The 144,179-nt window shown below is 35.3% G+C and overlaps 1 protein-coding gene across 1 annotated transcript; it reads right to left on the bottom strand.

The window, feature by feature from the left end:
* Positions 1–55,815: 55,815 nt before the first annotated feature.
* LOC131962865 (rho GTPase-activating protein 6-like) lies at positions 55,816–138,844 on the bottom strand. Its single transcript, XM_059327957.1, has 14 exons — positions 138,315–138,844; positions 90,996–91,155; positions 83,548–83,619; positions 74,183–74,331; positions 73,291–73,419; positions 72,997–73,192; positions 72,552–72,607; positions 69,341–69,491; positions 67,972–68,120; positions 61,412–61,591; positions 59,018–59,109; positions 58,678–58,925; positions 57,682–57,765; positions 55,816–56,475 (listed from the first exon to the last, which is right to left on the bottom strand). Exons 1-14 carry the CDS (start codon positions 138,354–138,356, stop codon positions 55,946–55,948), a joined length of 2,238 nt encoding a protein of 745 aa, XP_059183940.1. The 5' UTR covers positions 138,357–138,844; the 3' UTR covers positions 55,816–55,945.
* Positions 138,845–144,179: the final 5,335 nt, after the last annotated feature.

The raw sequence follows: 144,179 nt of genomic DNA, 5'->3' as shown, positions 1-144,179 counted from the left end.
TACAAAAACACAAATAAACATACAAAACGTACAATTTTGTTTTTACAAAAACATTTTTATTTTTTTATTTTATTTTTTTTTACAAAAAACACAAACACTTTTTACAAGAAACACACCAAAAAATTACAAAAATCACACAGAAGACGCACAAAAAAATTACAAAAAACACAGGAAAAACACAAAAATAACAAAAAAAACACACAAAGAAACAGTAAACACACAAAACCACACAAAAAAAACCCAGTAAACACAAAACATTGCATTAAAAATGTTGAAACGCACACTGCAAAATTGGAAAAATCTAAGTAAAAGTAAAATCATGTTACACTTGGTCTTGGTGATTTTTACTTTTGCTCAAAAAGAGTTGACACACTAAATTAGACATGGAAACTTCTGCAAAAGCCAAAACTTTAGAGTTCAGCTGACAGCAGGGAAACATGCTGCTTAGTTTTTACGTCATGACGTCATGAAGTTGTGCTCCGGTGCTTTCGTAGACTCCAGTGACATTAAATGAACCACAAATGTAAGGATGAGGGTTCTTTGCATCTTTTTACAGTATGCATCCTGCAGAATTGTGGCTAAATAACACAGATTAACCCATTTACCCATATTCTGTGTGAAGCAAGCTACTTGCACCCCCCTGCTGACGGTGTTTAGGATTTGAAGGACCTAAGCTGTTCCAGCAGCCCCTAACAACACGATCAGCAGCTAAGTCGAGCCCCACCAGGGAGCATAAGACCTGCTGATGAGGGCAGACATGCCTAATCATCTACTTCACTGCTGGTGGAGAAGAAAAAAAAAACTGATTAAAGTGAATATTGAACGTGCAATGCTTTAAAAATACTTTTTTTTCGTCATTTTGTGTCTTTTTTGGTCATTTTGTGTCTTTTTTTGGTTATTTTGTGTCATTCTGTTTATTTTTTGGGCCATTTTATGTCTTTTTTTTTATCTTTTTGTGGTAATTTTTTGTCTTATTGTGTCTTTTTTGGTCATTTTGTGTCTTATTTTGGTTATTTTATGTCATTTCTGTTTTTTTTGTGCCTTTTTGGTCATTTTGTGTCTCTTTTTTTAGTCATTTTGTGCCTTTTTGGTCATTTTGTGTCTCTTTTTTAGTCATTTTGTGTCTTTTTGGTCATTGTTTCTTTTTTGGGCCATTTTATGTATTTCTTTGGTTATTTTGTGTCTTTTTTTGGTCAATTTGAGTCTTTTTTTAGTCATGTTGTGTCTTTTTTTAGTCATTTTGTGTCTTTTTGGTAGTTCTGTTCCTTTTTTGGGCCATTTTATGTCTTTTTTTGGTCTTTTTATGGTCATTTTTTGTCATTTTGTGGTCATGAGCTGATGAGGGCAGACATGCCTAATCATTTCCTTCACTGCTGTTGGAGGAAAAAAAAACAGATTAAAGTGAATATTGAACGTGCAATGCTTTGAAAAAAGACTATTTCATACATAAAGATTACAGAGGCTGCAGAGCTGGTTTCCATGTCTCCAGTTTTCTGATGCCGATGGACATGTATGGAGATAATCTGAGATGTGCAGGCTTCCCGGGGAAGTGGTCGGATAATCTTACAAGCCACCCAGGAGGAGGCCTTTGCTTCTCCAACTCTATTATCTTGCTTGGATCACACATGTGCATCCATTTTTCTATTTTTGCTGAAAGGGTAACTTACCGAAATGGCACTCTTGTTGCACATTGCTTTGATAAGCGCTGTTCCTGTGTGCTGTAAACAATGCTAAAAGAGCATGAGTGATCATTGAGAGAGGAGCAGACGATGTGCAGCGGAGCTCCCACGAGACAATCAAAGACGTTTCAGAGCTGTATTGCTTTTGTGTTTGTGTGAGTTGCAGCTGTTGTAATAAATCCCCAGAGCTCAGAGATCAGCTCTAATATGTTCCGTGGCAAACCTCTGGCACTTTCTGATGCTTTCATCCTTTCTTTGCTGCAGTGGAACATATTACAAAAGACCTGTTGTGTCTTACATTACCTCTACCAAGAGGTGAGGAGGAGCATTTGTTTTCATTCTATTACCCGTGTACCAGCTGTGACAGTTTGTCCAGTTCTTGGAAAATATTGCGGGGAAAATACTGCAAATGTGCATTTAAAAATGATGTGAATTGATCTTTTCTATCATGCCATATATCCTAATACTGCTGTCAAGCATAATTATTAGTCTCTGAGGAAGCAAAAATGCATCTGATATAGACAGGAGTTGTAGTAATCCCAATGTAGTTTTGGTTTTAATGTACTTTTTCTGTTGGTGGCAGCTGATTAGGTGAAGAGAAACAATCCGATTGTTGCTCATTAACCCGAAGAGACCCTGAGGGACCACCTGCTCTCAGCACGCATTACTGTATTTAAGAGGCTGAAGCACTCGGTTATAAAGCTAGAGTGAAGATACTGGTATCATATAAAACAAGTCCATTGATAACATTTAATGCTATTATGTTGGAATTTAAGGTAAATATTGCCCCAAAGTTAGGCTAAATTTCGAAAAACTGCCATGTAGGGCTGCACAATTATGGCCAAAATGATAATCACGATCAATATTGTAATCACGATTATTAATCACGATTATTCATCATGTTAGGGAAAACATCTGTATTTTTATTGCTACTTTTAAACAACCAATAGGAACAGTTTTTAGTGTCCGGTGCTTGTTGTAAACAGAGATCGCTAAGTGAACACCTCCTGCAGCAGCAGCAGCACATACACACTGTACTGCTACAGAGCTAACTGTTAGCCAGTTAGCACATACACACTGTACTGCTACAGAGCTAACTGTTAGCCTGTTAGCACATACACACTGTACTGCTACAGAGCTAATTGTTAGCCTGTTAGCACATACACACTGTACTGCTACAGAGCTAACTGTTAGCCTGTTAGCACATACACACTGTACTGCTACGGAGCTAACTGTTAGCCTGTTAGCACATACACATTGTACTGCTACAGAGCTAACTGTTAGCCTGTTAGCACATACACACTGTACTGCTACAGAGCTAACTGTTAGCCTGTTAGCACGTACACACTGTGCTGCTACAGAGCTAACTGTTAGCCTGTTAGCAATTTGCAGACTGGTATTTCTGTTAGTGTATGTGCATGTATTTGTATGCTCACGTCTCGGCATATGATCTGATGCATTTTAACCCAGTAATGTGCTGTTATAGATGTAAAAATGTGGGGAAAAAAATACACAAATTGACCAAAAAAGACACAAAATTATCAAAAAGACACAGAATTACCCAAAATATATGTAAAAATGACCACTAAAAAGACACAAATTGACAAAAAAGGCACGAACTGACGCTAAAGGGTTAACATCCCCTCCAGCTCTGCAGCTGGGAGAGACTGCTGCAGGAGGACTGTGCCACTTCAAGTCTCCAGTCGCTTTTTTTGAAAAATTGTCGCTAAGGGGGTCTGAAAAGTCGCTAAATATAGCAACAAAATTGCTAAGTTGGCAACACTGCTTCACCGGCTTTTACAAATGGTGTGTGTGTTGTTGTGGCGTCGAGTACTACTCACATCCTGCTTAGCGTTCTATCCAATCAGCAACCAGCCTTTTTTTCAGGGGAGAAAAACGGCCCCGCCCCCTGGTGGTTGGTGGACTACTGGGGTAGAAAGTGCTTGATTAAATATGCAGGAGAGCCGCATTTCAAAATGGAAATATCGCCGGCGATCAGGTTAATTTAATCGTGGCTCCAGATATCTGAATTTAAATGGGACAAACCCACTTTATGGCCATTCTATGCAAGTTTTGCATGCAGTATAAATGCATTGTTGTAAAAATTGTGTCCATTTGCATGCTTGAATTAACAGTCTTGGAATAGCATCAATTGTGCATGACTAAAAAGCCGAGACAAATGTTATTCATGTGTGTTGATGAAAAGGCAAACAGGAAGTCCTGTGCTGCTGCATAAAACCTGGATTAAAGTCCTATTTATAATCATAAACCCATCTAATATGTTTTGTTCATACTTGGCAGTCTGAAAGTAAACACACAGTTAACCACATCTACTCAGGCGTTCATATTGTAACAGATGCTATATTGGACTTTATCCACTCTTTTAAGAAACCTTGTGTTTTGCCAGTTTAGTGCGGACATGGTCTGAAGGGTAAAACGTTTTTTTTAAATAACAAAAGGTAGAACAGAAGCCCCATAAACTGCCACCAGCTACGAAGAAGAAAGTTAAAAGGGGAAGCTGCAGTTTAATTACATCCTGTTAAGTGACTTCTGGGCACTCGGCGGTTACCTTTCTGCCTGGAGGTCCAAACCTGCTCTCATACAGCAGGAGTTGGGTTTATAACCTCCAAAGTACTGTACATGAAAGAGAATAATTAATGGGATCAATATGTTCAGAGTTTATTTCAGTGCTGCCACACTGCACACAGCTGTATACAGTCTGAAAGTGAAACAAACAGGTCAAGGCTGCTTTTATGTGAGCATCAGCAGTTTTTTTTTTTCCCCTCTGTGTTGAATCTCCACAGGCAGGAGGTCAGCTTTGTACCAGAAGGGAATCACTGACACACATGCACCGTCTGTTGACCCATTTAGCCCATCTGTACAGTGGAAACCAAAAAACAAAACAAGTTAGTACTGGTTTTTTGGAGGAGGCAGAGGCTAGTATTACAGGTCACAGTTATGTCAACGTTATGTCCTAGTTGCTGCTGGCTCTCCACACTTATCACACTTAATACATCACAGGTGCAGCAGAATATGGCAGGGGCAGGTGGCAACATTTTATTTTTAGTTTGGAGTCATTTCTCAAGTTTTATGACGCTTTTATTTTGAAAAGATGTGATGATAATGCCTATTGTCAGCAAAATAAAAGCATGAACATAAAAGCAAATGCTGCTACACTACAGATGCACCTTTATTTTTAGTTTGCAGTCATTTGTAAAGTTTTATGACCTTTTATTTTGAAAAGATTTGATGGTGATGCTTATTGTCAGCAAGTATGTCCTAGTTGCTACTGGCTCTCCACAATAAAAGTGTCATTTCAAATGCACCAAAGAATAAAGACAGGTGGTAACCCAATCATTTTTAGTTTGGAGTCATTTCTCAAATTGTATGACCCTTTTATTTTGAAAAGATTTTGATGATAATGCCTATTGTCAGCAAAATAAAAGCATGAACATACTACGGATGCACCTTTATTTTTAGTGTGGAGTAATTTCTCAAGTTTTATGACCCTTTTATTTTGAAAAGATTTGAAGATAATGCCTATTGTCAGCAAAATAAAAGCATGAACATAAGAGCAAATGCTGCTACACTCTAGATGCACATTTATTTTTAGTTTGTAGTTATTTCTCAAGTTTTATGACCCTTTTATTTTGAAACAACTGATAATGCTCATTCTCAGCAAAATAAAAGTATGATGCTACACTACAGGGGTACCTTTATTATTAGTTTGGAGTCATTTCAAAAGTTGTATGACCCTTTTATTTTGAAAAGATTTGATGATAATGCTCATTGTCAGCAAAATAAAAGCATGAACATAAGAGCAAATGCTTCTACACTACAGATGTATTTTTATTTTTAGTTTGGACTCATTTTCTCAAGTTTGATGACCCTTTTATTTTGAAGAGATTTGACGATAATGCCTATTGTCAGCAAAATAAAAGCATGAACATAAGAGCAAACCATGCTACACTACAGATGCATCTTTATTTTTAGTTTGGAGTCATTTCTCAAGTTGTATGACCCTCTTATTTTGAAAAGATCTGATGATAAAAGCATTAATATAAGAACAAATGCTGCTACACTACATATGTACCTTTATTTTTAGTTTGCAGTCATTTGTTAAGTTTTATGACCCTTTTATTTTGAAGAGATTTAATGATAATGCTCATTGTCAGCAAAATAAAAGCATGAACATAAGAGCAAACGCTGCTACACTACAGATGTTCCTTTTTCTGTCTTCAGGGCACGAGGACAATACATACTTATCCGCTATAGTCCTATACATTTACAGTGAAATATGGCAAGGTTATGCCCTGTCGCTGATTCATTTCATAAATATTTCACATACAATATGAACTGTAGCATTAACAAATGTTCTTTCTTTATCTGAACATGGCTGACTGCGTTCGGAGCGTCGTGGCTCCGGGGCTGCTGAGTGCAGCAAAGGAAATTAAATGTTTGCTAATACATTTTTCTGAAGAATTGTGGGAACAAAGGCAGAGATGTTTTACATAATATGTTCAAATAAGGAAGATGGAGCTAAAATCAACAACTCTGACAAGTAAACCTCCCTTTACAAGCCTTAAATAACTGAAAGAAATGAAAGCCCTCAGGGACTAATCATCACAGTCGCTGTAGAAGCAGAATAAAGGACAAATGAGATGAATTCCCACATATTTAACTGGCTGTGTTGCCTGTAGCCTGTGCAACAATACATGGCTGACCTATTTGCTCTTATTGCTGCAATATATCCAAGGTTATTGTATCACGTTGAATCCCTAGGAATCCAGTGACACAATATTTTGTAATAATATAAAAAGCCTGGAGGTTTTTTTTACAGAAGACAGCTTAATTCAAAGGCAAATATTTTGACGGGTAAACTCCCATTGATCTCACTATTAAAACAAAAGGGTGGAATTGTTTAAAAAGAAGCCAAATAGGGACACATGCATGAGCAGGCGGATAATTATACAGGTTTTAAAAAAATAAAAGTGGTTTGTTGAACTTAGAAGAGGTTGAATGTAAGCCATGGTCATTTTTAGCTGTTGCAATACTGAATATAATAAAAAAAAATGTTTTATTAAAGTCCTTTTATTCACGAAAATAAATCAAATCAAATAAATCTTGCTCTAACGTTCCCATTCTGTTTAAAAATACTTGACAAAAATATATATATATAATAAAATAAATTATAAAACAAATAATAAATAATAAAATAATAAAAAATGTAATTTAAATGTATTTTTAAAACAATAAAAATGAATTTAAAAAATGTTTTTTTATTACAGTCCTTTTATTCACGAAAAAAATAAATAAAATGAATGCTGCTTTAACATTCCCATTCTGTTTAAAAATACTTGACAAAAATGTAATTTAAATGTACTCCAAAATAATAAAATTATATCAAAATACTCTAAATTAATGAAATATTATAAATAAATTAAATTATAAATATACTTAAAAAATATAAATTATTTAAATAATTTATTACAAATATATTAAAATAATATAAAGTATTTAAATGATTATAAATAAATTAAAATAAAATATATCAAAATAATATATATTACTTAAATTATTTATTTTAAAAAATGTTATGTATTGTCATGTAATTGACATGCAAATCATGACTTTATCTTTGCATCGTATTTCATTTTTCCTGCTATATTATTGTTCTGAATGTCGTGTTCGGCCCCTTTAAACATTCAAAGCCTGAGATTCAGTCTGACATTTTTAGTACTTTGACAAACTTCAGAATTTTCACTCGCATTTCAAAAACATTTCTGTGGGTTTAAAGTATGTGTGGCTGCACAGCATGACTTTATAATGACTGGGTTTGAATGTGATACAGTACTTGACAAAAAAATAATATAATAAAATAAATTATAAAATAAATAATAAAATAATTCAAACAATGTAATTCAAATGTATTCCAAAGTTTTAAAAGAATAAAAATAAATAAAATTAATGCAGCTTTAACGTTCCCATTCTGTTTAAAAATACTTGACAAAAAATATAATAAAATAAATTATAAAAAAATAATAAAAGAATTAAAAGAATTACATTTTTTAATTATTTAGATATTATTATTATTATTATTTAAACAAATTCCAAATTTTTAACACAATGAAAAAAAGTCAAATAAATAAAAAAATGTATTGATGTGCAAATCATGACTCCACTAAATCTTTGCATAGTAAATAGTTTTTTCCTGCTATATTAGTGTTCTGAATTTTGCGTTCTGCTCCTTTAAACATTCAAAGACTGAGATTCAGTCTGACATTTTTAGTACTTTGAGAAACTTCAGAATTTTCGCTCGCATTTCAAAAACATTTCTGTGGGTTTAAAGTATGTGTGGCTGCACAGCATGAGTTTATAATGACTGGGTTTAGAGCAGGTTGTGTTTGCTTTTTTAAAAAATACAGCTTGTGTTATATGTCCTGAACTCTGCGTGTCCTGGATGTTTTGGCATCCTCATGTTGCCGTGCATTTTTTCTTCCCTCTCACTGTAACACAACACCACAACACAAACTGGCATTTCCACTCTGCCGCTGCGTGCCCATGCAGCCTTCTGCAGCTCTCCCACTAGCCGTGTTTCTGCCCTTTCCCCTCTGCAGCCTGCAGACCCGGGCTAGGCGCTGCCTCGGGGGGTTTTGAGCATGTGCAGGGGGAAGGGCAGCATGTCACCACCGCTCTACTGCTCTCTGCCAGCTTCTCATGCCCGACTCTAACTTTAATCATGCTATATGTGCTGCGCTAACAGTCGGCAGCGATACTCAGCTGTGAGGAGCAAACAAGTGAGCTGACCTGGAAAAAGAAAGCCTTTACTCTGAAGGGCCCGGAGGGTTTAAAGGGCGCTCTATAGGAGCGGCTGGCAGCATCGCTCCCATCATCTGTGTGTCTAAAACAGATTACAGCCTTCACATTTAAAGAGTCTGTACAACGTACAGACACTGTAAAAAATGTCTAGATTTTATTGTGAAAAACTGCTAAACCATGACAGTAAAAGACGTGAAATGAAATGGGTTAATTCAGTTTCAGTAACAATGAAACACCGTACATGTATATATCAGCCAAAACGTTTTTTTTTTTTTTTTACATTTTAATTTTTTTAGTAATTTAAAAAAAAAATGTATTTTTATTATTTCCCACATAAAGCACTCACATGACAAACCACAGAAAAGGAGAAAAAATAAACAAATAGCACAGCACGTAGACAAGGAATACACCAAAAGAAATAAAACATTAAATTAAAATAAATTAAATTAAATTAAATTAAAAAAATATATCAAAAAATAAATATAAATAATAAAATTATATATATATATATAATTTTTTTAAAGATTTAAAATACATTACTCACTGTAAAATACACTGGCACTGTGTTTATAGCATAATTAATTAGCATAATTATTCTGTAGTCATTTAATTTTACTTAATATATTTGATCAAATGTATTAAATACAAATCCGTCCTTGATTTTGAGGCAGTTTATTAAGTAACTTTAATATAAAAATGTTTGAGATAGAATCTACTTATTTTGACCACATTAAATATAATCGTTATGTGTATGTAATTCTAAATCAAGAGAATTTTGAATGAATCCAACACAATAGAATTAGTCCGTTTTTAATTGACAGGCACTTCCTGTTAAGTTGCGTGCAATCTGTTGCCTCAATTTTATTAAGTAGCTAATGTGTATCTTTTTTTACAGTGTATTGTAATATATATACAAGCCATCAGTTTTGCATGTATTTATTGTAAAAATATTTTTCTCACTGTTAAATGTACTAAACACCATATCTCCAACAAAAATATACTGTAATATTTAATGGTAAAATCTTTAATTCATGCAGCATTTATAAAGTATTTTCTTGTCAATTTTATGGCAGAACAGCATTTCTTTTGATGGAAAAACTTCTGTATTTTTTACGGGGAAAAAAAACGCACTGTAAAAATAAAAATAAAATGTTTTTACAACACTTTTTTTTTTTTTTTTTTTACTTTTTTAAAATACATTACTGAAAAATACACTGGCACCGTGTTTATAGCATAATTGTAATATATACAAGCACATACATCAGTTTTACATTTATTTTTTGTAAAAATACTTTTTCTCACTGTTGTCAATGTACTAAACACCATATCTCTAACAGAAATATACTGTAATATTTAATAGTAAAATCTTTAATTCATGCAGCATTTATAAAGTATTTTCTTGTCAGTTATATGGCAGAACAGTGTTTCTTTTGATGGAAAAACTTTCGATTTTTTTTACGGTAAAAAATGGAATGAAATGGCAATCTTAAACATGAAATCAACAGCGCAAATATAATTTTACCGTAATATTAGAATAAAAGTTGCACCGTATTTATTACGGTAAAGTTCTGGCAGCCACAGCTGCAGGTTTTTTTACCGTAAAAACAACATTTTTTTGTTTTTTTACAGTGTGGCTGTGCAGCACTTTTCTCTTCTGTGCAGAAAATCCAGATATGAGAATAAGTGAAGGACTCTGAGGACACTTAAAGACCTTTGAGGATCCTTATGGCTCTCAGTCACATTAGATAAGGGCTTGATTCTGTTTTACACAGCTATACCCTCCTGCTTCCTGCTCCAAGCGTGTGTAGTAATTTAATTAAGCCCACTGACTTTTCTAAAGGGCAACTCCTAGAACCAACACAATTAATAAAATGGGTGACTCCTCTGCTCTTTGTTGCTCTTTGTTCCTCTTTTCCTCATTTGAGTGGCTCAGCACAATCCCCTCACGGCTCCAGACTCCATTTGCATTTAGAAAAGTCAAATCTGGCCCTCTCTCCTGTAATTATTCATAAACTTAAAAAGTACAAAGTAAATAGCACATGAAGAATTCTGCAACTTCTGACAAAACTTCCCTTTTAGGGATTTAGACGAGCATCATTTGCATGCAAGAAGCTGCACAGAGAAGCTGAAAAAACTGAACATTAATACATTTATCACCATAAAACTCTTTATTATGTGTTGCTTTACAGCAGGGGTGGGCAATTAATGTCCCCAAGGGGCCACATGACCAATACCACGAAGGTTGCAGGGGCCAAAACTCGGAACTAAATTCTGCTCAGTATTAATGTAATCGCTTTATAAAATACAGTAAATTATCTGGTTTTTAGCTGCTACTGATAGGAATACATGTTATGATAAGACTGTTAATGTGGAGTAAATCAAATATAGCAGTAAAAAGTAATAAATACTTTTTTTCTTTTACAATCACTATATCACTTTAACACTATATCACTATATCACTATATCACTTTCATGTTTGTACATTTTCTAGGTGTTTTACAATGTTGTGATGCTTTTATTTTGAAAAGGTGCTGTCCAGTGTGAAACGGGTGCTTTTATTTTGAAAGGTAATGACAGGAAATAACAGGTGGAACGGTTAAATGAAAAAACGAACGGTAAATAATAACCAGTGCTTTAATTTTGAAAGGTAGTGACAGGAAATAACAGGTGGAACGGTTAAATGAAAAAAGAACGGTAAATAATAACGAGTGCTTTAATTTTGAAAGGTAGTGACAAGAAATAACAGGTGGAACGGTTAAATGAAAAACGAACGGTAAATAATAATCAGTGCTTTAATTTTGAAAGGTAGTGACAGGAAGTAACAGGTGGAACGGTTAAATGAAAAAGCGAACGGTAAATAATAACGAGTGCTTTAATTTTGAAAGGTAGTGACAGGATATAACAGGTGGAACGGTTCAATGAAAAACGACAGTAAATAACGAGTGTGTAGTATAATTCATATAAAGTTGATATAAAGTATCTAAAAGGCTTCTATAGTGTCTGGCTGACAGGAAACAAGGTTTGTTAAAGTTTATTTTCTTCTGTCATATATATTAGTGGCTATATTTGTTGCTTTAACTATAGTAAAAGTGCTTGTTAGCTCCAGTGCTAATGCTAATGTTTGTTATTGTTTTCCCACGGTGGATTCACAAGGTGACCAAGGAATTTATTAACTTGTTAATTGTTAATTTATTAACTTTATGCAAAAAGCAATAGGTGTTTTTGACAAGGTTACCTAGGTAACTCGGGTAACTTATACGTAAATCGCCTTCAAAATAAAAGCACTGCGGCTGTATTGATTTCTAATTTTTTTTTTCAGCTCTGCTTTAGAGCATGATCTACATTTTTGTCTGAATGATAAGTGGTGGTGTGGATGCTGGAGTCCTCTGGGAGTCTACTCCTCCTTCTCAAATGTCAGTTAAACTGATGATGTCGCTTCCAAAATGGTGGCTCCTTTTTGGGATTTCTCTGCGACTCCGAGGGTTATTATCAGGCTGGGTGGAGGCTCAGAGATGGCTCAGGGCTCCCATAGGACAGTTCAAAGTGTAACGAGGTTAATTAGCAAGAATCACGACCTAGACAAAAGAAAAACGACAAAGAACTGTATGAGTCAAACAATATAGTTTTATTCATCTGAAATAGGGTTTGACTGAAATGGGTTTTCAAGGCCGTTGGCAGATTGTGTGACAGTGAGAACAGATATGCAACACAAAAGTGACGGCAAAGAGATGTGAACAACCACAGAGAGGCACAAATAACAATAAAGAGACAAAAATCAACATAAAATAGACACAAATAGATACAAAACTATCACATTAAGACAGGAAATTAGCAAAAAAAATGCACACAATTACAACAAAAGGACACAAAACCATGAAAAACAAGCATGACAACAACAAAAGAGGCAATACATCTCAGGTCCCTGACACTTTGGACACTTGCTTTTACACCTGAATATCTATATTTTTCAAAAATCATAATTAGGATTATCTTGGGCAATGTTCATATCTCAAATATTTAACACAAAAACTCATAAAAACAGCATGCATATGCATTTAACTTAAAAAAAACAACAGAAAAACAAAAAAAATATATTAAAATATTCTTAATATTGCACTTTCTTGAAGTTAAAATATAGTTACAGTCAAAACAAATAAAAAATATGTAATACGTTCGGAAGAATGAATGATAAATACATTCAGATTTTTTAAATAATAAATAAAAATACATTTAATCAATATCTGTTGTGTGTGTGTGTGTGTGTGTGTGTGTGTGTGTGTGTGTGTGTGTGTGTTGTCTGTCTGTGTTAAGTGAAATAAAATCAACATCAAATATATACAAATAGACACAAAACGAGAAGTGCAAAACAACCATGAAAAGACATAAAATTAGCAACAACAAAAAAGAAATCTCAGGCCTAATCATAATTAGGATTATCTTGGGCAATGTTCGGATCACAAATATTTAAAACAATAATAATATTTAACAAAACATCATGCATTGAACTTAAAAATATGTATATGCAAATATTTTGAACATTGCATTATCTTTAAGTTAATTAAATGAGAATGAAAATAATATTTAACAAAACATCATGCATTTAACTTAAAAAATATATATTTAAAAACATTTTTTAACATTGCATTATCTAGAAGTTAAAATATAGTAAAGTGAAAGCAAATAAAACATAATAAAAAAAATTAATAAGTACATAAAATGAATAATAAATACATTCGGATGTGTAAAATAATAGATAAAATAAATAAAAATACATTTGATCAAAATATAATTTGAAATTTCTAAACCTGCTGTTTATATATTTAACCTTTTTGCAAAATTATATCACAGTAACATGTGCATCACTGTAAAGGAAGCTGGTTTTATAACACAAGATGAAACATAAGCCTGATTTAAAAACTAAATGTGAGAAAAGTTCTTTCTAAAGTTCCTTCCTAGTTTCCATCATGGTTTGAGGCCGTCGTAGCTGGAAATATCATTTCATTAAAGTTAAGCCGAAGTTAAATTGAGAGCTTGATGTGAAATAAGGACATAAAATAAAAAAATATATGAAACTGTGGAAAATCCAGATCTAAATCTGCATGAAAAAGCTTTTAAGAAATCCTGCAGACAGCCAGACGTTTAAATCAACAAGAGTCAAAAGAAATCTGGGCTGCTCATTTATTCAGCATAATCCCTGCACACACACACAGACACACACACACACACACACACCCCCACTGTGGGGTGTTGTGAGGATACGCTGGTCACCAGTAGAAGGTCAGAGTGGAGCAGCTGCTCCCTCCGGAGCTAAAGAGAACCGTTCTAAGGTCAAACACAGAACCAGCACACACACTGACAGACAATCACAGAACACTTGGTGTGTGTGTGTGTGTGTGTGTGTGTGAGGCTCTGTGCTTCCTTTATGTGGTCAGTTATTAACCCTCTGCAAGTTTTTGCTGATATTTTATTGATTATTTCAGTGTGGATTCAGCATTTTTAATGCAATCGTGTGCGCTTGATGTTTTTTGTGTGATTTTCGTTTTTTTCTGTTTTTATCTGTGTTTTCTGTTTTTTTTTGCCGCTCTGTGTGTTTTTTTTAGTGTGTATTTTTTGTGCTTTTCTGTTTTTTTTGTCATTTTTTGTGTTTTTATGTTTTTTTTTATGTATGTTTTTTTGTGTGTGGTTTTGTATTTTTTGTATTTCTCCTGTTTTTTTGCCATTATTTGTGTTTTTTGTGTGTTTTTGTGTATTTTTTTGTTTTTCTGTTTTTTGCCATTATTTGTGTTTTTAGTGTGTTTTTGTGTATTTATTGTGTTCTTCAGGGTTTTTTTGTATGTGTTTTTTTAAGTGTGTTTTTGTCATTTTTGTGTGCGTTTTTTTCATTTTTTTTAAATCATTTTTTTGTGTTTTTATGTATGTTTTTTTTTGTCTGGTTTTGTATTTTTGTAGGGTTTTTTTTGTGTTTTTATGTTTTTTTGTCATTTTTTGTGCTTTTATGTTTTTTTTATGTATGTTTTGTTTGTGTGTGGTTTTTGTATTTTTTGTGTGTTTTTGTCTGTTTTTTCCAGTAAGTCAAAATGACAAAATAATAAATAAAAACAAATGACACCAATATTTTTAAAGTCGTTTATAACAGGCAGAATGAAAAATAGTAAAAACCTTCAAAATAACTCCAAAGTGGGTTAAAATGAAAGAAATAATTGTCAGATCATGATGAAGTTGTGCTAAGAAAATACCAATATCCTAAATCCTAAATATTATGTCAGACCCCATAGGGTTAACACAAGAACACATCATTTTATTTGTGGTTAGTTTTTGTACATTTCATCATTTATTTCCTCCCTGCAGGACCTCCTGCGCTGCACACGTGTGTCTCTGTGAGGTTTTCTTCTTGCGGTGTGCCAACATCTGTTTCCCATCGCATGTCTCTGTCTTGAGTTTAGTTTCTCCTCTCACCTGTTCCCAGCATGCAAACACACACTACATATGGTGCATGTGTGTGTTTTTCTGTACATGAATGTGAATTTTTAATGTTGCAGTGCATGGGGAGGTCACTCATGTACTTCATTTGAATTCCAGTGTATTATTCATAAAGCCAAAGCTGCAGGATTAGGTCAGCAAGCTCTGCTAAAGGTCACATTCACAACATTAATATAACAGCAAACTAGTATTTGCTATATCAAGATATAGTGGAATAATGGCGTCCGACTGCGTTGAAAAGGGAAGTCAAGGTGGCGTCTGTCAGCTACTATATGTGACGAGCTGTGAATGGGATAAGAACTGTAACTACACCGGCCCAATGAAATGAATGGCCACGATTTATAAAGATGTCTTGAAGGTTTATTTTCTCTCTCTCTGTACTACAGCAGACAGTATGAAAATCTACAATAAATAAAGACATACAAGTTTGAAAACATGCAACTCCCACTCATTGTTATGTATCATTGTAATGTCCGAATCACATAGACACAACAGAAATGGCTGGAATAAATGAACTTCAAATACATCATAAAATATCCATAATAGGGCACATTAAGATCAATTTACATAAACGTGAAACATATAAAAGGAAAGTAACCGTGTGCGCCACTTGAACCACATGTACAATAGTTACTCTGGAGTTGCATGCTCTTCTCTACTGCTCTGACCCATAATGCAACTGAACCATAATAAACTGACCCGGCCTCACATTTCAACCTCACATTTCCCACAATGCCCTCAAATCAGACCCTTATATTTCACAATAAAAGTCCCTCAAAAGGAAATAAATTTTAACCAAACATTTCATCTCAAAGGCATATTTATAAACCTTTTAAACATGTTATTTATTGTATTTTAATAATTTTTTAATCTTAATCTTTTTTATGAACTTGAATGATAATGAATTTGTATGAAACAAAAACAAGCACAAATAAACTGTCTCAGAGACGGTTACAAGAACCATGTGGAGTAAATCCAGACTTAAACTCTGAACCGAGATGTGCTCTAAAGGTCGTGCACAGTACCTTCTGATACTTCCGTCCGTTTACTTTACTTATTTTTTAACATCTTATCATGCATTTTTCCCAAAAACTTAAGGAAGTAGTTTTGTTGCCTAAAATGACCAAACTGCCACCATTTTACAACAGCAAACATTATGTTTTGATACAGATGTGCTAATCTCCTGCCACCAATAGGGGCACTAATTGTGGAAAGAAATAAAACTGTATAATCAAGACATTTTGACCAGAGAATAATTCCATTACATGCAAAACAAAAACTGCCTAGTTGCCACTTTATGTTGCCAACAGTCAACATACCAGCTCAATTTACCCTGATGGGTCTCTCTTCTTTTTCTTTTTTCTTTTAATTTTTCACTAGTCATTAGCCATCTGGAAAAACAACTTTTAGCATTTCACGCTGTGGGAAAATGCTGAGGCACTGCACTAAAGTCTCATAATGTCAGAGAAAAACAGACATTATGTTGGCTGAAATGCCAACAATGACATTTTAATGTCAACAAACGAAAACGAAGTCATGCATATGGAAAAAGGGCAATATATTTGCTTGGTCTGCAGATATTATCAGATATTTTTCCCTCCTTTGATTGTAGATAAAATCAGCATGTATCATGTTATATGTACCAAACAGTCAAAGCTTTGTTTCTGCCCTAAAACCATAAAGGTGTTCTGTTATCCTCTGGCATAAAATAGCTTTTCTATATTTGTTCTTTTTAGTCATTTTGTTTATTTTTTAGTCATTTTGTGTGTCTTTTTTGGTCATTTTTTGTCTTTTTTTATCATTTTGTGTCTTTTTTTGGTCATTTTGTGTCTTTTGTTAGTCATTTTGTTTCTTTTTTTGATCATTTTGTGTCTTTTTTTAGTCGTTTTGTGTCTTTTTTTGATCATTTTGTGTCTTTTTTTAGTCGTTTTATGTCTTTTTTTTGTCATTTTGTGTCTTTCTTTAGTCATTTTTTCTTTTTTTGGTCATTTTGTGTCTTTTTTTAGTCTCTTGGGTCTTTTTTTGGTCATTTTGTGTCTTTTTTTTAGTCTCTTGGGTCTTTTTTTGGTAATTTTGTGTCCTTTTTGGTAATTTTGTGTCTTTTTTGGTCATTTGGTGTATTTTTTAGTCATTTTGTGGCTTCTTTTTGGTCATTTTGTGTCTTTTTTTAGTCATTTTGTTTCTTTTTTTGTCTTTTTTGGTCATTTTGTGTCTTTTTTGATCATTTTGTTGTCATTTTGTGTCTTTTTTTGGTCATTTTGTGTCTTATTTGGTCATTTTGTGGGGGTTTTTTGCAATATTTTTCCTTGGTCTGTAGATATTTTTACCTCCTATGATTGTAGATAAAATCAGCATGTATCATGTTATATGTACCAAACAGTCAAAGCTTTGTTTCTGCCCTAAAACCATAAAGGTGTTCTGTTATCCTCTGGCATAAAATAGCTTTTCTATATTTGCTTTATCGCCCCTCTCTCTAAATTCCCCATTGAGATCATGTTGAGAGCTTTTCCATTGCAAACCACAGCCTCCACTTCCCTCCATGTATATTTCATGCTCTCTGATTCTCGTACTGTATTTCTACATCTGTATAAGTCTATATTTTTACTTTTACCTTCTGAACAATGCAGCCTTTGGCTCTTAGGAAGCATTAAGGTCTGTCAGATGAATCGGAAAAATCACGCTTGGAGAAGGGAATGAAAAGCTCTCAACAGCCACATGAAATCTTAAACACTTCTTCTCTGTTTTTTTCTTTTCTCTCTCCCAGAACAAACTCAAAGGTCTCACTCAGAGGGTGTACAACATTTGAGCTCCGTTTGTAGCCTGTTTGACTTGTTTTTCATGTCGCCTGAGGAATGTTGACTGTCAACAGGGCAGAACTCCAGAAGTGTGAACACAGTTTAGAAAAGTGAGTGTTGAATGAAAAGGAGTTTGGCTTTGTCACTTAGAAAGTGTGAAACCAGTGAATATGCATGGTTTTATGAATAAATTGGAGCCTGTAGAGCGCTCTGTCACTGTGATGCCTCGGAGAAATGTCATCTGAATGTTTTTTTTTCCTTTAAAAGCCACTTTAGAAAAAGCTGAAGTCCAAGTTGACTCATGAGCAAACCTTGCTCTGTGTTACTCACGTTATTCTCCACCTAAATTAAAACTTTTCACTCCTAAAAATATGCATTTTGGTTGGTTTCTTACCTAATTTATTTCAACTCAGTCGACTTTTTCTTTTGTTTAAGCTTTGTGCATCTGCATAGATGCTACACAATTACTCTAAACGCACCAGAAATCATACACATATTACCTCACAAGTCCTCCAGTAACATTAGTAATGGAAACATTTACTTTCATATGAAGCAGCAACATGGTGATAGCATTACATTGCATGTCTGTAATGGAACTATTTTGCATGCACACATAATGATATCAATGCTGGAACTATATTCTTCAGCCCTAAGCATTATTTTAATGATGCATTATTCATTCTGTAGTTGGACAGGCCTAATTTTGACATTTTATTGTTTGGGAAACGTCCAGTTTTGACCAAAAGAGCAATAAATTCTGCATAACTGTGATCGTTTCCTAAACCGAACTACAATTCTACAATGTCATTTATCAAACGCTTTTATCAAAGGGGTGTACAAATGAGAGTTAATACAACACAAGCAAGGATGAAGTCAAGAAACATAGCAGAGTAAGAGCCGTGGGTTCAGTTTGAGTCCATTAGGACACAAGTGCTTTATAGGTCGCAAGATGGTCAGTGAGATACTTGTCGTTTCATCAGTGTAGATCAAGAGTGAAGGTGTTCAGTAAAGAGTTGGATCTTCAGTCTCTTCTTAAAGGTTGATAAGGATTCAGCAGAACGGATGGAGTTTGTAAGGTGGTTCCACCACCTATAGAGGCTCTACAGAGGAGAAGAGTCTGGTTTGAGACATGGAGGTCTTTCACTGGAGGAGCCAGACATCTTTCACTGGAAGAGCGTAGTGGACGGGAGGGTTTGTGGACCTGAACAAAGGAGTTCAGATAAGAAGGAGCTGTGCCTGTTGCTATTTTGTAGGCAAGAGACAAGGCTTTGAATTTGATGCGAGCTGTGGTTGAAGACCAGACGTGCAGCTGCGTTCTGGATCATCTGCAGAGGCTTGTTGGTGCAGCAGGAAGACCTGCCAGTAGAGAATTGCAGTAGTCTAAACGGGAAACCACAAGGGCCTGACACAGGAGTTGTGTCGATTTTCTCGGTCTGGTAGGGTCTGATCTTTGTGATGTTGTACAGGGAGAATCGACAAGATCGGGCAATTGAGGAAACATGAACCTTGAAGATCAGTTCGTCATCAATCATGACACCCAAGTTTCGTGTAGAGCTTGTGGGCACAAGTTGCATTGATCCAAGCTGAAGATTGATAGGCTGATATAAGGTTGGACGGGGTGGATTGACGAGGAGCTACGTCTTTGGGAGGTTAAGCTGAAGGTGGTGTTCTGTCATCAATGTGGAGATGTCCACAAGAAAAGCAGAGATACGAGCCGAGACTGTGGGGTCGTTTGGTGGGAAGGAAAGGAACAGCTGGGTATCATCGGCATAACAACGGTATGAGAAGCCCAACATCAGTGGCTTTGCAGATCTAGTCCTGATAGAATGTGGTTTTAGCTGATTTGATGCAAGAGGTGAAAGAAGTTAGGAGATGTTGATAGTTGCTGAGGTCAGGGGTGTTCCTGGATTTGCGCCATTTTCTCTCTGCCGCTCTGAGCCCTGCCCTATGTTCTCTGATGACTTCAGTGAGCCAAGGGGTTTTGTTGTGTAAACCTTATCAAATAATCATCTCTTCACAAATTGTGTTTAGGAAACGCTCCTGTGTGTCATATCAGAGAGACTGGAACAAATAACCTTTGTGGTCCTGTAGGGTTTTTAGTTTAACTAAACTGCTCCATCTTGCCCTTTCCTGAACTCTTGACACTTGACTATCAGCTTCAAGCAGTTGAATTATAAATCCTTTGAAATAGCTGAATAAATATCTTCAAAACATGACTTGCGGGTCATTCAAAGGCCAATTTATGCAAACCTGTCCTAAAATTAGTTCCACCACTAAGTTTGCTGAAAATCCTCTTGCAAGTGTTGATTTAATGAGCTTATATTTTGTGCTGTTGCCCTCGATATGGAAATGTCTTTGGCAGATGGTGAATCCCAAACACGGAGCACTTTCTCCGGGCGAGCAGCTCCTGTTCTGCAGCGCAGCACGCTGCTTCAAACCGCTAATGAAGCTAATGAACATGACACACACATGCACTAGTGCATGTGTGCATGCCACAGGACAGAGGGGCGGGTTTGAAGTAAATAAACAACGAGAGTAAATGTGGAATTGATGTTCAGATGTTTGTCAAGAGGCAAAACATCTGTTTGTTTCACTAAGCAGCAACGGTACTCTGCTCCTCTGCTGCAAAGCTTTTCTCCTCCAATCTGCAGTGTCTTTTCTTGATCATTTTGTGGTCAATTTGTGTCTTTTTTAGTCATTTTGTTTCTTTTTTGGGCCATTTTGAGTCTTTTTTTGGTCATTTTTTGTCTTTTTGGTCATTTTGTGTCTTTTTTTTGTCATTTTGTGTCTTTTTTTGTCATTTTGTGTCTTTTTTGGGTAATTTTTTGTCTTTTTTGGTCATTTTGTGTCTTTTTTTGGTCATTTTGTGTCTTTTTTTGGTCATTTTGTGTCTTTTTGGTCATTTTGTTGATCATGTTGTGGTCAATTTGTGTCTTTTTTGGTCATTTTGTTTCCTTTTTTTGGTCAATTTGTGTCTTTTCTGGTCAATTTGTGTCTTTTTGTAGTCATTTTGTTTCTTTTTTGGGCCATTTTGAGTCTTTTTTTGGTCATTTTTTGTCTTTTTGGTCATTTTGTGTCTTTTTGTCATTTTGTGTCTTTTTTGGGCCATTTTGTGTCTTTTTTGTCATTTTGTGTCTTTTTTTTGGTCATTTTTTGTCTTTTTTGGTCATTTTGTGTCTTTTTTGAGCCATTTTGTGTCTTTTTGGGGTAATTTTTTATCTTTTTTGGTCATTTTGTGTCTTTTTTTGGTCATTTTGTGTCTTTTTTTTGGTCATTTTGTGTCTTTTTGGTCATTTTGTTGATCATTTTGTGGCCAATTTGTGTCTTTTTGTCATTTTGTTTCCTTTTTTGCCCATTTTGTGTCTTTTTTTTTATCATTTTGTGGTCAATTTGTGTCTTTTTTGGTCATTTTGTTTCCTTTTTTTGGTCAATTTGTGTCTTTTCTGGTCAATTTGTGTCTTTTTGTAGTCATTTTATGTAATTAATTAAAGTATCAAGTTGTTACTTTCCAAGGAGTCTCTGACTTGAAGCTGACTGTTACACACTCAGGAGGTCAGAATGGACCTTTAGACTTAAAGCAAAGGACGTAGATTAAAAGGAACAATAAAATATACAAAAAAATGAAGAAAAAAGTTATGACAGAACAACTGAAAGGTAAAATCTATTAATGAAACAGTCTATTATCAGACAAGCTTCTTATGCTCATGAGGTTGTAATCCTTTTCTGGGACTCGTCCTAATGTGGGATTGAGATCTTTGGTTCTTTTGGGTAAAACACACACAGTTAGTCAGTTTTTCCGCTGTGTTTCCAGGAGCCTGTGGCTATCTTAAGCAGTTTTCTGGCAAGTGTAAAACCAAACAATCTTCATGTGCTCCAACTTTCCAGTAGTGATCTTCTGTCTACACATGTCGAGTCTTAAGCATGACCAGAATATCACCAGATTTCAGATGTCAGTTCCTGGCAGCAGCCAGCGTCTCTTACTCATAAAGATTATGAATCAGGAGAAGATATTCGCAGCATATTTCTGTCGAGGTGGAGCAAACATGAACAGTTTTACAGGCGTAAGTGTAAAATGAGGAGTACGTTTTTAAAACATGACTGTAATATCCACCCAATAGTTGGTGTACTACAGTTTTGAAGCCTTGAATTTGGCATTTTGGAGGAGACGGGAGAGGGATCTGGCTGCAGATCTGCACTGTGTGAAGCCTTTCAAAATAAAAGTGAGCATACTGGAAGCACATGTTTATTTCTTGGCTCTTTATTTTATGTATACATTGTGAAAATGTTTGTGTATTGATGCGTTCAATTAAAAAGATAAAAACATTTTTTATATCTTTCCAGTTCAACTAGATAAGGTGAAAAAACACAAGAAAATATCAAAATAAATGCCAAACAAAAAAGAGAGTCTGGCTGCAGACCTGCACTGTGTGGGCTGGAAGATGATTTGAAGCCTTTCAAAATAAAAGCGAGTCTACCGTAAGCATGTATTTTTCGTTCCCCGTGTGAAGTGTGGAGACCACGAGGTGAGTAAAAGTCAAGTGACAACAACTTTTCGTCATATGAAGAAACGGAAACAGTCTTAATCACTAGAACGTTAAGTTGCACACTATACATTATTATACATTGCCCTGTAAAGTTATTTTAATTTGAAAGAATCGGGTTTTGGACTTTTTTTTTTAAGTACACATAAACATATTTACACATAAAATGTATACATAAAATAAAGAGCCAAGAAACAAATACAGTGAATGGAAAATACGTGCTTCTGGTAGACTCGCTTTTATTTTGAAAGGCTTTAAATCAACTTCCGGTCCTCACAGTGCAGGTCTGCAGCCAGACTCTCTTTTTTGTTTGGTTTTTATCTTGATATTTTCTTGCGTTTTTTCATCTTATCCAGTTGAACTGGAAATATATAAAAATGTTTTTATCTTTTTAATTGAACACATCAATACACATAAAACTTTTTGCAATGTATACATAAAATAAAGACCCAAGAAATAAACACGGGCTTCCAGTATGCTCGCTTTTATTTTGAAAGGCTTCGAATCAACTTACGTTTCCGGTTTTGTAACCACAAAATACAGTTTCAGTTAGTTATCATTTATAGTTTCTCTCGTTTTTATTTTTATTTCAGTGAACGAAAAAAAAATTTAAATTCTAGTTGTATTTCGTTAGTTTTTGTTAACTATAATAACCTTGTTTTGTAGTTCATCAAACTCTTAATTTGTGCAAAACTTTGTTTATGACCAAACATCTGAAAATGCAGTTATGATATAACTTATTATACATAATAAGTTAATGTTTGCATGCTTACACCCGAAGCAATAATACTGGTAAACACAACCATGTCCCCTCTGTCAGCATGTCTGCAGACTCTCTTCTCTAAAGCTGACAACATGATTCCATAACAGTCATAAAGCGTTCAGCGCTGCCATATAATTATGGTCTGGTGTTTCTTATTGTATCAGAAAGATCTGTTTTCTGTGTCAATAGTCGTCTTTATGACGGGGAATAAAAGGATAATTTCCTCTGTAATTTGATCAAGAAAGTTTTTCTCAGCATGCACAATTTAGTTAAGTAAAGGCTTGAACTATCACAGAGAAATACAAATTTGCATGTAATTGCACCCTCTGTGGGCGTCCACAGAGACAGTATCCCATTCACTGTTAGTGCTTCAAACACACACTGGATGACACAGCAAACTGAGGTCCAAATGACAAAAAAAAACTAAATTACTTAAAATGGAAACAAAATGACCAAAAAAAGACACAAAATAACCAAAAAAGACACAAAATTAGTTAAAAAAAGACAGAAAATCACCCAAAAAAGACAAAATAGACAAAAAATTATTTAAAAAAGACACAAAATGACTGAAGAAACACTAAATTACTTTAAATAGACACAAAATTACAAAAAGACACAAAATTACCAAAAAAGATACAAAATTATTTAAAGACACAAAATTATTTAAAAAGACACAAAATTATTTAAAAAGACACAAAATTATTTAAAAAGACACAAAATTATTTAAAAAAGACACAAAATGACAAAAAAAAAAGACACAAAATGACTGGAAAAACACTAAATTACTTTAAATAGACACACAATTACAAAAAAATACACAAAATTAACAAAAAAGACACAAAATTATTTAAAAAGACACAAAATTACCAAAAAAGACACAAAATTATTAAAAAAGACATCAATTTGTTCCAGATGTGCTTTTTTGTCATTTTGTCTCTTTTGTAATTTTGTGTCTATTTAAAGTAATTTTGTGTTTTTTCAGTCATTTTGTGTCTTTTTTTGGTAATTTTGTGTCTTTTTTTGGTAATTTTGTGTCTTTTTTTGGTAATTTTGTGTCTTGTTTGGGTGATTTTCTGTTTTTAAAAAAAATAATTTTGTGTCTTTTTTGGTAATTCTGTGTCTTTTTTTGGTCATTTTGTTTCTATTTTAAGTAATTTAGTCTTTTTTCTGTCATTTTGTGTCATTTTTTCTTCTCAGCATGCACAATTTAGTTAAGTAAAGGCTTGAACTATCGCAGAGAAATACAAATTTGCATGTAATTGCACACTCTGTGGGCGTCCACAGAGACAGTATCCCATTCACTGTTAGTGCTTCAAACACACACTGGATGACACAGCAAACTGAGGTTCTGGGAAAAAAAGCACGTCGGGAACAAATTGATGGCAGATGTGACTGGAAATATAAGTTTAAACTCTTAAACTGCGACCGAATGATCACTTGTGATTTGCATCAGGAGTTGACAGAGTGAATGTTTGACATATTGGAGGCTACAGCGTGGTGTGATGGCGGTGGCGGTAAACAATAAGACAGTTGCTCTCTGACGGGGGAATAAAGAGGACGGATGCTGATGCAGCCGTTCTGACCACAGATGAGGGCCAACACGCCCTGCTGGATGGTTCCTTCACTGAGGACATGAATAAAGAGTTTTAACTCAGGGAAAACTGAAGTAGAGAAGCAGGATTTTATTTAACATTGATTTTACAACTTTTGCTTTGATGTATAAAGGGAATAAATAATGCAGCAGTGTTCTTGTAGTGCTCTTTAAGGTATAACAAGCTTGGTTTTTCTAAAAGAAACTTAGTGCAAAGAGACTTTCTCCCCTTAAAACGCCAATATAAGTTTGTACATGCAGCAAAATACGTGATACCATGATCATTTTTGGAGAAATTCAGAGATTATAATGGGTGTGTATTGCACGGAATGTTCGTGTCACAGTGTGTGATGTCATCAAGCAGAGTGTAGAGGGAGAGAAGAAATTGTCAAAAAATAAATTTAAAAACTGCGCTCCAGGCCGCAAATTCCACTCTACAGAAATAATTTATACATAGAAATGTAGGAAAATTAGTCTTCTCCCTCACAATCCTCTGGTAAAGCTGTCAGAGTTATAGTTTGGGCGTAGGACGCACAGATGATCCACCAACACCACCAACAGCCTCATTGGCTCCCATATTAAAAACGCAGGAAGATTTCTGAAAAGGGGAGGTGTAACAGTTTTTTTAGATCGCTCTCACAAAGCTATTTTTTAATTTTTCTTAAAAAACAAACACATGTAGACGTTCAGGAAGAACTCAGGATGCTCAAAGTGAAGTCGGATCAATGATAGGTATTATGGTTTTGCCAAAAATGCTTTCTGTTCGAGGCCAGAAATTCCAGTCTGTCCACCTCTGTTCTGGAACATTGGCAGTTGGTGGCAGTTAATTCTGTTGATTGCTCTGCTCTGATTGGTCCTTTGATCTTGTGTCTTTTTGTGTCTTTTTTAAAAATAATTTTGTGTCTCTTTTGGTAATTCCGTGTCTTTTTTTGGTCATTTTGTTTGTTTTTTAAGTAATATAGTTTTTTTTCTGTCATTTTGTGTCTCTATTTAAAGTAATTAAATGTTTTTTTCAGACATTTTGTGTCGTTTTTTTGGTAATTTTGTGTCTTTTTTTGGTAATTTTGTGTCTTTTTTTAAGTAACAAACGGCGGACTTTCACCAGGAGAAGTAAGAAGGAGCAAAAGTAAATTACGCATTGTGACCAACACTCATATATTTGTTGTGGTCTGTATTTAAGGTCTATTCTGTCGTTTAGGTTGGAGATCTGGTTGAAGTATGTGAAAGTGCCTTTTTCATAGTAGGAAACATCCCCAGCTCTGCTTTCTGTCATTCATCGTCCAAGGGCGACGTCTGTCCTCTCAAATATAGCAAGAAACTGTTCTAACAGCCTGTGTGACTACAAACATTACACCGCCCCCATCAGCCTTGAACACCTCTTTAATTCCATATAAGCTGCATAATTCAGATATGATTGCAGTCAACACTTTATCCTGCGGCTTCTTTTAAGAGCTACTATCCAAGGCCAGACACAGTTTTATAAAGCTGTAAAAGAGAATAGAAGAAGAGGTGGGAGGTTTAGATGCTTCTTGGAGAAAAAAAAAAAGGTTAGATCAAGCCACAGGCTGTATTTGATGATGGGTTTAAAGTGATTTTATCTGAATTTATGGCAGATATATTCTGTTTCTGTGCTCCCGCTCTTCTCGTCTCATTGACACAGAGAGGGCTGTCTGTGAGAGCTGTATATTGTGATTTTTATGGTGCTGTGCATAGCATTTTAACGTCCAGACATTAATTCTGATACATTTGTAAAATTGCCATAAACACATGCACTGCAAAAAAAGAAAAGTTGGGTGAACTCAAGATTTCAAGGCAACAAACTTCGATAAAGTTTTAACTTGGACAATTAAACTAACTATTTTAAGTTTTGTTTTTGAGTTTGTTCAACTCTGAATTCAGATTTTTGTCAACTCAACTATAAGTTGTACTAACTTATAATTTTACATTGTAATAACTTTTAATCCTTACTTCTGCTAACTTCTGCAATGTGCTGAATTGGCACGATTGTAACGCCGCTATGAAATGTCAGCTAATGTTGCGACCACAATTTTGAGTTAGCATTGATACGCTAATGGATACTCTTGTAGCTGTAACAAGCAGCGCGGCTAGCATTAGTTAGCCGCTAGCGTCAGTTAGCCACTAGAATCAATTAGCCGCTAGTCTCAGTTAGCCGCTAGCTTTCGCTAATGACCGAATTTCACCGATTTCCCGCATTTCACAACAAAGAAATAAGAGTTATCAGAACTATTGTCCCTTTTATGAGTTAGCATTAATACGCTAATGACTACCTAGCTGTAACAAGCAGCGCCGCTAGCATCAGTTAGCCGCTAGCATCAGGTAGCCGCTAGCACCAGTTAGTCGATAGCTTTCGCTAATGACCGAATTTCACCACTTTCCCGCATTTCACAACAAAGAAATAAGAGTTATCAGAACTATTGTCCCTTGTTGTGAACCCCAACTTAAAGATATAAGTAACAACAACTCACCAACTTGTTTTTGAGCAGACAACTGGCTTCCTTTGTTGTGCTAACTTACATTATTGCCCTAAATGTCAATAATTTATATTTCCAAGTTTTACCAACTTTAAATCACTGTTTAAGGCCAAAAAACACAAGTTGTCTTTTTTGCAGTGTGCCAGAGGGAAACTCATCCTGTAGCTCATTTTAACGTCTAGACATTAATGCTGATACATTTGTAAAATTGCCATAAACACATAAACACGCCCTGGCTGAGAGGATCAGCAGCCATTAGTCATTGAGCCGGCTTCATTGATTGCTTAAAACAAGATTGCTTGCTCCCGCTGCAGACTTTCAGCCTCACATTAACTGACCTTGTCCTTGCAGATCTACTGCCAAAAGGCTCCTGTCATTTATAATCCTTGCTGCTGCTCTTTAAACAAAAAGCAGCATAGAGGGCATCTCACTCTCTGTGCATAAAGAAAAGCAATAATGTGGAATGCAGCCTTATTTTCATGGGGAAGCTATTGTCTTTATAGGCTGTTTGTGTGCAGGATATCTGGATTCCAGCAGGGTAGAAGTGCTTACCAGAGACTCCTAAAAGAGGCTGCTAATGTGCAGAGTGCAAGGTAGCGATTAAAAAAAGAAAGGCAGTGGTATTTTCTAACACATTGCATTTTAAAACAACACCAAAAGACTTCTCCGGCTCCAGGGTCCTCATGGGACTGTAAAGTTAAACACAACACAAACTAAGATTGTTGGATGGATAAAAAAAACTTTTTTTAACCACTAGTGGCTTTGATTACTCTTCTGGAGTGATTTTAGAGGGAAATTAGGGAGTTTAGTACACTGTTTGACTCACATGACACCAATTTATTCATATAATACTCTATTTCTTTTAGTATTATATGAGTATTTGAGTATTGATACTTCTATCAATCCAGCTATTGATCTAATATGTTATTATTAATTCATGCTAAAATAAGGAGGCTTTCCTATGTTGAAATGTGAATAAGATCGTGTCCAGCCTTCGTGGCTGTTGTTGACTTATGGCCTTCGCTTTGCATGGTAAAGTCCTAATTTGCATTTGTATATAAAATGACAAACTGCTTCACTGTAATGCAGCCTGAGGGGTCAAAGGTCACGGGCATCTGATGTTGGTTTTCAGCTCTTTGCCTCTTACATGCAGAGATTTCTCCGGATTCTTTGAATCTTTTAATGTTTTATTGACTCTAGATAGATAGAAATCCTTGAGTTACTTCGGATTGTACTTAGAGAAATGTTCTTAAACTATTGGATTAGCAGCGCGCACAGTTTTTTCACAAAGTCCTGAACCTCGTCCCATCTTTTGCCCCATTCATTCCAAACCGTTGATGATCACTGTGAAACCAGTAAACCAGTGAACCTGTTTACCTTTAGGTTCCAAACAGGATTCTTGTTGCAAGCAGCAAAATTCAGAATAAGACAAAGTTTATTAGTTTGACCAATAAATAGATTAACTTTGCACATCCATGCATCCATCCTTTTTCTTCCACTTATCCGGGCCGGGTCGTGGGGGCAGCAGACTAAGCGACGTCCCTCTCCCCTGCAGCGTTTTCCATCTCTTCCATGGGGGATCCTGAGGCGTTCCCCGGCCAGGCCAGATATATAATCTCTCTCTAGTGTGTTCTGAGTTAGTTTGCTGAAGCAATTTTATGTATATTTAACTGAAAACTGCAGTGTTTTGTTTAGGTTTATGACAGTGTCCTAACTTTTTAAATTCATGTTTGTATTAAGATCGTGACAGGATTCTGGTTTTCCACTCACCATCCAGTCTCCCACTACTGTACTTACTGAATTAGCACTAAATGTTGACATTAGACATGATAAAAAATAAGTTTGACCCGTTGATGATGCTGGTTGCAAAGTCAAAGGATCACCAAAATGTTTCAGGTTCATCCTGGAACGTCTGCAGAAACTTCCATGATAATGCATTCATTTTTTTTATGTTTCATTGAGGTTAAATCAGGGGTCTCAAACTCAAATTACTTGGGGGCCGCTGGAGGCAGTATCAAAATGACCAAAAAAAGACACAAAATTGCAACAACAAAAAAAGGACACAAAATGACCGAAAAAACCCCACAAAATTAAAAAAAAAAGACACAAAATTACAAAAAAGACACAAAATGACAGAAAAAAATGACTTGAATAAGACACAAAATGACCAAAAAAAGACACAAAATGACAGAAAAAAACACAATAACTTAAAAAAGACACAAAATGACCAAAAAAAACCCACAAGATGACCAAAAAAAAGACACAAAATGACCAAAAAGACACAAAATTACATAAAAAGACACAAAATTATTAGAAAAAGACACAAGTACTAAAAAAAGACACAAAATTACCAAAAAGAGACAAGTTTTTTTTTAAATGACACAAAAGTACTAAAGAAAAGACACAAAATTATTAGAAAAAGACACAAAATTACCACACAAAAAAAGACACAAAATGACATTCCATAACATTTTCACTTCTTGCGGTAACAACAACACGGCAGTTAATAATAATAATAATAATAATAATAATAAACGCTCTGGTAGCAGCTTAGCAGCTGCCTTTCTTTTTGTTAACGTCGTCATAGAAACGAGCGAAACAAAGCTCCAGCGTGAGGAACGTCTGCAGAAACTTCCATGATGATGCATTCAATAACTGTTGGACTAACAGACATACTGACCGGCTTTTCATATCTATAGCCGCTCCACTATCACGGCTAAAAATACGGAGCAAAGGATCATATAAGAGATCAGATCCCAGAGGGGAAAACCCATGTAAAGAGAGACGCCATAATGCCATAACCAAAAAAAGCTCTCCAGTAGATTACAAGCTTCTGTGGCTTCTCTGCCTCAGAGTTTAGTAATTCATGAGGAATCCTTTTCTTCTCCTCACTGGGAACCTGGAGGAGGACACTTGGAAAATTAGAGGGAAAAATGGAGCTTTGGAAAAATATGGAGAAAAGAAGAAGATGGAAAAAGTGGAGAACAGACGACACACAGCTCAGCAATGAAATATTAATATGCCCACTGTGTATGGCATGGGCATCTCTGCCTTTTCTGTCAGACTCATTTCCTGTTGTAAAAAGTGGAGCCGTGCTTATATTACACTGTATGCATGAATCGGTTAAATACTTCCACACAAACCCAAAAGTTTTTACTGCCGGCATCTGCATTTATGTGCATTTTTGTGCAATTTCCTCAGGCTTTATAAACACAGAGCCGGCTGGCTGCGGGACAATAAGAAATGTCAGGAACCACTGGAGGCAGTATCAAGATGACCAAAAAAGACACAAAATTACTAAAAAAAAAAGACACAAAATTACTGAAAAAAAACTAAATTACTTAAAAAAGACACAAAATAACCAAAAAAAGACACAAAATTACTAAAAAAAAAAGACAAAAAATGACAGAATAAAAGTTACTGAAATAAGACACAAAATGACCAAAAAAGACACGTTATTACAAAAAATGACAGAAAAAAAGTTACTTAAATAAGACACAAAATGACCAAAAAAGACACAAAATTATTTAAAAAGACACAAAATGACAGAAAAAAACACAAAATGACCAAAAAGACACAAAATGACAAAAAAAGACACAAAATGACCAAAAAAAGACACAAAATGACCAAAAAAAGACACAAATTTTCCAAAGAAAGACACAATTATTAGAAAAAGACCCAAATTTTCCAAAAAAAAGACACAAAATGACCCCAAAAATACACAAAATTGCAAAAAAAGACACAAAATTATTAGAAAAAGACAAAATTACCAAAAAAAGACACAAAATTACCCAAAAAAAGACCAAAATTACCAAAAAAAGACACAAAATTATTAGAAAAAGACAAAATTACTAAAAAAAAAAGGCACAAAATGACATTCCATAACATTTCTACTTCTTCTGGTGACAACAACTCGGCAGATAATAAACTGTGCGGTCGCAGCTTCTCCTCTTCTCTCTCAGTAAGTTTCCCCTCCAGAGAAAAGCAGAAGCAGACACTTCTTCCCCCTGGAAAGCTGCAGTGATTCAGCAGTCAGCAGTGTGCAGAGCGTTTTGTGATGTTTGATTGTGCTGATAGAGTGGGAGGACTATTGAGGAGTAGACATGGAGGCGTTCAGAGCAGATAAGCACATGTCATAAACTTATTTGACTGGTCGGCTGCAGATAGCTTGGCTTTCTTATCGCTGTCTCTTTATGCTTGTTAGCCTTCAGACATTTCTGAACATTTCTACACTTCGATAACAGCCGAATATGTTAAAGTTGTCATCATTTCAGACCAAGAAAGTGAAAGATTAGGGGAGGAAAAGCAATCTGCAAAACCTGACTGAAAGGATGCTGTAGAACAGCGTTGCACAAACTTTTTTAGCTGTGCACCCTCTTCTACGTCCCACATCTTCAAAAAAAACAAAATGCAATAAGCTTTTTTATCGCCAAATTAAAGGCAGCATGTTTAATCATGCTCAAATGACCAGAACACACATATAATTAAATAATCACCATCACAACAATGAGCTCTCGCATTTGAATTAATCTGAAACAGTTTCAATGTGATGCAACAAAGTTATGCACAAGCTTCCACTTTTAAGAGCAAAGAGGATGATGAAAGCAGATACGTTTAAATGAGCGTGGGGCTAAACAACCCCGTCATCGTAACACGGATTGGAAAAATGGAAGAAGGTAACTTCTTCTACGCTTCATTTTAAGATGAAGTTACCAAAAATACATGTAAAAATGACCGAAAAAGACACAAAACAAGCAAAAATAAATGCAAAAATGATCAAAATAGACAAAAATTTACCAAAAATTTATGCAAAACTTACCAAACAACCAAAAATAGATGCAAAAATTATCAAAATGGACAAAAATTGACCAAAAATACATGTAGAAATTACCAAACAACCAAAAATAGATGCAGTAATGCCCAAAATAGATGAAAAATTATCAAAATAGACCAAAATTGACCAAAAATACATGTAAAAATTACCAAACAACCAAAAATAGATGAAAAATTATCAAAATAGACCAAAATTGACCAAAAATATATGTAAAAATTATCAAAATAGACAAAAATTGACAAAAAATACATGTAAAAATTACCAAACAACCAAAAAGAGATGCAAAAATGATCAAAATAGACACAAAATGACCAAAAATACATGTCAAAATTACCAAAAATAGATGCAAAAAATATCAAAATAAACAAAAATTGACCAAAAATACATGTCAATATTACCATACAACCAAAACAAGATGCAAAAATGATCAAAATAGACAAAAATTTACCAAAAATACATGTAAAAATTACCAAAAATAGATGCAAAAATGATCAAAATAGACAAAAATTTACCAAAAATACATATAAAAATTACCAAACAACCAAAATTAGATGCAAAAATAGTCAAAACAGACAAAAATTACCAAAACTACATGTAAAAAATACCAAACAATCAAAAATAGATGCAAAAATGAACAAAAAATGACACTAAATTGAATATCCTGCTGTAGAAGGGAGCAGGAGGCTCTGGAGGAGGAGGTGCAGCAGAGCAAAGTAGCTCGGTGCTGAAAGAGAAGCAGAAGTGACAGCCAGGTTCTCATATCCTATAATTATAGCTCCGCCATCACTTCTCCTCTCTTCACCTCCTGTCCTGTCATCTCTCCTTTTTAACCCTCAACCTCTCCACACTCTCCCTCTCTCCCCTCCACTCTCGCCCTGTCATCTGTCACTTCCTGCTCCTCCTGCAGGGATCTGGGCCACTCGGCGTTTAGTGCTCAGCCAGAGGAAATGCTGGGCTGTTAGCTGGCCCAGCAGGCTCAGACCTCCTCCTTCTCCTTCTCCAGGCTGCAAGAGGATCCATGTTTTGTCACACACAACTGCTGTAGCAAGGCAGGAATCCAACTGGATTCAGGCTGAGAGATGCACTTAACTCTGCCACTGGGGCTTTTATTTTGGAGTTTGCAAAGAGGCTACGTGCACTTTCCTTATACCAAAAGAAATGTCAAAATACGATGATACAGACATGACAAAATTACATTTAAGTGTGTTTCTATAGCAACAAATAACTAAATAACAATGCAATCCCATACAAAACATTCTGTATTTATGCAGGTAATGATGTTAAGTTTTTGTGAAGAAGTTGTTGATTCAACTTCATAGTCAATAGACATAAAAACAACCATGACGAGAGATGCAAAACAACCTCAAAGACAAAAAACAACTAACTTGGGATTTAAAAAGAGTACAGTGAGATAAAAACTACCATAAAAATGACTCAAAACAGCAACACAGAGATAGAAAACAACTCCAAACACAAAAAAGACTACCAAGAGACACACAACCACAAATAGATGCAAAACGACCATAAAGAGATGCAAAACAACCACAAAGAGACACAAAACAACCACAAATAGACGCAAAACAACCACAAAGAGACACAAAACAACCACAAAGAGACACAAAACAACCACAAAGGGACACAAAACAACCACAAATAGATGCAAAACGACCACAAAGAGATGCAAAACAACCACAAAGAGACACAAAATTACCAGCCTTTTTGTTCCATAATCCGTCCAGGGCTCCATGAAGTTTTCAGGTCTAGTTAATAAAACTTTCAGTTAGTCAAGTTTTAAGCTCAACTTTGTCTACCCAATTTATGAGCAATATTCCAAGTGCATATTTACATATAACTGTGTTAAATGAGCATAGTATTATATAATATTGTCTCATATTGATCGCAGGCCCCTGAATTTAATCAAATCCAAATTGTATCATGGCAGACTTTGTGATATCAGCAAATATTGTATCCATTTTGAAAGAATTAATAAAGTATGGCTTCGTGACAAAATCTCTTTCTCAACTATTTCCTTTACTTCCAGGGTTTTGTGTCATAAAGTAGCTCCACTAAATCTTTTAGTTTCCTCTATAAAATCTTATATTTTCAGCGTGCCGGTGCAGCCCGATGTGTTTTACGTCTTGTTTATGAAATCCGACCTGAAGCTGCTCTCCTAAACCTGATGTATGTCACTCTGTCGGCCCCAAATAAAACGGGAAAATCTCCATTCACATCCTACAGACTAAAGTGAGATAAAAACTACCATAAAAATTACTCAAAACAGCTACACAGAGATAGAAAACAACTCCATACACACGAAGAGACCACCAAGAGACACAAAACAACCACAAAGAGATGCAAAACAACCACAAATAGTTGCAAAACGACCACAAATAGATGCAAAACAACCACAAAGACATGCAAAACAACCACAAAGAGATGCAAAACAACCACAAAGAGATGCAAAGCAATCTCAAACAGATGCAAAACAACCACAAAGAGATGCAAAACAACCACAAAGAGATGCAAAACAACCACAAATAGTTGCAAAACAACCACAAAGAGATGCAAAAAAACCACAAAGAGATGCAAAACAATCAAAAATAGATGCAAAACAACCGCAAAGAGATGCAAAACAATCGCAGAGAGATGCAAAACAACCACAAACAGATGCAAAACAACCACAAAAAGATGCAAAACAACCAAAAATGGTTGCAAAACAATCACAAATAGTTGCAGAACAACCACAAAGAGATGCAAAACAACCACAAATAGTTGCAAAACAACCACAAATAGTTACAAAACAACCACAAATAGATGCAAAACAACCACAAAAAGATGCAAAACAACCAAAAATGGTTGCAAAACAATCACAAATAGATGCAAAACAACCAAAAATGGTTGCAAAACAATCACAAATAGTTGCAAAACAACCACAAATAGTTGCAAAACAACCACAAAGAGATGCAATCTCTTTCTCAACTATTTCCTTTACTTCCAGGGTTTTGTGTCATAAAGTAGCTCCACTAAATCTTTTAGTTTCCTCTATAAAATCTTATATTTTCAGCGTGCCGGTGCAGCCCGATGTGTTTTACGTCTTGTTTATAAAATCCGACCTGAAGCTGCTCTCCTAAACCTGATGTATGTCACTCTGTCGGCCCCAAATAAAACGGGAAAATCTCCATTCACATCCTACAAGCTAAGGCAACATCCACACAACAACTTTTAAGTGGTGAATCAATATTTCACAAAGTCTCCTGTGCTGCCCTGGGCTGCAGAGGGCCTTCACCAAACAATAGGATCCTGACCTGCATTATTCATCCCTTACTCATTCACTCCTTCCCGACTCAGACACAGAGCACACAGGGGAATCCAACTTTCCCAAACTAAACTTCAGATAAGAAAACCTTTCAAAACATCTGCCTCTCCATCCTCCAATCTCTGTGGTATTTTGAGTCACCCTGTACCCTCCCTAATAATGTTAACCACCATGAATAATGCATGGCTGATTCATATCTCAGCCGGGCGATGCCACAAGGTTCCACCGAATGTCAGCAAGTAAAGCAAACACATTTTATTGTGCATTTTTTACAAGCTATCGTTGTTTAGCAATTTAATTTACAGATGGTCAGAAAATGTGTCAAAATTACCAAAAAAAACACAAAATTACTAAAAAAAAAAGACACAAAGTGAGAGAGAAAATGTTTCCTTAAATAAGACACACAATGACCAAAAAAGACGCAACATTATTTAAAAAAAAAAAACACACAAATTTACCAAAAAAAATACACAATATTACTAAAAAAGACACAAAATTATTAGAGAAAGACACAAAATGACTAAAAAAAGAAACAAAATTACTAAAAAAAAAAAGACACAAAATGACTAAAAAAAGAAACAAAATGACTTAAAAAAAAATACACAAAATGACCAAAAAGAGACACAAAATGACAAAAAAAATACACAAATTTACTAAAAAAGACACAAAATTATTAGAAAAAGACACAAAAATTACCAAAAAAAAGACACAAAATTACCAAAAAAAGACACAAAATTACTAAAAAAAAAAAAAAAAAGACAAAATGACCAAAAAGAGACACAAAATGACCCACAAAATACACAAATTTACTAAAAAAGACACAAAATTATAAGAAAAAGACACAAAATTACAAAAAAAGACACAAAATTACAAATTACATTTTATTGTGCTTTTCTTTTTACAATCTATCATTGTTTAGCAATTTAATTCCCAGATGCCCAGAGAGCACATGAACCCAGCTTTGCATCACACATTCAATTACATCAAAAAAAAGTGTAAAAACCCATCTAAGCTGAGTAATAGATACAGGTCTATATTTGGAAGTACTCCAATCATCATTAAATCTAAGTTTGGGGATCCAATAAGCGTAACTCAGTTATTACAAAATGGCTCAAATACTGGCAGCAGATTTTTAATGAACTTGACATTTACTGCTTCATGGCTTTTAGTAGGTTTCCCCTAATGTCTTTTCATAACGTGTAATTAGGCACGGACTTTAGATAATGTGTGCGTGCAAAGGTTCCTAACAGAGGAGATGAGGATAACTCAGTCTCAATCAGTGTATTATCTCTGCTCCAGACCATTACTGCAGCCGACTACCTAATAGCCTCACAATTAGATGTGGAGCTGATTGCACATTGATTAGAAGCGAACGAGGGCAGCGGATGTCAATCGCAGCATCCAAAGTGACTTTAAAGAGCGCTGAGAGAGACAGCAGGAGGTTTTCTGAATGCAAAGATGTGTGATAGGTGATATTTTACCCTCCATGCCTGTCGCTACAGCTAACCTCATCTTAATGTCAGAATAAAAGCACCTGACTTCTCTTTAGAGGAAGTGTTGAAATATTTCACCTTTTATTAAAATAACACCACAATCAAAGCACTGCTGTGTCCGACAGAGCAGCTAGCATATAGCTATAGTCATTTCTAACCATTATCACAATATTTTCTGATCTTTTCCTAGAGAAAATCCTTGAAAATGCTTTAATTTAAATGTTGTATTTTTAAGGTTTAAAAAGTGCTTGGATTAAAAAAAAAATAGCCTACTGTTTGGCTGATATATACATTTACAGTGTTTAATTGTTACTGAAACTGAATTAAACTACACTGTAACGAAATGCTCTGTATATACGGTGAATTTATAACAGTATACTACTGTATTTTATAATAATTGTAAAATGATTACATATATATATATATATATATATATATATATATATAATATGTACAGTACAGGCCAAACGTTTGGACACACCTTCTCATTCAATGCGTTTTTCTTTATTTTCATGACTATTTACATTGTAGATTCTCACTGAAGGCATCAAAACTATGAATGAACACATATGGAATTATGTACTTAACAAAAAAAGTGTGAAATAACTGAAAACATGTCTTGTATTTTAGATTCCTCAAAGTAACCACCCTTTGCTTACTAGAATATAAGACATGTTTTCAGTTATTTCACACTTTTTTGTTAAGTACATAATTCCACATGTGTTCATTAATAGTTTTGATGAATTTACAATGTCAATAGTCATGAAAATAAAGGAAATGCATTGAATGAGAAGGTGTGTCCAAACTTTTGGCCTGTACTGTATATCATATATATGATAATATATTTTATGGGAAACGGCAAGCTACCTACAAATATTGCCCAGAATGCATTGTTTTCTACAGTATCATACCTTTTTTAATTAAAAACAGTATGTTACTGTCACAAGTTGGCTGTTTTCTTACAGCAATTTGTTCCAGTGTGTGTTGTCATGAGAGTTTGGAGGACTTGTTGCTTTCTCAAGTAGTTTGAGTTGTTTGACTGTAACCAAACTTTAACCACAGCGGCACCACATCTTTAAATCCGCCTGAGTCATGCTTGTCGGTGTACGAGTTGTTTGGAAAGATGCTGACAAAACCGTAGATTTTGCATGAAGATTTGAGGAGTTGTTGAGCATGTTGTGCTGACAAAGGACAAGAGGGAAGCAGGGAGGGATGAAAGAGGAAAAGATGTCATGGAGGAACCACTTCACTGCTGCAGAGGCGTCAACATTTCTCCTTTTTCTCTCTGCTGCCCTCATTTCTAAGCCACTATACAGCGAGAGCAGCTGAGGAGTACCTGGATGTTCTACAGCGTTGCCTGGGGCGTTGAGCAGGTATCACTCAGGAGAAATCACACTCCTCCAGTGCCAGACAGCCAGAAAAAGAATCCAAGCACAAGCAGTGGTACTTTTTAAATCAACATGGCAGCAGCCTCTGCTTCCTCTCAGCACTCACACTGCACTGTAAAAAAAAGAAAAGTTGGGTGAACTCAAAATTTCAAGGCAACAAGTTAATAATAATAATAATAATAATTATACATTTTTATTTGTCAAGCACTTTTCATACAGAAATCTCAAAGTTCTACAGAAACCAGAAACAAAAAAACAAAGACTAAGAGAAAACTCAGACACATTAAAATCAGCAGTAGATAAAAAAGACACAGGTAATAAAGTGCATTTTTAAGAGATTAAGGTGCAGAAACAATAATAAAAAAATCTAAGGACAACCTAAAAATGCCAGTTGGACAATTAAACTAAATATTTTAAGTTTTGTTTTTGAGTTTGCTCAACTCTGAATTGTACTAAGTTGTACTAACTTATAATTTTACATTGTAATAACTTTTAATCCTTACTTCTGCTAACTTCTGCAATGTGCTGAATCGGCACGATTGTAACGCCGCTATGAAATGTCAGCTAATGTTGCGACCACAATTTTGAGTTAGCATTGATACGCTAACGGCTACTCTTATAGCTGTAAGAAGCAGCGCCGCTTGCGTCAGTTAGCCGCTAGCGTCAGTTAGCCGCTAGCGTCAGTTAGCCGCTAGTATCAGTTAGCCGCTAGCATCAGTTAGCTGCTAGCATCAGTTAGCCACTAGCTTTCGCTAATGACCGAATTTCACCGCTTTCCCGCATTTCACAACAAAGAAATAAGAGTTAGCAGAACTATTGTCCCTTGTTGTGAACCCCAACTTAAAGATATAAGTAACAACAACTCACCAACTTGTTTTTGAGCAGACAACTGGCTTCCTTTGTTGTGCTAACTTACATTATTGCCCTAAATGTCAATAATTTATATTTCTAAATTTTACCTTTAACTTAAATCACTGTTTTAAGCCAAAAAATACAAGTTTTTGCAGTGTGTGCTGCTTTAAAAGGGGGCAGGTAGACGAGAGGTGAAGTGACCTCGGAGGGGGATATTTCTCTGGTCGGCCGTATCGCGGAGGCAGCCAGAGCGGTCAGCTGTGATGCCGAGCCAGAGTCTAACTACAGACGGGATCTTCTCACTATCACAGCTCTGCACACAGCACAGCAGATGATTCAACAGAAACCAGCTGGCCTCCACGCTTACAGGCTCATCCATTAAATGCACACTTGGATCTCTGGATTTTCAAAAAGGTTCTTTTCGGGGGCTCAAAAGACCAGCTTGACAGCAATTTTGCAACAGATGTAAAATGAATGTTTTTGCAGAAATAGGCTACATCTCTTACAAAAAAAAAATAGCATGCACCAGTTGGAGCTGGAGTTCTAATAAGTCAAATATAATGTTTATAAATTGTCACGCTGCTGTTCATTTACACGGCTAAACATTTTTAAACTGTTCTGATTTAGCTGAGTAATTTTAAAAAGCCCCCAAAGTCAACTCTTCATCTGCAGTTTATAATTCAAATGTTTTATTCAGCTACTATAATTTATTCAAGTAAGTTTATGAATGACTTACTTTTTCCCTCTCCCACACACACACACATAGTTACGGCATGAATCAGCATGCAGGAACACAGATTTTACAGGATACGGAGTGAAATTACAGACTTCAAGGACACTTTCACATCTGGCTTTAGCTATTCTCTGCATATGTTCTAATGTTCTGTATGGAGGTAGAACACGTCTGTCTAAAGGTTAGACACAGATTACACTGTGAGACAGCTACTGACGGGTGATTTACAGCTCTGACATTTAGAGAATACTTGGTGACTTTCTGAGACTGATGACTGCAGAAAGAGAAAAGAGAAAACAGCAACATTTACAGTACCATGGAGTAGAAAGTAATCATGGTTGATCAAGGGTTCTATGTGGGTCTTTCCTATGGTGCCAGGGTTTATGTTCCCCAGATTTATCTGGAACATAATGGGAACATGATAGCGTGCTACGTAGCTAAAGTCCTATTTTACCCAGTTTTACATTTGTGTTCTCCCTGGCTCCTATGTTGCTAGGATCCTGTGTTGCTAGGGTTCTATGTTCCCCAGTTCTACATTCATGTTCTCCCAGGGTCCTATGTTCCCATGGTCATTTGTACCCAGGGTCCTAGGTCCCTTCTACGTATGTGTTCTCCCAAGGTACTATGTCCCCAGGGTCATATATTCCCAGGGTCCTCGGTCTCTACTTCTCGCATGTTCCTTCTACATACATGTTCTCCCAGGTTCCCATGGTCCTTTGTAGCCAGGGTCCTAGGTCCCTTCTATGTGTGTTCTCCCAAGGTCCTATGTCCCCAGGGTCAGATATTCTTAGGGTCCTAGGTCTCTACTTCTTATGTGTTCTTCCAGGGTCATATGTTCCAAGGGTTCTATGCAACCAGAGTTCTATGTTCCTTCTACACACATTTTCTCCCAGGTTGCAATGTTCCGAGGGTCCTATGTAACCAGAGTCATAGGTCCCTACCACTCATGTGTTTTTGAAGGGTCCTATGTTCCTTCTACACATTTGTTTTCCCAGGGTCCCATGTTCCAAGGGTCCTATGTTTCCAGAGTTATATCTTCCCCAGTTCTACATACATGTTCTTCCAGGATACCTTTGTTCCCTGGGTCCATTGTACCCAGGGTCATAGGTCCCAACAACGTACATGTTCTCCCAGGGCCCTATGTCCCTCGGGTCCTAGGACTCTACTATGTATGTGTTCTCCCAGGTTCCTATGTTCCCATGGTCCTATGTCCCCAGGGTCATATATTCCCAGGGTCTACTTCTTGCATGTTCCTTCCGGGTCTTATGTTCCTTCTACACATATTTTCTCCCAGGTTCCTATGTGACAATGGTCCTATGTTCCCAGGGTCATATATTCCCTGGGTCCTAGGTCTCTTCTTCTTGCATGTTCCTTCCGGGTCCATGTGTTTTCGAAGGGTCCTATGTTCCTTCTACACATTTGTTTTCCCAGGGTCCCATGTTCTAAGGGTCCTATGTTTCCAAAGTTCTTCTACATCTACAATGTTCTCCCAGGGCCTTTTGTTCCCAGTGTTTTATATTCCCAAGTTCTGATGTTCCCAACATCCTATGTTTCACAGCTTTTAAACATTAAGGCGGTTTATAGGCTATGTGCAGTTCATTAGAAGCTTTTTGTCCTCACTATATTTATATAACAGATATTTCTGTCCTGCTTTTCTCTCCGCTGACATCTGTCGAGCCTCGTCTTTCCACTGAACTGAGCTGATTGCTCATTGATTGCACCTGTGTCTAGAACATTCAGATGACCTGGAACCTCGGTTCTGCAGCAGGAGGGAGGAGAGATAGAGGTCTGAGGGAGGCCTGTAGTGTTTGTTTCATTTCTGCCAGATCAGAATCAATGGCATCCAAATCAGTTTCCAATGGTCGTCCATGGCCTGCCAGCAGAGAGAACAGTGGAGCGTGACCTCGTTAGAAATCCGCTTGAATGGAAAAGGAACCGAGTGACTGTGGCGGTGCTCTTATAGAACAGGGCCATGTGCTTAATTGATTGGCCCATTGTTTTTCTATAGGATAAGCTGCTCAGTGGGGCTGTGTGTGTGGGTGTTGGTGTGTGTGAACATGTGTACAGCATGGCAGCGTTCTCCTGAGGGCAGATCAGGGAACGTCACGCTCGATTGGACGGTGTCATCCTGTCACATGGCGACAGGACTCACACTCATGAATGAACACACTGGGAACCTTCTTCTGCCTCTAACATCAGCTGATGTCCAACACTAAATACACTCAAAACAATGCTTGGTAACGCTTTATATTAAGGTCCTTGTAATAACCATTAATTAACAAGTAATAAGGCATTGTAAGTCCTTACAAGATGCTTATTAACATTGTGTGTTTATAAGCTTATGTACACTACTGGTCAAAAGTTTTAGAACACACCAACTTTTCCAGAATTTAATTGAAAATGATGCAGTTTAATGTCTCAGTGTACTCTGAAATTAATGCACATTTGCAACATTTAAAAATCCTTATTGAGCATGATAGTGTTTTGAAAGTAAAAAAAAAAATTCAAAATCACATTTTATGTTGGACTAAAGGACTTAAAAAAAGACACAAAATGACCAAAAAAAGACACAAAATGACAAAAAAAAAGACACAAAATGACAAAAAAGACACAAAATGACAAAAAAAGACACAAAATGACAAAAAAAAAAAGACACAAAATGACTTATAAAGACATGAAAAGAATTCAAAAATGGACAAAATAGCCCAAGACTCCATAGAGTTAAGTTGTTAACCCATTTCTTGTTCCCTGAAAAAGGCCTACTTGTATAATTCTGAAATGTACATTATTTTTCAGTTTTGGTTAAGCTTACCTTTTTTTATTTACCTCTGGCAGTTCACCACTTACCTTTGGACCCTTTCAAGCTGTTCATTTGACTTGAACTGCTTGAATTTCAATAAAAAACTGGGGGTTTTAAAAATTGGGGTGTTCTAAAACTTTTGACCGATAGTGTAAGTGTTAATAATGGCATTACAAACACCCATGACCCACCCATTATGTCTTTGCCATGCCTTTATTAATCTTATTTTGTTTGCTTATTGATATTAAAATACACTTTATTGCTCATCTATTATAAGTTAACTATAAGTTAACTATGCTTTTTGCAACTACCGGATCTAAAGCGAGAACAATGCCTTATTACTTGTTAATTAATGGTGATTAAGGACCTTATTATAAAGCGTTACCAAATGTTTTGTTGAATGAACATAATTCTATTATGACAAGTGGTTGCACGAAATAATTTTATCGGAATCTAGATATTTTTATTATGTTGACTGGACTTATACATTTTAAGTAAATTTAAAAAATATATATATTATGTAATTCTTTCTCAATTATTTTGAGTTCATTTTACTCAAATTTTCTTAGTAAATCCAATTAAACCCACTTTAAATGAACTTGTGTATGTTTTTTAAATATATTGTACTCTTTCAAATCAATTAAAATGTTTAAATTGTACCTTTTTTATTAAGTTGATTCTAATTAAACATTTTTTTAGCTCAGATTCTGTCAACCAGAATCATAAGGATGGAATGAACAGTCGAAACTGACAAAAAAAAAAAAGAAATTTGGATTAACTTAATTTTTTCAAGCTACATTTAATTAAATAAAATAAGATTGTCATAATGAAATAATTCTGACAATATATGTTGAAATTACATGTATTTTATAAGTGGAGTTAAATAACACATAATTTATATTAAAATATGCTTAAATAATATATGTAACATTTACTAAGGGTCAAAATCACTTTTTTCAGTGTACACACTGTGTGAAATTGAGTCACTTTCACAGTCATTCTTCAGGTTTTTGACATTTGTGTCCCATCTGTCCTCTTGACTCATCTGCACTTTTGGCCAAACAGACATTTGAATGTTGTCATCATTAGATCATAGTTTGTGGCTTTTTTTTAAGCCTTTTTCCATCTACGGCGGCACTTTATTTTTGATTGACACATGGAGGCCAACCAGGGATTATGCAATTTTGGGACAATTTTTCGTCTCCACACAGAAACAAAAAGATGTCTCAAAGTGATTTTCCACCAATGACGTTATAGATAAAGTCGAGTTTTGTCATTTTTTCCAACCTTGCATATCAGAAATGCTAAAGAAGATTACAGATCTTCATGCAATTTTGTTGAAATTAAGGCTGCAGGCCAGGGACAAAGTGATGAATATTGCAGAATAAGACAGGAGCATTTTTCATATTGTGTTTTTGACTTTTTTTATATGATTCTGTAGCTTTTAGTCCATTCCTGTTCAAATCCGGACATTTATTCACATTTTGGTGAAAATATGTGTGTTTTAGTGTCAAAATGCGATTTTCCTAAGTACAATGCAATACTGCGTCTTTTCTTGGGTTACAGGTGGCGTCACAGTGACTATGTGCATCATTTTTTTCATACAATCTAAGATAAGATAAGATAAGATATACTTTATTCATCCCAGCAGAGAAATGTAGGTGTTCCAGCAGCTAACATACACACAACACAACACAACACATGTATACATACATATTCCACCTATACAAAACAAGGTTATTATAGATAACGAAAACTAGAATTGTAAACACATTTTCGTTAACTGAAATAAAAATAAAAATAAAAATGAGATTTTTTTGAAAAACGATAACTGTAACAGTATTGTGTGGTTACAAAACTAACTAAAATTATAGTGAAAATGTCCTTAGTTTTCATCTTTGTCAACTTTTTTCATCCGTAAACCTTTTTGGTTGATATGAAATCTATTTCATCTATCTGGTTTTATGACTTAATAAACTTATTGGGGCTGAGATGGATCAGACAAAGGAAATAAAGGAAACATTTATTGTGACTTTTTGAATCTGGCACCCAACAAATACCCCATTACTAAAAAAACTAACACGAAAACTAATCAAAACTAAACGAAAACTAAGCATTTTCAAAAAAATAAAAACTAATTAAAACTAGCAAACTCACTCTAAAAACTAATTAAAACTAACTGAATTTACAACAAAATTAAAAATAAAACTAATGAAAAATCCTATCCTAAAACTATTATAACCTTGATACAAAACATGAGCCCACAATACAAAGCCTAGGATAGAAAGAAGTGGAATGGATGGTCCATGTGCATTAGTTTACTCATAGATAACAGTTACAGCAAGTGTGCAAATATACAGGTGTGCAAATATGCATGTGCAAAAAAAAACAGTTTGATTCATACAGTATAAGCAGCTTAAGCTTCAACTTTAATTCAAAGTTCAGAATTAAACTTGTGAGCATGTGTTGAGCTTTGTCCTGCATGAGACAGAATGTTCTGTATACATGATGCAGTGATGTGATCCGTTCAGCAGCAATGATTTACAGATGGGTTAATCCAGGTCAGAAACCTTTTCTTCTGTCTCCAGGCCACTTTTTAGCCTCCGTGGAGCAACACATGAAGAGAATGAACTGGCTGTGCCTACTAATGAGGACCTTGTGGGCACGGATTCCTTTGGGGATGTGTTTGCGACCATGTGTTTCTGCATGTGTCTGCAGAAGAAAAAGTATTGCGTACGCGCCGCTCCACTTGTAGTGCTCATAAAACATGCACCTCCTCTCATGCCCGCTCCAGAAAGTGATAAAACAAACTGAACTCTTGTTTACTGGCATGCATGAATCCTTAACTCCCTCCAGGAGTGGGGCTGAACTATTGTACTGGCAATTACAAGTGTCTGTCTGTGTATGTGTTCATGCATACCTATTTGTGCATGTGTATTTTTCTGGCAAATTGTCTTTTAGCTTGGCCAACTGGATAACGTTGCTCCGGGCCAAGTCATTAGCCACCGAAATAAAGCAGCTTTGTTTTGTTGTCATGGTCCACAAAATTCTATTTAAAATCAGGCTCCCTTCCAGAAACCGACAAAAAAAAGGGGACAAAAGAAAATAAAAGAAGCGCAGTATCTGAAACAAACTGCCTGTACGCTTTCACTGATCACAATTAATCAGAACCTCCTTGGGCAGAACATGACATGCTCATTTTAGACATCACTGGCACACAGAACACAGGAAAAGCTTTAATTGGTGTTGTGAGGGATGGACGCTGGAGTGAGTGCATTTCCTGGGATAAACAGCGAAGAGGGGGGCTCAGTGGAGAGAGAAGTAGCAGACAAAAGAGAAGAAAAATGCATCTAATATAAAAGTCTGCAGATTGTAAAGTTTCTATCTGATTGTGAGATCCGAGAAAGAGATTTTAATTACTTTTTCCAAAGTTTCTAGACTTGATCCGAACTCTGATAAGCTGCAAGAGAGAAGGTAGTTAAATAGACTTTAGTCCATCACGAGGAGTGAGAGAAAGCAAGTGTTCTGCTGAATATTCTCCATTTCAATCATTCGCCGTCAGTCACACACTCGCCTCACGCAGAGTTAGACGCCCAAATGCTCATCCATTACCTCCCCGATACGTCTAATGGTCTGCCAGCAGCTTATTTCAACTCTCTCTGGCTGCGTATCAGGTGATTTAACATGCCATCGAGCAGGCTGAGGAGAATTTAAACCAAACGCCATGAAGTCTTTTTAATTTCCCTTTCTCTTCTTATCACAAAATCACCAACATTACCATTCTTCTTTTAAACTTCTTTAGAAAGTCGCTTGTATTTGTCAGCCAATGTAACAAGTTGTGGTTTATGAAATAGAAAAATGACTTCATTTGGCATCAAAGCATCCAAAAACCATCCAAGGCTCTTGACTGACCTCTAGTGGTGGGTTTGAGGAGTTACATCAACACAATAGTCACTTGTCTGAGCTGTAAAATATTCCAGATTTGTTTTTTTCCAGCACCAGATAGACATTTAATTAAGGACAGTTGCTGAAGGAATAAATAAGATACTCCTTTTAGCTGCCAAGTAATCAAGCAAACACAAACATTAATGGAGTTTAATGGATGACTTGCAGGAGCAGACCACCTCAGCAGCTGCAGCAGGTATTAGTTTGCTGCGCTGTGACATCATTTTTCCACAAGAAGCTCGATTATCTGGTGTGTTGTGATGCTGAGCCGGCCTGAAACCTGTTGACCTGCTGTCTGTTTGTTGAATTGTGCAGAAGTTCTCAAGCTTTTTGAGTTGCAACCCCCAATTTAACATGCAAATCATACAAACTCAGTTGATATTTGGACAAATAATGAAGCAGACAACAACTAAAACATCTCTCTCGCCAGAGACTCCTTCGAAAGTAACAACTTGATACTTTGGGATTTGTCAGAAAAGACACAAAGTTACCCAAAAAATAATCAAATTGACCAAAAAATTACATAAAATTAAGCCATAAAGACACAAAATGACTAAAATAAACACAAAATTAGAAAAAAAAAAAAAAAAAAAAGACTAAACACTCCCTAAGTGCTCCCTAAGTCAAGATTTCTGGCTAGTAGTAAAAGACTATTTTTTAGAGGTGTTGTCAAACCAACTGGGCTGCAAAACTTTTTTTTTTTAAAATCATACATTCATGAGAGTATTTTGAAGTTGTTTGTTTTAAAATGCAAATGAGTGGTTGTGCAATCCTAACTTTTTAGGAGAAATCTGACAAAGTGTCTCACCTAAATGTGTTTTTTTCTTTCCACTTGTCTGGAAAAACAACATGTTTTGAAAGCAAACTAGCCCATAACCTCAAAATGTCCCAATGCATAAATAAATGATGTTTTCACCATGTCTGGTCTCGCCTTCAACACAACAATCAGACATTATTTTCTCAGTGGGGGACGAGTTCCCAGACTTGTTGACTTGTTGCTCTGGACGAGTCTGTCTTAGAGAGAGATGACTCATCTGACCATGTGACGCTTCTCCTTTCACCAGACCAGCTTCATGTCTTTGGTGAATTAGTGTCTTTTTTATTATTTTGTGTCTTTTTTGGTCATTTTGTGTCTTTTTTTTAGTTATTTTGTGTCTTTTTTTGGTCATTTTGTGTCTTTTTAAGTTATTTTGTGTCTTTTTTTGGTCATTTTGTGTCTTTTTAAGTTATTTTGTGTCTTTTTTTTGTCATTTTGTGTCTTTTTTTAGTTATTTTGTGTCTCTTTGTGTCTTTTTTGGTAATTCTGTGTCTTTTGTGTCTTTTTTAGGTTTTTTTGTGTCTCTTTTTGGACATTTTGTCTTTTTTTGGTCATTTTGTGTCTTTTTTAGTTATTTTGTGTCTTCTTTGGTCATTTTGTCTTTTGTTGTGTCTTTTTTTGTTGTGTCTTTTTTTGGTCATTTTGTGTATCTTTTGGTCATTTTGTGTCTTTTTTTGGTCATTTTGTGTCTTTTTGGGTTATTTTGTGTCTTTTTTTGGTCATTTTGTGTCTTTTTGGGTTATTTTGTGTCTTTTTAAGTTTTTTGTGTCTTTTTTGGTCATTTTGTGTGTTTTGTTGTGTCTCTTTTAGTTTATTGTCTTTTTTTAGTCATTTTGTGTCCTTTTTAGTTAATTGTGTGTCTTTTTCTGTGTTTTTTTTGGTCATTTTGTGTCTTCTCGTCTTCACACCACTTCACCTGCAGACGTGTATTTTTCAGGTGTAATGAAGGGTTTTGTGCACTGTACCCTGCTCCGTCAGCTGTGTGAAGGTGAGACTCTGAAAGTGTCTGCTCACACCTCACTTTGACATTTCCAGCTGAGTGACTCAGAGTTTTTGTTGTGTTGGTCCTAGCGTCCTAGCCTCGGGGGTTAAAGGCTGAGGATGACATCTTTCTCTGAAACTACCAGACGAACTTCTGTCTCTGATCTGCTGGAGGAGCCTTTATAGCTGCTCTCAGCTACTATATGACGCTTTGATCTCTTCTTGAAGCAGAAATAATGAAGACAAGACACACATACAGAAGTACTACTTCTTTGAAATATATATAACTTTGTGTCCCCCTCTTCAAATGAAAAATTCTTCATTCAGTCATTAGGGCCACTACTGTTATACTGTGGATTTCTTCTTCTTCCTCTTCCGGACGCAATTTCGTCCCGCTACTCGTCCTACAACTTGAAGAGTTGCAGGACAAATTATATATCAAAACGTGCGGTTTGATCGGGATCGGTGTGCTATTACTTTTCTCTACAGAATATGAAAAACTGCCCAAAATGTTGCATTGAAGTGAATGGGACGGCTGAAAAAAAATAAGCGAAAAAGAATAATAATTGGAGATTTTTAAACGTCTACTTCTCCGGCATAATTTCACCTAGAGACTCCATTTAAACTTTAAACAGTAGACACAAGTCTTGTGTATTGGTGTATTAATCCAGGTTTCGATAGGTCATATAGTTTTTTATCAATCCCTGTTCAATGACCATGATCATTTTTGGAGAAATTCTGAGATTATAATGGGTGTGTATTGCACGGAATGTTCGTGTCACAGTGTGTGACATCATCGCCAGAGAGTAGAGGGAGAGAAAAAACTGTCAAAAAATACATTTGAAAACTGCGCTCCAGGCCGCAAATTCCACTCTACAGAAATAATTTATACATAGAAACGTAGGAAAATTAGTCTTCTCCCTCACAATCCTCTGGTAAAGCTGTCAGAGTTATAGTTTGGGCGTAGGACGCACAGATGTGTCTTTTTTTTAGTCATTTTGTGTCTTTTTGTGTCTTTTTTTGGTAATTTTGTGTCTTTTTTAGTTATTTTGTGTCTTTTTTGGTCCTTTTGTGTCTTTTGTTGTCTTTTTTTAGTTTATTGTGTCTTTTTTTGGCTATTTTGTATCTTTTTTTTGTCATTTTGTGTCTTTTTGGTCATTTTGTGTCTTTTTTTTGTCATTTTGTGTCTTTTTTTTGTCATTTTGTGTCTTTTTTTTGGTCATTTTCTGTCTTTTTTTAGTCATTTTGTGTCTTTGTGTTCCCCTCTTCAAATGAAAAATTGAATTGCATGCGTTCGTTTTTCCAAAATGAAAAATCCCTCCTAAATGAAACCCGTCTTATAATAATGTTCCATTGATCTTTTATGAAAGTGGATGATTCAGTGTGTGAGTCCTTGAACTAACCACTAAGAGAAAGATTACACGCTGGAACCACACGCCACACAAACAGTAACGGTAGGTCGGTCGGCCACCCACCGGCAAAAAATGTCCCAGTTATCCCGCAGCAGACACTCCCAGGACTCGTGGTGGTTTAGGACTCTTCAGGGAGCTTAAAACATTGTCAGAAAGAAACAAGATACTGTTAAAAACATTAAATTATCTGCTGCTCAGCACAACTGGGAAGCCGTGATTCATTCTGCTGAGATGAAACGCCACAAGACAAATATTCACTGAACATCTGTTTACACAGAGCTGAGGGGAGAGGACAGGAGAGGTTGGAAGGATGTAAATAGTTCAATATGTATATCAAGCAAACAACATTCTCATTCATTTTCAGTTTTCCAAAAATAGATGCATGCATCACTACTTGCCACGTCTATTGATTTTCCCCCTCCACTCCAAACAAAAATATGTTTTTTTATATTGTTCCTACACTTGAATGTTTGAGTTTCAAACTTTTGCGATGCCATATATTTTCATATTTCGTGATCCGCTGTGTGTTAGTGGAGAGCCAGCAGCTGTATTTTGCCCCCACGGTCAGTATTAGTAATGTGTGTATAGGCAAACAAACAAACAACAACAACCATTGTTTATTGCGTTATCACATTTGTAGGAAATTGCGTTAGTTACGTTTGTGGATTATTGCATTTAACTCCATGGAGTCTTATATGGCTATTTTGTCCATTTTTGAATCCGTTTCATGTCTTTTTGTGTCTTTGTAAGTCATTTTGTGTCTTTTTTTTGGTCATTTGTGTCTTTTTTTTGGTATTTTGTGTTTTGTTGTGTCTTTTTTGGTCATTTTGTTTCCTTTTTTTGGCATTTTGTCTTTTTTTTTTAGTCATAATGTGTCTTTTTTTGGTCATTTTGTGTCCTTTTTTTGTCATTTTGTGTCTTTTTTAGTCCTTTAGTCCAACATAAAATGTGATTTTGAATCTTTTTTTTTTTACTTTCAAAACACTATCATACTCGAGAAAGAACTTCAAATGTTGCAAAATTGTAAATTTACAGTAGGGCTCCACGCTGCTTTGTTTTCTAGTCTGGATGTGAGGAAGAAATCTGGATTATTTGGAGCTTTTGGAGACTCCAGAGGGTTAAAGCTGCAGATTTTTATTACGTTTGTGGGCATTAATACATTTGCGAGTGTTACAGACGTGTATGAATAATGCAGTCAGTGTGCCAGAAGTGAAGACATTTGATCTGAATGTCTTGAACATGTGTGATAGATTAATTAAAACTCCTGTTAAACATGAAGTATCATTTCAGGAAACATTTGACTTCCACAGCAGGTGTAAACTTTATCATATTTAATTCCATTGTAGCATATTGATGATGACACGCAGTACAAAAGCAATTACCAGACATCCCATTACAACTTGGACCCAGTAAACCCACCACAAGGATCAACAACAAACAGCAGAACAACAAATGTCTCAACGAGACAAACATGCTCTTAGTTTGGGGAGACGGACGAAGCTAGGACCGTTAGGATCATTCCCTCTTCTTTTTATCTTTATTTTTTCATTTTTTTATCCTTGAATAAAAATTGTTATATTGTATTTTTTATATTACAACACTCAACAGAAAACGAATACAAAAAAATTCACAAAATATGAACCTTGGAGAAACAACTTTTAAGAGCAAGACCTATGGCACGTTTATTTCCTTACACGGATTTACATTTTCACAAAAAGGTGCTTACAATCACTAAAGTTTGCACGGATGGATGGATGCTAATACAGTCTGACACTAGATGGCGCCATAATCCTGCAGGAGGCACAGACACACAAATCAGAGACAAAGGAGATTTAATGCTGACTTCATAGGAGCAAATATGACACCGTAACTTGAGAAAATGTGAAATATTTGCCAGCAAATACCCACTTTACTGACGTTTGAGAGGATTTGGACAGATTGTTTGTGGGTTTATTCCAAAATTAACATTATTAACAATACTGCAACTGAAATGAGAACATTTGAGCATTCCTTTTCTTTATTTTAGCACCTCATTTGGACTCATTAAGTCTTCAAATCTCTTTAGACAGGCAACGACTCTAATATTCAGTCTAGCAAGAAAGGTTTAATAGCACGGATCAGTCAAAGTCATTCAAGTGGTAAAAAAACAAAAAAAAGCATGCTTTAAATGTAAATTCACACCAGTAATCTCTTATAAAGGGTCAAATTATTCAAATTACTTTCAATCGAAGAATACACAGAATTTACCCTGTGGAATATTTGCAGAGTGAGAAAACTATTTATTTAAAGAATTGTACTATACTTGGATGCCATTTTTATCAGATTTTCCAATTTTTTTCACATCTGGCCTTCCTCATATGATTTCACAAGCCCAATAATTAATATTTTAGACGATGTATTTACTTTTATTTGACATATAGCTGATTTTTTTTTGCATTTGTATGCACTGACCTTTTAAAAATATGTTTTTATATTTATTATTTGCTATATGGAATAGTTGCAAAGTGAAAAAAATATTTCTTTTAAAAAATTGCACTATACTTAGTTTACTTTGATTGTAGAATTTGTATGCACTGACCTTTTAAAAATATGTTTTTATATTATTTGGCTGCTAGAGAAACATATTTCTGTATCTTATTTTTTGTTTGAGCATCGTGATTCAGTCATTTAATGACTAATCTGCGTCATGATCCTATAATAATCCTGTTTACTCTCCTGGTGTGTTCACACCAAACACAAAGTGATTTTCCTCTGCGTCACTCTCACAAGCTTGACTGTGGGACTCTTTGTGTTTGTTGTGTCTGTATAAATACATATAGCAACAATTATTTCCACCATTTCTGGTCAAAATAACCACTATTGCAGCTTTGCACCTGTTGTCGAAGTCACAGAAACATCTGAAAAATACCCACCAAAAACCAAATCCTAATATTGTATATTAAGGTGCATGCAGGAACTGCAACTGCTGCTAAAACCCAAAATAAACAGATTTTGCTGTGATTTTATTGCAATAGAGCAGGGGTTGGCAACCTTTTCCATGGAAAGAGACATTTTTTGGCCAAAAAACAAAGAAAAATCCCTCTGGAGCTCATCTTTGAGCCTTATAATGAAAGTAATTTGCTAATTTCTTGCTGCAAATCAAGCAAATCACTCATCGTGAAGCACAAAACAAATCTGTTCTTTCTGTTGTAGCTATTTTGTGCAAAAATTTAGAGGATAGAGCAAAGAGCCTGATGGTTATATAGGCTATGATGCACATTTAAGTCGACTAAAATATATATTTTTTTCCTGTCTGTAGGGTACATATTTTTGCAGTTGGAGAATGTAAGAATCACTACAACAATGTGGATTAAATTGTAGATAAATTCCATATAATCTTTTTTGTCAAAGGGACAGGGAGCCTCTGCAGATGCTGCAATAGACGGATCAAAAGGAATGCCGAAATAACTAAATCTAGATGCTGATTAGTAAAAAGTCAGAATGCATTGTTTACCAGGCCTGTTTGTTTGCAAGACAATGAGCAAACAACCCTTAAAATGTTCGTTTTCTGAATAGTTTGGTTTGAAAAAAGGCAACTCTGATGCAAATTGACACAACTTCATGCAAATTTCTCAACTTAAGTTTAAAAAAATGTACTCATGCTTGCATCTTGCACAAACTTGTATCTTTTCATGTCTTTGCATTGACTTTGTACATAATTGTGCTGCAGGAAAATTCACTTCACATCTGACGTGAACACACCATTATAGTTTTATGCTAAAATTCCCGACACCTGCAATTATCACAAGCTCTTGAGTCTTTTTCCCACAATGAACAAATGGATGCAATGCCGAAATAACTAAATCTTGATGCTGATTTGTCAGAAAAAGAAGAGAAAAAAGAATTCATTGTTTTTCCGGACCTGTTTGCAAGCAAACAACCCTTAAAATGTTTGTTTTCTGAATAGAGTTTGGTTTGAAAAAAGGCAACACTGATGCAAATGACCACAACTTCATGCGCAAATATCATGCTTGCATCATCTTGCACGAATTTGTATCTTTTCACATCTTTGCATTGACTTTGTATATAATTGCGCTGCAGGAAAATTCACTTCACATCTGATGAGAACACACCATTATAGTTGTATGTAGAGCTGCAACAATTATTCAATTAATCGATTATTCAGTTAATCGTCAACTACTTTGATAATCTAATAATTGGTTTGAGACGTTTTTTAAAGACGGTAAAGTCCAAATTTTCTGATATTTAGCTTCTTCAATGTGAATATTTCTGGTTTATTTGTTGCTTTATGACAATAATCTGAATATCTCTTTGGTTTGTGGACAAAACAAGAGCTTTGAGGACGTCATCTTGTGGTTTGGGAAACACTGGTTGATATTTTTATAAATTTTATTAATCGATAATGAAAATAATCGCTAGCTGCAGCCCTAGTTGTATGCTGAAATTCTTTTTCCCACAATGAACGAATGGATGCAATGAACCCAACTGGACAAACATAGTGAGCAGTAAAAAAGAGACTTTGGCACATTGTTCCTGCTGCAGCAGGAGAAGATCACATAAAGCAAACTTACAGCCGAGTGCTTTTATAATTAGCTCCAAGCATTTTTGCCTTAAGTGAAGTTTTCTACATTCAATATTAAAGAGAAGAACAGCAGTCGGACAAACACCAACATTTAGACTGCCAGTTAAAGGGCTGACTCACTCTTAGTAGATTGGCAAATTATATACTTTACATGTCAATTTACATATATATTGTTTATGTATGTTTATTTATGTACATCGAACATAATCTGTAGCTCAACTTTTGATCTTTTTAAACAGGTTTTTGCTGAACTACACAAACAAAATCTATATTTAGCAGCAATGAATAATGGGAACATCTTAGTGTCTGTACTGTACGGTGAAAAAGTTATTTAAAAAATGATGAAATGCAAACATAAACTAAAGGACGAATGTTTTCCTATTGTTCTCCATTAAGATATGAAGACTGGACTCACTCTGCTCGTTTTTTGAGGTATTTCTGGCGGGCATTTTTATATTAATGCTCCCGACCCAGCGCGTCATTATGGATAAAAACATATTGGCGAGCAACTTTTCAACATCCGTTTTAAACAAGAAATATTAGTGGCTCTTGGATGTAAAAGTCTGTACAAGGCAGCAGCTGCACACGTAAACAACAACAACAACGCCAACGTGGCGCCAACAGAAGCACAGAGGACGAGTTCATGGATCCATGATGATGAAAGGCAGGATGAGAGGAAATAATAGAGGATTGTCATTGGAGGGTTTGAATGGGCTCAAATATGAGCCACCAGGAACTGGATTTGGATTATTTATATTTCAATTGCCTAACTTGAATAATTGCATTGAAAAAAACTAAAAAATTCTAAGAGGTGTTGTTATATTTCATAGGATATCAAACAAATTGGGCTGCAAAACTCATGAGTACTCCAAGTTATTACTAAAATTAAGACAATTATATTTTTGTTCTGTTGACTTATTACAAGCCTTTTGAAATTGTTTGTTTAAAAATGCAAATGAGTCCTAACTTTTTAGGAGAAATCAGACACAAACAAAGTGTCTCACATAAATGTGTTTGTTTTTTTTCTTTCCACACACCAAAAAAATCAGAATTGTAATTTTAAACTGAATTTGAATCATTGCATTGGAAAACTGGATCTGAATTGTAATTTGAAATTTAATTTATTAGTTTGGAACTGAACATTCAGTTCTCACAATTCAAATTCAGTTTGCAAAATTTAATTTCAATTTTCTGCAACAACTATCCTGGTAGTTGAGGCAGAGCAATCTAGCACAGATACACAGAGCGCCTCTTCAGCCAATCAGCACATCCGTTTTTTTTGTAACATTTGTTGCTACTCTGTTGCCATGGCGCCTCTTCGGCCAATCAGCACATCCGTTTTCTGTGCTCGATTGCTCTGCCTCAACTACCCGGATGTTTGTTGCAGAAAATTGAAACTGAATTTTGCAAACTGAATTTGAATTGTGAGAACTGAATGTTCAGTTCCAAACTAATAAATTCAATCTCAAATTGAACAATACAAATTCAAATTCTGTTTTTTTAATGCAATTATTCAAGTTAAGCAATGCAAATTCAAATATAAATAATTAAAACTCAGTTTCTGGTGTCTCATATTTCATCCCGTAGGTTTGATCGAGGCTGGCGAGCGGAGCAGAACGTCTCGCTGTGATGTCACACCAGCGTCTCTGGCAGAGCGTCGGCGTTGTCCGAGGAGAGCAGCTGCCAGATCTGCCAGCGCTCCCTCTGCCAGTCCTGCCACTCGGGGCTGTGCGGCGCCATGTGGCTCTCCGTGGTCGAGTTACTGGGCGCCGCGCTGAGCCTCCCGTGCTGCAGGGGGGGCCGCTGAGCCGGCGCCAGCTGAGGGGAGCTCTGCGACCCGGCCAGGCGGTGGTGGGCGTCGTACGGCGGGGGGAAGCGCCCGTCGTCTCCGGTCTGAGGTTTGAGTCCGTGGCGGAGGCCGAGCGTGTGGTTGAGGTTCGCCGTCACGGACGAGTTGGCGTTGAGCTGCAGGCGAGCGTGTCCCGCCTCCACGTGAGGACTCGTACACACTCTGGTGACGGGGGGGTGGGGTCTGCACTCGGCGATGCCCGGCGACGTGTGCGTCCGCTGCAGCATCGCCTGCGGCCGGTTGTCGCCATGGAGACCGTCGAGACCTTCCTGCGAGCTGCGGGAGCTTCCCTCCGACATGTTGCCATGGGAACCTAGAAACAGAGCAGCAGCTACGTCAGGGGATTCATTAGAGTTTAATGAACAGTGCTTATGAGATGCTTTAAAAAACAACAGTTACAGTCAATTCATCGTAGATTGCATAACCTGAACGTGTGAAATTAGAGGAGTTTGGTCTTTGTTGTGGTTTTAATGTCTTGTCAATCATCTGTGCAGCACTTTGCATTGACCTGTATGAAATTTGCTAAACAGAAGCAGAAAACCACTATTTGCTTTGCACAGATTGTGCAAGATATAGAGATATAGATACACACCACCAGTTGGTGCTCGACATAAAAATATACAAAGAAGTGATTTAACTGACAAACCTTTAGACAAGACTTAATGCATCTTTAATAGAAAGATGTAGAAATACATAAAAATGTGATTCCTGATTGTTTTTTTGTTTTGTTTTGTTTCCTTTCTGCAAAGTCAGGTTTTTTATGGCATTGTTGCCTTGTTCAGACCAAGACCAAAGTGAAACCAAGGTAGAATTTCCTTAAAGCTGCATTCTATTAAACAGCCAGTAGGGGGCGACTCCACTGGCTGCAAAAAGAAGTCCAGGTGTATAGATATCTATGTGGAAATTACTCTGCTTCTTACTTAATTTATTACTTCAGTAAACAATATACTAATAAGTAATTTCTGATTGTTCCCTTTTTGCAAGGTGTTTTTTTCTCCTCAAAATTATAGCATTATTTCAAATAATTTTAATAACCTTAGTACCTTATTCAGACCAAGGGGAATCCTCTGTGGAATCACCAATGTAGAATTTCCTAAAGTCCAATTGTATAGATGTCTATGAGGAAATGGCTCTGCTTCTTACTTGATTTATTACTTCAGTAAGCAATTAACTAATGAGTTTATGGTCCCATCACTAGTTTCAAGTCTTATTCAATGCAGCATGATTTTTAATTTTATTGTCCATTGAGAGTTGAACAGCAGTGTATATTTACAGCTTGGCTACCTTGTGATTGAGTGTGTTTTTAGTTCATAAATCTTATGTAATGACCATTTGCCCTTTGTTAATTAGTTAAATGCATTGACCTGGAATCATGACTGTATATTGTTTCTATATTTGTCTACAATTCACAGAAACTGCAGCGATGTTTGAGCTTTGGAGGCTGGATCTTAAAAGCCTTGCAGGCTTTTTTTCTTCCCTGAGAGTTCTTAAGTTCTTACAAAGGACCTGGTTGGTTTACCTGTGTACGTTTGGTCCTTGAGGGCCGGTTTCAGAGTCGCGTGCCACGTCCCCCAAATGTTAGCGTGCTCCTCTGATATCGGGTCTGAAATAAGGAAGAGTGGGTGTCGTTACCACAATATTTCCATAAAAAATACAGTACATATGTCAACATCTTTACAGAACTTGTAAATTTTACGTCCTAAAACTGAAGTACCGTAATGAAAAAAACAAAAACATTTTAAAGTTGTAGATTATACCGTCCTTTACTGCGAATAAATTATCATGTTAAAACAGGATGCTGCTGCTGCTTTTATACTAATTACTTATGCAAAATTTACATGCAGATTTTGCTTATTGCGCATTGAATACCAGTAAAATTTACAAGTTGTTCACATTTGAACTGTATTTTTTGAGGAATTATTCTGGTAACCACAGCTGACACTTTTTTTTCTGTAAAAGCAACAGAATTGTTTTTACAGTGTGTCAATCTTAAATGTGAAATCAACAGTGATTATATAATTTTACAGTATTTATTATGGCAACCACAGCTGCCTTTTTTTTTACAGTGCAGTTTAAGATTATTAAATCTAGAAATAAGCATGTTGAACGCTTAAAACAAGATCAATTATCTAACACTTCTAAATCTAAAGTTTTTTTTTATCTTGGTAAGAAAGCTGGCAGCTTTTATTTGTTGTTTTAAGAGTTAATTTCTTATTTTAAGGAACAATTTTTCCTGTTTTTCAGAGTATTTTTTTCTGTTTTTTTTACTCATTTTTTCCTGTTTTTCTGACTATTTTTCTGTTTTTCAGAGTATTTTTTTTCTGACCTTTTTTCTGTTTTATTAAATCTAGAAATAAGCATGTTGAACGCTTAAAACAAGATCAATTATCTAACACTTCTAAATCTAAAGTTTTTTTTATCTTGGTAAGAAACAAATAATTTTCAGTACTTTGTTTTTTTTTTTACAGTGCAGCTTAACTGTTCAGTTCTGATATGATGAATCAGCATTATTCACCTTTGGCGCCCCAGGTGTCGGCCCCTGGTTCTCTGCTCCACGGCGCCACCTGCCCCACCACGCTGAACTGTTCTGGGACCCTGAAGAGCGGCTCGCTGCCGGGACTCCCCGCCTCCCGCCGCTCGCTGAGGATCGGAGAGTTGTTGTCGTACGGCGACACCTCGCCGCTGGACGCCTTGTTGGAGTCGCTGGAGGAGTGGCGCTCGCTCAGCGTGAAGGCCTCCTCCGCCTGCAGCAGGTCAGGACTCCTGTTGGTTCATCACAGAGGAATAAAACGGATGAAGAGAAACAGAAGACCTGGTGCATGTGAACGCCTCGTGTGTGGAGGTGTTGAACTCACTGAGAGGCTTTTCTCCTCAGAAGGTAGTCCACCACGTCTGGATCCGTCTCCAGCAGGTTCATCAGAACCTCGTTCTGCAGGTCAGGAGGCACCTGAAACAATATGTTAACTGTTAACAAAGCGATTTGAGTGAAATAAATAAATGGATAAAGAAGTTTCTTCGACTCCTGTGTCTGTTTTAGATACACAGTTAAGCTCTTAAGCTGCTTAAAAAACTTTACAACAGAGCTCTGGTACCAGTTATTTTTCTATCAATGTAGATTGCATAACCTGAACGTGTGACACAAAATGACAGAAAAAAACTAAATTCCTTAAAGACACAGAATTACGAAAAAAACCCCACAAAATTTTAAAAAAAGACAAAGAATGACAAAAAGACACAGAATTACCAAAAAAGAAACAAAATTATATAAAAAAAGACACAAGATGACCCAAAAAAAGACACAAACTGACTGAAAAAAAACATAAATTACTTAAAAAAAAAGACACAAAATTACAAAAAAAGAAACAAAATTATATAAAAAAAGACACAAGAAGACCCAAAAAATACACATTACTAAAAAAGACAGAAACTGACTGAAAAAAAAACTAAATTACTTAAAAAAAAAAAGACACAAAATTACCAAAAAAAGTAATTAAAGGGACTTTCCACACACAACACGGTAAAGTGACATTCATATAAAACTCACATTAAACTTTCATATCAAGGTGGGGGCCACAAAATATCATCACGAGGGCCACAATTGGCCCGCGGGCCGCAAGTTTGAGACCCATGTTGTATGTGGAACATTACGTCACTTTCCCCTTATTATGACTTGATTTCTAGAACACCAAACTGGATCCGACCTCATCAAACATGAGTCTCTTCTTCTATCCATCACATTGACTTAATGTGATTTAAAGATAATTAGCTGCGTTTTCTGCTTATGAAACATCTGGATTAGCCGCCGACCGCTAACCACCAACTGTCTACAAATTGTTCTTATCCTCCAACGCTTTGAAATACGACTTAATCAGGTTACGAAAGCGCTATCAGATGTCATCTGGAGAACTGGAGCTGCCTCACCAATCTGTTTCTACTCACCACGAGTGAGCAGGTCCATCCCCATTCACTCTGCACGATTAATAGCTCTTTATTGGCTTACTGCAGGAATGTAAGCCTCAGTGGCACATTACAAAACATTATGGTGTAAGATTTCGGACCTGAAATGACCTGAAGTGCCTGTCTGACGTGTTTGAGGATCCTTGAAGCAGAAAGGAACAAAAGATGGTGTTGAAGCGGCTTTCATGCCTGATTTTTCTGCTTTTATTTTGGAGAAAAAACCCACAATAAGATGTTCTTGAGGTCATTGTCGGAGTTCACTTTGTTGTTACACAAGAATTCAGGTTTGATTTTAATCAAAAAACATCTATTTGTCATGCAACACTACACTGCAAAAAAAGGTGCATTAAAAACAAGATAAAAACAGTAAATCTGAGGGAATTATCTTCTAATTTAACTTGACAAGATTTCTTAAATTAAGATTATTAAATCTAGAAATAAGCATGTTGAACACTTAAAATAAAATTAACTCTTAAAACAAGATAAATTATCTAACACTTCTAAATCTCAAGTTTTTTTTTATCTTGGTAAGAAACAAATAATTGTCAGTTCATTGCTGCTTGCAGTTTTAATTCATCTCTTTTGTACATTTTTGGTCTTTTTTGCTCATTTTGTGACCAAAAGAAGATGTAAAAAGACACAAAATTATCAAAAAAAGACACAAAAGGACACAAAAAAGACCAAAAAAAGACACAAAAAGACGTAAAATAACCAAAAAAGAAATAAAAGACGTAAAATGAGTGAAAAAGACAAAAAAAGGCACAAAAACCCAACAAAAAAAGTCACAAAAAAGGACACACAAAAAGACGAAAAATGATCAAAAGACGAAAAAAAACACCAATAAAAGGAACAAAAAGACAAAAAAAGTCGTTTTTTATCTTGGTAAGAACCAAATAATTATCAGGTGACTCTGCTCAGGCCAGTTCATCACTGCTGGCTGCTTTAATTTATCTTGTTTTAAGAGTTAATTTCTTATTTTAAGCGTTCAACATGCTTATTTCTAGATTAATAATCTTAATTTAATAAATCTTGTCAAGGTAAATTATCTGTCCATGCAGCAGGATAATTCCCCTCAGGTTTAGTGTTTTATCTTGTTTTTAGACACACCTTTTTTGCAGTGTATTTATTTTTCTCACTTCCTTCCCTGCCTCTTTCTGCCTCTGCACTAACCTGTTGTCATGAACTAAGACGCCTTTTGTCTGCTGAAACAACACGGATCGTCTTGTGTGCATGAGTGAATGAGAGGTTTGTGTAAGAAGGAAGCAGGAAGTGCAGAAGGATGTGTGACTGACCATGAAGAGCGTCTGGTAGCTGGCGATCATCTTCTGCAGCACGGCGATGACGGCGGTGCTCTCCTCGGCGCGCGCCGAGCTCTGCACGCTGAACTCTTTGTCAGAGTTCTTCTGCTTGTGCAGCAGGTTGGGCCCGAAGATGGTGGCCAGGTTCAGAGACGTCATCTTGTTCCCCGTGATCTGTTGGACAAACACATTAATATTCATCAGGATTCATAGATGACTGAGGAGCAAGGTTATCATCCAATCCACTTTATTTATAGAGCACAATTTTAGCAAACACAAGGTTTCCAAAGTGCTGCACAAACAATAAATAGATAACACATTTTCATTTCATTTTGTGTCTTTCTTGGTCATTTTGTCTTCTCATTTTGTGTAATTTTTGTAATTTTATGTCTTTTTTTGGTCATTTTGTGTCTTTTTTTTGTCAATTTGTGTCTTTTCTTTTGGTCATTTTGTTTCTTTTCGTGTCTTTTTTTTTTTGGCATTTTGTGTCTTTTTTTTAGTCCTTTAGTCCAACATAAAATGTGATTTTGAATCTATCAGACAAAGGAAATAAAGGAAACATTTATTGTGACTTTTCTTAGTCTGGCACCCAACAAATACCCCATTACAAAAAAACTAACACTAAAAGATTAGATTAGATAGATTAGATTCGAGTTTATTAATCCCACAGTGAGGAAATTTCTTTGTTACAGCCAATCACAAAAATTGCACACAAAATTATTTCCCTTTTAGATAAAGATTTAAAAAAACAAAAAACAATCTAATATAAAAAGACATTTAACAATATACTATACAACCTAGTGCAAATTATATGCAAAATGTGCAGAAAAAAAAGAAATAAACTACAACAGGTTCAGGTTGTGCTGGTGTTCTACAGTCTTATGGCAGCTAACTAAAACGAATAAAAACTAAACTCAAACTAAGCATTTTCCAAAAAATAAAAACTAATTAAAACTAGCAAACTCACTGTAAAAACTCATTGAAATTAACTGAATTTGAAAACAAAAATTGACAAAGAAATGAAAACTAAAACTAATGAAAAATCCCAAACTATTATAACTTTGGTCAGTACTTCCATACGGCCACCAGATGGCGACAAATAGCCAGTTTTCCCACCATAAATAATCTGTGTTTTTCTAAACTATTATGCTATTTAATATGCCAGAAAAAAAGATTTAGTATGTCAAATGTGGTATGCCAAAAATACCAGGATGTTCTACTGTATCCGCTCACATTCTGCAGTCTGCACGCTTTTCTGATTATTCCTACCAACACTCCTCTGAACAGAGGTAATACGTCCCAGTTGTATGCATACCGCATGCAACAGTACATACTTTGAAATGGCAGCTGCAGTACTTACTAAAAGTAAAAATATGCCATTTGGAGCACAGAAAATGAGTCCAGCTGGAATATCAGTGTGACTCACTCCAAGCTGAGTACTAAAATATGCTGTTTTTTAGTCATTTTGTGTCTTTTTTGGTCTTTTTTTGTCTTTTTATAGTTATTTTGGGTCTTATTTTAGTCATTTTGTGTCTTTTTTTAGTCATTTTGTGTCTATTTGTGTCTATTTTTGTCTTTTTTTAGTCATTGTGTATCTTTTTGCCGTTTTTTGGTGAAAGTAACACAAGTCCTGAAGAAAGAGTTTGGTTTGGACATAGATTTATGTCAGTGTGAGTGTAACGTGTGTACTTTTACCTAGCAATAGCACACACTGTGTATTTCCAATTATGGTGCGTTCAGGTTTATTGGAAAGCTTGGAATTTCTAGTTTCCAGCGAGACCAAACATCTTCATGTAAACTGCTGATAAAATTCTCCAGAAGCTTTTTTTTTTATCACAACTTGCTCTTATATTTCTGCAGACTATATATGTACCTTTTTATTGTTTGGTTGGTTTAGAGAGCCTGCAAGCTGAAGACTTTGCACATTTAAGCTTATGCTCACATTGTGTGCATCTTTTGTGGAATCACAAAACAGTTAACCCTCTGGAGTCTCCAAAAGCACCAAATCTAGACTTCTTCATGACATCCAGACTAGAAAAAATGTTATATTTGCAACCTTTGTTCACATTTGCAACATTTCAAATTTTTTTATTGAGTATGATAGCGTTTTGAAAGTAAAAAAACATTCAAAATCACATTTTATGTTAGACTAAAGGACTAAAAAAGAGACAAAATGACCAAAAAAGGACACAAAATGACCAAAAAGACACAAAATAACTAAAAAAGACACACAAAATGACCAAAAAGACACAAAATAACTAAAAAAGACACACAAAATGACAAAAAAACACACACAGAAGACACAAAAAAGACACATAAAGAAACAAAACGACTAAAAGTAAGGACAAAAAAGACGCATAAAGACACAAACAACAAAAAATGAACACTGTTGCTTTTAACAGCGCCCCCCCCCCCCCCTCCTCAGACAATAAAGTTCTATCATCATCATCAAAATGACCAAAAAAGGACACATGACAAAAAACAAAACAAAGACAAAAAGTCACAAAATGACCAAAAAAAGACACAAAATAACTAAAAAAGACACAACAAAGACACAAAATGATCAAAAAAGACAGACAAAAGATGGATAAAAGGATTCAGAAATGGACTAAATAGCCCAAAAAGACTCCATAGAGTTATCAGGACTGAGAGTCTGCAGTGATCCTGCAGCTCTGTGAGACTGTAGCTCCTGAGAAACAGAGATGACATCACAGTGTTGTTCTGTGATTACACGCTCCGTGGAGAGATTTCCTCTCCTCCCTCATCACACTTCTTCTCTTCCGTTTCTCCTCCGTTTCCCACTGACATCTCCATCCTAAATCCCTCCTTTCATCTTGGTTTTCTCACCTCTCATCCATTCTCTGCATCTTATCACTTCCTCTCTCTCTGTTTCTGCCACTTTGAGCAAAAAATGGTGTGTATGACGTCTGAATCTGTTCTGCAAACATCCTGCCACATAATCTGCATCTGAAGTTACGAGACCTTAACTCTATGGAGTCTTATAGGGGTATCCTGTCCAATTTTTAATCCTTTTCATGTCTTTTTGTCTTTTTTGTGTCTTTTTTTGGTCATTTTGATTCTTTTTGTGTCTTCTTTTAGTCATTTTGTGTCTTTTTTTGGTCATTTTGCATCTTTTTTTAGTCATTTTGTATCTTTTCTTGGTCATTTTGTTCCTTTTTGTGTCTTTTTTAGTCATTTTGCATCTTTTATTTGTCATTTTGTGTCTTTTCGTCATTTTGTCTTTAGTCCAACATAAAATGTGATTTTGAATCTTTTTTTTTACTATCAAAACAGTGTCTTTTTTGGTCATTTTATTGGTCATTTTTTCTTCTCATTTTGTGTCTTTTTTGTACTTTTGTGCCCTTTTTTTGTCATTTTGTGTCCTTTTTTTTGTCATTTTGCGTCTTTTGGTCATTTTGTGTCGTTTTTAGTCTTTTAGTCCAACATAAAATGTGATTTTGAATCTTTTTTTTTACTTTCAAAACACTATCATGCTCTATAAAGAATTTTAAATGTTGCAAATGTGACCAAAGGTGTCAAATCTACCATATAAGAGGGTTCCATCCAGTTCTATAATTTTATACTAAATATATTTGAGCTTGTCTCCAGTTTTACTTGGTATATCATCATCAAACTGAAACTGGCCTCATGGAGTTTACAGCCAGAACTTTAGAGGTAAATTTACAGTAGGGCTCCACGCTGCTTTGTTTTCTAGTCTGATGGAGGCAACAAGTCTGGATTATTTGGAGCTTTTGGAGCTTTAAAAGCTCCAACAAGTTTTTTTGTAGAGAAATGAGTTTTTCGGCCTCTCTCCCAGTTTCCTCCCGTTCCACTCCCAGTCCCAGAGGAGACACGGAGCCACTAGCGGCCAAAAGTATTGATGTGTTGTTGCCGGCCGAGTGTGAAACAGCGTTAACTCTGACTTCCTGTCACGATCTCCAGATACTGGAGAGGAAAAATCCCACACAGGCACCAATGTTTGACTCCATTCTCATGTATTTATGCAGCAGAACACACTCCCATCTGTTCTCAGACACACTTTCTGCCTCTTCCTCACATGCACACTTGCACAAATTGGTGAGATTTATTCCCACACACATGCACTAAAACTAACTACACACACACACATGTGCATGAGTCCATAATCTGACAACAAAAACAACAAAAGTGATTAATTAAAAAAGTAATTCTGTGTCTTTTTTTGGTAATTTTGTGTCTTTTTTTGGTTATTTTGTCTCTTTTTCTGTCATTTTGTGTCTATTTTGGGTCATTTTGTGTCTTTTTTTTTGTAATTTTGTGTCTTTTTTGTGTCATTTTGTGTGTTTTTATAAATAACTTTGTCTTTCTGGTAATTTTGTATCTTTTTTGGTAATTCTGTGTCTTTTATTTGGTCCTTTTGTGTCTTTTTTTTCAATAATTTTGTGTCTTTTGTGTCATTTTGTGTCTTTTTTTTAATAATTTTGTGTCTTTTTGGTAATTCTGTGTCTTTTTTTGGTCATTTTGTGTCTTTAAGTAATTTAGTTTTTTTTCTGTGCATGAGTCCATAATCTGGAAACTAGTGCAGGCTAAAGGGAGTGTGGGAGTGGGAAAGAACAGAGTGGAATATCATTTAACCCTCTGAACCCTCCAACGGAAAAGGCCTGTTTTCTTAAAATAAATCCAAAAATTACACCGTTTATCAGAAGGCAGAAATTGGGTTGGATTTTAAAATTTCCAACAGTCTTTGAATGCACCATGTGTAACGGCCGCTTCTGCCAGGAATAATAAACCAATTAAATAGGGATATTACAGCAAAATCACTTGGTAAGTAAAACTGGAGACAAGCTCAAATATATTTAGTATAAAATGATAGAACTGGATGGAACCCTCTTTATGTTAGATTTGACACCTTTGTTCACATTTGCAACATTTACAATTCTTTGAGCATGATAGTGTTTTGAAAGTAAAAAAAAGATTCAAAATCACATTTTATGTTGGATTAAAAAACAAAAAAGACACAAAATGACTAAAAAGACACAACAAAAGACACAAAATTACCAAAAAAGACACACAAAAGACATAACAAAAGACACAAAGTGACTAAAACGACACAACAAAAGACACAAAAGACATAAAGGCACAAAAAGACAAAGACAAAACATGACCAAAAAGCCCGCAAAATAACGAAAAAAGACACAAAATGAGCACAAAAGACACACAAAATGAGCAAAAAAGACACAAAAAAGGCACAAAATGACCAAAAAAGACACATAGACACAAAATGACTTAAAAAAAGGACACAGAATGACAAAAAAGACACAAAATAACTAAATATATAAGTATATAACTATATATATATTAATTCATTCATGTATATTTGGGGTCAGAATAGGATTTGTCATTAGTTCCCACAACTGAGGTTTGTTCAAATGTATAACAAACATTTTTGACTTGTTAAATGTCGCGTTACGCTTCATGATGGACGGTTTTAAAAAAAAGTAACAACATGAATGCTGCAGAACCACAGATAATAACTTCATTACCCACAATGCACCTCTCCTTCTGATACAGTTTGATCAGAGATTCATGTGTGTTTTGTGGAATCACTTGAGGCAGTTTATCAGATTTCCAGCAGCTCCCTCTGGAGCCATAAAAAGTCTTTCTACAACGACTTTTTTCACAAGCACTCGTCCTCCTTCAGACCTGAGAAACACAAACTGATTCTATCACTCCGTCGGTAATTTCCTCCCAATGAGCTGGAAACACGAGGTAAACAAATCTCCAGGACGCTGCCCAGGAGCTGTTTGTACGGGACGAAAACAGGCTGAATGTTTATGATCTTTACCTCCAGCAAAGAGGTTGTTTTAACTGGGTTTTTAATATTATTATTTGTATGTTTGTCAGCAGGATTATGGCAAAACTGCTGCTCCGATTTTTATGAAACTTATGACAATGACCAAAGTAAGACACAAAATTACCAAAAAAAAAAAAAGGATACACAATGAAAAAAAAACTTAAAGACACAAAATGACAAAAAAATGACCCAGAAAAGACAGAAAATGACAAAACTAAGACACTAAATTACTTAAAAAAGAAACAAAATGACAAAAAAGACACAAAATGATTCAAAAAAGAGACAAAATTATTTTTAAAAAATGACACAATGACCAAAAAGACACAAAATGACAGAAAAAAAACTAAATTACTTAAAAAATAGACACAAAATAATTTCAAAAAGACACCAAATTATTAAAAAAGACACCAAATTAATAAAAAAAGATACAAAATTACCAAAAAGACATAAAAATATTTAAAAGACATAAAATTACCCAAAATAGACACAAAGACAGAAAAAAAACTAAATGACTTAAAAAAGACACAAAATGACTTAAAAAAAAAAAGTTATTAAAGGGACCTTCCACACACAACACGGTAAAGTACCATTCATATACAACTCACAATAAACTTTCATATCAAGGTGGGGGCCACAAAATATCGTCACGAGGGCCACAATTGGCCCGCGGGCCGCAAGTTTGAAACCCCTGGTTTGCATGAAGTATTATTTTGCCGCTCACCTCCTGTCCTTCCTTGTCCTGCTGGTCGTGGGCGTGGTCGGCCACCGTGGACAGGAACTCCAGGAGGCGGTGCAGCGTGTCACTGTTGCATGCTGGGAGCAGGTAGACCAGCAGCTGGGTCACATTCTGCTGCTCATCTGAGTCCAACACTGCAGATCAGACCAGGAGGGATCGATTAATCCTTTGATGCATATAAACAACATATAAACACCTTCTGATGCACAACATGGGTCCAAAATAACCTGCAGTCATTTCTCATGTTATTGAATAACTTTATTTTTATTACAAGAGATCATTATATCCTTTTTTCCTTTCATACTTTAATTACTTTTTTTTGGTAATTTTGTGTCTCTTTTAATAATTGTGTCTTTTTTGGTAATTGTGTGTCTTTTTTAACGGATAGTGGCACTGCAGGAAAACTGTAGAAACCAAACTTTAGTTTAAAACGCAGAATATAACAGAGCAGTGGAACAAAGGACTTTTAAGGAGTTGTGTGCATGGTGGCATGGTGTGAACTTTAACTCAGAAGATAGAAGCAGCTTACCAACAAAAGAAAATCTACCCAGACTTTTACAGTTTCCTTTCCCTGAACCACAAACCAAAGGAAGCTTCTTGATGTTGCTACTTTGCAGCGTAGACTTCAAGCCAGACAGACATCAAACTGGTAAACAAGGTTTTTCTTGACGTTGGCGTCTGCCGGTTGGTTTTTCAGTTACGTGATTGGCCCGAAATAACCAAAAAACAAAATGAAATAACGGCCGTAGTTTGGTTTTTGCAAATTTCTTTTTTCATTTCTCATTTATTATTAATATGACGGCGGACACACCGGAAGCGGGAAAATAAAAGTCCTGTCAAAATAAAAGTACCATGCTAACTTGTTATCAAGTATAATAAAGTTTTTGATAATTTTGTGTCTTTTTTAAGTAATTTTGTTTTGTTTTTTTGATAATTTTATGTCTTTTTAAATGATTTTGTGTCTTTTTTGGTAATCCTGTGTCTTTTTTGATCATTTTGTTTCTTTTTTAAGTCATTTAGGTTTTTTTTTGTAATTTTGTCTTCTTTTTTTTTTTAACAATTTTGTGTCTTTTTTTGGTAATTTTGTATCTTTTTTGGGTCATTTTGTGTCTTTTTAAAATAATTTTGTGTCTTTTTAAGTAATTTGTTTTTTTTCCTGTCATTTTGTGTCTATTTTGGGTCATTTTGTGTCTTTTTTTCCCGTAATTTTATGTCTATTTTTGCTCATTTTGACACTGCCTCCAGCAGCCCTCTTGCTTTAGACCCATGTTGTGCATCAAAGGGTTAACAGGGAAACAAAGAGGAGAAACAAAAAGCAGATCACACATAGAGAAAGAGGGAAGACTCGGCGTACATGTGGTGTTGATGAAGGCCGTGTAGAGCTCCTTGGTGAGCAGCGGGTCGGGCATGTCCCTGAGGAACTCCTTCAGCAGAGCGGCCACGTCGTGCACGCTGTGCTCCTCGTCCAGCTGCACGTCCACGCCGCGGTCAAACTCCTCCCGCAGCTGGAGTCGAGACAAAAAAAAAAGAGGGGTTAAAGGAGAAAGAGAGGAAGAAGCTAATAAACCAATTAAAATGGGGATATTTCCGCCAAATCACTTTAAACTTTGTGAATTATTTGAAATTTCGCCCAAAAATAAACCGTTTGCAATAAACTGATTCAGTAAAGAATATTCAGTGAAACTCAGAATGAATGCAGGCCATTTACACAGAGCCAAGGGGAGAGTACAAGTTGTAAGTAGAGGCCAATATTTTTATTATAATACTCCAATATTGGTAACACTTGTTGCAAAAATATGCTATGTAAACTGTAAATATTCCATTTTTAACAACATGAATGCTGCAGAACCACAGATATTAACTTCATTACCCACAATGCACCTCTCCTTCTGACAGTTTGATCAGAGATTCATGTGTGTTGTGTGGAAGGAAGGAGAGGAAGAAGCTGCATTCAGAAACATCCTCCAAGCAAAACAATGGACATTATATTCTAAGTGGTGCATTCACTTCCTGTTGGTCCTCCCAGTGACCTGCTAGTCAAACCAGTTTTACCAGTAGGCGTCTTAATCTGCAGGATCTGACCTTTGGCTGACTGCCACAGAGTGACTCTATTGTCGGCCATGTTGGATATATTACTTAGACACCAGTTTTCACACTAAATTCAGCCAATAAATCCTCATTTCACAGTCAGCTGACACTGTTGGCCAATGCATAAATGTTGACATTGTATCGTATCAACACAGTCGAGTAGAGAATGTAAAATGGATATTTATACTTGTCACACTCAATATACAGATGTGTGAATACAAACCATTTAATTTAGTGAGTTTATAATAAAGACAAGGTGTTATAAACACACACAGGTCCCTTTAATTATTTCATTCTCTTCCATTTGTCTCCTGTTTTAATGTTCTGCAAGCTAACGGATAGTGGCACTGCAGGAAAAAAAGTCTAGAAACAAAACTTTAGTTTAAAAGGCAGAATATAACAGAGCAGTGGAACAAAGGACTTTTAAGGAGTTGTGTGCATGGTTGCATGGTGTGAACTTTAACTCAGAAGGTAGAAGCAGCTTACCAACAAAAGAAAATCTACCGAGACTTTTACAGTTTCCTTTCCCTGAACCACAAACCAAAGGAAGCTTCTTGATGTTGCTACTTTGCAGCGTAGACTTCAAGCCAGACACAGACATGATGAAAATGAAAGTCCCGTCAAAATAAAAGTACTGTGCTAGCTTATTATCAAGCATAATAAAGTTTTTTTTTTTTTTAAAAGGACACAAACTGACTGAAAAAACACTAAATTACTTAAAAAAACACAAAATGACAAGACACAAAAATTACCAAAAAAGACACAAAATAACCCACAAAATGACAAAATAAACGAAATTACTTTAAAAAGACACAAAATGACAAAATAAACTAAATTACTTTAAAAAGACACAAAATTACAAAAAAAACTAAATTACTTAAAAAAGACACAAAATGACAAAACAAACTAAATTACTTAAAAAAGACACACAAAATGATCGAAAAAGACACAAAATTACAAAAAAAAAATACAAACTGGCTGAAAAAACATTAAATTACTTAAAAATGACCAAAAAAATACACAGAATGACAAAAAAACTAAATTACTTAAAAAAGAAACAAAATGACCAAAAAAAGACAAATCTACCTAGACTTTTACAGTTTCCTTTCCCTGAACCACAAACCAAAGGAAGCTTCTGATGTTGTTACTTTGCAGCGTAGACTTCAAGCCAGACAGACATCGAAACTGGTAAACAAGTTTTTTTTCTTGACATTGGCGTCTTCTGGTTGGTTTTTCAGTTACGTGATTGGCCCGTTGTGCATCACGCCAGTTAGTTTTCTCTCTAAAATTTGACTTTTTGCCACAGGGCTGCTGCATGTTTTGTTTTCAAGCAGGGTTCGGGTGCCAAAGTATAATCCCTTTTTCTGTCCAGACGAAAATACAAAAACCCGGAAACAGCGCCCCCTTTTCCTTTTTTTGTTTTAAACCAAAAACGGAAAAACAGATTTTGCTCTCAACATCAAAAAACGAAATAACTTAAAAACCAAAATGAAATAACAGCTGTTATCTGGTTTTTGCAAATTCCTTTTTTCATTTTTTGTTTCTCATTTATTATTAATATGACAGCGGACACACCAGAAGCGGGAAAATAAAAGTCCTGTCAAAATTAAAGTACAGTGCTAGCTTATTATCAAGCATAATAAAGTAAAAAAAAGAACTTATCACACACTATTATAAGCACTCGGACCCAGCGGACCCAGCGGACCCATACACAACCCAAGTTAATTTGGTCTATAAAATGTCAGAAAAAAATTGAAAAATTGTTCCTCAAACTCTTAATGTTATTTTGTCACTCCAAAAACCCAAATATATTCACTTCAATAGCAAAAAAAAGACTAATCGTACCAAATCTAATGCTAGTTCTGGTGTTTTCATAGCAATGCCTGATTTGGTGTGTATGCACGTAACATAAAGGAAGTGAATATGTGACTTATAGAACCTCTGCTCCTTCTACCTAAAGGTCAGTCTTGTATTTCATTAACGTATAAGAGTTTTAAGTGAGTCAACCCACCTTCACTTACTGCAGGTAACCCTGGCTGGAGTGAATCAATAACCTCTCCTCCCTCATTAAACACTAAAGTGCCTCCACTTCCCTCTAACTGTGTAAAACAGTGTTATAAAAACAGAAAAGATGCTGTAAAAAGGAAGCTGACCCATGAAGCTTCACCCTGATTGACAAGTTCTTCTGCTGTGTATTCACAAGGAGAATGGATAATAAAAATGTGTAGGAGGAAGAACAACTTATTGCTTATTCTCTGTAGTGGACTGGAGAGAATATATTCTTTTGTTTGCACCGTGTTGGTTATCACACAATTTATTCTTAGAAAGGAGGTTTTGTTTGTTGCTGTTGGGTTTCGTGCATGGTGTGAAGAGAATTTTGCACAAAAACCACATTTCACTTTGTGCAAAATTAGCTTTTTTTCTCATTTTTATGAGCCAAACCCAACAAAAAAAAAACAACTCCAGATCTGTCTTACCTGCCGGACTCTCTTCTTGGAGCTTCCCACTCTAAAGATCCCCACCGTCTGCAGACCTGGTTGGACAAGGAAACAAACCGTCACTAGAGAGTATTAGCTGCACTGCAAAAACTGACATCTAAGTAAGATGAAATATCTTAGACCAGCTATTCTAGGTTTATTATAGGTCATTAGAATCAAGAAAAATGCACTTGTTATTAATTAGAATACACTAATTCTAAGGTATTTGTGGGTTCATTGAGATTAGATATTTTTACTATTTTGGAAAGTTTTGACAAGCCAAATTGTCTTGTTCCATTGGCAGATAAATTTGCTATTTCTAAACAAAATACACCTCATTTTTGTACTTTTTTTTTCTTGATTTTAAGAGCTGACTTTTTGCAGCACCTGTCGTCGTGGTAACAGAGAATGAGCGACCATATATGTAGTGTTAAAGTTCCAGTACCGTATTTCTCGATGTGCTGGCAGCAGCTGTCGACCACGCGGGGCACCTGGCGGTAGATGGGGTTGAGGCTCAGCCGTTTGTCTCGGTGCTTCTCCTTTTTATTGGGCGTTTCAGCCGGCAGAGAGAGCTGCAGAGCCTCCAGGAGGCGCGACTGGCTGTCGTCCAGGTCTGTGATGGAGTCCACCGACATGCCTCCCTGCAGGAGAAACAACGTGCATTTCATTCAGACACAATCAAACACCTGATCCCATCTCTGGAGCTCCGCTTTGCATTAACTTTAGGGTTTTTTCTCACCCTCCTGCGTGCCCGAGGAGCAGCCTCAGGCGTGTTGGGTGATGTTGATTCATTCGCCGTCTCTGACGTGGAACTCAAAGACGAGTTACTGCTGGATAACTCCTTATTGGACGGCCGCTTGGTGGCAAACTGCAGGAGAGAAAATGATCCAAGAGTTACATCTGGCTCTCCAAAAGAACGGGACAATCTGTCCTAATAGCTCAAACAAGAAGGTTCGCTTTGTGTGTTTGTTTGTCAGCAGGAATAATTACAGGCCCAATAAAAATAATTATAATCATAAGGGTGAAGTATAGGCCAGGGAAGAACCCATTACAGTTTGGAGTAGATGCAAATCATAGGGTGGTTGCACAAATTGTTTTCCACTTTCATCCACATTGCAAGATACAAGGTTCATACACTTTTTAAGTGGTCAAATTCAAGCACTTTTCAAGGACTTTCCAGGTCCATTTTCAAGCTTTTCCAGGACCTTACAACGGTTCTAAGTTGCATGTTTTAGATGAGTACTTACATGCTAAAAGGGTTAATTTACTACTTTACCATACCAACAGAGATGAGTTTATACTTTTAACAACCAAAAGTACAGTTTTCTAACCTCAATACTCAATTTTCATTGAACATGTGATTATCTATAGTCAGATTGCACGAGAAATACAGTAAGAATTTCAAGGATTTTCAAGCACTTTATCCAAAATCCAAACACTTTTAAAACCTTGAAAATACAACATTAAAATGTAAGCATTTTAAAGGATTTCTGATTTGATTTCTGAAGATAGCCCTGGTGGAGAGTGCACGTCTAGTTTTATAAAGGTTAAGATAATATTTGTCCCTTAAAAATTCCCTTAAGCAAGAGGAATTAGTTCAACCTAGGGGAGATTCAGATGAAGTGTCAGACCTGTAAAATGGAGGAGACGAGGTCGGAGGAGTCCTTGTGCTCCTCTCTCTGCGGGGGGTCCTGACGGTAGCTGTCCTGGCGCTGCCGGTGCGTTCGGTCGTTGGCGATGACCTGGGAGAGCCCGATACTGAAGGCCTGGGGGATGCATTCTGGGGGGGGAAATGGGCAAAAAGATGAGAGAAATTAATTTTTAATTTCATTTATCCTTTATTTATTTTCTCGAGGAATCATTGAGGGCAACCTCTCATTTACAATGATGCTGGGAGGACAGAGAAAACACAAAACAGCATATAACAAGTAAAACTGGAGACAAGCTCAAATATATTTAGTCTAAAAATATAGAACTGGATGGAACCCTCTTATATGTTAGATTTGACACCTTTGTTCAAGTTTGCAACATTTAAAATTCTTTATAGAGTGTTTGGAAAGTAAAAAAAAAGATTCAAAATCACATTTTATGTTGGACTAAAGGACTAAAAAAGACACAAAATGACCAAAAAAAGACACAAAATGACCAAAAAAAGACACAAAATAACTGAAAACAGACACAAAATGACAAAAAATACACAAAATGACCACAAAAAAAATACACAAAAATACACAGAATGACCAAACAAAGACACAAAATGACAATAAAAGAAAAAAATGATCAAAAAAAGACACAAAAAGGCAAAAAAGATACAAAATGACCCCAAAAAGACCCCAAAAGACACAGAATGACCAAAAAGGACACAAAATGATAATAAAAGAAACAAAATGATAATAAAAGAAACAAAATGATCAAAAAAGACACAAAATGAGAAGACAAAATGACAAAAAAAAAACACAGAAGAAGACACAAAATGACCAAAAAAAGACACAAAATGACTCAAGAAGACACAAAACGACCGAAAAAGACACAAAACTAAAAAGCAGTTTTTTTCAGCTTCACTATTTGAATCATTCTTCTGGATGAACAGTGAACAAGAAGGAAGATGAAAAAAACAGGATAAGCATCTTCCAAAAGTAGCTCTTGAACATCAAACACATCTCCAATTAAACTCCTTTTACATGCGATAAAAACCTCCCAACACGTTTATGACATCAGTTAAAGCTCTTATGCATCACTAAAGTCCATCTGTTTTCCAAAATAAGACATCACAGAAAGAAAGTTGGCAAAAAACCTGGCAATGACAGACCACTAATTGCAGAGCCTTTGACCAAAATAACACAACTTCTCCGTGCAGATCGTTTTAGAGGCTTTGCAGCATTGACACATCTTATTCCTCGGTTGTATTTTCACTATTTTTTAACCCTTTGATGCACAACATGGGTCAAAAATGTTCATTTCTCATTTTATTTCATGCTGGCTGTGTGTTTCTTTGCTCCATCTTTTTAAATCAATTTATTTTATGATTGAATAGTCCAAGTATTCTTTGAATTTCTTTATTTTTTTAATAACAACCTATCATTATATCCATTTTTCCTTTCATACTTTATGAAGAAAAATAGTTTTTGTATTATTACATCACACATGGGTCAAAAATGACTCATTCATCCCAATTTGATTTAGAATTAAATTACCTAATACTATAATAATAGTAGTTTGTTTCAAATAGATACTTTAGCAGTAAGAGAGGCCAAACACTCATATAATTAATTAATATATTTAACATGTTTATGTATCATTTTGTCACACATACAGTGTATCTGGAAGATATTCACTTTTTCCACATGTTATGTTGCAGACTTATTCCAAAATTGATTAAATTAATTTTCCTTAAAATTACACGGGAACACTTTACAATAACCCTCATTTATAAATAGTAAACAGATGTTTAATCATTATTTATAAACCGTATATAGGCCATTTAGAATAGTAAATACATAATTTATTAGTGTTTAACTAACTAGATAATATATAAATGACAACTAGATTGTATATTAATGTAAGTTTATAGTTACTTTACCATTAACAAACAATTTGATTATAATTAAAATTAATTGGTTGATAAACCATCTATAAACATTACTTAGTTGGTTATTGCCCGCGTGAGGTCACCCAGAAATTAGAAATCAATATAACCGCAGTGCTTTTATTTTTGGAAAAAAATTAGCATTAGCACTAGAGCAACATTAGCAACATTAGCATTAGCACTAGAGCTAACAAGCACTTTTACTATAGTTAAGACAACAAATATAGCCACTAATATATATGACAGAATAAATAAACTTTAACAAACCTTGTGTACTGTCAGCCAGCCACTATAGAAGCCTTTTAGATACTTTATATCAACTTTATATTAATTACTACGCACTCGTTATTAATTACCGTTCGTTTTTTAATTTAACCATTGCACCTGTTATTTCCTGTCACTACCTTTCAAAATAAAACCACCCGTTTCACACCGGACGGTACCTTTTCAAAATAAAACCATCACAACATTGTCAAACACCTAGAAAATGTACAAACATGAAAAAAAACAAGCTATATATTACAAAAACAACAATAGGAACCTTGCTAAATGCCTTTTACAGTTGTGTTTAAAATAAATGTTATAGTGATATAGTGATTGGAGTATTTACTACTTTTTACTGCTATATTTCCACATTAACAGTCTTATCATAACATGTATTCCTATCAGTAGCAGCTCAAAACCAGATGATTTACTGTATTTTATAAAGGATTACATTAATATTAAGCAGAATTTAGTGCTTTTGTTGTGCATCAAAGGGTTAAAGTATGACGAGAGGCCGAATGGAGTTGGCAAGAAGTTGCAGCAGACGTATTCTAATTTGAGTTTATACAAGAATCTTGCAAAGGAAAACTCCAGTAATTAACATGCACGTTTGTGTTGCACTGCAAGCACTTAAATATATGCACTTCAGAGAGGAATGATGTCATCCTGGGCCATCGCGGGCTTTATATTCCATTATAGCTTGAGCCAACAGCTGAGAAAAAACAGTCCAGCTGTTTCAGAAGTTGTGTGTGTGTGGAAAAGAAGCAAAGGAAAACAGAGGGAGAGAAAAAAGCAAATTCCACAACCACAAGCGGAGGCCTGTGTTCATGAACAACATGACCACTAACGCTGTGACACAACGAATTTGCTCTGCAGCCTCACAGGGCTTATGTAACCTGCGTACACATATACTGGTCTGCACATATACGCAATCTGGATCGCATAATGTATATAGTGCTTTTCCAATCTAATGCAAAGCACTTCGCGGTGCATTCAGGGCCAGACCACATTTATCAAGCCATGTCAGATTTTCATAAATCTACATTTTCCAGGCCTGCAGCCTCAGTCTCAGTTTTCAGCAGGTTTTTTTTCCTCATTCACGTCCATGCAATGTCTTCGAATTAGCTGGTTTTTATTCAAAGTCAGGGATGGGCAACTGGAGGCCCGGGGGCCGCATACGGGTCGCACCCTCACTTGAAGTGGCCCTCAGTACAACTACATGCATTTGAGCATGAAATCTTAAAAGTGCAGTGTAAAAATGCACAAAATGACTTCTTGCAATTAATGTTGGTCTGCTGCACTGAAAACAATAAAGGAATCGATGCATTACCCAAAAAAGAATCAAATTGACCAAAAAATTACAGAAAATTAAGCAAAAAAGGACTCAAATTGACCACTAAATGACAAAAAATGACCGCGAAAAGACACAAATTGACCAAACAAGACACAAAATGAGCAAAAAAAGACATAAAGTGACCCAAAAAAGGCACAAAATGATCAAAAACGACACAAAATGACAAAAAAGACACAAAATGATCAAAAAGACACAAATTGACCATAAAATGATCAAAAAAAGACACAAAATGACCCAAAAAAAGGCACAAAATGGGGAAAAAAACACATTAAATGACCAAAAAGAATAAAAAACCCAAGATGATCAAAAAAGAATGTAAAATGACTAAAAAAGAGACAACATGACCAAAAAATGATGGAAAATTACAAAAAAAATGTAAAATTTACAGAAAATGACAAAAAAGACACAAAATTACCCTAAAATACTTCCAGTAGTGACGTCGTCCTTATTTTAAGCGTTCAACATGCTTATTTCTAGATTTAACAATCTTAATTCAAGAAATCTTGTCAAGGTAAATCATCTGTCCATGCAGCAAGATCATTTCCCTCAGATCTACTGTTTTTATCTTGTTTTTTTATCACCTTTTTTGCAGTGTGCTTTGGTTCCTAAGTCCTGCTACCAGCCACACACAATATTTATAGTCCTCTAGACTCTTAAATGCTTCCATGTGGCTCTCTGTGGAGCAGGAGGTCTTCAGAATCATCAATAGTCGAGTTGTGGAAAGAATTACTTGTCTTCGTTTTGCATCCAATATGAGTTTTCTGATGAAACCTGCTGCGTGCTGGCTTCTCCAACACGGTTATGTCGTCACTTTCTGCTGTTTCAAATTTGCACAGCTTATGGATTTATCACTTCCTGCCCTCTCAAAGGAATCCCATGCGTCAGAAAAATCGCACGACTGCAAACAAGCTGTATTTAATATTCATGTCAGGATAGAAGTCTGAGCCTAGTTGGGTGATTCTCATGAAGTCAGTCTAAGTTATGTCTGTGAAGATTATAAGGACATACTTTAATAAACTAAATATATTTCACTTTTATATGAATGAACAATATAGCCATAATGAGGCACAACTCACTGTTTTGTGCTAAAATGATATTTTCTATATTTTTTAACATTTTTTGTCATGGTTTTCCCACACTTATATACAACAAATATTTAAAGAACTTCATAAAATAAATATATATTTGTTTAAAAATATATAGTTTAACAGAATATGATCAAATATAATGTTTTCAACAATGTATAAAGAACAAAATCTGAATGAAAATTGATAAGAAAAAATGGTTAAATGTTACGGTAATGATAGAATTGTTTGCATTAAAATATTTGTATATTTTAATAGAATACATGTTGGTGATACCCGCTATCCTTGAGCATATTTAAGTGCTTGCCAAGGGGAAAAAAAGAGAAAAAACTTTTGTTTTTTAATTTAAATATGTGTTACGGTAATGCATTTTGCTCACAGTGTCTCTAAAAATGTCAGAAATACCTTACATTTTTAAAAACAGATCAAAAATTCTTATTAAACAGTGACTTTAGATTGTATATGTTATAAAGGGTCAAAGAAAATATGTATTCAATGCTCTTAGATTTTTGATTTTTGCTCTGAGCTGCACCATGTTCATGAGAATCAGGTGGAGGTAGTTTCTCTCCACAGCAGATGGCTGAGACGTCCCCACAGTCAAAGCTGCCAAATGGAAGTTTAATTTTCTCTCAGGGTCCCTGAATGCAGCCTTTGAAGCAGCCTCAGTCATTTCTCTGCTAGAGAAAGAGACAGAAGTCTGGCTTCACTAAGGCTGCCACAGTAACCGGAGCTGCTGGGACCAGACATCAGTCAAACTAGATTTGCAAATAAGGTTCAATAGTTATAATCTGCTTTGAGTACTTTATGGATGAGTTTTTACCTCAGATGTAATCAAGCTGTCAGTCAAAGGAAAGTTCTACAAATTGGTCTCTGAACAAAACTTTTTGGCACGTTCAGTGAAAAGTTGGAAGCTTGAACTTTGATCAAAAAGGTCTTGATATTTACAACTTTCATGACTTTCTGCATAAACTTAGAACAGGGTTGGGCAACTTAAATGCTGCAGGGGGCCATAATTTTATATATAGGAGCGTGCACTTAACTAGATATGATGAAACTGCAATTTTAAATATGTTTACAGTGCAGAATCTTAACATATTTCACGCTCAAATGCATGCACACTGCAAAAAAGAGATGATCTTAGTCATTTTGTCTCTTTTTTGGTCATTCTGTTTCTTTTTTGGGCCATTTTGTGTCTTTTTGTGGTAATTTTTTGGTCAATTTGAGTCCTTTTTTGGGAAATGCATTGATTTCTGCTTTGAGTACTTTATGGATGAGTTTTTACCTCAGATGTAATCAAGCTGTCAGTCAACGTAAAGTTCTACAAATTGGTCTCTGAACAAAAACTTTTTGGCACGTTCACTGAAAAGTTGGAAACTTGAACTTATCATTTGAGCACATTGAGCCAAAAAAGGTCTTGATATTTACAACTTTCATGACTTTCTGCATCAATTTAGAACAGGGTTGGGCAACTTAAATGCTGCAGGGGGCCATAATTTATATATAGGAGTGTGCACTAAAACAGATATGATGAAACTGCAATTTTAAATATGTTTACAGTGCAGTAACTTAACATATTTCAGGCTCAAATGCATGCACACTGCAAAAAAGGTATGTATAAAAACCAGATAAAAACAGTAAATCTGAGGGAAATGATCTTGCTGCATGGACAGATAATTTACCTTGACAAGATTTCTTAAATTAAGATTGTTAAATCTAGAAATAAGCATGTTGAACACTTAAAATAAGAAATTAAGTGTTAAAACAAGATTAATTATCTAACACTTTTCAATCTATCTTGGTAAGAAACAAATAATCATCAGGTCACTCTGCTCGGGCCAGTTCATCACTGCTTGCAGCTTTAATTTATCTTGTTTTAAGAGTTAATTTCTTATTTTAAGCGTTTAACATGCCTATTTCTAGATTTAATAATCTTAATTTAAGAAATCTTGTCAAGGTAAATTATCTGTCCATGCAGCAAGATCATTTCTCTCAGATTTAGTGTTTTTATCTGGTTTTTAGTCACCTTTTTTGCAGTGTAGTGTTGCTGTTGTGATTTATGTCTGGGTCCTCGGACATGCAGCCTTATAGTTATAAGTAGTGACTCTAAATTGCCCGTAGGAGTGAATGAGAGTGCATGAAAGCAAAGCAAAACACGTTGAACACAACACAGACATAAGATGGAGTTTTTTTTTGTTAATTCTCCCCCTTTTTTACCTCTATTTTCAGGACTTAGACTCCCAACATTGCACCAACATTTGCACTGCTTACTGCAGTTCCAATCAAATCAATTGGAAAAAAAAACTTCTGACAATCTCCAGTTGCCTTCCCTCCATCTGGAAAACACGCAGGGAAGTGCGACGTGATATGCAAAGAATTTAAAGTATTTGTCCTTAAATTACTTTTGTTCTGGGAATCCGGCTGCTTGTTTACCTCCATCACCAACTGGAGTAACATGTTCACAGTTGGCAAAAACATGCTGTGATCGGCCAAAGCATGTGCATTATTTTTATCAGACGCCACAGCTGTGACATACTGCAGCAGCGTCGTCATCCCTCCAAAATAAAACTCAGGAACAGCTGTTTCTCATACTGATTGCAGCAGTATAATGTTAATTCCACGCATGGCAAAGATAGCACTGAGAAAAAGTCTCATTTTAATTACGTATTGCTCTAAAATATGAAGAAACAATCCTTTTTTATGACAAATCATGTAAATTGCATGAGTTTCTTGGGGTTTGGAGAGTTTTGCCTATTTGAGATGAATACCTGACCTTTTATTAATGTCTAAATATGAATATTTCAACTAAACTAAAACTGACTTAACCTTCTGGAGTCTCCAAAAGCTCAAAATCCAGACTTCTTTATTATATTTACCTCTAAAGTTCTGGCTGTAAACTCCATGAGGCCAGTTTCAGTTTGATGATGATATACCAAGTAAAACTGGAGACAAGCTCAAATAGATTTAGTATCAAATGATAGAACTGGATGGAACCCTCTTATATGGTAGATTTGACACCTTTGTTCACATTTGCAACATTTAAAATTCTTTATTGAGCATGATAGAGTTTTGAAAGTAAAAAAAAATATTCAAAATCACATTTTATGTTGGACTAAAAAAGACACAACGTGACCAAAAAATGAGACAAAATGACTGAAAAAAGACACAAAATTACCCAAAAAAGACACAAAAAGACACAAAATGACAAAAAAGACACAAAATGAGAGGACAAAATGACCAAAAAAACCCACAGAAGACACAAAATGACAAAAAAAAAAACACAGAAGACACAAAATGACTAAAAAAAAACACAATATAACTGAAAAAGACACAAATCAACCAAAAAAAGACACAAAATGACTAAAAGAGACACGAAACGACCAAAAAAAGACACAAAATAACAGAAAAAAGACACAAAATTACCAAAACAAGACACAAAATGATGAAAAAAGACACACAAAAGACATAAAAAAGACACAAAATGACAAAAAAAGACATAAAAATGACCAAAAAAGACACAAAATGACTCAAAAAAGACACAAAATGATCAAAAAATGCACAAAATTACCCAAAAAAAGACACAAAATAACTAAAAAAAGACATAAAATGACCAAAATATATACATAATATCCCAAGACTCCATAGAGTTAAATGCACCAGTAATCACCTTTGTTCACTGGTTTGTCCCATGCTACTTGGGAACACTGCAGGCTAAGCAAAAACTGTCACTAGTGTTTATATTTCTGACATTTCCTTGTGTATTTACTGTCATCGAGCCCTTAGATCAGCACAAATCTGACAAGAAAAGCCCGATTCATTTCTGCTGCTCCTCTCTGCAGCTGGACTCCTCTCACGTAGATTCTCCTTCTGCCAAACGTGTCTGCTCCTCAGAGCCAGTCCCCTTACAAGGAGTCCCTCCACTTCAGCTAAATATAAACTGTCAAAGCCCAGTAAACAGAAACTGTGTTGTTATAACCTCGCTGTTCACCTGCCTGAGGGGGCGGAGCCTGCAGGCTGGCTCTCTGTCTCACAGGCAGCACAGCCACATGGGACAATAAGAGAATAAAAGAGAGGAGAAAGACTGCAAACTGGCAGAGACACAGAAATGACCCCAAAAGACACAAAATGACAATTAAAGACACAGAATGATTAAAAAAAGAGACAAAATGACCAAAAAAATACACAAAATGACTAAAAAGACACAATATGACAAAAAAAAAGACACAAAATGACAATAAAAGACAAAATGATCAAAATAGACACAAGATGACCAAAAAATGACAAAATGACCAAAAAAAACACAGGAGAAGACACAAAAGGACTGAAGAAGACACAAAATGACAATAAAAGACACAAAATGACCAAAAACACACAAAATGACTAAAAAAAAGACACAAAATGACCAAAAAAAGACACAAAGTTATTGAAAAAAGATACAAAATGACTAAAAATGACACAAAATTATTGAAAAAAGACACAAAATGACTAAAAGAAGACACAAAATAACAACAATGACCAAAAAAGGACACAAAATGATAAAAAAAAGACAAAATGACTAAAAAAGACACAAAACAACTAAAAAACACACAAAATGACTAAAAAAAGACACAAAATTATTGAAAAAGACACAAAATGACTAAAAAAGACACAAAATGACTAAAAAAGACTGAAAACGAGAGGACAAAATGAGTTTAGAGTAACTTGGCCTACCTTTGTCTTTACTCTTCTCCTTCGCTAGCGAGTCCAACTTCCTCCTCAGCGACTTTTTCCTCTTCTGTCCATCTGCGCCGGAAAAAAAACAAGAGGATAAATCTTGTGAAACAAATGGTTTCCATATCTGCCGTACGTTATCTCGCTGATTATATCTAATAAGCTGCTGATGTCAGGAATGCAGACATAAATTAACCGCGGGGGGGAAATCTGTCTAAGAACTCAAATCCATTTAAGAGGAATGTCAGACAGGTTCAGCTGTGGTATTAGAGAGAGAAACACACTCCATCACTTATACTGTTTGTGTAAAGTGGCCAATGTGTGTTAGAGAGTTCCAGTTTATGTGCAATGCACATAAATGTTGGGCATTAAATATGTGTGCAGGTGCATGAGTACATTATCAGGAAAAACACACAGATTTTAGAGTTTTTAACTCCTTTTTTTCTGCCTTTCTGTGATTTTTTCGTATACCTTTTTGTCATTAGACACAAGTCTCTGTTGTTGTTTTGATCCTATTCATCATCATTTTTAGTGTCTTTGTATCTATTTGCAAAAATGTAGCATCTTTTTGTAGTTTTCTGTGTCTCTTTGTTGTTGTTTTGTGTATATTTGGAGTCATTTTGAGTCTCATTGTAGTTGTTTTGTGTCTATTAGAAGTTATTTTTAGTCTGTTTGTAGTTGTTTTGCTCATATTTATCATCATTTTTAGTGTCCTTGTATCTATTTGCAACAATTAAGCATCTTTTTGTAGTTGTTTTTGTCTCTTTATACTTGTTTTGTGTATCTTTACAGTTATTTTGAGTCTTTTTTTTACTTGTTTTGTGTCTTTTTGTAGTCATGATGAGTCTCTTTGCTGCTTTGTAGCATGCTAGTAGTTATTTCAGTCTCTTTGTAGTCATTTTGTGTGTCTTTGATGTTGTTTTGTGCTTCTTTGTATAGTAATTTTGAGTATTTCTGTACTTGTTTTGTGTCTCTTTGTAGTCATTTTTTGTGTCTCTGTTGTTGTTTTGCTCATATTTGTCATAATTTTCAGCGTTTTTGTGTATATTTGCAACAATTTAGCATCTTTTTGTAGTTGTTTTTGTCTCTTTGTAGTTGTTTTTGTCTCTTTTGTAGTTTTGTGTATCTTTATAGTCATTTTGAGTCTTTATTTGACTTGTTTTGTAGTCACGATGAGTCTCTTTGCTGCTTTGTAGCATGCTAATAGTTATTCTAGTCTCTTTGTAGTCATTTTATGTGTCTTTGCTGTTATTTTTCAGCCCTTCATGCATCTCCTATGTGTCTTTCTGAGTGACATTCTGCAGGGGTTCCTGCTACTTTGGTCGGCCCGCCCAGCATCCATCCATGTGTTTGTGGTTGCTCTACATCCGGGTTTTGGGCTCGAGCGCTCTGCAAAAAGGAAAGCCACTTGTCAGCTGTCAGCATGATGAATGACTCCTGAACCTGCTGATTAATGATCAGGAGGATCAGGAAACCGTGGCACATGCAGCTTTAAGGCCTGCGAGTCCTCGTCCCGGGCCAGGATGTCAGTTTGTGAAACCTCAGCAGCTTTTAATGCCATCATTGTGTCACTGCGCTGCATCCAAAACCAACTCTTTTAAACATCAGATCATCGTGAACCCGTTCAGGGAGTTCTTTCCTTTGATCTGTTGGTTTAGCAACCTCAGTTTGAACCCCCAGATGTTCCTCCGGCGGTATCAAGTGAGTCACTTAAGAGATTTAAGACATTTTATCCAGCCAGCACAAAACATTCATCGGTAGGCTGTTACGTCAGGGAGCAGGTTCAGTTTCCCCATGTTTCCAACCCACTTCAACAAATATGAACAAGTTGCAGCTCTGCTTTGATAGCCAATTTATTGCCACTATAGTGATATATAAGAAACTTGCATAAGTCTTGAAAAAAAAGACACAAAATGATTAAAAAAAGACACAAAATGACTAAAAAAAGACACAAAATTACTAAAAAGGACACAAAATTACTAAAAGAAGACACAAAATGACGAAAAAAAGTCACAAAATGACAAAAAAGACACAAAATGACTAAAAGAAGACACAAAATGACCAAAAAAAGACACAAAATGACTAAAAGAAGACACAAAATGACCAAAAAAAGACACAAAATGACTAAAAGAAGACACAAAATGACCAAAAAAAGACACAAAATGACTAAAAGAAGACACAAAATGACCAAAAAAAGACACAAAATGACTAAAAGAAGACACAAAATGACCAAAAAAAGACACAAAAGACACAAAATGACCAAAAAAAGACACAAAATGACTAAAAGAAGACACAAAATGACCAAAAAAAGACACAAAAGACACAAAATGACCAAAAAATGACACAAAATGACCAAAAACGACACAAAATGACCAAAAAAAGACACAAAATGACTAAAAGAAGACACAAAATGACCAAAAAAAGACACAAAAGACACAAAATGACTAAAAGAAGACACAAAATGACCAAAAACGACACACAAAAATGACCAAAAAAGGACACAAAATTACTAAAAAAAGACACAAAATTACTAAAAGAAGACCCAAAATGACCCAAAAAAGACCCAAAATGACCCAAAAAAGACACAAAATGACTAAAAAAAGACACAAAACGACTAAAAGAAGACACAAAATGATGAAAAAAAGACACAAAATGACAGGTTCAGTTTCCCATGTTTCCAACCCTCTTTAACAAATCTGAACAAGTTGCAGCTCCACTTTGATTTATCAATTTATTACCACTATAGTGATTTATAAGAAACCTGCATAAGTCTCCAAGCTTTAGAGAAAACCACAGAATGGAGTCAGGAGGAAAAGACGGGAAATCTTCTGGTTGTATGAGAGAAAAATAGGTGGGAAAGAGTGAGGAGGGGGTGTGAGATGGTAGAGAGAAAGCAGATGTTGTGATGGAGAGAGAGAGAGAGAAAAAGAGAGAGAGAGAGAGAGAGAGGGGAGAAGCAGAGATAGGAAATGGTTTGGATTTTTGACAGATGGCTCCCAAAGCCGTACGGAAATCCCCCGAACCTCCATTCCTCCCCACTCCTACTCCCAACCAGTTGTGAAACTGTCCGATGAACTTTTGCTTCTTTTAATTACCAAAAAAGACACAAAATGACAAAAAAAGACACAAAATGACAAAAAAAGACACAAAATTACCAAAAAATACACAAAATTACCAAAAATACACAAAATTAGAAGACTAAATGGCCAAAAAAAACCACAGAAGATGACACAAAATGATTAAAGAAGATACAAAAAGACCAAAAAAAGACGCACAAAATAACAAAAAAAGACACAAAATGACTAAAAGAAGACAAAAAACACAAAATAACAAACAAAAAAGACACAAAATGACCAAAAAAGACACAAAATGACCAAAAAAAGACACAAAATTACTTACAAAGACACAAAATGACCAAAAAAAGACACAAAATGACTAAAAGAAGATACAAAATTACAAAAAAAGATGAAAAAAGACACAGAATTACTAAAAAAGACACAAAATGATGAAAAAAAGACACAAAAAGACTAAAAAACTACAAAAAATGACTTACAAAGACACAAAATGACAAAAAAAAGACACAAAATGACCAAAAAAGACACAAAATTACTAAAAGAAGACATAAAATTACTAAAAATTAGATGAAAAAAGACATAAAATTACCAAAAAAAAGACACAAAATGACTCCAGTAAGTCAGAATAAAAAATAAATTATTATCAGGTCATATAGGAAACTGTCTGATGAACTTTTGCTTCTCTGTCTCCCTTTTATCTGTTTTTACTGGTGTAGAAACTATAAACCTGGCCGTGTCTCTGGGATGAATGTGAGGAGCAGCAGGGCAGAGCAGCCACATTAGCTGCTGAACTAGCGAACACCAAAACTCTTACACACGGCTTGAAATATTCCCTCGCTAGCACATGGCGGCCGTTAGGGGCTGTGGAATTTATAAGCAACAGAGAGAAGTAGGTATTAAATCATGGAGGGGAGAGCTTTAACCTTCAGCTGGAATGCAAGGCCCAATAATCCACTGGCTGCACTATAGACTGCTGCCACCATTCACTCCTATGCAGGGAAAACATGCTGTGTGTTACGTGCATCAACAAGACTAAATCTCATTTTGTAGATCTTTGCTCTGCTTTCGCACCTTTGGCTATTATACTTGAAAAGAAATGACTCTGGCTCAACTTAAAAAAAATTGTTGTAATAATTTGCATTTATCTTTTTTACCCTTAATAGGGCGCTCATTGACTCAAAATGACTAGAAAAAGACATAAAATGACTTACAAAGACACAAAATGACTAAAAAAATACACTAAATGACCAAAAAAATGACACAAAATGATTTACAAAGACACAAAATGATGAATAAAAGACACAAAATGACAAAAAAAAGACACAAAATGACCAAAAAAGAAACAAAATTATTTAGAAAAAGACACAAAATGACAAAAAAAATACAAAAAATTACTAAAAAAAGACACAATATTACCCAAAAAAAGTAATTAAAGGGACCTTCCACACACAACACGGTAAAGAAAAATGCACTTGTTATTAGTTAGAATACACTAATTCTAAAAGACACAGAATGACAAAAAAAAAAAAATTACTTAAAAAAGACACAAAGTGACCAAAAGAAGACACAGAATTACCAAAAATAACACAAAATTATTTTAAAAAAAGACACAAAATTACCCAAAAAATACACAAAATGACCAAAAAGGTATTATTATTATTATTAAATGGACCTTCCACACACAACACAGTAAAGAAAAATGCACTTGTTATTAGTTAGAATACACTAATTCTAAGGTATTTGTGGGTTCATTGAGATTAGATATTTTTTACTTGTTTTGCAAAGTCTTGACAAGACAAATTTTCTTGTTTCATTGGCAGATAATTTTACCATTTTTAAGCAAAATAAACCTAATTTTTGTACTTTATTCCCCTTGATTTTAAGAGCTGACTTTTTGCAGTGTTTGTGTATTTTTCCATGTATAATCTGTGATGCATGTAGACTGTATTTATAGCCGGGGCGGGCCCAGAGGGACACAAACCACCGTCTCTCCTAGTCTCCCTGCAGAGCTCTGCCCTTTTCTGCTATATCTGGATTAATTTGTCTAATTCTGCCAGGCTCTTACTCACTTAATGGTTTGGTTTACAGGACCAAAATACAGTTGTTTAGCTTTAAGATTGAGCCACGAGGACAAATACAGCCTTGAGGAGTTTTTTTACAGTCTACATCAGACATCAGGCGTGTGAGGCTACCTCGAAATTAGAAATCAATACAACCACAGTGCTTTTATTTTGAAGGCGATTTATGTACCGGTATGTGTGTGCATGCATAAGCACCTGCACAGATTGACCTTGTTAAAAATACTTTGCTTCTTGCACAGGGTAAATAAAGTGTTTGTTTACTACATAACATACATGCTCTATATTGTTTTTGTGGTTTGAATGTATGTTGTGTTTAAAATAAATTGTTTTTTAAATTTTTTTACTGCTTTATTTGACTAACTCCACATTAACATAGCCTTTTAATACCTAATCCTTTACACTTGAAGGTCTATTTGTGTCTTTTTTTTGTCATTCTGTGTCTTTTTTGGTGGATTTTTGTCTTTTTTTGATCATTTTGTGATTCATTTGTGTCTTTTTTGGTCATTTTGTTTCCTTTTTTGGTCTTTTTGTGTCTTTTTCAGTCATTTTGTTTCCTTTTTTGGTCATTTTGTGTCTTTTTTTAGTCATTTTGTTTCTTTTTTTTGGTCATTTTGTATCTTTTTTTCGTCATTTTGTGTCTTTTTTGGTAATTTTGTTTCTTTTTTGGGTCAATTTGTCTTTTTTTAGTCATTTTGTTTCTTTTTTTAGTCATTTTGTGTCTTTTTTTTGGTCATTTTGTGTCTTCTTTTAGTCATTTGTGTCTTTTTTTGATCATTTTGTGATTCATTTGTGTCTTTTTTGGTCATTTTGTTTCATTTTTTGGTCATTTTGTGTCTTTTTTTAGTCATTTTGTGTCTCTTTTGGTCATTTTGTGTCTTTTTTTGGCAGAATTGTGTCTTTTATAAAGCAATGAATTCCATATGGAGCAGAATTTAGTTCAGAGTTTAGGTCCGGCCCTCAGCAACATTTACAGCATCTCATGTGGCCCCTTGGGAACATGAATGGCCCACCCTGGTCTACATGGTGGCTCAGATGCAGCAGGAAAGGGAGTCGCGTGGCGTTACGGGGAGGGGGTCAAACAGGAAGCTCAATGGTTTACATCCAGACTCAAGTGTTGTCACAGCTTCCCCAAACATAGACTGGACATGACTTCCTTTAAATACTCTTGAAGGATGACAGGAGGATGTGGTCAGAGCCTTGAGCTTTGCCTTTTTACTTTATGGGACACTTGAAATAAGCTGCACGAAGCCAAACCCCGGTTGAGAATATCAAATGAGTTGCATATAGCACAGCTCAGTTCCGGAGTCATTCCCAGATGTGTTTTGTCACAGTTAAGATGCATAAATGTCAAGGTCTGATGTATGCTGGAGCATAAAATCCCACGCAGCCGGAACTAAAGATGATGTAACCGCTTCATTCAGGTCTGCACTATGCATAAAAACTAACCTGGTCACAGGAATCCATGAAATAGCCACGGATTTCGCTACAATGCAAGTTAATGACGGTCATATCCCGTGGCTATTTTTTTGTAATTTTGTGTCTTTTTTGGTCATATTGTGTCTTTTTTGGTCATTTTGTTTAATTTTTTGGTCATTTTGTGTCTTTTTTTGGTCATTTTGTGTCTTTTTTTGGTCATTTTGTGTCTTTTTTGGTCATTTTGTTAAATTTTTTGGTCATTTTGTGTCTTTTCTGGTCATTTTGTTTCCTTTTTTGGTCATTTTGTTTCCTTTTTTGGTCATTTTGTGTCTTTTTTGGTCATTTTGTTTCCTTTTTTTGGTCATTTTGTGTCTTTTTTTGGTCATTTTGTGTCTTTTTTGGGGGGGGAAACTTAAGGAAATATGCTGCTGCGTTGAATTATGGGAAATTAAGGATCCAGCACTTTTTTGGAACTTCCTTCCCCATTCCCATTAGTTTGTTCCAAGTCACGTGACTTTCAAGGTCCCGGCGGTCAGAACAAAAAACATGGCGGACAGTTCTCTAATTTTTAGTGAAAAAAAAACAATATTTTGACTTAGTTTCTGCATAAAAATGGATTTTGATCACATTTCTAGCGAGAAATATATGTTTTATTTTCTAAATATTCACTCAGTGAATGTACATAATCACTTTGTATGTTGGAATAGCCACGGGATATGACGTAATGTCATTAACTTGCATTGTAGCAAAATCCGTGTCAGTTTCACGGAAATTTGAGTGATTCCGTGGCTATTCCACGGATTTTGAGTTAAGCAAATCCGTGGCTGTTTCACGGATTCCTGTGAGACCAGGTTGATAAAAACACACATGTTCCCACCTTTTGGCATGGTTATCTGACATCCCAGGTCATAGTCCTGGTGTAAACGGGTGTAGGCTACTTCCTGCAGCTTGGCCCTCTCCAGCTCCGACAGGCTCTGGATGTCAACCGGCGCCAGGCGCACGCTCCGCCCCGACAGGCTGCTCCAGGTGAAATCACCCTGCAGGAGGCAAAAGTTGACACAAAGATTAGGAAAAAATTATCTAGAAAATTAGTAACAAAAAGTTTAATTTAACCCATTTAAGCCGGGAAAGCGGATACGTCTATTTTCGGTCTCTTGACCAATGAAATGCATCAGAATACATGGGAGTGTCGCAATGCATCATGGGACTTTTCCAGAACTTTGAAATCATCACCAAAAAAAGACACAAAATTACGAAAAAAAAAGACACAGAATTCCCCCCAAAAAGGCACAATATTACCAAAAAAGACACAATATTACCAAAAAAGACACAATATTACCAAAAAAGACACAAAAAATATTTAAAAAAGACACAGAATTACCAAAAGGACACAGAATTACCAAAAAAAGACACAAAATTATTTTAAAAAGACACAGAATTACCCAAAAAAGACAAAAAAAATTGTTGTATTTAGAAAATGTTCTTTTTATATTTAATTATTTTTTTTATTTCTGTTGTACTGATGTACTTCCTGGTACCTAATAAGATGACCCACAGAAATTAATAAAATAAAATTCTAAAAAAAAAAATAGAATATGTTCTGCTCAATATTGACAAAATGTGTAAATGTAGAAATACAAAAAAAAAGAAGAAAAAATCATTTGATGTTTTTTAAAATTAAGTAATAATATGTATAAATCCTCTTAAATACAATGTAGGTGGATTAAGTATTTAATATTTATAATTTTCTGTGGTTACACCAGAGTTTGTCCCTGGTAAAATCCATAATAGTATTTTAATCATAAAATAATTATCGTTATAGTATTATCCCTTCTTCTTTTCATTTATTTTAACCCTTGCATGCAAGGTTTCTTGTTTTTGTTTCTTTCACCTTTGTCAATTCTGTATTTTATTGCACTTTATGCACTTTTATGTGCAGCACTTTGGTGCTTAACTTGACTTTGACTTGACTTTAAATAATATATTATGTAATAGTTTAATTTAATTTCTTCCATCGTATTCCCACAATTAAAAGCCGGTCCTCTACTCATTTATAGGGCTGTGCAATTCACACTCCAGGGCTTTTATTTTGAAGTAGAAACTGCAAGTGTTGAGTTAAAATGTTATAAAAGCTAAACATTTCTGTGGTGATACTGAACAATAACCAAGCCTAACTTTCACATCAAGGTTCCCGGGGCTTGGTGCATGTGAAACACAGGAAACCTTTGGCCTCTGCATTCTTTGAGTAATAAAAAAGCATTGGAAAAACTTTTTATTTTGATTCTCATAAATGATGAGCTTGGCAGGAGATTGCATTAGGAGGGTGTAACATGTAGTACAGCAGATTACAGGCTGCAGAGATAGAGAACTAATGTGGAAGTCAAGTCTGCGGGAGATCAGCATGTTGTGGTTTTTTTTTTAGTAATTTTGTGTCTTTATTGGTAATTTTGTGTCTTTTTTGGGTAATCTTGTGTCTCTTCTGGTCATTCTGTGTCTTTTTGGATCATTTTCTGTCTTTTTTGGATCATTTTCTGTCTTTTTTGGATTTTTTAATGTCTTTTTTTGGTAATCTTGTGTCTTTTTTGATCATTTTGTGGTCAATTTGTGTCTTTTTTTGATCATTTTGTGGTCAATTTATGTCTTTTTTTGGCCTTTTTGTGTCTTTTTTTGTCATTTTGTGTCTTTTTTTAGGCATTTTGTCTTTTTTTGGTCATTTAGTGTCTTTTTTTGTCATTTTGTGTCTTTTTTGATCATTTTGTGGTCAATTTGTGTCTTTTTTTAGTCATTTTGTGTCTTTTTTTGATCATTTTGTGGTCAATTTGTGTCTTTTTTTGGCCATTTTGTGTCTTTTTTTGGTCATTTTGTGTCTTTTTTTTGTCATTTTGTGTATTTTTTGTCATTTTGTTTCCTTTTTTTGGTAATTTTGCGTCTTTCTTTGGTCATGTTGTGTCTTTTTGAGGGGGGAAACTTAAGGAAATATGCTGCTGCGTTGAATTATGGGAAATGAAGGATCCAGCACTATTTTGGAGAGAACAAATGTGAAAGTGAAGTCTGCAGGATGTTACTTTATAACAGTCGGACATGAGCCAAACTAAATGTATAAGATTGTCTACAGATAAACAGAGACAGTATGTTCCTTGGAGAAAAAAAAGAGGAGCAAGTGAGGACATAAAGTGTCCTTGCACTGATGGATTTGCAGTCTGCTTTCCACACACGTAAACCAGCATTAACAATGCATAGCACATGTGGAGGAGGATATCTGGTTACTATGGTGCCAGACGTATAGAACAAATGCATTTTTCAGTCAGACAGGTTTATTTCTCAGCTTTGGCGTAATCTGTGATCAAGGTGGAATCGAGGTGAATTGTAATGAATTGCTGGAAAACCCAGAAAGCACTTTGGCTTTGATGCACATTTGAGTCATCTGAGTCTCTGGTCATGCATTCCTCTGAGTCTACGGAGAGAAGAGGTCAGGAAGAGGGAGAGGTTAAGAAAGAGGGGGAAGAGAAAGAGGAGAGACGTTGCTGCAATTTATCTAATGCCTTATCCAGACAGAGGGCTTACAAGTGGACTCTAATGTGTCTGTGTTTATGTGCTCTTTATTCTGCACTGCTGCAAGCAGAGATAAACCATTGTGCATCAGTTTATATCTGGAAAAAATAGAATTTCATCACGTTGCCACTTGAATTGTGTTTATTCTTCACGTCTGCTAGAAAAATGAAACACCCTGAAGACTTCACAGCTACGGTCGGACAGGAGACAAATCAGATTTCTTCCTCAAATCTGATGTCTGTGTGTTCACTGCAAGAAAAAGGTGTGTCTAAAAACAAGATAAAAACTGTAAATCTGAGGGAAATGATCTTGCTGCATGGACAGATAATTTCACTTGACAATATTTCTTAAATTAAGGTTAGAAATAAGCATGTTGTACGCTTAAAATAAGAAATTAACTCTTAAAACAAGATAAATTAAAGCTGCAAGCAGCGATGAACTTTCAAGTTTCAACATGCTTATTTCTAGATTTAACAATCTTAATTTAAGAAATCTTGTCAAGTCATTTCGCTCAGATTTAGTTTTCATTTCACGTCCTTTTTGTTCATTTTGTGTCTTTTTATAGGTCATTATATGTCTTTTTTTGGTCATTTTGTGTCTTTTTATAGGTCATTATATGTCTTTTTTTGGTCATTTTGTGTCTTTTGAATGGTCATGTCTTTTTTTCGTCATTTTGTGTCTTTTTAATGGTCAATTTGTTTCTTTTTAGTGGGCATTTTTGCATATATTTTTGGTAATTTTGTGTCTTTTTTGATCATTTTGTGTATTTTCCGGTTGTTTGAAGATCTTAATTTAAGAAATCTTGTCAAGTGAAATTATCTGTCCATGCAGCAAGATAATTTCCCTCATATTTAGTGTTTTATCTTGTTTTTAGACACACCTTTTTTTGCAGTGTTGCAAGTGAACAGATCAGATTCCTGTGCAAACATCACAGACTCTTTTGTATGGGTTGCCATTTTAAGTGTAGTAGCATAATAAAAACTTTGTTCAGCTCATGTTCTGTAACCAGTGCAGCAAAAAAAAGCATAGCGGGTTAGCAAGCTGGCAGAGCGTGGTGCTCGATTAGCTGTCTTCTAATAAACCCTACGTTTGTGAACGTTGCATGAAGGCCATTCCCTTGAAAAGGTGGCGTTATCATCGGCATAGAGGTTACACCGATTAATGACGATAGCTGCAATGTGCAACTTCAAATCACCTCCAAATGTGGTTCGAAGCAACAGCCGTGTTTTTTGAGTGCTCTTGCAAACTCTTGTAGATTGTAGATTAGGTTAATAAACAATTTATTAGGCTATGTCTTCGCTAGTTTGTCAAACGGTAGGTTTTAACTTCCGTCAGCTGCATAAACACTTCAAACGTCACAAAAGTTAATTTGTGAAGATTATCCTGCAGAACAAATCGCGTCAGCATCACAATTGTTTGTTTGCCACAGAGCTTATTTCCGGCAGTGATCCAGAAACCAATGCAAAATTCCCATAGGCGAAACCCTTGCATGAAGGCCATTCCCTTGAAAAAGTTGCGTTATTATCTGCATAGAGTAATGAGGATTGCTGCAATGTGCTGGCAGGCCATGTTGCCATTGCCAAATCCAATTTGAGCAGCCAGAGCATCCAAAACAAGACACATCCGTAGAAATCTGATTATCAAAAATCGCATTTCACATGTTTTTTTTTGCTTTTTACAGACTTTTTCTAAAATCAATCTGGATAAAACTGTGAAAAACAAGGATCTGGGCCTCCATTCTGACCACTTGGCTTCTCATGATTAGGCCTCTATCAACAATATTTTCTTGAAGCCGTTCCTCCTGCTGCTACCTCTCTCGTTGTTTGACCCCACTTAGTGCAGTGAAGCAACAGAGCCGTCATTCAGCCGTGGAAGCAAAACAAGATGTGGACACAGGAAAACCTGGAGAGCCACCTGAGAGAGAGCATGTGAGCCAGTGAGTGAGCCTGTCACGGCTCCAGGGGAAAAGCAAAATGCTTGTTGCTCCGTTTTATTAGAGCATCTTATCCAGCACAGCTGTTTGTCTCTATGCCATTCCTTATCGCTGGCTGAGGAAACTCGTTTCCCTGCCGCTTGACCTCACGCACAGCTTGACGGGGCGCACACACATGCCTATACACACATGTATGCAGTGCAAAAGAAAAGACAAACAGTTGGAAAAGTTAAATAAGAGGCCTCTGCTCGGTCGAGCTGGTTCTGCCCAGCAGGATTTCTGAAGGGGATGGATGAGCTTCACTTCTTAAGTGTCAACCTACCAAACTCCTGGAATGCTGACAGCAGAGCGGAGGGGCCAGACTAACGCCTGGAATCACTGCTGGACTCTGGCAACAATGGGCCGAGGCCTGCGTGACGCAGGGGCGTCCTTTCAGATTTACTAACCGAGACGATCCAAAACCAACCCGCACAGTTTCACTTCTGACAAAGGAGAGTTGTTGAAGGATGTTATATCACATTTATCTTTGTCATCTATGTGTCCGTACATTTATGAAGGGATAAAACAACTTCTGCATTTCCCGTTAATTAATAATAATAATTCCCGTAATATATTTCTTTTCTAAATGTCTTGTAAAATGTTCACATTTATCATGGTTCGATTTGTTTGTCTATATGCACTAAAATCTGTAAACCTGCATTATTTTCAATGGCAACAAGTGCAGTTAGATTATTAAATTTCACATTTATTATGGTACGACTTGTAGATGCACCAAAATCCGATAACCTGCATTCTTTTTAATGGCCAGCAGGGGGCGACTCTTTTAGTTGCAAAATAAGTCCAACTCTATAGAAAATGACCCTGTTATGTCACATTTATCTTTGTCATCTATGTGTCCATATATTTATGAAGGGATCAAACAACTTCTGCAAGTCCTGTTGTAATATATTTATTCCCTAAATGTCCTGATCTGTCATCAGCATGGTCAAGTGCAGTTAGAAGATTAAATTTCACATTTATTATGGTTCGACTTGTTTGTCTATATGCACCAAAATGTGTAAACCTGCATTATTTTCAATGGCAACAAGTGCAGTAAGATGATTAAATTTCACATTTATTATGGTTCGACTTGTTTGTCTAGATGCACCAAAATCCGATAACCTGCATTCTTTTTAATGGCCAGCAGGGGGCGACTCTTCTAGTTGCAAAATAAATCAGATTCTATAGAAAGTTACCCTTTTATATCACATTTATCTTTGTCATCTATGTGTCCGTACATTTATGAAGGGATCAAACAACTTTTGCAAGTCCCGTTGTAATATATTTCTTCCCTAAATGTCCTGATCTGTCCTTATTTCTGTCATATGCATGGTCAAGTGCAGTTAGATGATTAAATTTCACATTTATTATGGTTCGACTTGTTTGTCTATCTGCACCAAAATCCAAGAACCTGCATTATATTTAATGGCAACAAGTGCAGTAAGATGATTAAATTTCACATTTATTATGGTACGACTTGTTTGTCTAGATGCACCAAAATCCGATAACATGCATTCTTTTTAATGGCCAGCAGGGGGCGACTCTTTTAGTTGCAAAATAAGCCAGATTCTATAGAAAATTACCATGTTATATCACATTTATCTTTGTCATCTATGTGTCCGTACATTTATGAAGGGATCAAACAACTTCTGCAAGTCCCGTTGTAATATATTTCTTCCCTAAATTAACTGATCTGTCCTTATTTCTGTCATCAGCATGGTCAAGTGCAGTTAGATGATTAAATTTCACATTTATTATCGTTCGACTTCTTTGTCTAAATGCACCAAAATCCGATAACCTGCATTCTTTTTAATTTCCCTCAGATTTAGTTTTCATTTCACGTCTTTTTTGTTCATTTTGTGTCTTTTTAATGGTCATTATATGTCTTTTTTGTTCATTTTGTGTCTTTTTAATGGTAATTTTTTGTCTTTTTTGGTATTTTGTGTCTTTTTATAGGTCATTATATGTCTTTTTTGGTAATTTTGTGTCTTTTTTTGTCAATTTGTGTCTTTTTAGTGGTCATTTTTACATATATTTTTGGTAATTTTGTGTCTTTTTTGACAAAATCCGATAACCTGCATTCTTTTTAAAGGCCAGCAGGGGGCGACTCTTCTAGTTGCAAAATAAGTCAGATTCTGTCGAAAATTACCCTCCTTCTCACTAGATTTATTACCTAAATAAACATTTTCCTAATGACTTTATGGTTTCAATTCCTACTTTTAAGTCTTTTTCAACACAGCATGGTGTTTATTTTGTTAAATATCGTCCCATTTTTTAGTAAAATAGACTATAAAGCAGGTTGCGTAACAAAAAAAAGAAAAATTCATGGGGTATTACTTCAGTGCTATGTCCCTGTTTAACACCAGAGAAACAAGAAGTAACAGGAACATTGCTGCAGAGTGTGTGGAAAATTAGATTTTGGCTTTAAATAAACCTTATTTCCACATTATCACTTGACTAAATGAAGCAAAAACACCCGATTTGGGATTTGGAGTTGAACCTCGTCAGACATCCAAGCCTGACCTAATAGCAGCACGCACAAACACGGGAGCTTACTGCCACGGTGAAGTCATTTTCAGTTCATGATTACATTTTTTAAGCGTTCATGTTTTCCCTCATCCTCCCCAGTAAAAAAAAAAACCTGCTCACATTCAATAACAGTCATCAGATCAAGTCCTTATTTTCCCTCTTTGAGAAAACGATAGCCAACTACTAGTTAAAGAGCTACAGATTTAAGTGAATGATTCTATCATGACTAATAATCTAATGTTTGCCTAAACCCATTGAGGTTAACCCTCTCACACACACAAAATAACTTGCAAAGCCACAAAATGAGTAAAAAAAAGACACAAAATGACCAAAAAGACACAAAATGACTAAAAAAAGACACAAAATGACTTAAAAAAGACACAAAATGAACAAAAAAAGACACAAAATGACCAAAAAAGACACAAAATAACTTACAAAGACACAAAATGAGTAAAAAAAAAGACACAAAATGACTTACAAAGACACAAAATGACAAAAAAAGACACAAAATGACCAAAAAAAGACAAAAATTGACAAAAAAAAGACACAACTTAAAAAAAATTGTAACAATTTTGCATTTATCTTTTTAACCCTTAATAGGACACTCATTGAAATTCTTGCAAATTCCAAATTTCAACCCTAGAGAATATCGGAGGATATTACATACAGCCAGAATGTGTAAAAAAAAAAACATATGGACCCGGGGGAGGGGGGTCATGTTTTGAGAAACAAGTTTACGAGATTAAAGTGACAAATCTACGAGAAAAAAATGTGCAGATTTATGAGATTTAAAGTGGTGAATCTGGGAGAAAAAAGCTTTTTTCCCCACTTTTTTCTCGTAAATCTGCGCCTTTTTCGCGCAGATTTGCCACTTTAAAATCTCTTAAATCTGCGACTTTTTTTCTTGTACATTTGCCACTTTAATCTAGTAAATTTGGAACTTTTTTTTGGATTTGTATTATTATTTTTATTCATACTTGGCCTTAATATGCCGTCATAGTCAAGTTCTCCTTGTACAAGTCATTGAAGAATAACTCTGTTTGTACGACTATTTCTTGCATTTTTTTTCTAAATTTTTCATTTTTACATGATCTCCATGTGGTTCTATGACCAAACAGAGAGACATGGGGACCCCGTTAGATATCCACTGAAGTTCCCAAATATAGTTCTTCGCCTGATAAAGGGTTAATGAGGGACTGGACCCAAAATCACATTCAAAATCAATCCATTCATCCCCCAAAAAGCCTCAGTGCACCGTAACACTGAATGCTTTTGGAACATACAACCAAAACATTCATTATGTGGACGCTTAGTGAGACGTAACACTGTTTGAATAGCCTCTATAGAGACAAATCTGCCATGCAGCTACTGTCACAGTCCTTTAACTCCTTGTGTTTGTCTCCAAAATATAGCCGGTTGCTATGCCTTTTACACCACCGCCATCATCTGTTTCCCTCTGTATTTATTAGAACTATTGAACCCCCCAACAGATGATGTTTGCTGGAATGGCTGAGCAGATCTAATCACACAATCCCAACTTTAACAAATGGTATTTACGGCCAGTTTGCTACACTTAATGCAATTTTGCATTAAGCAGAAATAAACCACAATAAATCATGGATTTGCTCTACAGGAGAGGCAGAAAGACAGAAAAAGGATCAGATGTTGGGTAAAAGAATGCAAAGAGTGATATAAGCGTGCAGTCCCAACAGCTTGGTGAGAAGTGTTAGCCGTTTATTAAAGGGATAGTTGGGATTTTTTGAAGGGGGTGAAATATTCTAAATATAGCCAACACTTGAACTAATATTGGTGGGGAGTTTAGGTGGCTGAAATATACTTTGCTGTTAGTAAAACAGCCACACAACATGGCTTAGTGCTTTTATCTGCATCTCCAAATTTGGGGCATATTAACCCCAATCTACTGTAAGTATAGGGGGCCACAGGTAGCGCCCTGGGGTGTCCCCTCTCAAACTCAATGAGGATTTTAAACGGTTAAATGCCAGAAATAAGGTCTGTGGTTAACACAAGCTGAAAGATATGTTTATATATTGTTTTACGATGGATAATAAGTCAGTAAATACCCCCCATTTGTGAATTTTTAAGAATTTTTTACGTGTCCGTAACCCTCCGGAGTCCATGAAAGCGCCGGAGCACGACTTCTTCATGATATCACAACATAAAAATGAAGCAGCATGTTTCCCTGCCAAGTCCTGGCTTTAAACTCCACGCCAGTTTTTGTTTGATGATGATCGGCCGAGTACAACCGGAGATAAGGTCAAATATATTCAGTATAAAAACATAGAACTAGATACTCTTATATGCTATATTTATTTTGTTTTTTTTTTTATCATTTTGTGTCTTTTTTTGGGTCATTTTGTGTCTTTTTTTATCATTTTGTGTCTTTTTTTAGTCATTTTGTGTCTTTTTTTGATCATTTTGTGTCTTTTTTTTAGTCATTTTGTGTCTTTTTTTGTGTCATTTTGAATCTTTTTTGGTCAATTTGTGTCTTTTTTTGGTCATTTTTTGTCATTTTGTGGTCAATTTGATTCTTTTTTTTTGGGTAATTTTGTGTCTTTTCTGACAAATCCCAAAGTATCAAGTTGTTACTTTCCAAGGAGTCTCTGGCTTGAAGCTGACTGTTACACCTCAGGAGGTCAGAATGGACCTTTAAACTGATAGCAAAGGACTTAGATTAAAAGTAACAATAAAATATCAAAATATATATATATAAATGCACAGACAGAGAGATGTTTTAGGTTGAGAACTACTGAGCTGGACGTTCAAGTCATGTGGCCGTGGTATAGTTCTCTTTAGCATAATGTGAGCTTTTTACTTCTATCAGCTGCATTCAAACAACGTAAAAGTGGAGTTCATTTATAAAGATTATCCAGCTGAAAAATATGCGTACACATTCTGCAATTTACCAATGCAAAAATCCAACAGACGAATACCCAATAGACCTCCAAATATACATACTTAATTTGGTTTGCTCTCTATTTCAGACTGGATAACCAAGTCATAGGCTACAACCCCACTTAAAATAATCCACACTATCCCTTTAAATTCTTATTTCCTGCCAAGAAACGCCAAATAGGGAGACACACTTACCCTAAAGTTTTCCCAGTGCGTGTTATGTATAGATATCATTATGTAAAGTGTTCAGAATGGGATTGTTGCTGTTTCTTTGTGCTCACATGTGACAGATGTTGCCCTGGAAAGATTAATGACTCTGCTGACTCCGTGCAGTTAGATGACTAATGCTATTTGGACGTACGGTGCACTGCAGCATGTGGTTTCTGTTCTATTTTAGACAAAAGGGACAATGGCGTAAAAGAAAAAAAAAAAAGCCACGGGCAGCGGAATATGTCAGTTTCCGTGGCAACGCATACACAGAAAAATCAAAAAGGGGCCAGGAAGTGAGAGAAATATTGCTATGGTAACGCACCTGGAAACACACACGCACATAGAGGCAGTGGGACACTTGTTGCTGTGATGCACTGCATGAATCATTCCCAATTCAAGGTAACATTCATAATAATAATAATATGCATCATCACAGTTATGCAGCATGTTTCAGTGCCTCTTGTTGTTGTTGTTCTCTCTGGATCATTATTGTGCCTGATGACTTATCGACAGCACCTTTTGTAGCCAATAATTACCAACACAGCTACCTCTTTCCAGATCAATTTTCCACATAGTAGTAGAGGCATAAGTGTGATCATTACTGGCCTGCAGCACCGAGGCAAAAGCATTGACAAAAAGTGTGTTTTTATTGGTCCCCGTCCAGTCGTATGACTTTATGAGCAATTGAAAACAACCCCCTCCTCGGAGTAATATATGCAGCCCCACGCTGCCTTCAAGTGCTGTTGGAAATATCCTGTACAGTAATTAGAGACAATGTAGCAAATCCTCTTTTCATGAAAAAAAAAATCTGCTATAAAGCCTTTAATCCAGTGGATTTAGCAAGGAACATGGTGAAAATCCTGTAAGACTCCAATGAGGTTTGACCTTAAAGAAAACATGTCGGGCCTTAAATTAAAGCTTTTCAATGTGTGTCAAGCCTTGTTTTTTATTTTTTTATTATTCTGATCAAGTGGCAACCTCCAGGTCTGAAAAAAAAAAAGTTAAAACCTGCATTATTTCTAACGGCCAGCAGGGGGCGACTCCACTGGTTGCAAAAAGAAGTCAAAATGTATAGAAGTCGATGAGAAAATGACCCTATTTCTCACAGTAAACATTTTCTTCATGATGTTATTGTCTCATTTGCTAGTTTCAAGTCTTCTCAAATAAAGCATGATGTTCATTTTGTAAAAGAACTTAAAAGGAGTCTCAGGATTTTTGTGCAGAAATTCATGGTTCTTGCATGATATATCCTATTTATTGTGGGGATCTCCTGACTTTGCAGGAGAAGATTGCACATATTCAATTAAATATTTCAACATCTCCATCTTTGTTGAAGTCCCATAATATGTCAGGCTAACACTTTAGATTAGGGAACACATATTCAACATGAATTAGTTGCTTATTAGCATGCAAATAAGTAACATATTGGCTCTTAATTAGTCATTATTAAGTAGTTATTAAAAAAAGACACAACATTACCAAAAAAAGACAACAAAATTACATTAAATAGCATTTCTACTTCTTCATAAATGGTCCGGTAGCAGCTGCCTTTCTTTTTGTTAACGTCGTCATAGAAACAAGTGAAACAAAGCTCCAGCTGGAGCAAGAAAAGGGTTTGAATATTAAGCCTAAAATAATCAAAAAACATATGCTCATGACACCATCATGTCACACTGATCAGTGGATAAATTGAAGGTGATTATTTTTTTTCCTAGGTGGGCGAAGGCAGCGGCAGCAGTGGCGACAGTGGGTGTGTCATGCCTTCACCATCCTATGAAGAAAAATATAATAAGCTATGCTGAATCCTGCATGTAGAACTGAATAAACAACAAAAAAACCCACTGCTGTTAAATGTTAATGCTTGTTATTGCATCAACTTCAGCAATAACTGCAGTTATGGATGCTTTTTCTGCACTAAAGCGAGTAGTTAGTTTCAAGGATCTGCCATTAGTGTTTTGCATTTACAACACAGTCCCTGATTGGTCGTTTAAATTGTCAATTAGTGCACGGCCTCTGATTGGCCCGGGTACATCTTAATATCTTGAAATTAGGTGTGTGAAGGGTGAGAGACTTCTGCATAAAGTCTATGCCAAAAAATGATTTTTATGACATAAATTGCTTAAAGTTTCATCTTCATAAAGAAGTGGCATCCTTGCAGAGCATCTTTAATTGATGCTAAGTTGTATTGTCTCCTTGTCAGGCTGCATACGGACTCAAAGACCTTCACTAGAGAGTTACAAGGTTGTCTAAGAGTCAAAATCTAAGCCAGTATAACTATATTGTGCATGCATTGTAAAAAAAAATATGATTTAGAGAGATTTTAAGGAGCACATAAAACTGAAACTGTAAAACTGGGTTGGTTTGTAACCCCTTAATAGTCATATTACAACATTGGATATGGAAGAAAGTGCAGAAAAAAAAGAGAGAAAGCAACATGGAGACGTTTTTCCAAGCAATTTGAAAGTTTCCAAGCAACGCCTCGCAAGCAAATCAATTGTTTGCAATGCAAAGTAGGGGCGATCTACTCACTCATTTCCCTAAATAGACAAGTTAACCTCAGTGTGAACAAGTATATATCACTATGGGAGATATGTCACTCATCTTTAAGCTGTATAGTTCTATTTCAGACCTTCTTCACAGAGCAATGACTCGTTTTTATAGATGTTTAAACATGGATCTTCACACTTTAAGCTGTGATATTTCACTTCCCACAATTCACACGTCGACAGAAAGAGCTGTGTAGCATCACAACGACGAGAAAAAAAAAGGGCGCAAAACATCAAACAGTATGAGACAAATGTCACGGAAAGTTCTGACTGCTACGAGACAGAAATAGCAGCTGTAATTTTGGCCAGAACTGAGGAACCGGGGGTTTGTTTTCCAGAACATAAACAGTCCTGATACTTGAGGTTAGTGTGCAGAAAGTTCAGTGTTTCAAAGGATAAAGTCTGACACAAAGTCAGTCTGCAGATGACAGCTGACTGGTGTAATCTGTGGTTGGACTGCCTTCAGAGCCAATATACCACACAAACACACACACACACACACATACTGGTTTTAATACATCACGGGGACCCCAGTTTTAAACATCACTTGTGGGGACCACCTTTTCTAGACGTTGTAGAGAGCTGAAAAAAATTGAGTAAACTTGCCATAACTTAGTTAACCTATACACGCCTTCAAATTTTTGAAATGATCAAGTGATGTTTTAATCAGGCTTTATGGGGACATCCGGAAAAACCAGTAAACATGCAAGAATTAGCATATTTCACACAGATTATTTGGTGACTAATGGGGTCCTACTTTTACATAAACAAAGAAAATTAGATACTTTTCTAAGAAGACAATTCTATAATTATGGCATTTGCAAAAAAAAGTAAATAACATTAAGGACAAAAATAATATTGATTAGATAGAGACAGTTCAAATGATGTTGAACTTTAGATGTTAATATATTACAAAGCATTTTTAGACCATTATACTAAATGCATGTTGTTTGAAAATATTGTCAGGCCAACTTGAATGTGAACAACTGAGTCGTGAATTATTGTTCAGAAAGTCTTTTCACAATAAGAGTTGTATTCCCTGCATGGCCCAACACACACACACACTGTGATACAGTACAAGATAAAATACGTTAAATTACCCCAAAAAAGATGTAAAATTACCAAAAAAAGAGACACAAAATTAGCTAAAAAAAACATAAAACAACAAAAAGGACAAAACATTACCAAAAATTAGGTAACATTACAAAAAAAGATGTAAAAAAAGAGAGAAAAAAGACACAAAAAAACCCATAAAATAACAAAAAAATATGTAAAATTACCAAAAAAATGATCAGTGTGCGTCTGTGGGGCAAGCCACTCACTTAGCGTGCACACACACACACACACACACACACTCAGAACCAAACACAACTTCTCCTACTGTCAAGCGTCCTGTGATACAATACCTGATTTTCTTTTCTCCTGCAGCTTACGTAACCATTATGCAAGATCCTAAGTCTGCAAGGTCGGACCTAATTATGCTGCAGGCCCTTCATATTAATCTGTCTTTAAAATGTTTGAAGTTGGCCCGAGGCTTTAGATGTGCCTGCCAATGATTGGGGGGGAATATCTGGAGCAGACACACAAGTTGCTCATTCTTGCACCGGAGCCAGAAAAGCCCTCATTAAATGCAAAGGCAGAGGAAAAAACAATATGCAGTAAAAGATGATATCCACAGATTAGAGCCTGCACTTTGTTTTCCAATTCCTCTTTTTATACATTTCACATTTATTGCTAATGAGTTAAAAATGCAGGATTTACAAACGTTTTCTGTCCAAAAGAGCTAAAAGAAGATTAAAAAAAAAAAGACTTCCATAAAGTACAAGTGCTCATAAAATTTAACTGAATCAAGCTGTGCATCGAGTCAACACAGTTGTTGACGAGTTGTTTTGACAGTTTTGCTCAGCCAAGTTTTGCATTTTGGAAAATAAGATAAATTACCATCAAATCATGCAGAAGTAAACATCACTTTTGTTGTCAGGACGTGATTGGACAGATTGTTCTCTGGAAGGACACAACTGGCTCAAAGTGCCTTTTTTTTTTGTCTCCTCTGATTTTACGGGGCTGTATTTTATAGCAGAACACTGATCCCCCCTCTGGCCAGGACAAATACAGCTTACGTAACCATGATGTAAATATTTTTTTAATTTCCATACAGGAGCCTGTTTACCATGCAATATTAAAGCATGTCCCTGGATTATGATCTCATCTCTTACGCTTCTCCTCGTGGGATATAAAATGTTAGTGTGTGTGCTCTGAAACCCTAAAATGTTGCTTTAACAATGAAATAAAATAGGGAAGATGTTCTTATTATAAAAACTGCTTTAACCCTTAATAGGACACTCATTGAAATACTTGCAAATTCCAAATTTCAACCCTAGAGAATATTGGAGGATATTACATACTGCCAGAATGTGTAAAAAAAACATCCAGACCCGGGGGAGGGGAGTCATATTTAGAGAAATAATTTTACGAGGTTAAAGTGGTGAATCTACGAGAAAAAATCTTTTTTTCCCACTTTAAATCTCTTAAATTTGCAACTTTTTTCTTGTAGACTTGCAACTTTTTTCTTGTAGATTTGCCACTTTTTTCTTGTAGATTTGCCACTTTAAATCTCTTAAATCTGCAACTTTTTTCTTGTAGATTTGCAACTTTTTTCTTGTAGATTTGCCACTTTAAATCTCTTAAATCTGCAACTTTTTTCTTGTAGATTTGCAACTTTTTTCTTGTAGATTTGCCACTTTAATCTAGTAAATCTGCGACTATTTTCTTGTAGATTTGCCACTTTAATCTAGTAAATTTGCAACTTTTTTCTTGTAGATTTGCCACTTTAATGTAGTAAATTTGCAACTTTTTTCTTGTAGATAATATTTTTATTTTTTATTTTGGATTTCCGCTGAAGTTACCAAATACGGTTCTTCGCCCGATAAAGGCTTAACTGATTGGATATCCAGATTAATCATTTCAGCACTAAATGTACACATTATTTCTGCTATAGCAGACACATTCCAATGACTGAGACAGACTGAGTGGTATGATAATTGCTTTTACAACCATAACAACTTGTTTTTTTCACATTTTACAGCCAATGATAAGCCTGATAGCACTAAAGTGCTTTTGCATGGGGGGTTATGTAACTTGCGTATGGATAATTCATAAAGTGGCGGTTATTTGCCCCTCAGGCAGCGTCAGAGACAACCCAAAACAGGTGGAGAAGCCTATTAATCGTTACTGTGGCAGTTACATGTACAAACATGCACAGAAACTGGCTGACAAGTGAGGGTGGTCACTAATTACAAGCAGATGTGAACCATGAGGAGGTTCCAGGTCAGCGAAAGCAATCTATTACATGCATGAAGCCAACCTGTAACTAAAAACAAAACAAAAGTGTTGAAAAATACTCGTGCATTCCACTGGATCAGTGTTGTGGCACAGAAACTCTGCTCAAGGGTCATTTAAAGCCAGCTGCAACACAAAAGGCAAAGAAAACAAACCAAAAAAGTTAGAAATGTTGGAACGTCCCTCCAGTGTCTGTAAGTGTCTCTTCCTGGAAGATCGATCCAACGCACGTCATTCTCCACGCAAAACCAGACTGCACCATTTTGCAATTACAGATGTGAGAGTACACATGCAAGAACACATCTGTAAATCAGATGTCTTAAGTGGCTACCTGCGTTTTCCTCCAACTGGCAGATTTACAATCTGTAAATCATCCGAAAGTGAAATGATCAACAAAGTTATTGGGATTCATCCTCTGGAACACATATTCAACTTTAATTAGTTGCTTATTAGCATGCAAATAAGTGACATATTGGCTCTTAACTAGTCATTATTAAGTAGTTATTAATGCCTTATTCTGCATGGACTTATTATACAACCAGTAAGACATTAACTAAGAGTTTACCCCCAATAACCTGTCTTTTTAGTGGCCATTTTTTGATATATTTTTGGTAATTTTGTGTATTTTTTGGTCAATCTTTTTTTGGTAAATTTGTGTCTTTTTTTAATATTCGTGTGTCTTTTTTTTGTAATTTTGTGTATTTCTTTGGTCATTTTGTGTCTTTTTTAAGTAATTTAGTGTTTTTTCAGTCATTTTGTGTCTTCTTTTAGGAATTTTGTGTCTTTCTAAAAAGTAATTTAGTGTTTTTTCAGTCGTACACAAATCAAGGCCTGTTCAACTCTCCACTCGTCTATAAATTCTCCTCCTTTCTCTCTCTTCAAGCTAATGAAGCTTGTTAATCATTACTAATCCTGCACGGAGAGAAAAAACACTTCCAGGGACTGTTGTGTGTGTGTGTGTGTGTCTGTGTGTGTGTGTGTGTGCAGATTGGAAAATTAAGTGGGGATCATGTGCGTTTTAGCATAAATAAGTGTAAAAATGCATTGCCTGCTCCACTCGAAGTGAGACAAACTGATTGTGGCCTGACGGCGACAGAGGAGACGGTCTGAGCAACCAGTGGACCTGCTGCGTGTGTGTGTGTGTGTGTGTGTGTCTGTGTGTGTGTGTGTGTGTGTGTGTGTGTGTGTGTGTGTGTGTGTCTGTGTGTGTGTGTCTGTGTGTGTGTGTGTGTGTGTGTGTGTGTGTGTCTGGGAGTTCCCCCAGGCCTCCGTCTGTGTTATGGAGTGATTTGAAACTCAAATTAAGGTCACGGCTCAGCAGTCGCCTCGCCACTCAGTTTACACAGAGCTGAGAGGAGAGGACAGGAGAGGCTGTTTACACAGAGCTGAGAGGAGAGGACAGGAGAGGCTGTTTACACAGAGCAGAGAGGAGAGGACAGGAGAGGCTGTTTACACAGAGCTGAGAGGAGAGGACAGGAGAGGCTGTTTACACAGAGCAGAGAGGAGAGGACAGGAGAGGCTGTTTACACAGAGCAGAGAGGAGAGGACAGGAGAGGCTGTTTACACAGAGCTGAGAGGAGAGGACAGGAGAGGCTGTTTACACAGAGCTGAGAGGAGAGGACAGGAGAGACTGTTTACACAGAGCTGAGAGGAGAGGACAGGAGAGACTGTTTACACAGAGCTGAGAGGAGAGGACAGGAGAGGCTGTTTACACAGAGCAGAGAGGAGAGGACAGGAGAGGAGAGGTTTCAAGTAGAGGTTGTAAAAAATGTAATGTAATGAAAGTTTAATGTGAGTTTTATATGAATGGCACTTTACCGTGGTGTGTGTGGAAGGTCCCTTTAATTACTTTTTTGTTAATTTTGTGTCTTTTTTGTTAATTTTGTGTCTTTTTTCAGTCATTTTTTGTCTTTTTTAGGTAGTTTTGTGTCTTTTTTTAATAATTGTGTGTCTTTTTTAGTAATTTTGTGTATTTCTTTGGTCATTTTGTGTCTTTTTCAGTCATGTTGCGTCTTTTTTTAAGTAATTTAGTGTTTTCTCAGTCATTTTGTGTCTTTTCTTTTGTAATTTAGCATTTTTTTTGTCATTTTGTGTCCTTTTTCAGTCATCTTTTGTGATTTTTAGGTAATTTTGTGTCTTTTTTAATATTCGTGTCTTTTTTCGTAATTTTGTGTCTTTTTAAAGTAATTTAGTGTTTTTTCAGTCATTTTGACTCTTTTTTTTGTCATTTTGTGTCTTTTTTGGGTCATTTTGTCTCTTTTTTAGGTAATTTGGTGTCTTTTTTTAATAATTGTGTGTCCTTTTTATTAACTTTGTGTATTTCTTTGGTCATTTTGTGTCTTTTTTGTAATTTTGTGTCTTTTTTTTGTAATTTTGTGTTTTTTCAGTCATTTTGTGTCTTTTTAAAGTAATTTAGTGTTTTTTCAGTCATTTTGTCTCTTTTTTTTGTCATTTTGTGTCTTTTTTGGGTCATTTTATCTCTTTTTTAGGTAATTTTGTGTCTTTTTTTAATAATTGTGTGTCCTTTTTAGTAACTTTGTGTATTTCTTTGGTCATTTTGTGTCTTTTTTTGTAATTTTGTGTCTTTTTTTTGTAATTTTGTGTTTTTTCAGTCATTTTGTGTCTTTTTAAAGTAATTTAGTGTTTTTACAGTCATTTTGTCTCTTTTTTTTGTCTTTTTGTGTCTCTTTTTGGTCATTTTGTCTCCTTTTTTTCAGTAATTGTGTGTGTGTGTTATGGAGTGATTTGAAACTCAAATTAAGTTCACGGCTCAGCAGTCGCCTCTGTGCTGCCAAACAGAACGAGCAGGCGACACATTCGGTCTTTGAGGTGACCGTGACTGTAGTCAACACACTTAGAGCTGAAGGATTATTCACAAGAAGAAAAAACAACAAAGTGGGTGTTATTTCATGGCTATAAATGGCTCCAGTCATCTGTTCATAAATCAATGTTTCATTCAGATACTCATTTCACTCAGACATATTTTAGTATTCCACATTTCAAAGTGCTTGAAAAATGTTTATCCGTGACGGTAATCAGCCAGTCATTCAGGAAATAACCTCCCGAGAATTAAACATTACACAGTGATGTAATGACTGTGAATCATGCATTCATTCTGCACTCTGTCCATCACATTCCTCAACTGATTGCATGGAGAAATGTATGTTCTCCTCCAGCCTCAAGCACTTCCAGACCTGCAGGAGGACATTCATCCCTCAGTGTGTGTGTGTGTGTGTCCAAATATACAGTCAATTGGTCTACTTTACCCTACAAAATCTAACTGCATTAACTACATTTTTGGTCAAAATTGAGTAAAATAACTAAAAATGAACCCCTTGATGTCTGTTTTATCTTATGACAAAGTTTTAGAGTTCAATTTTGCTCAATTTCAGACAAATATTCATATAAAAACCACAAAAATCCAACTCTCTGCAGTCCAGGAGATTTTGGTTCAAATTTGTCAAATTCCTCTGCATTAATATCAGTCAGATTTTACAATTTATTTTAATTAACAAAGTTTAAAGCTGCCAGGAACCCAAAATACAAACAAAAGACACAGGTTTCTATAGAAATGTACCATTTTTTTCATCATTTATGCACACAAAAAACAGCAGAAAAAATAACTACAAAACAGTCTATTTGCATGTAAATTAAAAACAGTAATAGTTTTCATTGTAGAAAGAAAATTCACATTATAAAAATGGTCTAGAAACATAAATGTCACACTGTGAAAGCTCCTATGATTGAACTTTTAACTGGCTTTTTTCAGCATGTCTAGATATATATAAATAAAGTTATTACTGTAAATAAAACATGTATTTTCAATAAATAGATGGACTCCAGAGGGTTAAAGGACGTAAAGGGATCGATTCTACATTTGCTCTAATTTCCTTTTCCAGTCCAGTCGATTGACTCATTGTGTAATTGATTATGGTATCAGCTTCATATACAGCCGTGTAATTTTTTTGGAAATATTGTGTCTTTTTTTGTCATTCTGTGTCTTTTTTTTGGGTAATTTTGTGTCTTTTTTGGTAATTTTGTGTCTTTTTTGGGTAATTTTTAAATATTTTAAATAATTTTGTGTCTTTGTTGGGTCATTTTTAAATATTTTAAACAATTTTGTGTCTTTTTTGGTCATTTTGTGTCTTTTTTGTTCATTTTTGTGTCTTTTTAAAATAATTTAGTGTTTTTTCAGTCAGTTTGTGTCTTTTTTGTGTCATTTTGTGTCTTTAAAATAATTTTGTGTCATTTTTTGGTCATTTTGATTGTTTTTGCTTTAAAGGACGTAAAGGGATCGATTCTACATTTGCTTTAATTTCCTTTTCCAGTCCAGTCGATTGACTAATTTAGCAATTGATTATGGTATCAGCTGCATATACAGTCATGTGCATCCATTAACACACATTCAATACATGCATGTGTGTGTGTGTGCGTGCATGCACGTATCTGTGTGGTGTGTGTGTGTGTGTGTGCACTTTAACTGTCAATCAGTCAAAACAGTTATGTAAGTAGCCCCATGGGAAGTTTAGTTTCCCATCGAAACCTTTTGCAGTCTGAGCGCTCTGCCATGTCAGCACCGTGAGAACAGGCTCACACACACACACACACACACACACACACACACACACACACACACACACACACACACACACGCACACGCTCCAAGAAAACCACTCCCAGAGAAATAATGTGCCACTCCATCAATGGTGGAATGTAGAATAGATGGATGGAGAGATTAGAGCTGGCATCTGAGCCAAGAAGCTGAAACACATCGGCTCTAATGTAAAGAGGAATGTTTCTTATTCTAATGTAAAGAGGAATGTTTCTTATTTCTAATGTAAAGAGGAATGTTTCTTATTTCTAATGTAAAGAGGAATGTTTCTTATTTCTAATGTAAAGAGGAATGTTTCTAATGTGGCTGCTTTTATTGCCCACAACTGTGGAAATCCAACATGCATGCAACTGCAGCCATAATCCCCCAACTTCCCCTGGTTCTGATAGACAAATGTTGAGATATTCCAGCATGTTTCGTCCACTTTTACCCAGATACAAAGAGAAACAGTTTGTCCTGTTACTTCCTGCCGTCCAGACAGACACATGACAGCTCTGACGCCGGAAAACAAACAGGGGAACTCTTTTTTTCAACGCTTTGATGCACAACATGGGTCTAAAGCAGGGGTCTCAAACTTAATGTGAGTTTTATATGAATGGCACTTTACCGTGTTGTGTGTGGAAGGTCCCTTTAATTACTTTTTTTGGTAATTTTGCATCTTTTTTTAATAATTTTGTGACTTTTTTAGTCTTTTTTAGTCTTTTTTTGGTAATTTTGTGTCTTTTTCTAATAATTTTGTGTCTTTTTTCGTCATTTCGTGTATTTTTTTTGGTAATTTTGTCATTTTTTAGAAATGTTTTGTGTTTTTTGGTAATTTTGTGTTTTTTTCTAATAATTTTGTGTCTTTTTTGGTAATTTTGTGTCTTTTTCTAATAATTTTGTGTCTTTTTTTCCATCATTTTGTGTCTTTCTTTTTGGTAATTTTGTGTCTTTCTTTAATAATTGTGTGTCTTTTTTTAGTAATTTTGTGTCTTTTTTTGGTCATTTTGTGTCTTTTTTTTCAGTAATTTTGTGTCTTTTTTGGGTGATTTTGTGTCTTTTTTGAATAATTGTGTGTATTATTTAGTAATTTTGTGTCTTTTTTGGTAATTTTGTATCTTTCTTTAATAATTGTGTCTTTTTTGGTAATTTTGTGTCTTTTTTGAATAATTGTGTGTCTTTTTTAGTAATTTTGTGTATTTTTTTGTCATTTTTTATCTTATTTCAGTCATTTTGTGTCTTTTTCTGTCTTTTTTTTTAGTAATTTTGTCTTTAAGTAATTTAGTTTTTTATCACTACGCTTCTAATGCACAAGCTGATTTTAGACCCATGTTGTGCATTAGAAGCTGTTTATATGTTGTGCATGAAAGCATTAAATAAGTGTAACAACCAAACAACGAAGATTTGAACGTTTCCAAAGGTCAAAAAACACCCCAACATACGTAATAAATTCAAGAATTTCAGGCAATTACTCTCTCGTGTCATTAATCTGTCATTTGTGAAGCAGCTGCTGTCTCTTTCTTTCTCTCTTTCTCTTAAAGAGCTTGAAATTGTCTTCTGCTTGTCGAATTTCCTGATTTCACACAGACATTTCACTGTGGACGTTTCAGTTGAGTGTTGTAACCGTGGAGCGGAGCCTCCGCCGCCTTACTCAACAACGTTTCCTCACTGAAAACCTCCAGAAGTTTCTGCAGGATGAGTTTGTGTTTTTAGAGGAAGTGGGTTTCTAACTGTCACTCCAGATAAAGTCTGACAGCTCCGAGATGTTTGCACGTCTTCTTTTTCTGCCTTTTCTTCTTTTTCAACTACTGTATTTAAGTACAATTGACTGCGTCCATTATTAGTAACTTTATACTTGGCACAGAGAGTCGTCACGTACACCACGCTTGGTGCTTTGATTCTTACAAACATCTTCCCTCCAGTAGCAGAAGCAGCTCTGGTTGGCTGGAGGACTGTTTGTCTGAGAGATGAAGGAGCAACTGAAGCTACGCCAAAGAAAATCTCATGCACATGGCCTGAAAAATGATTTGCCATGTGCCATTTGTAATGTCTGTAGGTTTTACGGTGGAAAAACTGCTAAAGCATGACGGTAAAAGACCGTAAAATGATAAATGTATATATCAGCCAAAACACTATTTAAATGAATTACTCCACTGTTAAATACACTGGCATTGTGTTAGTAGCGAAAATATACTGATATATATATATACAAGCCGTCGTTTTTGCATTTGCAACAATAGCACGGTGGCTAATGAGCAGCCAGGTAGCAGTCTTTCTTGGTAATTCTTTGTCCTTTTTTTGTAATTTTTTGTCCTTTTTTAGTAATTTTTTAGGTAATTTTGTGTCTTTTTCTAATAATTGTGTGTCTTTTTTTAGTAATTTTCTGTATCTTTTGGTAATTCTGTGTTTTTTTGGGTAATTTTGTGTCCTTTTTTAGTCATTTTTTGTAATTTTGTGTCTTTTTCTAATAATTTTGTGTCTTTTTTAGTCATTTTTTGTCTTTTCTTGGTAATTTTGTCTCTTTTCTAATAATTTTGTCTTTTTTAGTTATTTTGTGTATTTTTTTGTAATTTTGTCTCTTTTTCTAATAATTTTGTGTCTTTTTTTAGTAATTTTGTGTATTTTTTTTGGTCATTTTGTGTGTTTTTAAAGTAATTTAGTGTCTTTTTAAAATAATTTTGTGTCTTTTTTTGTAATGCTGTGTATGTTTGGCCATTTTGTGTCCTTTTTTTGTAATTTTGTGTCTTTTTTTTAGTCATTTTGTGTCTTTTTTTGCTCATTTTGATACTGCCTCCAGCGGCCCCCAGATAATTTGAGTTTGAGACCCCTGGATTAGAAGAATTTATAGAAATCAGAACAAAGTTATGCCACTTATCCTTTCCTAATTAATGGCACATTGTTTAATTTTAGCCATTTTCCTCCTATTTTCCAGCCCTGCAGCTTACTACAGATCAGAGTGTGAGTCCGTTTACTTAACACCTCAGTCTTTATTTTGTCACGGTTGTAAGCGTGTGCAAGATTAAATGTTGATCCTATTAAGGAATAGTCAGTTTATTTTTCACCCCAGTGGCGAGAACATGAGCCGATAAAAGTACAGAACATTCCCGGGGTTTTTCTTCTCCCCACCGTAACCATTTAACGCAGCGGGATCAGAGCAAAGTCTCCATCAGAATCTTTATTTTCCACTCTGGTGCCAGATCCCCTCCCTCCTAATCCTGTGAGGTAGTTAAAGAGCCGGATTAAAGCTGCTGCTCTGCTCCGCGCAGGCCGCATCACGTCCATGATGGAGATGACAGAGAGACGTGGTGCTTTATGAGACACATGGCAGCGTTTACACACGGGTTAAATGCAGTGTGTGTGTGTGTGTGTGTGTGTGTGTGTGTGTGTGTGTGTGTGTGTGTGTGTGTGTGTGTGTGTCTGTGTGTGTGTGTGTGTGCACACGAGCCACGCATGCAGCCGCACATATGTTCAGAAGATTACACATGTGTGCTGCACTTGGTGGGGAAAAAAGGGGGAAACATGTAAGAGCACATAGACGTTTGTTGCATCGACACACTGTAAAAAATGTCAACTTTTTTTGATCATTTTGACTTTTTTCTCATGATTTCGACTTTTTTTTGTCATTTTGACTTTTTTCATGTGGATTCAACATTTTTCTTTTCATTTTCAGTTTCGTGTGACTTCAACTTTTTTGCATTGACACACTGTAAAAAATGTCTGTAGATTTTACGGTGAAAAACTGCTAAATCATGACAGTAAAAGACGTAAAATGATGAATGAGTTAATTCAGTTTCAGTAACAATGAAGCCAAAACAGTATTTTTTAGTTTTGTTTTTTGAAAAAGACATTACTACACTGTAAAAAACTGTAATATGTATTTAATGTAATATATATACAAGCCATCACTGTAATTTTTGCATTTATCTTTTGTAAAAAAACACTTTTTCTCACTGTTAACTCAGTCTTATAGGGCTATTTTGTCCATTTTTGAATCCTTTTCATGTCTTTTCGTGTCTTTGAAAGTGATTTTGTGTCTTTTTTTGGTCATTTGTGTCTTTTTGTGCCTTTTTTTGTGTATTTTTTGGTAATTTTGTGTCTGTTGTTGTGTCTTTTTTAGTTATTTTGTGTCTTTTTTTGGTCAATTTGTTTCTTTTTTGGTCATTTTATGTCTTTTTTGGTCATTTGTGTCTTTTTTGTATCTTTTTTGTGTCTTTTTTGGTTATTTTATGTCTGTTGTTGTATCTTTTTTAGTTATTTTGTGTCTTTTTTGGTCATTGTGTGTCTTTTTTTAGTCATTTTGTGTCTGTTGTTGTGTCTTTTTTTGTCATTTTGTGTCTTTTTTGGTAATTTTGTGTCTGTTTTTGTGTCTTTTTTAGTTATTTTGTGTCCTTTTGTGTCTTTTTTTAGTCATTTTGTGTCTTTTGGTGTCTTTTTTAGTCATTTTGTGTCTGTTGTTATGTCTTTTTCAGTCATTTTGTTTCTTTTTTTGTTTCATGTTCCAGTATGCAGATATATTTTTGGTCTGAGTAGCATTTCTTTGGACATCTATACGGTGCATCTGAAGTTTGCAACAATTTACAGCCTATTATTATTTTGAAGTAGTATGCATGTGTAAATACCAGTGAAATATAAATTTTTCCATCTTTTTTGGAGTGCAGGCAAAACATTAAATATTGTGCATGTAAATATAGTCCGTGCTAGACATGTGATGCAGTTTTCTGAAACAATGCAACATTTCAAAACGTGCATCAGATTCATGAAAATCATGAAATCCAGTCATGTTTGCAGGCACGTTTTTATTATTTTTTCCAGTGCAGTGATGCCGTCTGCATGTCTAGCTGACCTTCAGGAAAACTGTCTCCTCAGTGCTGTTTTTCAGTCTCCATCCCTGTATTTTCAGTGACACATGACATGAATGTGATCTACTTTATTTCTGAGGCCCCTTATTACACCCCGGGGCTCTTCCTGCAGGAGGGGGCGGAGCCTCTAATCACTATGTGGCTTCCGATGGAGATTGAGAGTCTTCCCTGACTGGGCAGGAATGTCTGAGGCCTGAGGCCGCTGGTGGCTGAACCACTCCACAGCATGTTGATCATGCTTAGAGCTTGTAAATGCACATCAGGGGCTTGCAGGACAGCATTTATAGATGCATATAGGAGTGTTTTAGTGCACTGGGACAAAGGTGAAAATTAGCCTTTGACCCTCTTAAAATTAGCCTTTGCATGTTTGCAAAAAGAAATCTGCAGAATTTTGGCAGTTATCATAGCAAGAAGCTGTAAAAAAAGAAAAAGGTTTAACCCATTTAGGCCTAAAACGCCTTTTAAAAAATGCCTGTAAAACCTCTGGGCGATTTTAAAATCAGCCCCTAAAACCTGAAGTTTTTCTGTAAATTCAACAGAAGTGTGAACTCTTTTACTAAATAATAGATTTTTCAGCCTCTGTAGCATATAGAAATGAAATTCAAAAAGTATCTGAGAGCTTATAGCTGTTATATCTGAGCTCCCTCCACTATAGTCGTCTTCCGCCATGATTTCAGTTCTGGAAAAGTCCCATGATGCATTGTGACACTCCCACATGTATTCTCATTTTGTGTCTTTTTTGGTCATTTTGTGTCTTTTTTTTGTAATTTTTTTAGTCATTTTGTGTCCTTTTTGGTCATTTTGTGTCTTTTTTTAGTCATTTTGTGTCTTTTTTGGTCATTTTGTGTCTGTTGTTGTGTCTTACTTAGTTATTTTGTGTCCTTTTTTTAGTCATTTTGTGTCTTTTTGTGTCATTTTTGGTCATTTCGTGTCTGTTGTTGTGTTTTTTTTCGTCATTTTGTGTCATTTTTGTAACTGGGAAGCCATGAACGACTTGGATGCAATCAACGTACACACGATAAAAAATTCAGTAAATCTTTGACTGAACTGCAGGATGCATTGTGGGCAATTGAAAAAAAAAGTTAATTATTTTCCATCTTTGGTAGAATTTGCAAAGAATTTCACCTGGCGTTTCTTGTTTTTTAAAGATTTCTGGCATAATTATTCTCTTATTCTGCACAACGAAAACATCACGAGTTCTCCCTTCTTCTCCTCATGATTGTGCTTGTGATTGTGATGTGATTGTTTCCATAGAAATGCAAGATATATCCTATATACTATATACTGCAATGAAAAATGAAGCCACAGTGAGCAGAATGTGACACACCCTGTAGCTACTTGGGGTTCGGGATTTTTTTTTTCTGTGCAAAATGTTAAAAAACCTAAAAACAATGTGCCTAAAACATAACTTAACCTATTAAAAAACCATCTACCTCTTCTCAGTTGAATCAAAAAAGGATGTAAAACATTAAAAAACAATAAAACACTATAAATAAGCACTTCAAAAGTAATTAACGCAGAGTTTAAAGCCATCAGCCTCGTTTCAGTCCAGGAAGTTTTAGCCAAGTGTGACTTCCTGGAGAGCCTGGCCACGCCCGCCCGGCCCGCCGCGCTTTGTTCTCTCTGGACACTGGATGTCACAATGCATGTGTGTGTGTGCATGTGCACGCTTTTGTGCACGTGTAACACGGGTCACAGTGGGGTCAGCTGGTCTATTATTGATTTCCTGGCGGAAAGAGAATGAACAGAGCTGTCCAACCTTCAGCTGAGCGACGTGTGAGAGAATATGTGTCAGTAAGGAGCTCCACAGTGTTAACGACACGCTAACAGGCCGATACGTGCTAACGGCCTGTTTAATTAACATGGTAAACTACTTATCACCTCCACTCTGGCAAGGCTCCCTGAGAGCAATCACTAGTCAAACACTCTGGTTCTCCTGCTCTGCTGGGAGGAAGGAGCTTTCTTTAGTGGTGGGAAAAAACCAGAAGGTTCAAAAAGATCCAGAACTGAAACACAACGACAACAAAATCATCCTAAATGTGCTCCATAGTGACACTGTGACAAACAGAGAGTGAAAGTTATTGCCTGGATTATTCCTCAAAGGACGAACGGATGTAACATTAAGGCAGTAGTTCTCAACCTTTTTGAGTCACGGCCCTCAATTTAACATGCATGTTGTCCGCGACCCCCGCTCACTGAACACAATCTCACACGCACAGTTCAGATCACCCAAAAAAGAAACAAAATGACCAAAAAGACACAAAATTACTAAACAAAGACACAAAATGACCAAAAAAGGAAACAAAATGACCAAAAAAGACACAAAATGATCAAAAAAAGACACAAAATGACTAAACAAAGACACAAAATGATCAAAAAGACACAAAATGACTAAACAAAGACACAAAATGATCAAAAAAAGACACAAAATGACTAAACAAAGACACAAAATGATCAAAAAAGACACAAAATGACTAAACAAAGACACAAAATGATCAAAAAAAGACACAAAATAACCAAAAAAGACACAAATTGACCACAAAATGATCAAATAAGACACAAATTGACCACAAAATGGTCAAAAAAGACACAAAATGACCAAAAAAGACACAAATTGACCACAAAATGATCAAAAGACACAAATTGACCACAAAATGATCAAAAAGACACAAAATGACCAGAAAAGACACAAAATTACCCAAAAAAGAAACAAAATTACCAAAAAGACACAAAATGACTAAACAAAGACACAAAATTACCAAAGAAGACACAAATTGACTACAAAATGATCAAAAAAAGACACAAAATGACAAAAACACACAATAAATTACCCCCCAAAAAGACATTAAATGACCAAAAAGACTAAAACACATTAACACATGAACACTTTAACACAGTGGAGACAGAGCTGACTTCCAAAATGATTTGGCGACCCCTAGAAATCATCTCGAGACCCCAATTAGGGTCCCGACCCCAAGGTTGAGAACAGCTGAAAGAGTCTCTGCAAACAGCAAAATGTGCAGAAATCCACCTGATCATCATGCAGCGAGTGATGACACACAGCTGCATGAATGAATAAAGATGCAGCTTCGCACTAGTGAACCGCTGCAAACACAAACACAAACAGTCGTCGGTTGATGGATGACGTTATTCACCATCGTTCAGCATGCAGCTCTTCATCTTTCCTGTTTACATTCTCATCATTTTACTATAAATAAGCATCAGCCAGCACACGTGCTGACAACAACGCTCCCTGAGGAATCCCCACAATTCAGCTGCTTCATTCATTCCTTCTTCATCATTTTGCACTATTTTTGTCCTTTTTTATTCATATTTTTGCAGCTTTTTTAAAAATTGCATGGTAAAAGCACACTTTTCAATTCATTTACAGCTTTTTTTTAGGATATTGCTGAATATGTGGAGTTTTTCTGCAACTTTGTGAAAGAAAAATATCTAAATTTATATCCACACTAAGCCATAAACTGATGTAAATGATAAAAAAAATAGCTATTTATTTGCTCCTGTTTCATTCCTTCTTCATCATTTTAGACTATTTTTGTCCTTTTTATTCATATTTTTGCAGCTTTTTTGAAAATTGCATGCTTAAAGCACACTTTTCAATTAATTTACAGCTTTTTTTTAGGATATTGCTGAACATGTCAAATGATGCAAATTATAAAAAAAATAGCTATTTATTTGCTCCTGTTTTTTTCCTTCATCATTTTGATTCATATTTCTGCAGCTTTAAAAAAAAAATGCATGGTAAAAGCACACTTTTCAATTAATTGACAGTTTTTTTAGGATATTGCTGAACATGTTGAGCTTTTCTGCAACTTTGAGAAAGAAAAATATCTAAATTTATATCCACACTAAGCCATAAAGTGATGCAAATTATAAAAATAGCTATTTATTTGCTCCTGCCACCAGTGATGCTTTCATAAAAATCTAAAAAAAAAATTACTCTTGACTCTTGAGTATGAACAAATAATAAAAAATAACCATTTAGTGGTTCCGGGGGCATATTTTAATGACATTTTGTAAAGGAGAATAAAGGTTCTTGTATGTTTTATTTAAGGCGTCTTATTTTGACAGTCTTCTTGTAAGTTCTGTGGTGGATTCTGTTAACACACCGTGCTCTTATTTTGAAAGCTGCATGTGTTTAGCGACAGAGAGTAAGTAGCTTTTTGTGATTAAAACAACTTTAACTGTTAGCTAATGTTAGCTCGTGGCTAACGAACGGCATAATGCAGCAGTGTGTTTGAAAGGGGCAGCTCGGTATATTTAGTTGTGTAGTGTGTGTGTGTGTGTGTGTGTGTGTGTGTGTGTTTGTTGATCCACACATTCCTGCAGCAGCCTCGAGAGCAGCTAATCCAGTCTTAGTCAAAGGCCCCTTGAACCTGGGTCACACTTCTCCTACAAGTTAAATGCATGGGCACACACACACTAAATGGGTTTGTCCTGTGTGCAAATATGTGCATACCAGGCACATGAATGCACACACACACACACACACACACACACACACACACACACACACACACACACACACACACTACGAGTGCCTCCACTGAACCAAAAGTGTTTTATTCACCTGTTGAGATGTCACCAGACTGGAAATGTGACTTCCACCTGCTCGTGTGTCTCGATCTGTCCGACTATCAGCTCATCTGTCTCATCGTGCTTCACAAACAGAATCTCTAATGATAAATGAATGGACGGAGAAGGCGCCACACGCAGCTCACGTACGCAGAGATTATCAGATCATCTCTGACGCTCGGTAGCCGTGTTTCCATTGAAGTCGGAGCAGATTTGAAGCGAAATGTTGCATTTAAAAATGAGAATTAGGGACGTTTCTGTCAGCTGGTGCAGAGCAAGATTATAATAGTTTTAAATCAGTTTTAGTTTTAATTTTGTTGTCAAATTCAGTTAGTTTTAAGTAGTTTTTAGAGTGTGTTTGCTAGTTTTAATAGTTTTTTTTATTTTTGGGGAAAATTCTTAGTTTTAATGTTAGTTTTATGTAATTTTTTAGTTTTTATTAGTTATTGTCTGATCCATCTCAGCCCCAATAAATTTATTAAGTCATAAAACCAGATAGATGAAATAGATTTCATATCAACCAAAAAGGTTTACGTATGAAAAAAGTTGACGAAAGACGAAAACGAAGGATATTTTCACTATAATTTTAGTTAATTTTAGTTAGTTTCAGTTAGTTTTATAACCACAAAATACAGTTTCAGTTATTGTTTTTTTTGTTTTTGTTTTTATTTCAGTTAACGAAAATGTTTTTTCAATTCTAGTTTGTGTTATTTCGTTAGTTTTCGTTTACTATAATAATCTGGTTCAGAGCAAATAAACAAAGCTGCAGTACTGTACTTTGGTCAGCAGATGGCAGTGTAATGTGTGGCTGTAAGTCTGTAAGATCTGTTAGTAAACAGTAGAAGAAGTGGAGAGAAAAAACAACAACAAAGAGGTTTCTAATCAGACAACTTTGGCCATGCAAAGATTTTAGATAAGTCTTCAGAAAGATGCCGACGGACGATAAAGTTTCTTCTTTTGGGTTTTTCTGCAGAGCGGAAACAGCTGATCAGTCACGAGTTAAATGTTTTTAATACGTCACAACCTATTTGGACAAAAAAACCTGCAAGCGTGCATAAAAACTCTTTAAGTTTTATCAAATATTAGTGTTTCTGTCAAGCTTTTCTCATGCAAATCTTCAAAATTTGCATCAATAAATTCATGCAAACATAAAGAGTGGTCGCCATAATGACACTGAGAATGATGCAGTTTATTTATTTATTTATTGTTTGCGATAATAACTTGATGAGTTCTCTGTGTGATCGACACTACAGGCCAAAAGTTTGGAAGCAACTTAAATGTTCTGTTCACAGTTGCTTTCTTAAAAAACAGTCTGGATTATTTGGTTTTTGGATGTTTTTACTGCATGATCACACTTTAAATTTATTAAATTGAACCATTTTACCTTTAGTTCAATTGAGTAAATGTTAAGAAAAGAAAAGAAGGGCTTAGTTTAAGGGTTGAGAAGATTTAGAAGAGTCACAACTTCAGTGCAAAAGTTTAAAAAAACAAATCCCAGTTTGCATTATTCACTTTAGCTCTTTGACTTTTGAGAGTTTGGAGACAAAAATCCCAATAAATCTCAACTGTGTTAATATCTCTGACAAAAGTAACAAGAGTTCAGATTTATACATTAAGGAAAGAAGGAAACACAAAGTCTAAGCAATAAAAACCCAAAAGACCTGATAATTATAGTAAAAAATGTGTTTTAATAAGTGACTCTTTATATAATAATCATGTTTATTTTGTTGCAAAGTAAAGCAATGATGATCTTTTTTTGTACAAATTTGATCTTGTTTCCAAACTTTTGGCCTCTTGTGTATATTTACTGTAGATTCACTCTACTGTACGATGCCTATTGCCTCGTTAAGTGGAATAAAAAAGGGAAAAGTTGTTATTATTATGTCGAAAATGATTTCTGTGTGAGTTTTCATGCCGTTTCATTCCAAAATGTATAATCATCACGGGGCTTTTTTGCAGCTAAGTACTTGATATTCTCCATTTTCTGATCCGTTTCATGATTCATGAGAACCCAGCTGCACAAACCAAGCTTCTCATTTTGGTCACAAAAGGCTTTCTGACTCGTTGTTATGGTGATTCCATCCAATTCTGTCAAGCAAAGAGCTCAGCTGAGCTGTTCAAGTCAACAACACACTCCATCAAAACACCATAGAACTGATTTAATATAATATCACTGTTCTGTGCATGTTTCTGAGAATGTTTGCACGTCTTTCCGAAGCATTAGCATGTTTTATTTCTGGAGTTGTGCAGAAATCATGATTAAATTAATGCAATTTCAGCAATGTGAAGCATGTGGACGAACCAAATTAGATGTGCAGAGCTGAAGTAAAACCACAACTTCCAGTTTCTGTTCCGAAAGTCACAAAAAAAGGCGTCTGCACGCTCAAATCTGTGCCAAGACGTTTAGCAACCGCTAAACACAGCAACCACTGCATGCAAAGCTTCAACCAAACCCTGGAACCTTCAGTATTTGAGTCATAGATGCTATTACTTGTTAGAGAAGACAGCTTTGTTTATTCGCTTTATACCAGCTGATGGTTTTTGTGGTCAAATTGGGTCTTTTTGTCATTTTGTGTCTTTTCTTTGGTCAATTTGTGTCTTTTTTTATCATTTTTTGTGGTCAATTTGTGTCTTTTTGTCATTTTGTGTCTTTTTTTGGTAAATTTGTGTCTTTTTTAGGTCAATTTGTGTCTTTTTGTCCTTTTGTGTCTTTTTTTGGTAAATTTGTGTCTTTTTTTAGGTCAATTTGTGTCTTTTTTTTGGTCAATTTGTGTCTGTTTTTGTCATTTTGTGTCTTTTTTGGTAAATGTGTGTCTTTTTTTGTCATTTTTTGTGGTAAATTTGTGTCTTTTTGGTCAATTTGTGTCTTTTTTTGTGGTCAATTTGTGTTTTCTTTGGTCAATTTGTGTCTTTTGTGGTAAATTTGTGTCTTTTTGGTCAATTTGTGTCTTTTTTTGTGGTCAATTTGTGTCTTCTTTGGTCAATTTGTGTCTTTTTTGGTAAATTTGTGTCTTTTTTAGGTCAATTTGTGTCTGTTTTTGTCATTCTGTGTCTTTTTTGGTCAATTTGTGTCTTTTCTTTGGTAAATTTGTGTCTGTTTTTGTCATTTTGTGTCTTTTTTAGGTCAATTTGTGTCTTTCTTTGGTAAATTTGTGTCTTTTTTTGTCATGTTTTGTCTTTTCTTTGGTCAATTAGTGTCTTTTTTGGTCAATTTGTGTCTTTTTTGGTCAATTTGTGTCTTTCTTTGGTCAATTTGTGTCATTTTGTGGTCAATTTTCTTATTCTTTCCCAACTATATCACGTTATCTTCATCAGCATTTTTATTGTTCCAAATAGAAATAAGTCGTCTGAAATGTGAAGCAGCTGCCGTTTTTTTACCATAAAAAACAAGTTGTTTTTTTCCCAGTGCAGAGAGAACCCAGGTTAGATTGATGCAATGATTGATCACCCTCCTCGACTATCATTTGTTTAAACTTGTGTCTCTTTGTCTGTCTCTCATCACTGATCGGGACCCTCGTCGCTGCTGCTGCCTGTTTAAACAAGCACCAAATCTCCTCTTTTGTCTCCACTCGTCCTTCTCTTTTACCGCTTCGACTTCTCCTCCTTCACACTATTCCTCTCCCTCTTCCTGCTCGCCATAATGCTGAGAGCAAACATTTCATAACAGGCTGTCCCTCTCCTTTACCTGCTGATATGTGACCTTGTTCTGCTGCAGAAGGTGTGTTTGTTTTACTCGCCTGCCACTCCCAGTACAAACACAGCCACAAACACAGCCACAGAGCATTCAGCTGCTGGCAAATTAAAAGATTTAATCATTTCGAAGTCTAAGCATTCAAATGAGTTAACCCTTTGGAGTTTGGGGCTATTTTGTTGGTTTTAGACTCCTTTTCATTCTGCCTGTATAAACCACTTAAAAATCTTTACCATGACGTGTTGGTATCATTATATCATATATGACCTGATTATTTTTTTCATTTTGACTTACTGGATCAACATTTTGAACACAAAAAAACGAGAAACAAACCAAAAACACACACACACACAATTACAAAAAACACATACAAACGCACTCAAAACACACCAAAAACATAATAAAAATACAAAAAACACACAAAAAATGACAAAAAACACAGATAAAAAAGACACAAAAACACAAAAAATTACAAAAAATTCACATAGAACACATAAAACATGAAAAACAAACCAAAAACACACACAAAAGCACACAAACACACACACAAAATTACAAAAAAACACATATACACACTCAAAACACACCAAAAACATAATAAAAATACAAAAAACACACAAAAAATGACAAAAACACTGATAAAAAAGACACAAAAACACAAAAAATGACAAAAAACACACATAGAACACATAAAACATGAAAAACAAACCAAAAACACACACAAAGGCACACAAACACACACACAAAATTACCAAAAACACACAAAAACAAAAATAAATTACAAAAAAACCACAAAAAAACACATAAAAAACACGAAAAAACACAAAGAAATTACGAAAACACAGAAAGTTTGCATTACAAATGCTAAATGCACAAAGCTAAATTAGAAAAATCTGCAAAAAAAAGTAAATTCATGTTCATACACTTCGAGATGTTTTTTTTAAATTAACTTTGCTAAAAAAGGGTTAATGCACTAAATTAGACATGGAAAAGCCAAAACTTTAGAGAAAGGCTGACAACAGGGTCCATGCTGCTTCATTTTCGTGGACTCCAGAGTTAACACAACAGATCAATGAATAAATCATTATTGATTCATGCAAAATGGATTGTTGGGGATGCTCATCTTTGATGCTGTAATGAAGCTCGTGTGTGTGTGTGTGTGTGTGTGTGTGGGCGGTTGGTGCAGCTCCTTAGTCATCAGCACAGCAGGTTTATTTACATTCATCACAAGTTTTCCTAAGCACACTCTGACCCAAAGGGAGAACTTAGCAGAGTGGACATTTTGTCTGTGCAGAAACAAGGAATGCACAAAGAGATACTGAATGCATCAGAAGTCTCTGGTTTTATTTCAAAAGCTTGTCAAATCAGTTTAAGGCAACAATGTTGTTTTTTGTTGTTTGAGAAAAATCTTTAACCCTCTGGAGTCTCCAAAAGCACTAAAGCATGGCTTCTTCATCACATCCAGACTAGAAAGACTACAAAGCAGACCAAAAAAACACACAAAAAACACAAAATTACTTAAAAAAAAGACACAAAATGACGAAGAAAAGACACGAAATGACCAAAATAGACACAAAAGAGACACAAAGTGACAAACAAATACACTGAATTACCAAAAAAGACACAAAATTATTAAAAAAAGACACAAACTGACCCAACCCCCCCACAAATTTACCAAAAAAGACACACAATTACCAAAAAAATACACAGAATTACCAAAAAAGACACAAAATTATTAAAAAAAGACACAAAATGACAAAAAAAAACCACAAAATTACCAAAAAAAGACACAAAATTACCAAAAAAAGACACAAAATTACCAAAAAAGACACAAAATTACCAAAAAATACACAGAACTACCAAAAAAGACACAAAATTACCAAAAAAAGACACAAAATTACCAAAAAGGACACTAAATTATTAAAAAATACACAAAATTACCCCCCAAAAAGACACTAAATTATTAAAAAAGACAATACAATTACTCATAAGATGTGTTATAAAGCGTACTGTTTTGTTTTGAGATAATATATTTGGGTTTAATAAATGATGTGCTGCAGAAACCCTAACTCTGCCTTTATCTGCACTAGAAAGAATCTTTGTACTCGTGTTGCATGTGGAGTTCAGTTGCAGCGTGGCAGGAAAAGTCAAAAAACTTTCTCTGCACGTTCCACAGCTGTCACCGTCCGTCCCTCTTTCTCTTTTTCTCCCTCGACCCCGACGGGGAAAGGCACTTGTTTTATTATCAACAGCGGAGGAGAAGTCCGCCCTCCTCCAGAGTTAGTTGTCTTTTTATGGAGATGGTGGAAGGCCGAGGGGGAAAACAGAGCGCAGGAAACGCGGAAGAGAAAGTTGTGGCTAGATCTGATCTCCTGTCTGAGAGGAGAGAGGGAGATGCTCTGACGGAGGATTTCTGCAGCGAAATATGTGTTTTAAGGAGTTTGATTTACAGCTCCTGCCCTGGTTTCTACACTACTGCACCCTGAGGTGGTTCCAAATGACCAAAAAAAGACAGAAATGAACAAAAAAAGACAAAAATGAACAAAAAAAGACACAAAATGACCAAAAAAAGACAAAAATGACCAAAAAAGACACAAAATGAGAAGACAAAATGACCCAAAAAAACACAGAGGACACAAAATGACTAAAAAAGACACAAAATTACCAAAAAGACACAAAATGAACAAGAAAGACACAAAATGAGAAGACAAAATTACACTAAAAAACACAGAAGAAGATACAAAATGACTAAAACAGACACAAGATAACTAAAAAAGACGCAACAAAAGACACAAAAAGGACCCAAAAAGACACAAAATGAGAAGACAAAATGACCCAAAACAACACAAAAGACACTAAATGACCAAAAAGACACAAAATGATCAAAAAAGACACAAAATAACTAAAAAAAAGACACAACAAAAGACACAAAATTACCAAAAAAGACACAAAATGAACAAAAAAGACACAAATTGAGAAGACAAAATGACCCTAAAAAAAACACAAAAGACATAAAATGATTAAAAAAGACACAAAAGACACAACAAAAGACACAAAATGACTAAAAAAAGACACAAAATGATCAAAAAAGACACAAAATAACTAAAAAAGACACAACAAAAGACACAAAATGACCAAAAAAAGACACAAAATGATCAAAAAAGACACAAAATAACTAAAAAACACACAACAAAAGACACAAAATGACTAAATAAAGACACAAAATGATCAAAAAAGACACAAAATGAACAAAAAAGACACAAAATTACCAAAAAAAAGACAAAAATTGACCAAAAAAGACACAAAATGACCAAAAAAGACACAATATGAACAAAAAAGACACAAAATGAGAAGACAAAATGACCCTAAAAAACACAGTAGAAGACACAAAATGACAAAAAAGACCCAAAATTACTAAAAAAAGACCCAAAATGACCAAATTAGACACAAAATGAACAAAAAAGACACAAAATGAGAAGACAAAATGACCCTAAAAAACACAGAAGACACAAAGTGTTTGAGAGGAGAGAGGGAGATGCTGTGAGGAGGATTTCTGCAGTGAAATATGTGATGTTTTAAGAGTTTAGTTTGATTTACAGCTGCTGGTTTCTACGTTAGTTCACCCGGAGGTGTTTCTCTCTTTCTTTCTTTCTTTCTTTCTTTCTTTCTTTCTTTCTTTCTTCGGGGGAAAGTTAGAGGAGTCGGTCAGCAGGTTGAAGGAAAGGTGAGACGTGTTTCCTGGCTGTTTGTGTAAAAGCCTCGACGACGTCAATCACCATGAAGTGCTGAAGGATGACATCACAGTTTGGGAATGTTTTAAAGAACCGCTGCAGCAGCGTGTCCTCCCTGCTAGTAATGAAGTGGAATCAAGACAGAGCTAATGAAGTGGACCATCCTGAGTACTAAGAGCTTTATAATCCTCCACTTCACACGCTGATGTTTGCACTCGGCCACACATGGACGCACATGAGTCATGCACACAAAGCACAACGAGATGCTAAATAATAAGAACAGGTTGTGCTCTTATTCTCAACACCTCACACAGCTGCTGCTCCCCGCTCGACCCGAGCAACAAAACCAGCCAGAAATACCCAAAGCTGCTAAATGTCAGCAGAATACGTCCCACCGCCTCCATATCAACCCTCTAGAGTCACTAAAAGCTGCAAATAATCCAGACTTGTTGACTCCATCCAGACTAGAAAACAAAGCAGCGTGGAGCCCTACTGTAAAAGACACAAAATGACTAAAAAAGACACAAAATGACTAAAAAAAGTCACAAAATGACTAAAAAACGACACAAAATGACTAAAGAAGACACAAAAAAAGACATAAAATGACTAAAGAAGACACAAAAAAAGACATAAAATGACCAAAAAAAGACACAAAATGACACAAAATGACTTAAAAAATGACACAAAATTACCAAAAAGACACAAAATGAACAAAAAAAGACACAAAATGAGAAGAGAGAATCACCCCAAAAAACACAGAAGACACAAAATGACTAAAAAAGATACAAAATGACCAAAAAAGACACAAAATAACTGAAAAGACACAACAAAAGACACAAAATGACCAAAAAAAGACAAAAATTACCCCAAAAAAACATAGAAGACACAAAATGACTAAAAAGACACAAAAATAACTACAAAAGACACACCAAAAGACACAAAATGACTAAAAAGACACAACAAAAGACACAAAATGACCAAAAAAAGACACAATATGACTTTCAAAGACATGAAAAGCATTCAAAAATGGATGAAACAGCCCTATAAGACTCCACAGAGTTCAGAAGACGATTATGAGGCTTCAGTGAATAACAAACAGCTCTCCACTTTGCTTGGGGTTAGAAATGTCTAGCAGAGTTTCACAAAGGTCAGCGAGTGAGAAAAAGCATCTGTTTTGCTGCTGCAGTGTGTCTCCAGGGGTCAAAGGTCACAGGGCAAAGTGATTTTCTCTAACAAGATGTTTTAGTGAAAGAATGCTCATGTACCAATACATCCCACATGTTGCCTGAGTTCAAATCACACAATAAAACTCATCAAGATCTGGTTCAGATGTGCTTTTTTACTAATTAGGTTGGAAAATAAAACTATCAGATTTAGTTAAAGTTCTGGAGAGAAAGACTCAATGAAAAAAACACTTCTGCACATTTAAATCTGTGCATGTTGTTCCAGGCAAGAAGCTCATAAATGCAGCAGCACAAACGGTTCAAAGAGCTTCACTTGATGCACAACAACTGTGTCAATATGTTAATTTATGAGGCTACACAACAAGGGAAGTATAGTGATTGCATCCTGCAAAACAAACACACACAGTGTCTATAAAAGATAGTCAAGAGACAACGGACTAAAACAGACACAAAACGCCCCAAAAAGAGACAAAATGACTAAAAAAAAGACACAAAAAGACACAAAATCACAAAAAAAGACAAAAAATGAACAAAAGAGACACAAAATAACTAAAAAATACACAACAAAAACACAAAATGACCATAAATGACAAAAATGACCAAAACAGACACAAAATGAACAAAAAAGACACAAAATGAGAAGACAAAATTACCCAAAAAAAACACAAAAGACACAAAATGACTAAAAAATACACAATAAAAGACACAAAATTACCAAAAAAGACAAAAATGACCAAAAAAGACACAAAATGACTAAAAAAGACACAAAATGACCAAAAAAGACAAAAATTAAATATTACAGTATATTTTTGTTAGAGATATGAAGTTTAGTACATTTAACAGTTAGAAAAAGTATTTTTACAAAATATAAATGCAAAAATTATGGATTTTATATATATATTACAGTATTTTTTTGCTATAAACATGGTGCCAGTGTATTTTACAGAGTAATGTATTTTTTTTAAAATAAAAAAATACTGTTTTGGCTGATATTTACATTAACGGTGTTTCATTCAATCATTTTACAGACATTTTTTTACAGTGTGTCTGCCTCCTCAGTGCTCTCAATCTGAGCTAATTAAATAAAAAAATCAACAAAAACTTTTCTTTCATCTTCTGCAAAAGGAAGAGGAAGAGGAAATTAATCCTTCATTTATATATTAACCCACTTCGGGGGTAAAAGTTTGCCAAAACGTCTGACCAGAAAACAAAGTTTCCAGACAAAGATGATCATTATTTGAGTTTTTGGCAGAAGAAGAAGAAGTCTGGCTCGTCTCCAGGATGAGATCACTTACATCAACCTCCTGTTCTTCTAAACTTCCTCCTTCATTCATTTCTTCATTATGTGACAGACAGACAGCGTTTCACTTTACCACCTAACTTCAGTCAGTTCTCTAATACAAAAGTCACAATGGATATGCTAAAAGTCTCCAGGTATTTCATAATCAGCTACTTTTATTACTTAATAAAGCTCTGACTGGAATTATGAGCTGTTACAGCCACACTTCCTGTCAGGGCTTTTCAACATAAAAGCTTCCTGTGTGAAACTTCCTCGTGATGATATTTTGTGGCTCCCACCTTGATATGAAAGTTTAATGTGAGTTTTATATGAATGGCACTTTACTGTGTTGTGTGTGGAAGGTCCCTTTAATTACTGTTATTAGTCATTTTGTGTCTTTTTTGGTAATTCTGTGTCCTTTTTTTTAGTAATTTTGTGTCTTTTTTTAAACAATTTTGTGTCTATTTTGGTAATTCTGTGTCTTTTTTTGGTCATTTTGTGTCCTTTTTGGTAAGTCTGTGTCTATTTTTGTTGATTATGTGTCTTTTTTTGGTAATTTTGTGTATTTTTTTTAGAAATGTTGTGTCTTTTTTAAATAATTTTGTGTCAGTTTTTGTAATTTTGTGTCTTTTTTTGTAATTTTGTGTCTTTTTTTAATAATTTTGTCTTTTTTTGTAATTTTGTGTCTCTTTTAGTAATTTTGTGTCTTTTTGGTCATTTTATATCTTTTTTTTAAAAATAATTTTGTGTCTTTTTTAGTAATTTTGTGCGTTTTTTTTGGTCATTTTGTGTCTCTTTTAATAATTTTGTGTATTTTTTTGGTCATTTTGTGTCTTTTTTAGTAATTTTGTGTTTTTTCAGTAATTTTGTGTCTTTTTTTTGTCATTTTGTGTCATTTTTTTTTAGCAATTTTGTGTCCCCTGCTGTAATGCCTTGCTGCTGACAGAAAGTTCAGACTCACCCGTTATTATTGTATTTTCTTCATAAGTATTGGTGCAAAATGCCATTATTGTCCTTTTCCCAGTACATCTAAAGCTTGAAGGGAACCCATCTGGATGCTCATAGTGTCATTATTCCATATCATACATTGTGCAATCAACATTTACTTCATTTACTTTGTCTTTTATGTCCACTGTGGAAATTCATTCTGCAATACTTCATCATTTGCAGAAAGTGTCTGTATCACACGCCAACCAGTGAGTTATGGGAGAGCAGCCACTTATTTTTTCCACTTCTCGCTCTGGATGGAGATGCATGACTCAGATTTCTTGCCTGAACTAATGTGATGATTCATAATTTGCCCAATTGCTAAATAATGAGTTAATGGCTCATCTGCTGCAGCTATATTTATCATCCTGGCTCATCAAGACAACAGAAGATTAATTCTTTTGTTCAAGCGGCTCAATGAAAGTATTCATGTGTTCATGTGGTTTACTCTTTTTGTGGTCAGTTTATGTCTTTTTTGGTCATTTTGTGTCTTTTTTGGTCATTTTGTGTCTTTTTTTGGTCATTTTGTGTCTTTTTTGGTCATTTTGTGTCTTTTTTGGTCATTTTGTATCTTTTTTTAGTCATTTTGAGTCTTTTTTTAGTCATTTTGAGTCTTTTTTTAGTCATTTTGTGGTCATTTTGTGTCTTTTTGGTCATTTTGTGTCTTTTTTTAGTCATTTTGTGTCTTTTTTGGTCATTTTGTGTCTTTTTTGATCATTTTGTGGTCAATTTGTGTCTTTTTTTAGTCATTTTGTGGTCAATTTGTGTCTTTTTTTGGTAATTTTGTTTCCTTTTTTGGTCATTTTGTGGGGTTTTTTTGGTCATTTTGTTTCCTTTTTTAGTCATTTTGTGTCTTTTTTGGTCATTTTGTGTCTATTTTTAATCATTTTGTGGTCAATTTGTGTCTTTTTTGGTCATTTGGTGTCTTTTTTTGATCATTTTGTGTCATTTTGTGCTAAATTTGACTCTTTTTTGGGTAATTTTGTGTCTTTTCTGACAAATCCCAAAGTATCAAGTTGTTACTTTCCAAGGAGTCTCTGGCTTGAAGCTAACTGTTACACACTCAGGAGGTCAGAATGGACCTTTAAACTGATAGCAAAGATTAAAAGTAACAATAAAATATTAAAAAAATACATAAATACACAGACAGAGAGATGTTTTAGTTGCTGTCTGCTTCATTATTTGTCCAGATGTTCTCTAACACTGTAACATCTGCATGAATAGGATTATGAAGCATTATATCAGGCATGATTTGCTCCAGTTTCTTCACCTTTTGCATGTCATGAATCTCTCTTACGTCGACTTAAAACGTCACCTGTGTCTCATTCTTCTAATCCTGGTTATAACGCTGCACAACAGATTCCTTCCAGGACGGCAGCGCAGCGATCAATCCAGACTCTTAAACGTTAAATCCCTGGAGGTTTTCCGTCAGGACAAAGCTTTGACGCCATGAGCAGAATACATTACACGTCAGTATAAGTGGAACAAATGCACCGAGGGGGGATTAAACCTTTACGCACTGGCAACCACAAGGTGCTGTTCCACATCTCTCTCACGTCTCCTGCTTCTGTCTCGTCCCTGTGTGTGTCCTGTCTGCTAGCCCAGAATCTGAACTATTCATGTTCCTCGGCAGGAATGACACAAGCCCACGTCTGACGTAGACACTAATCCTCCATTATGACACAAATGGGATTTATTTCTTTGGGAGTTGCGTATCTTATCTTTATCTGCATTTTTGTACCAAATATTAAAAGCTTTTGATAACTCCTTTAAAGATGTGTGAACTGGTGCATGAAGACAGGTTGAATAGTTGCTTTTTTTTCTCTGCTCAGTTTCAAATATCAGTTTCGGTTGCAAAAACCCTTTAAGAAAAGGCTTTTAATTTGTTAAAACTTTCAAGTCAGATTCAGGGAAACATTTTAATGTTATAAAGAGCTGATTTATTGATTGCATATCTTAAAAATCGTGCAAAAGAAGCATGAAAAGACACAAAATGACTAAAAAAAGACACAATGACCAAAAAAAGACACAAAATGACAAAAAAAGACACAAAATGACCAAAAAAAGACACAAAATGACTAAAAAAAGACACAAAATGACTAAAAATAAGACACAAAATGAGAAGACAGAATGACCAAAAAAGACACAAAATAACCGAAAAAAGACACAAAATGACTACAAAGGGTTTATTGATTGATTATTGATTGCATATCTTAAAAATCGTGCAAAAGAAGCATGAAAAGGAAGTTGTGACTGTCAAGATTGCTCACAAAATTAAGTGTCAGTTGCAGACATCCTTCAAGAAAAGGCTTTTAATTTGTTAAAACATTCAAAGTCAGACTTTTAATGTGATAAAGAGCTGATTTATTGATTGCATATCTTAATAATTATGCAAGAGAATCATTAAAAAAAGGGAGTTGTGACTGTTATCCTTCAAGAAAAGGCTTTTATTTTGTTAAAATGTTCAAGTCAGATTCAGGACAAGACTTTTAATGTGATAAAGAGCTGATTTATTGATTGCATATCTTAAAAATCATGCAAAAGAAGCATGAAAAAGAAGTTGTGACTGTTATCCTTCAAGAAAAGGCTTTTATTTTGTTAAAATGTTCAAGTCAGATTCAGGACAAGACTTTTAATGTGATAAAGAGCTGATTTATTGATTGCATATCTTAAAAATCATGCAAAAGAAGCATGAAAAAGAAGTTGTGACTGTCAAGATTGCTCACAAAATTCAGTTTTGGTGACAGACATCCTTCAAGAAAAGGCTTTTAATTTGTTAAAACTAGTCAGATCCGGGACCAGACTTTTTAATGTGATAAAGAGCTGATTTACTGATTGCATGTGTGAACTGGTGCATGAAGACAGGTTGAATAGTTGCTGATATGTTGTTATTTATTGGTTATCCCAGTTAGTGTGATGGCGAGTCAGCATTCCTCTCATTATTGCATCGAGTCAAAGTGCTTGTTTGGTGTTTCAGCTCTTTGCTCAGAGTGCTGCATGTTTTACAGTCTGTGCATGAGGACACAGTGTGAGTATGTGGGTGGACTGAAGATTTATTAACTCGTCTGCAAAGTTCCTCTACATTTCATGAGCAAGCAGTAAAAATCTTGGGATTATCCAGTGATTGTAAGCACATGAAATCATTTCTCTGGAAACTTTAAACCAACATTTTACAGTAAAAAGCAGCAGGGGATGAATAAAAGTTATGGGTATAACACTTTAGATTAGGGAACACGTGTTCAACATTAATTAGTTGCTTATTAGCATGCAAATAAGTAACATGTTGGCTCATAATTAGTCATTACTAGGTGGTTATCTTATATGTTATATTTGACACCTTTGTTCACATTTGCAACATTTAAAATTCTTTATTGAGCATGATAGTGTTTTGAAAGTTAAAAAAAAAAAAGATTCGAAATCACATTTTATGTTGGACTAAAGGACTAAAGAAGACACAAAATGACCAAAAAAGACACAAAATGACCAAAAAAAGGACAAAAAAAACACAAAATTACTTAAAAAAGACACAAAATGACAACAAAAAAGACACAAAATTACTACAAAGGGACACAAAATGACCAAAAATACACAAAATGACTAAAAAACACACAAAATGACACAAAAAAGACACAAAAAAAGACACAAAATGACTAAAAATAAGACACAAAATCACAAAAAAAGAAAAAAAATGAACAAAAGAGACACAAAATAACTAAAAAAGACACAAAATGACTACACAGGGACACAGAATGACAAAAAAATACACAAAATAACTGAAAAAAGACACTGAAAAAAGACACAACAAAATGACTAAAAAAGACACAAAATAACTGAAAAAAGACAGAAAATGACAAAAAAAAGACACAAAATGACCAAAAATACACAAAATAACTAAAAAAAGACACAAAATGACTAAAAAAAGACACAAAATGACTAAAAAACACACAAAATGACACCAAAAAAGACACAAAAAAGACACAAAAAAAGACACAAAATGACTAAAAGACACAAAATGACTAAAAATAAGACACAAAATGACCAAAAATGACCAAAAATGACTACAAAGGGACACAAAATGACCAAAAAAGACCAAAAATGACTACAAAGGGACACAAAATGACAAAAAATACACAAAATGACCAAAAAAAAGACACAAAATAACTGAAAAAAGACATAACAACAGACACAAAATGACCATAAAAGACACAAAATGACTAAAAATAAGACACAAAATTACTAAAAAAAGACACAAAATGACTTACAAAGACACCATAAGGATTCAATAATGTACTAAATAGCCCCATGCAGACTCCTTAGAGTTCAGCCTTATCACACTGTGTTGGAAGCCTTTTCCACACCGTGGCTCGCTGCTTTCACACCACACAGCCGCGCTCCAAAGCACAAACCAGACCGCAACGTGCTGCCAGCCGAGCCAAACACAACTGTATTGTTTTCCAATCAATGCTCGTAGCTTTATGAGGGCTTCCAGCCACAGAAACATTGCTCATAAAGAGGAGACAGACCGCTGGAGCAGGCAGAGGAGGATTCCTCAGCAGGAGGAGGAGGAGGAGGAGGAGGAGGAGGAGGAGGCTGCAGGATAAAATACTAACATGTGTGCATGTTTAAATCCAACAATTCCCACATTTGAATGAACCTGTTCTGCAAAACGCTGAGAGTTTCATCCTGTAGGAGCCGTTCTCATCTCAGCCTTGACCCATATCTGTGTTTTGCCCTCATGCAGCACTGAGCTTTGAGGTGTAGAGTGTCAAACACAACACCTGTAGCTGGCAGCAGCTCTCTCTGTGTTTCACCGAGCTGGTTTTTCAGAGCAAAAGTCTCCTCTAGGAACCAGGAAACATGTGTGGTCTTGTGTTCTCGCATACGAAACGCCACATGTCACCTAAGAGGTTCCATCACAGGAAGTTTTTGCATGTTGAGGCCCCTTTTTTCTCTCTGCTCAGTTTCAGATATCGGTTTCGGTTGCAGACATCCTTCAAGAAAAGGCTTTTATTTTGTTAAGACTTTAAAAGTCAGACTTTTAAAGTGATAAAGAGCTGATTTTTTTGATTGCATATCTTAAAAATCGTGCAAAAGAAGCATGAAAAGGAAGTTGTGACTGTCAAGATTGCTCACAAAATTCAGTTTCAGTCACAGACATCCTTCAAGAAAAGGCTTTAAATTTGTTAAAACTTTCAAGTCAGATTCAGGGAGAGACTTTTAATGTGATAAAGACTTGATTCATTGATTGCATATCTTAAAAGTCATGGAAGAGAAACGATAAAAAAAGGAAGTTGTGACTGTCATCCTTCAAGAAAAGGCTTTTATTTTGTTAAGACTTTCAAGTCAGATCAAGGGAAAGACTTTTAATGTGATAAAGAGCTGATTTATTGATTGCATATCTTTAAAATCGTGCAAGAAAAGAATGAAAAGGAAGTAGTGACTGCCAAGATTGCTCACGAAATTCAGTTTTGGTTGCAGACATCCTTCAAGACAAGGCTTTTATTTTGTTAAAACTTTCAAAGTCAGACTTTTAATGTGATAAAGAGCTGATTTATTGATTGCATATCTTAAAAATCATGCAAAAGAAGCATGAAAAGGAAGTTGTGACTGTCAAGATTGCTCACAAATTTCTGTTTCGGTCACAGACATCCTTCAAGAAAAGGCTTTTAATTTGTTAAGACTTTAACAGTCAGACTTTTAATGTGATAAAGAGCTGATTTTTTGATTGCATATCTTAAAAATCATGAAAGAGAATCATTAAAAAAAGGAAGTTGTGACTGTCATCCTTCAAGAAAAGGCTTTTATTTTGTTAAAATGTTCGAGTCAGATTTAGGATAAGATTTTTCATGTGATAAAGAGCTGATTTTTTGATTGCATATCTTTAAAATCATGCAAAAGAAGCATGAAAAGGAAGTTGTGACTGCCAAGAATGCTTACTAAAAAAATTGTTTTTAAATAATAAAAATCTGCAATGGCACTTTTTATGCAAAATCATAATCAGTTATACAGAGCGAGATATTTAAATTCTTTATGCAAAACTGCTTTAAAGTCTTCCTCATGCAGGAAATAAACATCTGTGTGTTTCTCACACAAGCACGCACACACAAACACACTCTAGACGTGCACGATAGTAGATGTGAACCCTCAAACCGCTTTATCCGTGCACGTCCGAGTCTTTATCATGTATTTATTTATGGGAACAAACCCGGGTACTTACGAGATAAGAGTTTTGCCTGTCGAGGAACACGGAGTCTCCCATGGTCCAGAATAAGTATCCACATAAAAACGCCAAAAATTGTAGGCGCAACAAATGATATCCCGTTTGAAAATAAGTCCAAAAAAAAAAAAAAAAAGTGTGTGTGCGCGCGTTGGAGCGGAGCGGAGAAAACAAGAGGCTCCACGAATCACTTGTGTCTTCTCCCTCTGCTGCATTCAACACAGACAGACACACAGACAGAGAGACAGAGAGAGAAAGCGCTTCTTCTTGTCTGCAAGTCCCCGCAGCTTTTTAAGAGTTGATGTCTTGACACGAGTCAGAAGCGCGTGTCAGAAAAGCGTCTGTGCCAGAAAGGACACCATAGTGCGTAATGCGTAACGGATCCATACTGCGCGCTCCGAGGACTGCTGAAGACAGATGCTGAACCGACTGAGTGGAGTGGAGGGACACACAGTGGTGTCAGGTCAGCGGCTGTGCGAGGTGGGGCTTCCGGAAAAGGTTTTCAAAATAAAAGTTGCGTCGCTAAGGCAAAAGAAATACCCGGAAGTTGAATGACAACTATGTGTTTTACTGAAAGAAATATTTTGTGAACGATGTGGGAGGGGTTAATGAATTAAGAGGTTAAATGTATGTGGAAAATAATCTAAAAAATGATACTAAATGACTAAAAAAAGGACGAAAAAGACACAAAATGAATACAAAGGGACACAAAATGACCAAAAAAAGACACAAAATGACTAAAAAAAGACACAAAATGACTACAAAGGGACACAAAATGACTAAAAAAAAGACACAAATTGACCTAAAAAAAGACACAAATTGACCTAAAAAAAAAGACACAAATTGACTAAAATTAATACACAAAATGAGAAGACAGAATGACCAAAAAAAAACCCCACAAAATGACAAAAATTAAAAAAAAAGACACACAATAACTGAGAAAAGACACAAAATTAGGTGAGGCTTCCAGGAAAGATTTTCAAAATAAAAGTTGCGTCTCTAAGGCAAAATAAATATCCGGAAGTTGAATGACAACTATGTGTACTACTGAAATAAATATTTTGTGAGCGATGTGGGAGGGGTTAATGAATTAAGAGGTTTAATATATGTGGAAAACGATCTAAAAAATGATACAAAATGACAAAAAAAAGGACAAAAAGACACAAAATGACTACAAAGGGACACAAAATGACCAAAAAAATTCACAAAATGACTAAAAAGAGACACAAAATGACCAAGAAAAGACACAAAATTACACAAAATGACTAAAAAAGACAAAAAAAAATACTTTTTCTCACTGTTAAATGTACTAAACACCATATCTCTAACAAAAATATACTGTAATATTTAATGGTAACATCTTTAATTTCTGCGTTTTCATTTATAAAGTATTTTCTTGTTGATTATATGGCAAAACAGCATTTCTTTTGGTGGATAAACCTTTTATTTATACACTAAAAAATGGAATAAAATGGCAATCTTAAATGTGGAATCAACAGTGCTAATATCATTTTACCGTAATATTTTTTTAAAAAAGTTCTACTGTATTTATTACTGGACCAGAGCCTCTGTTTGAGATGATTATTAACATTTCTTGCTGCCAAGTCAATTAAACGCCCACAAAGAAGAACAAGAGTTACAAAGAGTTGCATAATAGCCACATAAAAAAAACTACAAAGTGATGCAAAATGACTACAAATTGTTGCAAAACCACCACAGATGCATAACAACTATAAACAGATGAGAAACAACCACAATATGAGTTGCAATAGAACTATAAATAGACAAAAAGACGAGCAAGAAAGACAAAAAAAGCCACAAATAGACTCCTAATGTCCACAAAGTGATGATATATTTTACATAAAACCTTCCAGAAAGATTATTTTCTGGCCTCAGCTCTACATTTATGGACGTGTTTTTGAATTATTGCATTTTAGCTCCATATGTTGAAGGTATTTGACAGTGAAAAGGGAGTGAGACGGAGCTGCAGAAGAAGCTTCTGATTATCAACAACAAGGCAAATGTTTTCATGTCAGTGACCCACAAACGGAGCTCCACAACTGATAAGATTGGACTTGGGGAACTCCAAATAAGGACATATGAGTTTATATTCACCCATTAAGGCCTAAAACGCCTGGAATGGGTGGAAAAATGGGTGGAAAACCTATGGGCAATTTTAAAATAACACCCTAAAACCTGAAGTTTTTTTGGGTAATTCTGTGTCTTTTTTTAATAATGTTGTGTGTTTTTTTAGGTAATTCTGTGTCTTTTTGGTAATTTTGTGTCTTTTTTAATAATTTTGTGTCTTTTTGGGTAATTCTGTGTCTTTTTTAATAATTTTGTGTCTTTTTGGGTAATTCTGTGTCTTTTTTGGGTAATTCTGTGTCTTTTTTAATAATTTTGTGTCTTTTTTGGGTAATTTTGTGTCTTTTTTGGGTAATTTTGTGTCTTTTTTAATAATATTGTGTCTTTTTGGGGTAATTCTGTGTCTTTTTTAATAATGTGTCTTTTGGGGGTAATTTTGTGTCTTTTTTAATATTTTTTGTGTCTTTTTTGGTAATTCTGTGTCTTTTTTAATAATATTGTGTCTTTTGGGGGTAATTTTGTGTCTTTTTTAATAATTTTGTGTCTTTTTTGGGTAATTCTGTGTCTTTTTTAATCATTTTTGTGTCTTTTTTGGTAATTCTGTGTCTTTTATAATAATTTTGTGTCTTTTATGGGTAATTCTGTGTCTTTTTTAATAATTCTGTGTCTTTTTTGGGTAATTCTGTGTCTTTTTTAATCATTTTTGTGTCTTTTTTGGTAATTCTGTGTCTTTTATAATAATTTTGTGTCTTTTATGGGTAATTCTGTGTCTTTTTTAATAATTTTGTGTCTTTTTGGGGTAATTCTGTGTCTTTTTTAAATCATTTTGTGTCTTTTTTTGGTAATTCTGTGTCCTTTTTGGTCATTTTGTATCTTTTTTTGGTGATTTCAAAGTTATGGAAAAGTCTCATTGTCGCATTGTGACACTCCCACATGTATTCTGATGCATTTCATTGACCGAGAGACCGAAAATAGTTGGAAAAAACTACAAATACTACAAAACGACATTCCCAGCTTAAATGGGTTAAAGGACTTTACCTGCTGGTTTTGCAGTTGGAGTGCAGAGAGTGACATAATTGTTTCATAACTTCAACTTAATAACAAAATAAATCAATTAAATCACCATTTTCCTTTCTGCAATTGCCACTGGAAATATCCATAAATGCATCACATTCAAACTAAAAACAAACCCATCTATCTTAGCGTGTGGAAAGCTGATTTTTGTAGATACGAGGTTTCTTCCAACAAGAAAAATGTCTTTCTGTAGGCCTCATTACTGCAGCAAATAAATCACAGCGGAGGGAATTTACTGGACGAACCGCAGAACCAAAAGCTGTGATCGCTTGCTTCCATTGTAAAAAATCAGTGGTCACTTTTTATTTATGAGCATTCCCCGTTTTGAAATATAGAGCGAGCATGAAAGGCCGGTCCACCACTGGAAGGTTCTGGAGAGGAAAGGGAGGCTTGTCGGGGTTTGTGTAACACTTAATGTGGAACCAGAGTTGGGCAACAGCAGGCTGAAGAGCCCACTCACATCCAAGCTCGTAAAAAACACAAGCGTGCAAAACAAATGCTGCAAAACTTTTAATCGAGGACACGGTGGCCCAAACATATGAGCTGATACACTTGATGAAAAGTTCTTTCTACTGTCACAAAATGACAAAAGAAGACACAAATTGACCAAGAAAGACACAAATTGACCAAAAATAGACACAAAATGACAAAAAAGACACAAATTTACTAAAAAAAAGACACAAATTAACCGAAAAAGACACAAATTTACCCAAAAAAAGACACAAATTGACCAAAAAAAGACACAAATTTACCAAAAAAGATACAAATTGACCACAAAATGACAAAAAAGACACAAATTGAACACAAAAAGATACAAAATGACAAAAAAGGACACAAATTTACCAAAAAAAGACAGAAATTAACCGAAAAAAACACACATTTACCAAAAAAAGACACAAATTTACCAAAAAAAGGACACAAAAGGACCAAAAAAGACACAAATTGACCACAAATAGACACAAAATGACAAAAAAGACACAAATTTACTAAAAAAAAAGACACAAATTAACAGGAAAAAGACACAAATTGACCAAAAAAAACATCAACCGGTATAAAGCGAATAAACAAAGCTGCAGTAACGTACTTTGGTCAGCAGATGGCAGTGTGATGTGTTGCTGTAGTCCTGAGCCTCTTTGCAGCTTTTTTGCAGCTTTTTGTCGCTGTTTTGTTCCCTTTTTTGTCATCTTGTGTCTCTTTGTAGTTGTTTTGCATCACTTTCTAATTGTTTTTGGTCTTTTGTAGTTATTTTTTGTCTGGTTTATTGCCCTTTTTAAAGTTGTTTTGTGTTTCTTTTTAATCATTTTGTGTCTGTGGTTGTTTTTCCCCTTTTTAAAGTTGTCCTGAGCCTCTTTGCAGCTGTTTTGCATCTTTTTGTCGCTGTTTTGCATCTCTTTGCAGTTGTTCGGTGTCTCTTTTTTTTGTCATCTTGTGTCTCTTTGTAGTCATTTTGCATCACTTTCTAATTGTTCTGGTCTTTTTGTAGTTCTTTTTGTGTTTTTTTATGGTTATTTTGTGTCTTTTTCTAGCTATTACGAATGTCTTTGCAGCTGTTTTGTCTCTTGTTGTAGCTATTTTGTGTCTCTGTGCATTTATCAATTCTCTTTTTGGTCATTTTGCAGTCGTTTTGCATCACTTTAATAAAAAAAAAATTGCAGAAGAAAGACTCAAACTAACCACTTTACACTGTCTAATGTTATAAAGAGTAGGCGTGAGTTAATGAGTGAGAGAAGGACTCTGAAGCCTTCTCTGCTTATCAGATAGTGGGCCAGTCATTTAAAGAATGCTGAGGAGTGAAGAGTGAGATAACACTCTGCTGAGCCACAAAGCAGCTGCTGCATTCACTGTACGTGTGTGTGTCGTCACTCCCTGCAGCGTTATAAAGTTACGGCCGACAGAAAACCTGTTCCTGCAGAGAAAAGCTCTTTGATAGACTGAAGCTTATCAGATCTCGTGGTCAAGCGTTTGAGGCGTTGTATGAAGTTGGATTGAATGAAATTAGGACAGAAGGTGGAGTCCAAAATCAGCTTTGGTCACTGATTTTGTTGTTTTTATTCAGCTGTACACTGTAAAAAATGTCTGTAGATTTTACGGTGAAAAACGGCTAAACCACGACAGTAAAAAACGTAAAATGATTAATGAGTTAATTCAGTTTCAGTAAAAATGAAACAACATAAATGTATAAATCAGCCAAAACAGGATTTTTTACAGTGTTTCTTTTTTGAAAAATACATTACTCCTACATTACTTATTTAATGTAATATATATAAATAAGCCACCACTGTTGTTTTTGCATTTATCTTTTGTTTTTTATAGGTCAATTTTTGTCTTTTTTGTCATTTTGTATCATTTTTTAGGTCATTTTGTGTATTTTTGTGGTCATTTTGTGTCTTTTTGTGGTCAATTTGTGTCTTTTTTAGGTTATTTTGTGTCTTTTTGTGGTCATTTTGTGTCTTTTTTCGGTCAATTTTTGCCTCTTTTGTCAATTTGTGTCTTTTTTTAGGTCATTTTGTGTCTTTTTTTGGTCAATTTGTCTGTTTCTGTCAATTTGTGTCTTTTTTTAGGTCATTTTGTGTCTTTTTTGGTCAATTTGTGTCTTTTTTTGGTCAATTTTTGTCTCTTTTGTCATTTTGTGTCTTTTTGTGGTCAATTAGTGTCTTTTTTTAGGTCAATTTTGTGTCTTTTTGTGGTCATTTTGTGTCTTTTTTT

The sequence above is a fragment of the Centropristis striata genome, chromosome 24 (assembly GCF_030273125.1).
Source record: "Centropristis striata isolate RG_2023a ecotype Rhode Island chromosome 24, C.striata_1.0, whole genome shotgun sequence".
Lineage (NCBI taxonomy): Eukaryota > Metazoa > Chordata > Actinopteri > Perciformes > Serranidae > Centropristis > Centropristis striata.
The sequence above is the reverse complement of the archived record's forward strand: the minus strand, read 5'-3'. Positions and strand labels throughout refer to the sequence as shown.

Excerpts from the sequence above, each read along its gene's own strand:
- LOC131962865 (XM_059327957.1), bottom strand. The coding sequence starts at position 138,356 with ATGGGAGACTCCGTGTTCCTCGACAGGCAAAACTCTTATCTC. Across the intron at positions 83,620-90,995 it reads TCAGATAACCATGCCAAAAG|ATGGACAGAAGAGGAAAAAG; the intron begins GTGGGAACATGT and ends TTTCCGGCGCAG. Across the intron at positions 72,608-72,996 it reads CCAGCACATCGAGAAATACG|GTCTGCAGACGGTGGGGATC; the intron begins GTACTGGAACTT and ends TTGTCCAACCAG.